This window comes from Petaurus breviceps, unplaced genomic scaffold (genome assembly GCF_028583685.1).
Source record: "Petaurus breviceps papuanus isolate PSGF00001 unplaced genomic scaffold, PetGlider_PUasm1.0 90630, whole genome shotgun sequence".
Lineage (NCBI taxonomy): Eukaryota > Metazoa > Chordata > Mammalia > Diprotodontia > Petauridae > Petaurus > Petaurus breviceps.
Window position 1 is genome coordinate 1092533 of NW_027187291.1, and position 144179 is coordinate 1236711.

The 144179-nt window shown below is 42.3% G+C and overlaps 3 protein-coding genes across 14 annotated transcripts; 1 reads left to right on the top strand and 2 right to left on the bottom strand.

Moving 5' to 3' along the window:
• Positions 1 to 11146: 11146 nt before the first annotated feature.
• On the bottom strand, positions 11147 to 27036 carry COPZ2 (COPI coat complex subunit zeta 2). 6 transcript variants are annotated; one of them, XM_069064317.1, is made up of 10 exons: positions 26565 to 27015; positions 25582 to 25656; positions 22360 to 22441; positions 21071 to 21162; positions 20545 to 20600; positions 19985 to 20062; positions 15112 to 15163; positions 13542 to 13580; positions 12461 to 12543; positions 11147 to 11673 (listed from the first exon to the last, which is right to left on the bottom strand). In XM_069064317.1, the coding sequence occupies exons 1-9, from the start codon at positions 26799 to 26801 to the stop codon at positions 12484 to 12486; spliced, it is 771 nt and encodes a 256-aa protein (XP_068920418.1). In that variant the 5' UTR covers positions 26802 to 27015; the 3' UTR covers positions 11147 to 11673; positions 12461 to 12483. The 6 variants fall into 6 exon arrangements, with proteins under 6 accessions (XP_068920418.1, XP_068920422.1, XP_068920419.1 ...); XM_069064321.1 differs by having other exon boundaries at positions 26679 to 26974; XM_069064318.1 differs by lacking the exon at positions 15112 to 15163 and having other exon boundaries at positions 26565 to 27036.
• Positions 27037 to 57289: 30253 nt separating this feature from the next.
• Positions 57290 to 72004, top strand: NFE2L1 (NFE2 like bZIP transcription factor 1). 6 transcript variants are annotated; one of them, XM_069064325.1, is made up of 6 exons: positions 57290 to 57853; positions 59613 to 60593; positions 65586 to 65768; positions 66196 to 66285; positions 66526 to 66687; positions 68174 to 72004. In XM_069064325.1, exons 2-6 carry the CDS (start codon positions 60084 to 60086, stop codon positions 69497 to 69499), a joined length of 2271 nt encoding a protein of 756 aa, XP_068920426.1. In that variant the 5' UTR covers positions 57290 to 57853; positions 59613 to 60083; the 3' UTR covers positions 69500 to 72004. The 6 variants fall into 6 exon arrangements, with proteins under 6 accessions (XP_068920426.1, XP_068920428.1, XP_068920429.1 ...); XM_069064323.1 differs by having other exon boundaries at positions 57291 to 57853; positions 65553 to 65768; XM_069064324.1 differs by lacking the exon at positions 57290 to 57853 and adding an exon at positions 57951 to 58087 and having other exon boundaries at positions 65553 to 65768.
• A 3846-nt stretch (positions 72005 to 75850) lies between these two features.
• On the bottom strand, positions 75851 to 119020 carry CBX1 (chromobox 1). Of its 2 annotated transcripts, none has more exons than XM_069064331.1 (5): positions 118739 to 119020; positions 80602 to 80775; positions 79993 to 80170; positions 79282 to 79376; positions 75851 to 77326 (listed from the first exon to the last, which is right to left on the bottom strand). In XM_069064331.1, exons 2-5 carry the CDS (start codon positions 80739 to 80741, stop codon positions 77182 to 77184), a joined length of 558 nt encoding a protein of 185 aa, XP_068920432.1. In that variant the 5' UTR covers positions 80742 to 80775; positions 118739 to 119020; the 3' UTR covers positions 75851 to 77181. The 2 variants fall into 2 exon arrangements, with proteins under 2 accessions (XP_068920432.1, XP_068920430.1); XM_069064329.1 differs by having other exon boundaries at positions 80602 to 80778.
• Positions 119021 to 144179: the final 25159 nt, after the last annotated feature.

Consider the following 144179-nt stretch of genomic DNA (forward strand, 5'->3'; position numbering starts at 1 on the left):
TCTACCCCAAAGATAGCACTCATTGCACTGCACCTCCATAGTCATTTGAGGGATTCTGCCTCTGAGAGCTCCCCTGTGGAGATCACGGAAGGTCAGAGAATCACAGCACATCACATCTGGAATGACCCTTAGAGATCAGAGGTCCTTCACTTAATTTGTGCAATGAAGCCCTTTGTCAGTCTGGACTCCTTAATAATATTTAAAACAATGTTTAATGAACAATGCTCAAATAAAATGGATAGGAGTACAATGTCCTTTTCAGTGTGAGCCTTTACCCCCTTGGAAATCAGCAAATAGTACAAATCCAGGGCTTGCTGGCTTGTCTTGTTAATTGTCTGGAATTAAGTGATGGAAAGATGTTAATAAAACAGATTAAACTTAAAGAGTATTGTTTGTGTGGGTTGGTTTTTTGTTTGTTTTTTTCAGAGCTGGTTGTTAAACATTTGCCAGCATTTACTCTGGCCTCTGGGAGATGCACTGGATGGGTCAGGGGCCCTTTTTTTCGCTTTGCCACAGATCTAGGCTCCTCACATGAGGAGGGGTCTGCTTCTGAGAGGGTCTTTTCTCCAACCAACCCCTCTGTCCACCCCCTTCAAGAACAGCCAGAGACGAGCAGGCTCCTGTCCTACATCGCCATCTCCTGGACAGATCGGCTGTGAGCAAAACCTCTAGTTTCCACTTCCAGCAGTGGAAGCAGGACACAGCTCATGGTGCTGTTTCTGGCTGCTAAATACCTGGTACTGATTCAGGCTTTTACCTAAATTGCTTGTGAAGAAGGTCACAGCAACCTGAGGGGCCCATTCAACATTCTGGACACATAGATAAGTAACAGTGTCTCAGACAAAAGGAACGCTTCTGGTCATCTATCAGTCTCCCCTAATTCTTCTACGACTTTGTCCCCCATCTCCCCCTGCCCCCTTGCTTTGAGGCATCTACTTGGTACAGCTGGGCCTGAAGTCAGAAAGACTTGAGTTCGAACCCAACCTTAGGTACTTATTAGCTGTGTGACCCTGGGCAAGTCTGTTAACTGTTATCTGCCTCAGTTTCCTCAACTGTAAAATGGGGATAATAACAGCACCTATATTTCAGGGTTGTTGTGAGGATAAAATGAAAGAAAGAGCCACTGTTCCTTTGGTACATAGTAGGTGCTTAATAAAGTCTTTTTTTTTCCTGTTTTCATCTTTGCCCCACCCCCCAAAAAAAGGTTATTTGGAGGTAGTGATTAGCTAATATTTTAAGCTTTCTTCAGATATTATCTAAGTGAGGGATGGGAGTGAAGAAAGGGAGATTTTCAGGCTAACTTTAAGGACAGAAACAATAAGTTTAAGTACTTACTATGTATAAGTCATCGTCCCAGTTAATAAAGATTATTATTGTTTTTTCAGTAATGTCCATGTCTGACTTTTCGTGACCCCATTTGAGGTTTTTTGGGGAAAATATTCTGAAGCACTTTGCCATTTCCTTCTCCAGCTCATTTTACAGATGAGGAAACTGAGGCAAACAGGATTAAGTGACTTACCTAGGGTCACACTGCCAGTACAGATTTAAACTCAATAAGAGGAGCTTTCCTGACTAGAGGCCCCATCAGCAAAGATACAAAGACAAAAATGAAATAATCCTTGACCTCTGGGAGTTTATATTTTACTAGAAGGGCCCAATTTAAGTATCCACCTGAAAATAAGTAACAACTTTTTCTCTTGGGACCTGGGCCCAAGGGGACCTTGGACTTTGGGACCTTGGGACCTTGGAACCTGAGGGCAATAGGACTAGATGGAGTCGGAGATTTATTTGTAATTTATAGTCTTAGATAGTTGCCTGAAGGCACTGAGAGTTAAGTGACTTGCAGGTGGCCATCTGTGTCTGTTAAACTTAGGACCAGTCCACCCAATTCCAAAGCCAATTCTCTATCAACTACACTGTTCAGGTACTAAAAATATAAAGTATATGAAGTAATTTCAAGAGGGAAAGAGCATGAATGACTGGGAATATTAAGAAAGGATAAGAAGCAGGAGCCATGAAGAGACCATGAACAATGTGACTTGGCTTGTATCTTCAAAGCAAAAAATATCACCATCACATCTAACATTTATGTAATAGTTTGTACTGTGTAGGTGAGCTATCAGAGCCCATCATCAGAACTATGTCATGAGTTAATGGTTTGGATGGGCTTTAGTAAACAAAATATTTTTCCAAATATTTAGAAAAGGAGCAGGAGAAGAGACAGATCAGAAGGTGCCTAAAACCTGTGATTCCATGACTGAACTAATGAAACACTGACTCTCGTTACATTGTTCATTTCTCTTAAGGCTCTCTGTTGAGTGTCAGACAAATTCAGTTGTGAATAGAAAGTAATGAGACTGACTTTTCAGTTTCTAAACAAATATATCAACATTTATGTGACTTGAGATAAGTCTTAAGAGATTTACATGAAATTCAGGGAGGTTACTTGATTTGCCCATTCTTAAAACATTTATTAAGGGGTGGATGAGGGGCAGGATTTGAGCCTAGGTTCCAAGCTCCAGCTCCAGCACTCTATTCATTATACTATGCTGTCCCTTCAACAAGCAGAGCACAGCTTAATATTTATGTATGTTTCCTCTAAGACACCTTAGGAGGCTTCTCACTTGGGGAAATTCCTTCCTTAGAACTACTCTCTGGGGGGGCGGCTAGGTGGTGCAGTGACTAGAGCACCAGCCCTGGAATCAGGAGGACCTGAGTTTAAATTCAGCCTCAGACACAACACAAAAACTAGCCATGTGACCTTGGGCAAGTCGCTTAACCCCAATTGCCCTCCAAAAAGAAAAAAAAAACCTGCTTTCTGAACCCTCAAAGCAATCTCTTGATAATCTGTAAGGATGATACATCTTCATCCCTTGGGAGTGATCTTGGTTTTGGGGAAAAGGCAAAAGCCAAGTGTGTGAATGAACTGCATGATCAGACTAATAAGACTGTTTTTGGTGTCTCTTCCCCCCTCTTCCCCCTTCTCTATTAATTTTTTCTTTTTGGTCCTGACTTGTGATTTTGTATGTGGTAGGAACACATGTGGAAACTCCATCCACTAGGGCAGATTAGCAACTCACATTCAATTTATAGTCCTATAGTTACCTGGGAACATCTAGGACTCAAGTGACTTGATCACAGCCACAAAATCATCTAACCTAACTTTGACTTGTCAGAGGCATGTCTTGAATTTGAGTCTTCCTGATTACAAGGTAAGCCCTCTATCCATTATTCATGTAACCTGTCTCTCTCCCTTCATCATTTATTTCTTTCTCTCTCCCTCTCTTCCTTTCTTTCTTTCTCATCCCTTCCCTTCCTTCTTCCCTCCTTTCCCTACTTCCTCTCTGTCCTCTTCCCCATGTCCTCTTCCTCTCTCCTTTCTTCCCCACACCCCACACAATAACTATAAAAATAATGTGACTGATTTTTCTCTTGTATTTTGTAAACTGACTTTAAAGGTAATTCTAAATATAATTTGAACAATGGCAGCACACAGCAGTAAGTACATTGCCTCCCAAGGTGACTGCTTTGAAGGGGACAGCACCACTCATTTGATTGTGGAAGTATTTGTTAATTTTTTAAGAATCTGTCTCCATACTTCCTAGTCACTCCTTATGTTTGCTGCAAATGTTTTGGTTCTCTTAAAACCTGGCCATCTGGGGATCAGAAGAAAATAGCTGATCCTGTGAAGGAAGGGATTAGGTGATGAATGAGCTCATCTCAGGCACCATTTCCTCCAGGAAGTTCTTCCTGATCCTTCCTCTCATTGGTAATTATGCTCTTCTCAGCTCATCTTTGTATCTTAGCATAACAGAGAAATGGTTGGACTAAAAATCAGGAACATCTGGGTTCAGATTCCACCCTTAATACTCACTATAGTACTTGGGTCATGGGTCAGTCACTTAATATATATGAACCTCAGTTCCCCATTTGTAAATGGGGTAAAACGATACCTGTAGCATCTACCTTGTGAGGCTCAAATGAGAACAATGCATATAGAGCATTGTGGATGCTTTAAATTGTTATATAAATCCCAGTTATTATCCTTTACATGTTTTTATGGACCCTTCATCCTCTCCCCCATATACATTTCTTAAGGGCCATGACTTTTTCATTTTCATCTTTGTGTGTCTTTCACCAACAGTATGTATGTCTGGGACAGACAATATGAATGGATGATGAGTTGGGCCCGAAGTTGAAAAGGAAGAGACCAGTCTAGCTCATTTTCAGGAAATTACAAGCCTTTTAGTGACCCCAACCTTCCCTTAAAAGCAAAGGTTCATTTTAAAATACTCACATTTTACTCTATGGCCATTGTTGTTAGTCCTTCATTTTCAAAGAGGACCAATGACATCATGTCTTAACTTGAGTGTGAGTTGGATTTAAGTGAGGCAGAGTTGCACAGAGTCAACTGCCTCACTTTCTCTTCCTGAGTCATTGAAGTCCAGTGGCAGGACAAAAGTCAAGATGACCTTTCATGGTTCAAGGTATAGTGGGTGACCTTGGCATCTTCAATGCCTGACCAAGCTCTAAGCGTTCCACAGTGCCTGCTTCAGCTGCCTTTGTGGCCATTGGAATAAATTGTTCTTATCTGCCCATTTTACCAGGGGAAGTCTTCACATATTTGGGGGTAGATACCCCCCTAACTCACTAATGGGTCTGAGGCCTGTGGGTTTAACCTGGTTTAGCCCATCTACCAGGACTGTGTTACTGGGGTGTGACAATTGTGCATGCTATGGCTTCTTGGAGCCACAAGTGAGAGTCCAGTGAAGGTAGATACCAAATGCACAACCCTGAAAAAGGCTGGGCAACTCTCATATCAGAGGAGCTAATGCTCCCAGAACTGTATGGCAGTGAGAGATAGAACACGTCTCCAAAGAACTAAAGAGAAGTATCACAAAAATGGCCATGGAGCAGTGCATTGTGGGTATGAGCAAGCAGCTAGCAAGGTACAAGGAAGAAGAGTAGAAAGTCCTCAAGAGGCCCCTGTATGGCCTGACCTGGAGTCAGGAAGACTTAAGTTCAAATTCAGCTTTACATACTAACTGGGCGACCTTGGACAAGTCACTTAACTTCTGTCTGCCTTAGTATCCTCATCTGTAAAATGGAGATAACAATAGCAACTATCTCTCAAGGTTGTTGGGAGGATACAAATAAAATAATATTTGCAATTATTTACAAATCTCAAATTGATGTAGAAATGCTAGCTATTATCATCAAGTAACTCTATTACAGGAAGAAAAGATCAGCTGGCAATAGTGGTGAAGGGTGATGGGCAAACAGCCAGTACCAAAGTACTCCACTGGTATCTTTAAGATGTAGGAAGAAAATGAGGAAGGCCTCCAGAATATCGGATGGACTCCCTGTGGTGACCTTTTGGGAGAAGATGGACAGAAGCCAAAAGCATGGGCAGGCACAGGTTGGTTATGATCTGAACCATTGAAAAGACCTCCCCAAACCAATGAGAGCTCAGATCCATTTGAAAACTGGAGTTCTGAAGGCACAGTGCCTTGTAAAAAGTAGGAGCTTAAAATAGAATTGAGTGCAAAGGTTGTAGATTGAACTAAATTTAGCAGCTAAATTCTTTGTTTTTTTTGGGGGGGGGGGGTAGGTGATACAGTGGATAGATCACCAGGCCTAGTATCAGGAAGACCTGAGTTTAAATCCTACCTCAAACAGCTTACTAGCTGTGTCAAGTCGCTTGACCCTGTTTGCCTCAGTTTCCTCATTTGTAAAATGAGCTGGAAAAAGGAAATGGCAAATTTCTCTTGTATCTTTGCCAAGAAAATCCCAAATGGGGTCGTGAAGACATGACTGCACAAGAAAATGTTAGAAAAAAGATTTCTCAGATTGGAGAGGAGCAAGATTATAGTATGTGTCCCTATGTGTATGCACACAAACTTATACTTGTACATCTAAGTATTTGCACATACTAAACAAAGTTCAAAAGTTGTTCCTTGGGCAATAGTATCCATATAACAGGTTGAGTTTCCATTATGACACATGAGATTTAGGGTCATAGGACAGATGCTTAACTGAGCTTCAGTCTTCTCCATCTGTAATATTAGGATAATAAACCCCCCTTCCTCCCAGGAGCAAATGAGATCATGTATGCAAATTACTTTACAGACCTTAAAGAGCCAGAGAATTATTAGTTATTAATTACTAACATATAGAGATGGAAGAGATCTTAAAGGTAAAGTTACTTGACCAAGGTCACATAGGTCATAGATCTGCCATGGTTAGGGGCAGCTCAGTGGACAGAGCACCAGGTCTGGAGTCTTCCTGATTTCAAATCTGGCTTCAGATACTTACTAACTGTGTGACCCTGGGCAAGTCACTTCACTTTGTTTACCTCAGTTTCCTCCTCTGTAAAATGGGCCGAAGAAGGTAATGGCAAACAGCTCTGGTATCTTTGCCAAGAAAAACCCAAATGGGGTCATAGAGAGTGAGACATAACTGAGCAGCATATGCCATGGTTATAAACTAAGTTTCCACCTCCAGAATCAGCGAGCTTTCCACAACACTGGTGCCCTTGTACAATGGAGAGCACAGTTTTTTTCCTCACCTTAAAAATATGGAATTGTTTAAAAAGTCTCTCTTGCTTCCCACTTCAGGTGCTTTGCCCTGCTTTGATTGTTGATTGTATTACTTCCTTCTAGTATTGATTCAAGGGCACAGGGGTGGAAGGCAAAGAGGGAAGATATCTGGTATAGTTTATATTGTCCCAGAACCAGTGAGGATCAGCAGCCTGTGTCCCTCACTTTGAGATACCACACCGATCTGGCAGTACTCAGTCTGGTTAGGAAGGAGCCATAGCATAGATGAAGTGAGAGAACAGAAGGAGATGCACAGGAAAATAGGTGGTACTGAGACCCAAGTCACAGTGCTGAAAAAAATACGTTGCCCTGACAATCAAGAGACGTGGGAAGAGGCATCCTCTTTAAGGATTCGGGGGGCAGGCTTCCTTAGCCTCTGCTTCTTCCCTTCTTCGATCCATAGGCCTCCAGGTCGGATTCTGCTACAGTCTCCTCCAATCCAGAGATCCTCGGCCTGGACACCAGCCTGGTGACCAGCCAGTGGGACGGCGAGCCATCCATCACTGTCTGGCGTCCGGCCAATCAGACGGGCTGTTGACTTTCAATCAGCCAATGACCAGAGATGGTCGGGGGGTGAGGGTGGGGGGAGTGGGGGGTGGTGGTGGTGGTAGTGAGCTATAAAAGGGGGGGGGGGGAATGCAAAGCCTGAGACTCTGCAGTTTGCGGTAAACCTCCCGTCATCTATCTATCCATCCTGGCTTTAAGGTGTAGCGGGAAATGTGTGGTTGCCCAGCGGGCGTGGAGTTCACATTTGATAGTGTGCAGGCAGGAAACTTGGTTCGTAATACCCAGTGTTCTGAAGTGCCCTGGTGCCCATCTAATGATGAGAGAGGGGGTGCACTGAACCGTAGCACTCCCATCGATTCTTCCCCCCGCCCCTTGTCCAATTGCGACCCTCTCTGGCTCTCTGGCGGTGGGGAGAGAGTCTGGCCGGGGGTGGGGGATTAGGGCGGAGAGGGCGAAAGGGACTTATAAGATAAGGTAGAAAGCCAGGGAATAAGAAAGGAGAGCGGGGAAAGGCCGGGGCAGCAACCCGGAATTAGCTCATTTGCCTTTCCCGAAAGTCTGTCTTGTGGTAGTTCACCCGCCTGCCCTCTACAGCCACGTCTCCAGTTCTCCCACTCTCCTCCTTTCGGCCTGGGGACTCCGGCACCCACTAATGAGGTCGTCTAAGGGGAGGACTGGTGCCAGCAGCTAGAGCTCTAGGCAGCCAGCCAGCCCCTCTGGGCTCTGGGCGCCAGGGAGGAGAGGGATGTTGGGGCAAAGATGCAGCCCTTCCTTTCTCTCCAGAGGAATTTCTGACTTCAAAACTTTACACTTTTTTTTTCAACTCCCAGGAATAGTCGCTTCAGCTCCCCAGTGCACCCCGCCCTTCCTCTCTCCTCCCCTGCCCTCCCGTTGGGTCTTTTGCTACCCTCCCTTTCTCTGCCCTTCCAATCTACCTAAGGTGAGCGCAAGAACTTTCCCTGCAGTCCATAGCTCCATCACCTGCAACCCGCACCTCCATGCCCCTGCCACCCACGCCTCCATCCCGTTTTGCCCTGGCCAGGGAAGTTCTTGGACCTCCGCAGCTCTCTTCACCCCTAGTTGGCTCTCAGTTCCTCCCATTCCCGCCCCCCCCTCCCCCCCCCCTTCATTCCTGTTCTCATAACTCAACTGAATTCTAAGACGTCGGCACCGGATGTCAGGAAGGAACTGTGACCCCTGGCTCATCCCCTTACTGTTTCTCTTACTGTTCCCAGCTCCTCGCCTCTTCCCCACCCCACCCACTTAGGGTCAGTCTTTGTGATCCGGTCCTACTCTCCTGGGAGAGACTCTAACCCCTCCCTGCCTCCAGCAATCTGGGGTAGGAGGGGATGGGGAATGGAGGTGGCGGAATCAAGTACTGTCTGGGGCAGGATAGCCCCTAAGCTATTTTTGAAAAATTCCTCATTCTCTGTCGCTGCACTACTCCCTTGGCAGCTAGAACCTGAAATCTAAATTAGTTGCATTAGTCTTTCCGCCTTCCAGAGTTGTGCACTCGTTGGGTCTATTATTGTTAAGACCGGTTAAGCCGGGTCGTACTAGGCAGACCATAACTGTGAGGGGGGTTGGGGTGGGGGGGCCGGGACAGAATCACAGCTACCAACATTGGCTTATTATTTATTCCCTGGAGTTGCTAGGAGTTGCAAGCAGGGTTTAAGTTGCCCGGCTGTTCTAGGGTCTCTAGGGAAGTATCCCAGTCTTACCTAGAGGAAGTGGAGGAGTGAGGTGGGGACTGAGTGGCAAATCGGGGCAGAAAGGAGGGGCTGAGCCTGCAAATTTTTTACTGCTTTGCCATGCTCTAAGTTCCCCTCCAGGTGGTGCTACAGGATTGCAGATGTAACTCTGGGGTGGAGCAAAGCGTAAAACTGAAGGCTTAGACTGGGTCTAGCCCAGCCTGGAAAGGGGCGGTGCTAGCGACGGAGAAAGAAAATGAGTCAGCTGGGGCCTGGATGTTAGGCATCCTCGAGAAAGTTCTGAACTTGAATGCAAAGTTTCCAGGTCATGGAAGAAAATTGGAAAACACATCTCTAGGGCATACAAACAGGTCTTACAGGCATGCTGATTACCCCTAATTTATCCCATCTACATCTTTTTTGTACTGAAATGACCATGGCCTTATATACCAAGCCCCTGTATGTAGCACCTGAATTCTTAACAAGTTTGGAAAGTCACTGAGCTCTTTCTGAACTCGTATGTGGCTAGCCAGGGGCCCCTCTCTTCTGATACAGTGGAAAAACAGATTTTGCTGTACTTCATGATAAGATGTCAGAATAACCCAGGGCAGGACATCTGGGACCCTCGATAAATCATGGTAGGGCTATATACAACTGTCCAGATCAAGGCCTGGCTGTAACAAACATGTGTATCTGTCATTGTCAAGTTAACTTTACTCCCCACACCTATTTTGTGGTTTTGGGCTTTAAATATTCCTCCCCTGCCGATGGTAGGGGCAGCTCTCCTAAGGTTTCCTCGAGAGACTGTAGCTGGCCAGCTCAATAAACTGATGCTCAGAGCTATTGGCTTGGCTTGGGTCATTTCCGTTGGTCTGTCCATTTCTGTACAGCAAGATCTCTTCCCCATCAGACTGAACTTCTCTAGGGCAGGGATTGTTTTTTACAATCCTTTTTTTAAAAATCCTTTTTTACAACCCTTAGGGCTGGGTACAGTGCCTGGCATGTAATAGGCAATTAATAACTGCTTGGTTCAACTTCATGTTAAGAAGAGGAAGAAACTAGAACCCAGAATATCCCCTTGGTCACACAGGTTAAATGACAGTTAGAATTTGAACCCAGAACCTCTGACTCCAAATCCAGTAATCTTTTTACTGTATCACCCTGAAGAAGGGGTGGGGGGAATGAAGGAGCACAGCACAGGGCACTGGCATAGGTTTGAATCCTGCCTCAGCCATTTACTCTGCCACTTACCCTCTCTAATCCTGTTTCCTCATCTGTAAGATAATAGTAGCGTTACACAGGATTTTTATGAGAATCAAATGAGATACTATATGTAGAGTGCTGTAAGTGCTGTGTAAATGTCAGCTATTATTATATTTCAGAGAGGTGCTCATTCGCCTAGGACCAGATCTTGGGGTCCCTTCCAGCTCTGAAGGACACATGGCTTTGAGCCTGTGGTACCTGAAAAAGCCCCTGGAAGGGAAGAGGGGCTTACCTTTCTCCTCCCTTTCCAGAATGCTCCTGCATTCTTTTACTTCCATGGACCTGCCCAATTTGAGAACACGTGTGTTCTCATAATCTGTTTGGTCACATTTGTGGGGGGTGGTCCTCCCTGCTTCCTCCCAACTCTTTCTTGAAGCTGCTTATCTCCCTTTTTCAGCATATAAACACAGTCTTATTGTTTAGTCTTTTCAGTCGAGTATGACTCTTCATGACTCCTTTTGGGGTTTTCTTGGCAAAAATATTAGTGGTTTGCCATTTCCTCCTCCACTTCATTTTGTAGATGAGGAACTAAGGCAAACAGGGTTAAGTGACTTGTCCAGGGTCACAGATAGTAAGTATCTGAGGCCAAATTCGAACTGGGATGATGAGTCTTCCTGACTCCAGGCTCAACACTCTCTCCATGGTACCACCTAGCCCCATAAACACAGTATACCTGGGCATATACCTGGCTGGTCTGAAGATGATGACTAAACTGAAGAACTCTCTAGATTGGGGATCATGAAAGGATTGGTGAAGACCAGATAAGGCAAAAAAATACAAATGATGATGGCTGATCCAGACTAGGTAGGAACCTCTGTTGGGTTGGGGAAACGCAGGAAAAAGTGAGTGAATGACCAAGGATCTTTAGTAAAGCCACCCACCATGTGCTGGAAAATACAACATGCTACTAGCACCCCTCCTCCCCCTTATTCTCTCATAAGATGTTTCACATGATCCATCCTCATAGTCACACACAAACACAAGGTCACATACCCTGACAGAATGGCACAGGGGCACATATTGCCTAAGTACCAGTCTCATATAGACACACAACCTCCTGGGTCAGGAAAAACAGAAAACTGCAGACAGGAGACAAAAGTTGTTTTATTGCAGTCCTCAGCACCTGGTCTCAGGTCCCAGACAGGAAGACAAAAGTGTCCATCATTAAGTAGGCAGATCAGTTGGTTGTCTTGGGGAGCAGGCAGGGGAAGGGATGACTGACTGATTCAACCATGAGTGGAATGGGTTGCTGGAGAGTAATGAGTTCTCTATCACTGGAAGTGTTCAAATGGAGGCTGGTTGTCCCCTTCAGGTTACAGCAGAGGGAATGCCTGTTTGGATGTCTAGATGCAGAAGATGACCAAAGTCCCTTTCCAGCTCAAAGGATAGGGTCCTTGCTGGTCAATGCATCATATGTCAAGAAGTCAGGATTCTGCATTAGTATTAGGCTTGGGGAAGGTGAAAGGGAGAGGGACTGACCCTCTTGTCTCTCTGGGTCCTCAGCATTTTACAGAACTGAGGAGATGGTCCATGGAGCAGGCAGGCAGATTGGGCTCCTATGGTTTTCACTTTAGTAAAGACCACTTAATTTGTTCCTTGGCAGACTGTAGAACCTATTTTGGTTGGGGAGGGGGAGAGAACAGGAGGAGAGAGGAGGAAAATCAGTCACCCAGTGACCCTGCATCCCAAGGACTCTGTACTAGGTGAAAGGACTCAGCTGAGTCCTGAGTGAGCACCTTCTAGGGTTGCCACAGGGCTGGCACTCAGCCACTAGGTGGCAATAGTATTTCTCTACCTGGCCGAGGGAGGGATGGCGCATTTGGGGAGTTTGAACTCTGGCTTTCTAGTCTTGGTCTGCATCCAAAAACTAACACACACCCATCCCCAATCCTGCCTGGCAGCTCAAGGTTCTTTGCCATCTGCTGACACGTGGGCAAAGGGAGTGGCGTTCACGTCTCCCCTGCCCCCTCCACTGGCGTAGCAAGGCCAAAGGGAGCCAGGTCCCGCCCACGCTGATGCCAATGCCACGTCCAAGCCCGAAGGCGAAAAGAGAGAGGAGCTCCAGTGTTCGCCCCACCCAGGCCCTGTCCAGGCAGTCTGACTTTATCCTCCAGGGAAGGGTCTCTGGCCAGAGGTGGCAGAGCTTGGATACCGATAACTCATCCTCACCCCATCCCCCCAGCATACCCAAATACAAACAGAGGTATACAGAACTCATGGAGGCCCTGGGACATGTGGAGACAGGCCTCTCCTTTTACAGACATACAAATACACACATCTGCTACTGCCCCAGGACCCAAGCAAGTTACCTCTCCCTACTTAACAAAGCTGTGCTCATGCGGGTCAGGGCTGTGGACAAACCCTCCATTGTTGGCCTCAGAAGCATTAACCCTCGCTCACCCTTTCCTTTCCTCCTCACTTCTTCAGAGACAGGCAGGCACTGTGCCACAGGCTGAATGTTGGGTTTTCTGGCATGTTCCCACCTAGAACCCAACTCCCTCATTTCAGTCTCTTATCAGTCCTTTCCCCAGGGATCCCCCACACTGAAGGGGCTAGCTCCTCTCCATGCCCTCCTGGTGATAGCTAGTGATCTGGGCACTTGGGAGCTGTGTTAAGTGAGCACCTTCTAGCCTCTGTCCACTCCAAAATCTATCGATGCAGCTGGCTTAGCCTATCTGTGCAAGACGGCAAGACAAGTTGTAAGCCCAGGGGTGAGGAAGGAGCCCAGATAAGTCAGACCTAGGGCAAACTGTCACAAGCTGCAATAGGAAACGTGGGTACCAAACCTGGGGCCCAGTGCAAGAGACAGAATGAGCACCAGCGGGTTCTCTGGCCTCAGCTACGGCCTCAGGGGAAGGAGGTGGTTAGTGAATGCCTGGAGCAGGGAACTTCATGCAAATTGGATTAGTCTGGGCAGAAGGACCTGTGGGGGTGGATAAGGAGAGGAAAGACAGAAAGATAAGCAGGAAGTTTGTGTAGCTGGAAACCTGGTGGGACCAAAGCTGGGGGAACCCCACCTACCCTCCCCCAGGCATGGTCTTACAGAGGATGAAGCAAGTGTGGCTTCTGCTGACACACTGAGTCCTTGAAGAGCCTGGTATTACAGGTTTAAGGGTGAGTGGGAATAAGTGGGGGGAGGATGGAGAGAAGTATAAATCCTTCCATGGGTCCAAAAGTCCTGAGCCATAGCCATGAACACCAAGGGGGAATGGAGAGGAGGGTGGTAAGGGGGTTCTTTTTCCCCTTCTTCAGTCAAAAGGAGAGAAGGGATAAAGACATCTTATTGGAGGCTTGGGAAGGAAAAGATGATGATGGTCAAGCTCTTCTCATCCTTCTGGGGATCCCCAGGAGTGTTCTTTCTTCCCAGGACTGTTCATCTTTGCCCCCTTCCCCCTGGGTCTGCCCCCTCTGCCCTCCCCTTCCTCAAGCTATTCCTTGAAATACTCTTCCCAGCTCAGATTCCAGGTTCCAGAGTGCCTACCTGGGCCACACTCTGCTCAGACAGGCTGCTGTCATCGACCTGCGGAGAAGCAAAGCCAGTGGTGGAAGGAGCATTAGAAAGAGTGGGGCAAGGGAGGGTGGGGAGGAACACAGGGGAAGAAGACAAGAGCAGAGGAAAGGAGGCCCCGAGGAATGGTGGGGAGTGTGGGGGACCCAGAGGCACCTATCTCACACCTGAGTTAAACCCTGAGATGATGCTTTGACAACTGTGACCCCTGGATTTCTCCTGATGTTTAAGGGAAGGCATGAAGGAAGAAATCTCATCCAACTGTGAGGGAAACTACATTAGGACAAATGACTTTCAAGGTCAAGGCAACCAGGTGATTTTAGGATCATGGAACTTAGAGGAAAGGCTCTAAGAAACCACCTAGTCTCACTTTATGGATAATATAATAATCCTTCCCTACACAGAGTCCTTGGGCAGCTAGGTGGTGCAGTGGATAGAGCACCAGGCCTGGAGACAGGCAGACTCATCTTCTAGAGTTCAAATGTGGCCTCAGACACTTACTAGCTTTGTGACCCTGGCCAAGTCACTGTTTGCCTCAGTTTCCTCTTCTGTCAAATGGGCTGGAGGAAGAAATGGCAAACCACTCCAGTATCTTTGCCAAGAAAACCCCAAATGAGGTCATGGAGAATTGGACACAACAGAAAATAACTGAACAACTATGACAACATAGATTCTTAAGCTTTGACACAAACTTTCCTCAAACAATCCTCTGAGATGATTAGCAAAAGTATCACATTTATAGATGGGTGGCATCAAACTCAAGTAGAAAAGGTGGACACTTAGGGGCAGCTAGGATAGAGTACCAGCCCTGGAATAAGGAGGACCTGAGCTAAAATCTAGCCTCAGACATTAGCTATATAATTCTGGGCAAGTAACTTAATCCTGAGTGCCTCCCAAAGAAAAAGAAAATCTGTGCATAAGGACCCTTGCAGGCTGCATATCGACTTAGTTTTAAAATGTAATGTTATTTATATTTTATTGTATTTTTACTTATTTTGTTAAGCATTTCCTAATTACATTTTAGTCCGATTCCCAGTCTGGCCTAATGTGACCTGACACATGTTTTGACATCTCTGCTCTAGACCCAAATCCAGTGGCTTTCCTATTACAACTCACTGCTTTTCTTAGAAGACATAGTTTTTACAACTCTGGTCAAGAGAGCTTCCTCCCAGCAGTGAGGACCCAGTGCTTAGAGATCTAAAGGGGTTGGGGTAAGTGGGTAGTAGTTGTGGGGGGTGGGGGAGAGAGGGAGTGGTCTGAGGTCCAAAGCGGCAATTATCTTTCTCTTATTACATCTTCTCCACTTTTCTTTCTAGGAAACCTGACCTTTTCTCCATTCAGTTCCTGGTAGCCCCAAATCCATCCAACCCTTGAAGGCCAAGTCAAGGAAGAGAATGTCCCTAGAAGGCTCCAGGTATTGGGTACTCCAGTATCCAGTTAGGAGAGAAAAAGAGAAGGGAGAAGAAAGGGAGGTTTCCAGCCAACCCACCCTGCTACCCTGTGCCTCAAGCTAGGACAAAGAAGGGAGAAGAGCAGCCCTTACCCGGAAGTTCACTTTCTGGATCACCTGCTGGGGATCATTCTCCAGAATTACACTAAAAATAAAAACAACAGGAGGAAAATGGTGCAAAACTAGCCATTCTTCCCAATTTCCTTTCCACTAAGAGATCAGGCACTGACTTGCTTTTCTGCTTGTGTCTTCAGCACTAACACACTGCTTCGCATATAATAAATTCTTTGTAAATGCTTTTCCTTCCTTTCTCTCCCTTCCCTTCTTTCTTTCCTCCCTCCCTCACTTCTCTTTCCTTTTTTTCTCCTCCCTTCTTCCCTTCCTTCTTTCCTCTCTCCCTCTCCTCCTTCCTCCCTCCCTTGCTTCTCAAAACCCAGGTGAACTCTCACCTCCTCCTGGAAGCCTTCCCTGATTTACCTGAATTGCATTGCCCTTTTCTTTTAAATCCTTCCTCTGACCTCCATCATAGCCCAGCATTTAGGCCTCTGTACTATACAGTAAAACTTTATTCATTCGGACCCCATGACTTCAGACTTGGCACTAACCATCTGTGACTGCCATTCAGTCATGACTTTCAGGATGGCTAAGCGCTTTATACATATTAGCTCAATAGGAGATGTTCAACAATGTTGGCAGGCTGATACCCCTGCTGTTATTATTCCCATTTTCATCTTACAGAGGAGGAAACCAAGGCTCAGAGAGGTTGTGTGTGTGTTATTTCTATAGGGTAGAAATGTCACAATATCACAATTTTTTTTGCCTTTTTTTGGAGGGGCAATTGGGGTTAAGTGACTTTGCCAAGGTCACACAGCTAGCAAGAGTTAAGTGTCTGAGGCCAGATTTGAACTCACATCCTCCTAACTCCAAGGCCAGTGCTCTATTCACTGTGCCACTTAGCTGCCCCAAAATATAACAATTTTTAGACTAGTGGGTAGAGGAGTAGCTTTTTAAAGCTATAAAATTAAGAGCTCTTTCATAAATTATGTCGTCAGAAGGGGTGTAATGGGAATGTAAATTTTTAAGATCTTCCCTGCCCCTAGGCTTAAGTGCACCTGGAGCCTGTGGTGGGAGGCTTGTTTTTCAGGAATGCCCACACTTTGATACTTTGTGATTGGGCAGTGGGTCAAGAAGGTTGTTACATTCTCTGAGCCAGGAGAAGGTTATATAAACCCTGATTTGAAGCTTTATTTTGGGGCTCACTTTGAGTTTTTTGAGTTAAAAACTCACTTTTGAGTGTTGTGTGATTTGATCAGATGAGACTCTGGGAAGCCGTTGCTGAGAGCTCCCCGGCTTTGAATAACCCAGATGTTGATGCCCCCCTCTCTGGAAACTGTGATTTGGTATGGATGTAATGATTGGACAGTTTGGAGGCCTGTCTGCTGAAATGTTCTTGTAACTCATGTTTGTAACCTCTATATACTCTGAAGTTCTAGGTGCTGACCTTTTTCCCCTGAACTAGGTAAACCATATATGTTTGACTGATTAAAGTAAGCTTGTTAACCAATTTTGAGTTGCTTTTCTTTATCAAAGCAGATCCAAGAACCTGTGTTGGCAGCCACCCTGGGGATGCTGGGGTGCTTGCTGCTACAGGCGGCTAGGTGGCGCAGTGAATAGAGCACCGGCTCTGGAGTCGGGAGGACCTGAGTTCAAATCTAGCCTCAGATACTTGACATAATAGCTGTGTGACTTTGGGCAAGTCACTTAACCCTAATTACCCTCCAAAAAAATAATAATAAATTATGCCTTCAACCTCTATAGGCAGCTAAGTCATACAGTAAATAGAGCATTAGGCCTGGATTCAGGAAGATATGAGTTCAAATCCAGCCTCAGATAATTACTAGTCACTTACTGTTTGCCTCAGTTTCTTCCACTGTAAAATGGGAATAATAATAGCATGTACCTCCCAGGTGGAGGTTGTTGTGAGGATCAAATGAGATAATTTTTGTAAAGGGCTTAGCACAGTGCCAGACACATAGAACAGGGTCAATAACTATGTATTCCCCTCCAGCTCCCCTCAGTCCAGCAATAAACTCCTGTACTTGAAAGGGCTCTGATGCTTAGGGAACATTCTTACATAATTAAGTTCCATTGTGAATTATAATTCTTTCCATCCCTTTTTCTCATTTTATGTATGAGCATCCCACTTTTGTCTTCAGTTTTAATAGGCACCATCCGTAAAAGTATGACATGTTTAATAATTTAATTTTTAAAATAATTTTTAATAACACCATAATCAAAAGAGATAGCTTGGTTTCCTGGATAGAGAGCTGACCTTAGAGGCAAGAAGACCTGAATTCAAGTCCTATTTCTGTCACATGTTGGTTCATGTGACCCTGGGTCAGTCATTTAATTTTTCAGTTTCCCCAGGTGACTCTCTCAAACTATAAACTGTGGAGCATATGCCATCAGCATAGATCTAGGGAATGTCCTCATTAGGAGTGCCCTGTACCTGTGAAATCACTGGTCCATTCTAAAAACCTTAAAGGAGGGGTGGCTGGGTGGCACAGTGAATAGAGCACTGGCCCTGGAGTCAGGAGGAACTGAGTTCAAATCCGGCCTCAGACACTTAATACCAAAAAACTAGCCATATGTCCTTGGGCAAGTCACTTAACTCCAATTGCCCTACCTTCCTCCCTCCAAAAAGCAAAAAAATAAAAATAAAAAACCTTAAAGGAGTCAGACTGGACTTTCTCTTGTCTTATTCCAAATCACTGAGGTTTTACCCTGTTTGTTTGTATTTGTTTAAAGGTTAGGTCTGACACTTACTAGTTGTGCGATCTTGGCTTAGTCACCTAACTATTCTGTTTCCTCAACTGTGGCATACTGGATATGGAGTCAGGAAGACCTGAGTTCAAGTCTCACTTTAGAAACTAGCTGTGTGACCCTAAGCACTCTGCCTCAATCTCTTCATCTATAAAATGGAAATATCTGACTCAGTGGTCTATAAGTTTTCTTCCAACTCTTAACCTATGCTCCTGTGATCTCACAGTGTTGTAAGGTAAGTGCTTTGTAACCTTAGGACACTATAGTAATGTGAGGTATGTTATTTATATAAATGTGAGTTGCTGCTATTTGTTTTTAATTTGCTTTATTGAGCCCTTAAGTAATTTGTGTAAGGGTTTGTGTGCATTGTGTCCCATCTTTCCATGTAGCTTGGAGGGTACTGTTTTCCCCCATCAATCTGTGGGGACTTCTCAAAAGTTGGGAGTGCATCTGTTTCCTCCCATAATACCCAGTCCTGAGCTCCATCCAGGGTTAGGTCTGACAGTGGGGTATCCCCAGGGACCTTATTTTCACAGAGCTCAGGTCAGTTTCTTTGATTATTCCCTCCTGATTTCATAGTAAATCTCCCAAGATATTCCACTCCCACCTGGCAAAGAAAAAGCAAGGCTTTTCCTAGTGTCAAAGCACCTCATTCTTTCCTGGACATTCTCTTGTGGAAAACCACTTCTTGATCAAATGCCTCCTCTTTTCCTAAGAAAGGTTGGTGCTTCAAGGAGACATTAGCTCTACTCTGCATTGCATAATTGTCTGGTGTTCCCCTTATAGACACTGAGATTTTTCTCAGCGGATGGGAAGAGGCTGCATGTAGAGTATTTTATACTGTCTAAAAGGCCAGGGACATTAATGGCTATTTTTGGATTATCTATACCAATGTCGGGTGGCCATAATTTAGATAATCCCCAAATAGTAGATAATTTTAAAAGTCATTTTTATTCAATATTCTAGCCTGTGTTTTTTCAGCAGATCTAACTTCCTAAATCTGTTTGGCCTTGGCTAATATCAAAATTAGAGTGAATTCTCCAAGCTCTCACTAAGTAGTGTGGGAAAGTGAATGGAGCCCATGTTGCACATTAGGAAGAAGCTGACCCAGGATTTACAAATAATGTGTACTGTGGATAGTGGAGAATGATCCATATTGGTCTAGTTGTGTTTTAAAATCATAATAACTCACATTTACATAGATTTGGAAGAAGGAGGAGACAGACAAATGATTTTATCTACGTAAGGAATTCATGATGGGGAAATTCCTTCTACCAAAGCGGCTCAACAGTTTAATGGTAATTTATTATCTTAGGGTTGCTTGGAGCCCTGAGAAGTTAAGTCACTGATTCATGGACACCCAGTTAGTATGTGTTAGAAGCTGAAAAAGAACCCAGGCCTTTCTGATTCCAAGTGGTTTGTTTTGTTTTGTTTTGATTTGATTTTTGGAGTGGGGAGGGCAGGGCAATTGGGGTTAAGTGACTTGTTCAAGGTCACATGGCTAGTAAGTGCTACCTGTGTTTCCCCGATAATAAGACCTATCCCGAAAATAAGCCCTCCCCTTACTGTGTAAGATTCCTCTAAAGTAAGCCCTCCCCCGAAAATAAGCCCTATTGAGATTGCTACTGTAGTGAAGGTGATCCCCTGCACTACACGCTACATTATGGTACCCTCTGTATGCACCGTCCCCCCCCCCCCCTTCCCGGTGAAACGCACACTGCGCTCCGAGCTGCATCCAATCAGAGCTGCAGCAGTGAGCGCGTCATCCTGTTCTTTCCCAGTGATTTGCTTGCTGGAGCCATTGAGAGCAGTGCCGAGGAGGAGAGCTGAGGCAGGACAACATAAGCCCTCCCCTGAAAATAAGCCCTCTGGTGTTTTTCTTTCCAAAAAAATTAATAAGACAGTGTCTTATTATCGGGGAAACACAGTAAGTGTCTGAGGCTGGATTTGAACTCAGGTCCTCCTGACTCCAGGGCTGGTGCTCTATTTACCTCGCTGCCCCTACAAAGTATTTTCTTCACACTGTTCACCCTCTGTGAAAGCTATAGCTTGGAATCTTATCTTGACAGTACTATATGACTGTCCCTGACAATTCCTGTGAAATGTCCTTGGTGCCCCTCTTTCCTAACCATCCCCTTCTTACCCGCCATCCACAATCTCATCCACCACCAGGAAGGCTCCATCCATGTTCTCCACAAATGAGTGTTTCTCTATGTTCCTCCTGAAGATATAACCAGTCACATGAGCTACCTCTGGCTTCGGGCAGAGGTCATGGGGTCCCCCAACAATTACCTTCTCCCATAAAACATAGAGATGCTCAGGAGTTGGGGGAGGGTATAGTAGAAGGGAGAAAGAGGAACATATCTAGGTATCCTTGATCCTGTGGTGTAGGACTTCTGTTATCTACCCTACATCCCTCACTGGCCCAAGTCTTCACTTAAGGCAGCAACATCATATCCATCAAGGGACCTAATCAGAGTTAAAATCCACAATGGCCATACCTTCTAAACAGCCATACCCTCATGGGTCAAGGGGGCTAGGAATGAGAACTAGAGAAGAAGGGAGGGTTTTCTTCCCAGCTCTGAGGAGACTGGGGCTGGGGAAGCATCAGAAGGAACCTCCTTGGTATAGAAGGTATCTGGAGGAAGGGAGTTTTCAGGGATAGGGGGAATGGCTCAACTCTGGGGCCACAGTATCACTTACCTTAACACATGGTTCAGGGAATCAAACAGGCAGGTGAGGACTGACATGAGCATCAGCTGGGTGGAGGTAGGGGATAGAAAAGAAAAAGAAAGTGGACCTAGTAAGGCCAGGACAGACTTCAAAAAAGAATACTAGACGCCTGGGGTAAGTGGTTTTTCCATTCCCAAGAGGTATTGGAATGGCCCTGAAGTAGGCAGACCTCAGCAGGGAAGTGAATGAAGCTGGATCATAGTATGAAGACATATCACAGAATATCGTTTTATTGAGACAAGAAAAGGCTGAATGGCTAATAAAGACAAATCAAGCCTCTTCACCTGGAGGCAGGAACATAGATGAGATTTTTCATGGTCTCTTTTGGATCAAGGATTTTCCTTAGGTGGTAGGCTGGATCACTATGCCCCATGAAGAAAATAAAAACTCAGCCCACCAAATCCTCAGAGTCCCCTCCGCCTCCCCCATGCTATCCCAACCCCCTCCCCAGATTTTTCATTGTTCCCCACTCTCTCCGCCAGGCCCTTGTGTTCACCTCATTCTCCTGGGATGAGCCTACCACATACAGGAAAAGGTCGATGCTGCTCTTGTAGACAATGGTCATGCCCCCAAAAAAGGCAATCTCACCTGAAAGGATGTTAGGAGGGAAGAAAGAGAGGACATTCAAGTTCCCTCTCACTGGCCTCATGCCTCACCTGCCTTCTAGCCTCAGTTGGCCCAGCCCTGTCTTACTCATCCCCATCTCTGTAGCTCCTTGAGATCAGGGACAATCCTCTGTCTTTCTTTGTATCCCAATCCTTTGTCTTTCTTTGTATCCCCAATGCTTAGCACAGTGCCTGGCATAAAGCTATCCCTTCCACACATCACAGGAGTTAGGGGCAGGGCCCCCATGATCTGGAAAATCTGAGTAAAAATTTTTTGGCTCTCCCTTTGTAACAGAGAAGAAGTCTGAATTTTTTATTTTTCTTTTATGGGGTGTTTACAGTACCTTACTATAAAATTTGGGCTGATATTGACAGTACTATACATGCATTCCTAACCCTTATATGCATTTCTGAGTTCCTAAACTTTTTCTGTGTCCTCTGCTGGCCTTCAAGTGTTATCTGCAGTTTCCGCAAAAATCCCCCAAAATTCCCATTTAATTTCTTATGCTGACTTGTAAATATAAGAAATCTTGATGGGGAAAGTTGCAATGTGGAAGAGATAACTGTAGTAAGTGCTTAATAGATATTTATTAATTGACTGACTGCACATTTCCCCCAACTTCCTTTCTTTTCCTCCTTGGAGCCCAAACATGTGAAAACAGGCTGGGTCAGGGAGGCTTTCATGAAGGCAGGGATACAAGCCTACAGCCTAGAGATATAGTATAAGTGAGGCAATCTAATGTCTAAAATTTTCAGAGAAAGGAGATCTGGCCCATAGAGAGCTAGGCTAAACATAATTTCTGCCTTCAGGGAATTCCAAGTTAGAGGAAGCCAATAGGGAGGGGAGAATGGAACCCAAGCACTCTAGACACTAGTCTTGAGTTAATAAGACAGCATGAGTGTTGAGTGGGTCAGGAAGGCTTCTCTTAAGAGGCAAGTGGGAGGGATGTAGGAAGAAGGGCAGAAGGAAGGGAAAGAGGGTCAGAGTCAGGGAACAATTATCCCAAGTAAAAAAAAAAATTATCCAAGAAATGGCCTGTATGAAGTCTCAGAGGGGGGAAAGGAAATGAGGAGGAGCCAGGGCCATATTTTGTCTAGTTGGAGGGTGGAGTTTTCGGGGTGGGGAGTGAGGCTGAAGTGGGTTACACAGGGAGACAACAATGGAAAAGCAATCACTTACTGTCAGTCCTATTAGTCTTGTTGAAGACATTTTTCTCAAAGGCTTTCTGCTCCTTTATAGAGGGGAATGTATCATCATAATACTAGAGAAAAGGGAGGAGAATAGATGACCACACTTTGGGGGGGGGGGCATGCTGGACATGAAATGAATGTCCATTCTCACATCTCACAGCAAAGTCCCCCCTCTGATTGCTCCCCAGGTTCCTAGGGTCTGCCTAGAGCAAACACACTCAGCATGGCCCACCTCATCGACTGCCAATTCCAAACAAAAAAATTATAAAAAGTATTTGTTTTTCAAGTCTGCTAGATGGGGTACAGGCTCTGGGAAGCCCCTTGAACTCTCCTTGAATCTTCCCACATGATGGGGTGTTTGCTACTCCCAAATCTCTGTTGTTCTTAACCTAGCCTAGTCTTCCATTGTCTGTTATCACCAGATTGTGTCTGGCTGCTTCCCACCCTTGATCCCATCAAAATCCCTTTTTCTTGGTTCCTGAGAATCTGATCTCAGTCCCAGCAAGATCCTTCTTAGACTCCTCCTCAAGATCCTCCCTGAACCCCTCCTCCCATCACCCCAGACTACTTGGCCACCTCTAGATCCCTCCCACAGTCTTTCTGTATATAAGATCCATCTGGCCTCCAGGAAGGGGCTCAGATTTAATCTAGTGAAGATTCAACCTGGGCCATTTGTCAACAAAAGCATCACAAATACTTAGGCTCCTTAAGAGTCTACCCTTTATGGTGAATCTTTTTTTTTTTTAAAGCAATTGGGGTTAAGTAACTTGCTCAAGGTTACACGGCCAGTTATTATTTCTGGGTGTGGTGCTGAGTATCTGAGCCCGGATTTGATCCAGATCATCCCGACACTGGAGCCGGTGCTCTTACTCGCTGAGCCACCTGGCTGCCCCTAAGCAATTGGGGTTAAGTAACTTGCTCAAGGTTACACAGCCAGGTGTTTCTGGGTGGGTGCTAAGTGTCTGAGCCCGGGATGCGATCTCCAGGTCTTCTCAACACTGGAGCCAGTGCTCTTACTCGCTGTGCTACCTGGCTGCCCCTATGGTGAATCTTTAATAAGCTTTGTTTTACTTTGGCTGAGAGAAGGCTTAAGTAGAATTCATTTGGGCAAGACTCAGCATGTCGCTATTTTTGGATCTCAAGCACCCCTAAACCCCTAAACCTCAACATGCTGTCTTTTTTAAAAAACAGCTGGAGGTCAGATGGCTATCTGGTTTTCTCTTAACTGGTCCTGCACATTTGCTTCTAGGCCTTAATATGCCAGCTAGACTACGTTAGGAAAACAATCACCCCACCACTGGTCTCCCCACTGGTTTTGGTCCAAAAAGGTGGGCTAGTCCTGCCTCATTTAAGGAATTCAACTCCTTCTGCAGAAAATTTTTCCAGAGGCAAATCTCACCCAAGTTTTCAGGGCCTGTGATAATTTACTGGGGCCTCAAATAGAATGAAGAATTCCAGCTCTAGAACCTAGATACAGCCTCAAGACTTGTGTTGGGACCCTGCCTCCTATACTTTCCTAGTTTCATGACCTTGGGCAAATCACCTCCCTACTTAGTATCCTTATCAGTAAAATGGAGGGGTTGGGCTAAAGGTTGAGGGTTGATCTTAAAGGTCTCTTCCAGAGCTGATATTTGGTGACAGTGAACTGCTTTAGCTATTCTGGGAGGGGAAGCTACCCAGTGGGGCAGGGAGACACCAGGCTGGACTTTGTACAACTTCCCCTTTGCCTTTCTTCAAGGCAAGGAAGCTGTGACCACTGTCTGATAGCTTAGTATGATGTGTCTGGGAGGACAAGTAGCCTGGAATGCTTGGGCCCAGGTGTTCAGTCAATGACCTGGGATGAGGAGAGAACCTTGGCCAAAGAAACCAAAGCTCTATTTTTTTTTTTAAGCAAAGTCAAAGAGACTTGAGCTCTGTTTCCCAGCATGCTGTATTGTATGAACTTATAATGTCATCTCTAGGTCTTAGGTTGACCCTTTTTTAACATAGGGATTTGCGTTGTTAGACGATAAATGAAACGGCATTGGTGAAAAGCACTTTTCCCAGAAAGGAACTATAGAAAAATGTGGTATTTACCACGTCTGAATCGAACTTTAAATCCTAAGCCAATTCAAATGACCTGGTACAAATTCAGTTTCTGACACTTACTAGCTGTGTGCCATGGACAAGGTATTTTATTTCCTCTGGGCTTCATTTTCCACTTCTTTAAAATGATGGGGCTGGACCCTTTCGTCTCTAAATCCTATGACCCTATGATTTGTTCTTAGCTATAAAGGGCTAGGTACAGTTGAGTCTCAATTAACTGCATGTACAACTGACTTGTGGATTTTCTAAAGTAAGTACTGTGAGCTGCCTCCCTCCCTCCCCCAGAATGCTTTGGGAGCATTGTCTGCCTGGGCATACAAATACATTATGAAAATTTGTAAAACATAATTTTTTAAATGTCCAAAAACTCACTCCAGACTCTGAAGTAAGCAATTTGGAGATTATGTACCCTGCTAATTGAGACAACTATATATTGATTTTTTTTCTAGCTAGGTCATGACTTCCATGACGTTCCACCAATAAACATATAATGGAGAAATGACTGAGAGGTAATCTGGCAAGATAGAAAAAGAAGATTAGTAATCAGGAGACCTGGGTTCTAATCTTGCTTCTACCACTAATTAGCTTTGTGAATTTGGGCAAGTTACCCTCTGGAGGCCTTTGGTCCCTTGTCTGTCAAATGGACATTATGGACCACGTAATGTCTAAATTACTTTGTAGCTCTGACATTCTGTGATATTATGGCTGTTTGCTAAGTTGCAGATAATGAAGATAGCTTAGTTGCTAGATTTGAGGCAACTGAGACTTCTGAGTTTCATTTATTTGTGGCTTACTTCTAAATCCCTAGAAGACTTCATTTTCTTGGGATCCATCCAGCCAGAGGAAAAGGTGGAGAAAGATAAGATTCTACTTAAATAGATACTACAGGGTGAAGACAACTCTTTTCACATCCCGAATGCAGCTAAAGCTGAAAATTTGTAAGTGGTAGGGAGTGGACCTCTCATAGAATCTATTCTGAGATACCATGGGGGAGGTCTAGTGTTTTACATAGGCCTGGAGTCCAGGGGCCTATCATCTTTCGGTTTCTGATTGTTATGCTCCCAGGGACCTCTTTGATGAGCTGGGATAGGGGAAGCTATAAGGAAGAGGAGAGGTAGGGAATTACCTTGGCCAGAAGCCGATGTCCATCATTATCCAGGATGAAAACTGCTTTGACGGTGTAGAGAGATGGTTCCTGCAACTGACCCCAAGCAAAGGTAGAGTAAGCTGGCTGAGGAGGGAAGTGACCTTCAGACCTATTCATCCCACTGACTGAAGAAAGGGATTCCTCAGGCTTCAAGGGATCCCTTCTATGGAGATTCACAGTGTCTAACTCTGCTCTGCAAAGTTCCCTCACTCCCCCAACACTGATATTCCCACTGAATCCTCTTTTCCTGAGGCTGCTGAGTTTCCAGGCTGCTTCTACTCCCTGCCTCAGAGGCCAAGGCCTGCTGCTGGGTGACCCCTTTCCGTGCAGAAGGTCCACCCAAACCCAAGTTCTGTCATGCACTGACTGCTCCAGAGTCTAAGTCGGAGTGTATCACAGAACCTGGGCTGGGGAGACTGATGGGGGTCCTTTTCTGACTCCCCCCAGCAGAACCTTCTCCCTACTGATTTCAGAGCTTCAGGATTTGATCCAGGGCTGAGATCCACTTTCCCAGAGAGCTTGGGAATGTCAATCAGACGCAGAATCAGACATATCCACCCGGCTGAGTCTCGAACTTGGCCAAGAGGAGGGGAAGCTTCCCCTTCCCCCACACCCCACCCTTCATCCCTTATCAAACTGGCAGCCTTGTTCCCTTTCAGTTCCCTAAAGTTGGCATGCCCACCTGGGACCCTCAGAAAGCAATAGGCACTAGGAATTTTTCTCGGTATATGTGCCCTGTCGAATTGTTCACTGTGCCCACACTCTGCACCCCCATCCCGATCACAAATCAATTTAGAATCCCAGCCAAGCCCAGATCCAGTACCCTCCCCGTGAGTCTGGACCAACAGCTCATAACTTTCTTTCTCGGACCCCAGAGCCTTTTCCTTACTCGGGCTCGGGACACCACTAGTCCTCCCACCCCTTCGGTCGCTTTCCCACCCCCGCTCCCCAGCCCGGACTACGGTAGTAGCCGAAAGTTCTTGGAGCTGCGCCCTGGCCGCCGCCGCCGCCGCCCCTAAAGCCGGGAAAGTTGTGAGTTGGTCGCAGTTCCGAACGCTCCCGAGCGCGCAGCGTACCCGCAGCCCTGGGGGCTCCGTGGCCCCAGCCCCTTGCGCCGTTACCCCCCGGGCTGCCGCCGCTGCCTCCACGGCGGCCCCCTCCCCTGGGTGCGGACGTGGCCAGGCCTCGGGCCGCTGCATTCCGCTCAGCTCCACACTGACAGCGCCGCCCGGCTCCGGCCCCGCCTCCAACGCCCTCCCTCACGGGGCTGGCCTGGCTTGGCCTGGCCGGTCCTGGCCCGCAGAGCGCTGAGTGCAGAAAGCAGAGCTCGGAGCAGAGTAGCCCCCCGAGGGACGAGGAAGGGGATAGCGAACGATCAGGGGCTGGGAGGAAGGAGGGGAGGTCCACAAGAGCCTCGCCTCGTCCTCTAGCCCTCCTCTTCTTTCTTCTGCCTCTCTCTCTCTCTCTCTCTGTCTCTCTCCCTCTCCCTTTTTTTTTACTTTTCATTCCCTCTTTTATGCTTTTTTCTTTCCTCTCTCTTCTCTCCTTTCTTCTCTTTTCCCTTTTCTCTCCCCATATTCTTCTCTCTTTGCTCTCACCTTCCTTTTTTTCCCCTCTTCTCTCCCTGCTGGACTGGGAGTCCGGAAGACCTGAATTCAAATGTTGCCTTTACTAGTTGTATGACTCTAGCCAAATTAGTTAAGCTGGCTGCTTCAGTTTTCTCAACTGTAAAATGAAGTTAATAACGTTTCTAACTTACCAGGATTGTCATGAGAACCAAATGATATTATATTGTAAAGCATTTAACACATAGCAATATGTGTCTAGCCCATATAAAGCATATACCATTCTTCTCTTTTCTCTCCCTACTTTTCTTTTTCTTCTCTACTTTGTTCTCTCAAGTCACTTCCAGTTTTCTTCTCCCTTTTTTGTGTTTCTTTTCTCATTCCTACCTTTTTCTATCTTCTCTTCTTCCCTTTTCAAATTTCTTTAAATTTCCTCTGTCTCTTCCCTCTGGCCTACTCTCTCTTTTACCTTTCCTAGCTCTCCTTCCATTTCTCATCAGTTCTTCACCCTCACCTGTACTTCCTCTTCTCCCTTCCCCCTCAAAGCTTTCTCATTCCCGTTTCACCTGTCTCCACTACACACACACACACACACACACACACACACACATACACAATCAATAAACATTAAGCTCCTACTATGTGCTGGGCATTGTGCTAAGCTCTGGGGAGATACAAAAAGAGACAAAAGACAGCTCCTGACCTCTTACAATCTAATAGGGGAGACCATATGCAAACAAATATATGTATAAAACAAGTTGTATACAGGATAAATAGGAAATAATTAACAAAAATAATGAACAAGGAAGACATTAGAATTAGGAGGAGTTGGAGAAGGCTTCCAGTAAAAGATGAGACTTTAGTTGGGACTTAAAGGAAGTCAATAGGTCAGACAGTTGGAGCAGAGGAGGAAGAGCATTCCAGGTATGGGGAACTGCCAAAAAAAAATACCCAGAGCTGAGAGATGAAGCGTCTTGTTCATGGAACAGGCAAGGGGCCAGTGTCACTGGATTAAAGAGTACTCATTGGAGAATGAGGTAGAAGAAGATTGGAAAGGCAGGAAGGGGCTAAATTATGAAGGGCTTTGAATGCCAAACAGGACATTTTGTATTTGCTCCTGGGGGCAATAGGGAGCCACTGAAGTTTATTGAATAGGAGTATAACATGATTGGAAAGTCACTTTAGTGGCAGAATGGAGGATGGATTGGTTTGGGGAAAAGTCTTAAGGCAGGCAATTGCCATTGCAATAATCCAGGTGTTTGGTGATGAGGAAGGGTACTAGAGAGGTGGAAGTGTCAAAGGAGAGAAGGGAGAGTATTCAAGAGATGTTGCAAAGGTAACATTGACAGGCCTTGGCAAAAGCTAGGATATGGAGAATGAGAGATCCAGACTGATTCCTAGGTTGCCGGCCTGATGGACTGGGAGGATGTCATTGCCTTCTGCAGCAATAGGGAAGGTGTGGGGTATTGTTTAGGGGGAAAGATAATGAGTTCTGTTTTGGTCTTACTGAGTTTAAGATGTCTACTGGACATCCAATTCCAAATGGCAGAATGGCAGTTGGAGATGTGAGATTGGAGATCAGCAGAGTTTAGGGCAGAATAGGTAGATTTAAAGAACATCGCCATAGAGGTGGTAATTACATTCATGGGAGCTGATGAGATCACCAAATACAGAGGGAGAAATGAAGAGGGCCCAGGACAGAACCCTGAGAGACACCTACAGTTAAAGGGCATGATCTGTAATAGTATCCAGCAAACAAGATAAGAGAAACAATCAGATAGGTAGGATGAGAACCGGGGAGAGAGTGGTGTCCTGAAAACCTAGAGTAAAGAGAATATCAAGGAGGAGACAGCGATCAACAGTGACAAAGGCTGCAGAGAGGTCAAGAAGATGGAGGACTGAGAAAAGACCATTGGATCTGGCAACTAAGAGATCAGTAGTAATTTTGGAGGAGCAGTTTTGGTGGAATGATAAAGTCAGAAGCCAGATTGTAAGGTGTTAAGCAGAGCATGAGAGGAGAGAAAGCCACCTATTATAAATGGCTTTTTGAGGCCTTTAGCTACAAAGAGAAGACATATGGGGAGATAAAGGGGATGGGACGACAAAGTGAAGGGTTTTTCTCAGGATGTTGTAGGCAGTAGGGAAGGAGCCAGTAGACAGGGAGAGATTGAAAATAAGTGAAAGAGTGTGGATGACAGAGGGGGAAATCTGTTGGAGGAGATGGGATGGAATGGGATCACTTGAACAAGTAGAGGGGTTGGCCTTAGTAAGGAGTAAGGCTGCTTCATCATATGAAACAGGGGTGAAGGAAATGATAATCAAGTCATCTGAGTGAAAGGAGATGTGTAAGAGGAGAGAACAGAAAGCTCATAGTAAATGCCCTCCGTTTTTTCTCACACACACTCTGTTCATTCTTCTGGGTTTCTGATTCTCACAGGGAACTTACAGAAAGCAGCAGGCAGAGCCCATATTTTTGGTCTAGTAGCAAGAGTCCAGAAACTTCAACTGTCTCTTCACATATTACCAATATCTTGCTTGAAATTGGGAAGAGACTAGTAGTGAAAAATCCCAGAAGCAATAAAATTAAATAGGGAACAACTTTTGGAGCAATCTTTTGAGAGCCTTGTAAACACTTCCCATTGTAGATTAAAACTAGAATCATAGAAATCAAAGTGGACCTCAAGCTTCTTTAGTCTAGTCCTCTTAGTCAACTCAAGTGTTTGTGCTATAGCAGTAGAGAGAAACAATGACCCTCTTAAAACCAGGAATAGAGATACATCAACTCTCTGAAATAATGAAAATTTATACTGGTGTGGATTTTTCTTTTGGTCTGGATCTATAATTTATTTTTTAAGGAATCCCAGTATGTAATGCAGGTATTAGGAAATATCTATAATTCATTTGTACCTTGGGTTCTTTTGTGTATATATACATGTATGTATGTATATATATGTATACATATATATATACACACACACACACACACATTATAATCATTCGAAGCTATACTAATTTTTTTTTTTTGCTTTTTGGAGGGGGGTAGGGCAGGGCAGTTGGGGTTAAGTGACTTGCCCAAGGTCACACGGCTAGTAAGTGTTAAGTGTCTGAGACCTGATTTGAACTCAGGTCCTCCTGACTCCAGGGCCGAGTTGTTTCTCTATTCACTGTACCACCTAGCTGCACGCAGCTATACTCTTATTCTACCCCTTACCCCCTGGGAGCTTTTGCTTCCAAAAAAAAAAAGCCAAACAACACTATAATCCGGTGTGACCACATGTACAACATTCCATACTCATAGTTTTCCACCTCTCTTACAAAACAAGGGTGGTGGTTGTTATCGTTCAGTCATGTCCTACTCCTCATGACCCCTTTTGGGGTTTTCTTGGCAAAGATAATTGAGTGGTTTGCCATTTCCTTCTCCAGATCATTTTACAGAGGAAGAAACTGAGGCCACCAGGGTTAAGTGACTTGCTCAAGTTCACACAGCTAGTGTCTGAGGCTGGATTGGAACTCAGGACAATGAGTTCACTCATTCACTCTATCCACTAAGCCAGAAGGGTTATACTTTTCCTCTTCTTTTCTTCAGGCCCAGATTGGTCATGATAATTACTCAATGTGTTGATTCATATAACTTATATTCTTGGAGACTTGCCTAGGCTACTGACAGGTTAAAAGATTTGCCCATAATCAGGTAGCTTGTATATGTCAAGAGCAGGATCTAAGCCCAGGTTTTCCTCCAGTTATCAAGTCAAAAATCATTTATTAAGCAATTACTAAGTATCTGACCTGTGGTACTGTCTTCTGAGTTCAAATTGGTCCAATCAGCCACAGTCAGACTCACTGTACCTTGACCCCGACATAGTGGTGTCATTTGGTTTCTCTTGAAACAAAGGAAAACAACCAACCAACCAACCAAGTAAGTGAGTGGGTGCTGTGAGATAAATTTTTTTAATTTTTAATTTTTTTTAATTAAAAAAAATGTTTTTAAAAAACAATACCTATCCTTAAGTAGTTAACATTTGAATGGAGAACACAATGTGTAAACAACAAGATATATAGACATAGATATCTATGTCTATATCTTTCTACATATCTATATGAGAGAGAGGAGAAAGGAGAGACAGAGACAGAGATAGAGACAGAGACAGAGAAACAGAGAAAGAAAAAATGTAAGACAATAAGAGGAAGGGCCCTGATAGTTTGGAATTAAGAGAAGACAGCGAGAAGCCTCTTACAGAAAGTTGAAATTTGAGCTGAGCCTTGAAGGAAGCCAGAAAGCCAAGAAGCTGAGACAAAGAAGGAGGGCATTCCTGGCCAGCATTCAGGAAAGCTGAAAAAGACAGATTTGAGAAACTGAGGCTAGCATTTGAGGGACAAGAAGGCCAGTGTTGCTGGATCACTGAGAACTCAGAGGGGAATAAAAGGAAAAGAAACTGGAAAGATAAGAAGAAGTAAGGAGGTTGTGAAGGATTTTAAAAGCCAAACAGCATTTTATATGTAACTCCAGTCCCAAAGCCTATCGGTATTGATGGAGATCAATGTCTTCTGCATCTGTGAAGGAGGGTGGAGATGGAGTGAGGGAGGGAGGGTGTGTGTGAGTTAGCCAAGAGTGAAAAAAGAGATCTCTTCATTTTTAATTTGGATTTTCTTTGAGTCTCTTTGGGTGTTTCTTCCTTCCATCTTCAAGAGGGAATGTGAAAGAGGCCAAGCCCACTTCAAGTTGCTAAAGGAAAAGAATCTGGAAAGACAGGAGAGGATTTGACAGTCCCCATCAGGTCCCTATCCCCAGCTTGCTGTTTTGTTGTTGTTTGTCCTTCCTTTGCTAAGAGGACCAATGACATCACAGGGCGATGTCTTGACTTGCAGGTGGTTTGGATTTAAGTGAGGCAGAGTTGCACAAAATCAACAGATTCGCTCTTTCTTCCTGAGTCATCAAAATCCAGTGGCAGGACAAAAGTCAAGATGACTGGTGATGGCCCTGGATGCAGTGGATGCCCTTGGTGTCTTAGATGCCAAGTGCTCCACAGAACCTGCTTCAATTGTCTTCATGGCCTTTGGGACAAATTGTTCTCATCTGACCATTCTGCTGGGGGAAGTCTTCCCATGCTTGGAGCAGACACCTACCTAACTCACTGATGGCTTTGAGTTGAGACTCCTCAGTTACTCTCACTCTGGTTTAGCCCATCTATCAAGCCACCGGTGAGAGCTAGGTGAATCAGGTGTTCACCAAAGGTGGATAAGCAGCCCTGAAAAGGGCTCAACAAGCCCTCACACAAGAGATTCTAGTCTTTCTTTAACCCGCCATGAACCCCCACAGGCTTCACTATCAGCCTTCACTGGGGCTCTGTGTGTTCTTTTCAGAAAGAGCAAATAACTTTAGTGTGGGACTAGTTGAGCCCTCCCCAACTTTACCACCTCAGAGATTCAGCTCTTGGACTTGCCATATCTCACGCAGGAGTAGACTGGAAGTTTTGACTTTCCATCTTCACAGTCTTTCTTGGTTCAAGGATGAGGGTCCTCTCAGTGAGAAACTTCACTCTAGAGGCAGCCAGGCAACACAGTGGAGAGCGCCCTGGATCTAGAGTCAGAAAGACCTGGGTTAGAATCCTGCTTCAGACCTGGTCTAGCTGGGTAGCCCTGGAAAAATCATTTAACCTCTGTTGGCCTCAGTTTCCTCAAATACAAAATGGAGACAATAATATCACCTACCAGGGTCATTGTGAGGATCAATGAGATAATATTTTTTAGTTGTTTAGTACAGTGCCTGACACATAGACTCTATTCTCTTTCCCTGTAACTCATGGTAATCATCTAGTACACTTCCCAAAGCTTCATCTCTGTAGCCTAGGCCATTGTAAAACAGTGACTATTTGTGCAAAAATCACCATCCAACTCTGGGTTTCTGGTTCCCTTATTTTTAAAAAATGAAATCTCTTTTTATAAATTCTTCAAATGGGTGGATGGGAAAAAAAAGTACAGAGACAATCTAACACCTCTCTGTCTTGGGGGGCAGGTTCGTTGCTAACACTGACCTTTTCTTATGCAAATGAACATCATTTCAGCCCAACCCCCTACTAGGTACAAAGGCTGTCTAAATGAGACACACCCCTAAGTGTCATTGCCTCTAATTTAGAAACAGAAAATTTGCTTTAGGTAAAGAGATACACCTCTGTGTCAGAGGGATGGGAAGTACAGGGTAGAGGGTGGACTGAGGGAGGGAGAGATTTTGCTGCATACAATTTGAATCAAAAGATCATAGAGTCAGAAGGGACCCTAAGGGGAAAAAAAAGTAAAAAGAAAAAAAAGCTCAAAAGTCAAGTAATTAAATGGAAACATGAGCAAACAAGGGAAGCAAGGCAAGCACAGCGGTTCAACTCTGGATTCTTTTTTTGTGGACAAAAAGGATCAAAGCATGAAACAGGAGGAAGACAGCAAAGTCAGAACTCCTGCACCAGAAGCTTCCAAGAAAAGAATAAGCTGCTTACAGGCCATAGAGGAGCTTAAGAAGGATTTTGAAAACCAAATAAGAGAAGTAGAGGAAAAATTGGGAAGAGAAATGAAAATAATGCAAGAAAATTATGAAATGAGAGTCAACAACCTGACTAAAGAAAATACCTTAAAAAACAGACTAATTCAAATGGCAAAAGAGGCTCAAAAAGCCAATGAGGAGAAGAATGCTTTAAAAAGCCAAATTTGCCTGATGGAAAAAAAAATCTCAAAAGCTCACTGAAGAGAATCATTCCTTCAGAATTAGATTGGAGCAAATGGAAGCTAGTGACTTTATGAGAAATCAAGATACTATTAAACAGATTCAAACAAATAGGAGGCAATGTGAAATATCTCACTGAAAAAACCACTGAGGTGGTGCAGTGAGTAAAGCACCTGGAGTCAGGAGGACCCGAGTTCGGGTTCCGGCCTCAGACACTTAACACCCACACAAAAAAACTATCCATGTAAATTTGGGCAAATTACTTAACCCCAATTGCCCTCCAAAAGGCAAAAATTAAAAAGAAAAGAAAAGAAAAAACCACTGACCTGGAAAATAGATACAGGAGAGATCATTTAAAAATTATTGGACTACCTGAAAGCCATGATAAAAAAAGAACGTAGAAATCATCCTCCAAAAAATTCTCAAGGAAAATTGCCCTGATGTTTTAAAATCAGAGGGCAAAATAGAGGTTGAAAGAATCCACTGATCACCTTCTGAAAAAGATCCCAAAAAGAAAACTCCTAGAAATATTTTAGCCAGGTTCTGGAGTTCCCAGATCAAGGAGAAAATATTACAAGCAGCCAGGAAGAAACAATTTGAATACTGTGGAAACACAATCAGGATAACACAGGATCTGGCAGCTTCTACACTGAGGGATTGAAGGGCTTGGAATATGATATTCTGGAGGGCAAAGGAGCTGGGATTAAACAAAGAATCACCTACCCAGAAAAACTAGTATCATGTTTTAGGGGAAAATATGGTTATTCAATAGAATAGAGGACTTTCAAGCATTCTTGATGAAAAAAACAGAGTTGAATAGAAAATCTGACATTCAGATACAAGAAGCAAGAGAAGCTTGAGAAGGTAAACAGGGAAAAGAAATCATAAGGAACTTATCAAAGTTGAACTATTTATGTATACATACACATATATGTCTACATAGGAGGGTATATGGGCATATGAATACATATTGAGTATGTATATATATATAAATGTGTACAGGTATACATAGAGAGAGGGTACAGGACCAGTTGAATAGGAAGAGATGATACTTAAAAGGTGAAATTAAGAGGTGAGAGAGGAATATAATGAGAGGAGATGGGGAGAGACAGAATGGGGTAAACTATCTCATATAGAAGAGGCAAGGGAAAATGGTTACAATGGAGGGGAAGAATAGGAAGGCAAAAGGGAATGGGTCAACGTTATTCTCAATGAATTTGGCTTAGGGAGAGAATGACATACACATTAAATACGGTATCTCCCTTACAGGAGAGTAGGGGGGAAGGGGATGAGAGGGGGGATGATGGAAGGGAGGGCAGGCTGGGAGGGAGGGAAGTTGGAAGCACCTACTCTTGAAAAGGGACAGGATCAAAGTAGAGCATAGAATAAGTGGGGGGTGGGATGGGATGGAGGGAAATATAGTCAGTCTTTCACAATATATACACTATGGAAATGTTTTGCATAGCTACACATGTACAACTTATATTGAATTGTTTATCTTCCCAGTAAGGGTGGGTGATGAGGGAGGTAGGGGAAGAATCTGGAATTCAAAGTTTTAAAATCAAATGTTTAAAATATATTATTATTATTATTTTAGATGTAACTGGGAAATAAAATATACAGGCACTGGGGCACAGAGATCCACCATGCCCTACTGGAAAGTTGGAGGGGGGATGGGGGAAGATATAGGAAAGAGCAGATTGGGGGAGGGGATATTCAGTGGGATCACTGTTTTGGGGTGGTGGGTAGAGGAAAAATGGGGAGAAAATTCGCAACTCAAAATCTTGTAGAAATGAATGATGTAAACTAAAAAAGAAAAAAAAAAGCTAAAAAAAAGAAAATAGGGATAAGGGGGGAGAAGCCAAGATGGCAGAGTAAAAGCAGGAAATCTCCATGGCTTCTGCTCCAAACACCTCCAATACCTGTAAAATATGACTCTAAACAAATTTTAGAGCTACAGAATCCACAAAGTGACAGAGAGAAACAAATCTCCTGCTGAAGGCAGACTGGCAGGCTGACAGAAAGGATCTGTCTCACCAGACTGGGAGCCAAGCACAGTGCTGCGTGAGCCACACAGTCTGAGATCTAGGGCAGCCATGACCCATGGCACAGACTGGCTGCATCAGACTTCAGGAGAGAGAATCACTAGCAGCTGTGGCAGTTTCCAGACTTCTCAACCCATGAATGCCAATAAGAAAGTAAAAGGTCAGTAGGGAACTCTGTTGGAACTGGGTGATGGCCCTTGCCATCCCCCCCATCTGCCTGGGGAAGAGGTGGTGAAGGTGTGGCAGCTGTAGTTGCATGGCTGCCTCTGGAGCTCCTGGCCTGCAGATCATAGGGGAATCAAGCAACCATTCAGAGGGTAATTGCTCTTACTTTGACCTTTTTGGAACTGGATCATGGTCTTGGGTGGTGGTCCTGGGGTGTGCAGCCAGTGTGCCAGAACTTGGGGTGTCTGTAGAGAGGGCGCCTTCCTCATAGCTCTGACAACATCTGCAAAAGCCTCAGCAATTTGGGACACAGCTCTTTGCACTTTGGGAGCAGAGTTCTACTGTGGCAAAGAGCTCAAAAATCAAGTAATTGTCTGGCAAGATAAGCAAGCAGAGGAAGCACAATCAGATCATAGAATCCTTTTTTGGGGACAAAAAGGATCAAAACAGGGAACCAGAAGAAGTCAACAAAGTCAAAACTCCTGCATCAAAAGCTTCCAAGAAAAATATGATCTGGTCACAGGCATGGAGGAGCTCAAGAAGGATTTTGAAAATCAAGTAAGAGAAGTGGACAAAAAATTAGAAAGAGAAATGAGAATGATTCAAGAAAATCATGAAAAGCCTGCTAATGGAGACCCAAAAAAATACTGAAGAAAATAACGCCTTAAAAAATAGACTAACTTGGGTGGCTAGGTGGCGCAGTGAATAGAACAGTGGCCCTGGAATCAGGAGGACCTGAGTTCAAATCTGACCTCAGACACTTAACACTTACTAGCTGTGTGACCTTGGGCAAGTCACTTAACCCCAACTGCCCTGCCTTCTCCCCTCCAAAAAGAAAAAAAAAGACAGAGCAAAAGATTTAGGGGCAGCTAGGTGGTGCAGTGAATAGAGCACCAGTCCTGCAATCAGGAGGACCTGGATTCAGATCTGGCCTCAGACACTTAACACAAAAACTAGCCATGTGACCTTGGGCAAGTCACTTAACCCCAATTGCCCTCCAAAAAAAAAAGCAAAAAAAAAATAGACTAACTCAAATGGCAAAAGAAGCCCAAAAAGCCAATGAGGAGAAGAATGCCTTAAAAAGTTAAAATGGCCAGATGGAAAAGGAGTTTCAGAAGCTCACTGAAGAGAATAATAACTTCAAAAGTAGATTAGAGCAAATGGAAGCTAATGACTTTATGAGAAATCAACATACTATAAAACAGATCCAAACAAATGAAAAATAGAAGGCAATGTGAAATATCTCATTGGAAAAACCACTGACCTGGAAAAATGATCCAGGGGAGATCATTTAAAAATTATTGGACTCAAAGCCATGATCAAAAAAAGAGACTAGAAATCATCTTTCAAGAAATTCTCAAGGAAAATTGCCCTGATATTCTAGAACCAGAGGGCAAAATAGAAATTGAAAGAATTCACCAATCACCTCTTGAAAAAGATCCCAAAAAGAAAACTCCTAGGAATATCATAGCCAAATTCCAGAGTTCCCAGGTCAAGGAGAAAATATTACAAGCAGTCAGGAAGAAACAATTTGAGTATTGTGGAAACACAATCAGGATAACACAAGATCTAGCAGCTTTTACACTAAGGGATCAAAGGGCTTGGAACAAGATATTCCAGAGATCAAAGGAGCTAGGATTAAAACTAAGAATCACTTATGCAGCAAAACTGAATATAATGCTTCAGGGGAAAATATGGTCATTCAATGAAATAGAGGACTTTTGAGTATTCTTGATGAGAAAACCAGAGCTGAACAGAAAATTTGATGGTCAAATACAAGAAGCAAGAAAAGCATGAGAAGATAAACAGGAAAAAGAAATCATAAGGAACTTATTAAAGTTGAACTATTTACATTCCTACATGGAAAAATGATAATTGTAACTCAGGAGACATTTCTCAGTATGAGGAGAGTTGAAGGGAATATATATGTGTGTATGTGTATATACATACATACACACCTACTGTGTTTCCCCGATAATAAGACACTGTCTTATTAATTTTTTTGGACAGAAAAACACCAGAGGGCTTATTTTCAGGGGAGGGCTTATTTTAATGAACATTGACAGCAATTTTAATAAACAGGTAAATGTGAACAAAAAAATGTACCTTTATTCAATAAGCAAATCACTGGGGAAGAACAGGATGACGCGCTCACTGCTACAACTCTGATTGGATGCAGCTCGGAGCGCGGCGTGCATTTCATGGGGGGGGGGACGGTGCATACAGAGGGTACCGTAGTGTAGCGTGTAATGCAGGGGATCACCTTCACTACAGTAGCAATCTCAATAGGGCTTATTTTAGAGGAATCTTACACAGTAAGGGGAGGGCTTATTTTCGGGATAGGTCTTATTATCGGGGAAACACGGTATGTATACATACATATATGTATGGGAGGGTGTATGTGTGTATAAACACATGCATGTATATGTGTTTACATATATACATAGACAGAGGGCACAGGATCAGTTGAATAGGAAGGGATGATATCAAAAAATAAAATTAAAAGGTGAGAGAACTTATGTTGTTGTTGTTGTTGTTGTTTTGTGATGAAAAGAAACGCCTTTCTCAGGTAAGAGATTCTCTGTTCTCTGTTATGATGGTTGTAGTCCTGCATCATTGAAGAGAACCACTATGTCAGTCAAAATTCAGTGTGTTCAGCTGTGGAGGATCAGACCAGGCCAATATGAGCTTGGAAGGCTGTACCATAAATCAGGCACCAACAGCTCATGTGAACCTCTGGAGAGGAGATGGCCCTAAATTTGTACATTTCCCATTTCTTTTGAACTCATATAATTCTGCTTTCCTCATAGAACACTGGGCCTTCTTTGATGCAGGCACACCATGCTGGGCATTCCTGTGCCTGTTATCTCCCATGTATCACAATCGATTCCAAAGTTCTATAGAGAGACCTTGAGGGTGTCCTTGTATCACTTCTTCTGACCTATGTGTGAGCACTTGCTGTGTGTGAATTCTCCATAAAAATGGTCTTTTAGGCTAGCCCTGAAAATTGTCTTCTTTGTAGTAGAGTTTGAACTCTTAGCAGGTCAGTTTGAGGAAAGACTTCAGAGTCTGATACCTTATCTTGCCAGGTGATTTCAGAATCTTTCTAAGACAATTCAAATGGAAATGATTCGGTTTCCTAGCCTGGCGCTAGTAGACTGTCCAGGTTTCACAGGCATACAACAATGAGGTCAGAACAATGATTCTGTATACTTTCAGTTGTTAGGTAGCCACACTTTCCTCTGGGGTTTCTCAAATAATGAACTAGCTCTGGCAATGTGGGCATCAGCTTCATCATCTACATCTATGTGTACATCCCTGGAAAGCATACTGCCAAGGTACGTTAACATCCACAGAATTTACAATTTCTCCATTTGCTGTAATCAATGGTTTCATGCATGGATGGTGTGGTGTGGGCTGGTGGAAAACCTATGTTTTATTGTTGTTAATTGTTAGGATAAAATTAGTACAAGCCCCAGAGAACTGATCCATACTTTGTTGCATTTCAGCTTCAGAGGCTACATTGACTGCACAATAATCTGCAAAGAGAAAATCATGTACTCCTTCCACTTTGGTCTTGACTTTGTAGCATTTTCAAGTTAAATAATTTACTGTTAGTGCAGTAGCTGACCTTGATGCTATTTTTGTCCTGGTTAAAGGCATCTGACAACATCACTAAAAACATTGTGTTAAAATGCATGGTAGCAGGCACACACAGCCCTGCTTTATTCCATTGGTGACTGGCAAAGCATGAGAGCGTCATTTATTATACAGAATTCATGCAAACATGTGTAATGTAATGCCAAGGAAAGGCAACTTCCCAAGGTTCAAAATACCAGCATAGGTGCTCTCCATTTTTTTCAGTGACCAACCAAGAACAGAGAAGATCAAAACATGACATCATTCAAAATACAGCATTTACTAAGTGTGATTAAATAATCTCCAAGTACTACCCCACCCCAGGACCTTCCATTCATTCAATCAATTACAAAGTCCCGGTTCTAAATACTACTCCACCCCTAGGCTGTACCTTCATTTAGTCCACCACAAAACCCCTCTTCTCAAATGGAGATTAGTTTCCAAACATAAGTAAAGTACATTCACTTGTTCAACCATAGAACACAAAAAGGTCAAAAGTTCCCCACCCCTGGATCACAATTGAATCTACCCCAGAGTTACATCAAGTTTAAGCACAGCACTTAATACCCAAATGGAGGTCTTTTCTTCATCTTGACACTAGGCAAGTTCTCAGCAATCTTAGTTCCTGGGGAGACAAGGCTTAGCAAGGCCACAAGATACATTGCCAGTCCCTTCATGAATTCATCCTCTGTCTGTAGAACAGTCCTAGAACCCCTGAAAACATTAGCAAAACCCTATCCCAGGATTTCTGTAAACATACAACAAGAAAATCCTTCTTCAGGGCTTCTGAACCAACAGAAAGGTTCCCAGACCCCTGCAACAACAGCACTGCCCTTCACCAGTGGACAGTATTCACTCTCTGTCTGCAGGACAGTCTCAGTATCTCTGAACCAACAGAAAGATTCCCAGACCCCTGCAACAACAGCACTGTCCTTCACCAGTGGACAGTTTTCACTCTCTGTCTGCAGGACAGTCTCAGGAGCTCTTAGCCAACAGCCAGGTTCCAGGACTTCTTCAAGAACAGGACTGTCTTTCACCAGTGGACAAATCTGGCAAAACAACATCAAAACAAAGTACCAGCAAAACAGCCATGTCTCCTCAGTCCTTGGCAGCTCAGGGAGCAGGTCTCAAAAGTCCAGGGCAATTCAAAGTGGCCCCCAGCAATTCTCTCAGTCTCTCTCTGCCTCCACAAGGTACTGCTTCCAAAAAAAGTTCTTCTGCCTCTCTCTTGTGTCTCTCCAAATCTACGTCACCAGCTCCTCCCAGTTCAGGATTTTTTTTCACATCAACAAGTCCATCTCACAGGTGGGATTAACAAACTCTGGGTTTTAACACAATCAATTTCAAAACCAAGCCAATACAGGGGAATCTTTATATTCCATTACTATCACAACATGCCATCATGAAACTAACCTACAATACTGATGAACTTCTCCAAGCAACCAAATTTTGCAATGTGTGTGAATATGAAAGATGCAAGTGTTTTTTGTCTAGGAAAATGATACTTTTTGACCATGGTAAGATGTGAAGTATGTTTCCAGTTCCAGCTAGATGTATTGCATTGAACCATCCATACACTCTTTGTTTAGTTTTATCTGTGACCAAAGGCTCCCATTGCCAAACTGGCAGGAATCGGGGGTGAAGGTATGCCTGTGGCCATAAAGTTCTATGCCAGGGCTTCATTAGAGATTACCCTGGATTCTTGAAGGCAGAGAGTAACTTCCGTCAGGTTATAGTCTGCAGGAAAGGCTTCCAGTACTGTTCTGGAGAAAATTTAATTTCTTTTTTTTTTCCTTTTTGGAGAGGGAGAAGGTAGGGCAATTGGGGTTAAGTGACTTGCCTAAAGTCACACTGCTAGTAAGTGATAAGTGTCTGAGGCTGGATTTGATTTTTGTTTTTGTTTTTGTTTTTTTTTCCAAATCAAATGCTTTATTAACTTCTGGTTTACATCATTTACATTTACAGATTTTGAGTTACAAATTTTCTCCCCTTTTTTTTCTCTACCCACCACCCCAAAATATCGATCCCACTGGATATCCCCTCCTCCAATCTGCTGTCTCCCATATCTTCGCCCATACCCCACCAGTAGGGCATGGTGGATCTCTATGCCCCAGTGCTGGGGCTGGATTTGAACTCAGGTCCTCCTGACTCCAGGGCCAGTGCCCTCTTTACGGTGCCACCTAGCCACCCCAGAAAGTCTAATTTCTGCAGACTAGCCAGCTAAGTATGGAAAGATTCATCACTAGTAGGATGGACACTAGGTCATGAATTTTTTGACCACAGGCATTCAGACAGGGTAACTGAATTTTTAAAGTGTCCAAAATATAATAGGAAAGCAATCATTTAGGCTATGCTACTGGCAGATATTCATAATAAAGATAGGAATTCAGCTGGATGAGTAGAGAGCCTTTCCAGACTCTTTAGGTAAACTAGGTGGCCCAGCAGATAGAATGCTGGGTCTGGAGTCAGGAAGATCTGAATTCAAATTCAGCCTCAGACCTATTACTGGGCAAGTAACTTAACTCATCTTTGCTTCAGTTTCCTCATTTGTGAAATGAGTATAATAATAGCACCTACTCTTCCCAGGGCAAATGAGATAATAATTGTAAAGTGCTTAGCAAAGTGCCCAGCACATAATAAGTGCTATATAAATATTAATTATTCTTATTGTTACCACCTTTGTTTGGGCTCAAATTCATTTGTATGCTAAACCAGAGAGATTTTGAGAATATCCAACCCTAAAGTAGATAGTTCTCTATAATTAGACTCTGAAATTTGGAGGATTTAATCTTAGCCTGAAGGTACTCAGCCTGGCTTTTGGGGGGGGGGGCAATTGGGGTTAAGTGACTTGCCCAAGGTCACATTGCTAGTAAGTGTTAAGTGTCTGAGGACCAGGAAACCTAAGTGATCTTATAATGCTCCTTATACAGGATCCCTATGTGTGATAACCCTACTCACCCACCAGTGATGTGAGAGAGTGTGGCTTAAGCACCTTGAGAGGCCCCTAGGTGGTGCCATAGTGCACAGAGCATTGAACCTGAAGTCAGGAACACCTGAATTCAAATCCACCCTCAGACACTTAACTAGCTGGGCAAGTCATCCTACTTCTCTCATCTGTAAAATGGGGATAATAATAACACCTACTTCTCAGGGTTATTGTGAGGACAGAATGAGACAATATTTGCAAACTATGGAAATACTAGTTATTATTATTGTAAACACATTGGCAGAGGCTCATGAATAGTGATTTTTAGTGCATGTAGGTTCACAGAACATCTTGAACCTGGGGTATCTTTTCTGTACTACATAGCTGCCCCATGTGTGAGAGGAGGTTCCCTCAGGTACTGCACAAAATAAAATATAAAATGGCTCTGAGTCCTATGTGGGAGTCCTTTCTTCTATAAATGTCAGCAGCTCAGTGAGATGGAGAGGGAGCAAAGGATGTTCAGAATCACACAGTTTAAGATATATATAAACTTTAATTTATCTGTTTGTATTGCAACAGATAAGGGGGATTATTGTCCCATGACCTAGGAAGGAATGAACACACTACTGAAGATACTAACTTGTATCAATTGACATTCCTATTTGAAAATGAAACCAGAAGAAATAAAAATGTTACAGTTAGCTCATTGGAATTGGTGCACTCAAAGGCAAAGAGAAATATTTTCATGGGACAAATATTTGGACATCTTGTATTCCACTTGAGTATTTCAGTGATTCTATGGAGCAGAAGAAGACTGAGTGATGCTGAGATCCAAGTCCACTATCCTTTTTTTCTTTTTTGAAAGGGAAGGTAGGGCAATTGGGGCTGAATGACTTGCCCAAGGTCACACAGCTAGTTTTTGTGTTAAATGTTAAATGAGGCTGGATTTTAACTCAGGTCCTCCTGACTTCTTATTTCTCTCTTCTTCCTTCCTTCTCTTCTTTTTTTCTCTTTTTTTACTCCATTCCCCTCCCCTCACCTCCTTTTAAAATTAATTAAAATTTAATTAAATTTATTACATTTTTGGCCTGTGGTCAAAAAATTCATGACCTAGTGTCCATCCTACTAGTGATGAACCTTTTCATACTTAGCTAGCTAGTCTGCAGAAATTAGACTTTCTGGGGTGGCTAGGTGGCACCGTAAATAGAGCACTGGCCCTATGTAATAATATTACAATTACAATTAAATTAATTAAAATTAATTTAAAAAATTAATTACATGTAAAAACAATTTTTAAAATCTCCTTCCCTCCCTCTTCTCCTTTCTCCCTGAAAAGTTAAGCAATCTGATATAGGTTACATGTGCAATCATTTAAAACACATTTTCATATTAGTCATTTTATGGAAGAAATGATGAGCAGGATGATTTCAGAAAAACCTGGAAAGACTTACGGGAACTGATTGATGTAGAGTGAAGCAAGCAGAACCATGAGAACATTGTACACAGTAACAGCAACATTGTAACAATGATCAACTGTGAAAGACTCTGCTTCTCTAATCAATACAATGATCTAAGACAATCCCAAAAGACTCACGTATGAAAAATGTCTCAGATCATTGTATTGATTGAAGTAGCTAAGTCTTTCATATAAGTCTTTCCAGGTTTTTCTAAAATCATCCTGCTCGTCATTTTGTGTAGTTCAATCATATTCCATCATAATCATAAACCACAACTTGTTCAGACATCCCTCAGTTGATGGGCATCCCCTCAATTTCCATTTTTTTGCCCCCACAAAAATGTACCTACCCTTGATTTGTATAGAAATATTTTGGAGATGGTCTTCCACTGGATTCAGGTCCTACAGTCACTTCTGGGTTCTGGGGCATCTGACTTCCTTCTTTGAGAGGGAAGATGGAAGAGACCAAACTCACTTCAGCTTATTGAAGGAAAAGACCCTAGGAAGACCAGAGAGGAGCTGACTATCCTGTCATGTCCCTATCCTCAGCTTGCTACTCTAGAGCCTTTGAGGAGTTTTCCATTGGGTAAGATCTAAGATTCTCTCTTGGTTGACCTGACTTACCTCAATCCCAGTGGGAAAGCTCCTTCATTCAATATTGCATGGTATATAAATTGCCTGTCTGTGCTTTCTCTAAATTCTGTTTGACTATCAGATTGGATAAATGAATTTCTTTGCAGTTTGCTATATGTGTTCATTGTGAATGGTGGGAAATGGATCACACCTTGGATATAAAGCTTGGATTTCTCCTCCCCAAAACTGAACAGCAATCAGAAGTTAGCTTGAATCTCATCATGTCTGCCCCCCCCCCCACTAACAATATTTAAAGGAGCAGAAAGATATAATTCTAGAGCAGCCAGGCCTCTAGCCCAATTTTCTGCTTCCCTGGCAAGAAGAAAGTCTCCCTTAGAGAACAGTGGGTGGGGAGAAGAGGCTAGAGAGATCTGTTCTGGTACCCTTCAAGCCACAAAAAGATAACTAATGTTATAGGTGGGGGACAGCCTTTGTAATACATGGGCCATCATTATACATTCATATACCATGATTGGTCAGCCAGTCCCCAATCCATTGAGACTCACTTTGTTTCTAGTTTTTTGCTACCACAAAAAGTACCACTCCAAGGGTTTATTAAGTGTCTAATTATTCCTGGTGACATTTAATGAGGATTATATGGTTCTGGCCTTGATGAATTTATTCCCTGTCTTACACACACCACCTATTTGAACTAACAGGTATGTACAGAACAAGCAGAGTATGTTGAACTTGGATTGGATGACCTCTAAGGGACCCTCCAACTCTGTAATTATTCTTCAAGGATCCTGGATTTTGATGGTGTAGATGACCTCCCATTGATATAAATTGTAACCCCTAACTTTTGCATGTTAGTAGATGGTAGCAGAGAGTTACTGTGGACTAAACATTCTTTACCCTATGGCCACTCAGGATGTTAAGCCTCTCTGAATTTAACTAGGTTGGTGTAATGGTAATGGGATTTGAAGATCTTCCATGCCCCTTGAATTTGCTTATGTAGCAGGAAGGGGTGGGTCAGGAAGGAGCTGGAACCAAGTAGGGGCCTGGATGGAGCCAGTGTGACACAGTGGAAGCTGTGTTGGCAGTGCGAATTTCTTCTGACATCCAGCCAGAACTTCTGCTGAGGACTTCTGCTAGAGACTGGAACTACAAGGGACCAGAGCTTCTGGGAGTGAGCTATATAGAGGCTGAGCAGTTACCGTAAGTGAGGAGAGAAGTATCTTTGCCTGAGGGAGCCTGTTTTGTTTTGAAGGCCTGAGAATGTGGGTGTTTACTGCATTAACTATGTGTGCCAACTCTGTGTCTACTGTGATGGCTTTGACTTTCTGATTTGGGGACTCAGCTTTCTGGTATTTGAATAATTGTTCTGGCTAAGTCTCCCATGTAGAGAGCCTGTTACATTTTGTGATTAATAACTATACCAGCATATTTATAGTCACTGTAGACATTGTGAATATTGCATTTTTGTTACAGTTGGGTCTCAGATGGCATGTATATATCTAACTTGTATTCAGCAATTATGATCATATGATAAAACATTAATTCAAGACATGACTGAACAATAACATATTTTCTTTCTATACAAATCAAGGGTAAGGACATTATAGGTTGGGGGAAGCAGAGTAGGAAAGGATAATATTCTGAAATAAAGTAGGTAAATCTAATCTGCATTTTCTACTGAACATCTTTCTCTTCTATTTAGTTGAATATATTACACAGTTAATAATAACAATAGCTACCCTTTATGTGACACATTAAGGTTTTCAAAGTGCTTTATATAACTTAATTGATCCTCACAACAACCCTGGGAGTTGGTGCTATTATTATTTCCATTTTACAGTTGAGGAAACTGAGGCAGATAGAAGTTAAGTGATTTATCTAGGGTTACATAGCTCACACCAACTCTAAGAGGTGGGTACTATTAGCATTTCTACTTTACAGAAGAAGAAGCATAGGCAGAAAAGTGTTAAGTGATTTGCCCAGGATCACACAGACCACAAGTTGTCCAGAGATATATGGGGAAGTAGAGAACACTTTTAGCTCTGGATTGGGAGATAAAGGGAGACATTAGATAAAGTTATACAAGGAAGAAAGAGCACTGAACTGAGCTATCAAGGAGGGGAAGGATTCTGAAAGACAGTGATACCCTGCCTGATTGCACTGTAATGCTCCCTCTGGGCTACTCACTCAAATAGTTGTTCAGAGGGTTGGGTTCCCTTCGGGAGATGATTAACCCAGGCTCTAGATGCTCTTTGGTCCCTACTCCTAAAACTCCTAAACTAAAGCTTACAAGTCTTCACTGGTGTGTTTACTTTTCATAGTCAAACAGAAGGAGCAACTGCTCAAGTCAGTCAGACTTTTCTCTAATGTAATGGTAAGAACACAACATTTTCTCTATAAAAGTGGGACAATTCTCCCACTAAAACACACAGGGCTAGTGAGAAGCAAGGTCATATGTAGAGCTGACAAGTGGAGAAGACTACATATGACTAAGGTAACTGCCATTCAATTGCCATTGAAAGGATCACAAGATCTTAGGGAGCTGGAAGGATTTTAGAGGTCACTGAGTTAAATTGCCTCATCTTACAGATAAGTAAACTGAGGCACAGACAGATTCAATAATTTGCAAATGACCATACATCTAGTAGATGTCTGTGCCAGGATCTGAAACCAGGTTTTTTTTCTGACTCCAAGTTCAATGCCCTTTCTACTATACTACATGCCCCCTTCCTCTGACCCTCACTCCTGCCATGTCTTCTCATGATATCCTTGCATTGCTCCTTGTGGGGAAGAGTGTAGCATTTCTGCTGGGTGATTCACTCCACTCCATTCCCTGGGTCTGTCCTGGGCTATTGGACCCAAGTCCCCATTGCTTAGCCATTGTCTTCATTGGCTCCAGCTTTGGACTTAGCTGATATGCTGGTTGAATATACAGGCTATACACAACCAGCAGGAACCAGTACCCACACCATAGGACAAGTAGGAGTCTGCCCTCTTTGGAGCAGAGTTCCAGCTCTAGGCAATGAACCATTCACTCTCACCCTCTCCTGGAATGCTACAACTAGATGAATGGGCATGAATCTGCTCCTAGGCTTCTAAACTCTCATTCTCTCCTATTTGAGCACATCAGTGAGTGGGCATAGAAAAAGGCGCCTGTACAAACTGGTCTCTGCAAATTTCCTGACCTTTAAGGCCTTTATAAGTTTAGTATAGGCCACTAGGAAGCGACTATACCAAAAGTCTAATACTCCTGACTAGGTGCCAATGAGCAACCCAAGAGCTCAGGGTGGTTTTACACCATATCTTTATACATGGAGTGGGAAGATGGTGTCTCAAGTTCAGAGACAAGCTAACAGTCTCTTTAGGTAGAAACATGAGTGCTTGGAGGATAGTAATATGTTTTGTTCATGAGTCACATTTCTTGATTAAATTAATGAGACTAAGAAGAAAACAGTGGGAGTAACCACTAGGAAGGCTATATTTGAGAAGAAGAGAGTTTTCAAGGCAAGCCCAAACTGAAGCAAGGCCTTAAAATCTAAGAACATAAGAAAGCACAAATATAGCTCTGTCTGGATTTAATTCAGTCTGGGTAGTGGAAAGAGCTCACACCACTTCTAGGAGGTAGACTTTACTAGCATTACCCAGCAAAGCTTAGGCAGAAAGGTGCTAAGAGATTTGCCTAGAAATCATACAGTTCACAAGCTGTCCAGAGACATGTGGGGAAGTAGAGAACACTTTCAGCTCTGGAGTCACAGCCCTGGGTTTGAATCCTAGTTCTGCTACTTTTACTATCTGGGTAATATTTGCAAAGTCACTTAAGCTTTAGGGTTTTCAGCTTCCTCCTTTATAAAAAGGTGACTTTGGACTAGATGACATCTATGGTTCCTTCTGGCTCTAAATCTATGATCAAATTTTGATCCTTCTATAACAGCTTCCTCCAAGGCTATCATCTTCCTTGGATAATTGAAAAAGTCTCAGGCTTACCTTACCCTAACTTGAGTAACAATCTGAAAGACCAGGGAAACCTTCAGGGAGACCATACCTGTGAATTCCTTTTCTTAACATAAATTATTATTGACCTCTTTTGTTTAACATTACTCAGTTTTCCCCTAATATTCTTCCATTCCTAACCCTCCCCCCCAGATAATGGGGTTACGGGACTTGGACCCCTAAAAGAAAAGACTGAGTCTCTGGAAACAAGCCAGTTCCTGAACTTCCCCAATACATTTCAACTGCCCAGATCACTGGCCTAAGGCTTTCGGCTCACCCCAGCCTATCTTGATTATTTAATTAGCTTACTTGATACTCCTTAGTCCCATCTTGATTCTTTCACTGTTGCACCTGGTCCACCCCTGGCCCAGTCCACTGACCCTTTCCCCCTTTTACATATATAAGTATCAGTCCCATCCTAGTCAAGCTGCAGATTCACTTGGAATCTAGCTGGCTCCCTATTGGCATTACAGTAAACCTTACCGCTTTGACTGAAGGAAAGTTTAAGTGATTGAATTCTTTCCAGGCAGACTCACTCTGTACCCTTACATTTCAGGGTTCCCAGCACCCCAAACTGCAACAAAGAGAGTTTTCTTTTTTCTTTTATCTTTTAGAGGAATAAGAGAAAAAAGAATCCTATAAAACACATTGAAAAAGTTTGATATTACATATATTGTCCAAGACCTATAGTCCCCTATCTCTGCAGAGTAGTGAAAGAGGTTTCCTCTCCTATTTCTTCTTTGGGACCAAACTTGTTTTTATAATTCCACAGCTTTCAGTTTTGATTCATAGGTAGTGATTCTTCTTTGCATTTACTTTGTTATAGCCATTATGTATATTGTTTTCATGACTCTGCTTCACTTTGCATCAGTTCATATAAAGCTTTTCCTACTTCTCTACATTCATCACACTCATCATTTCTTCCTGCACAGTAATACCCCATTATGTTCATGTACTACAATTTGTTAAATCATTTACCAATTAATGGATATCTACTTGGTTTCCAGATTTCTACTACTATTATAAACTTTTGGTATATATGGAACTATTATAAACTTTTTGGTATATGTGGAACCCTTCTTTTGTGTCATTGATAAAAAGTTCCATACAGAGGTTTAGAAGGATATTTATGAATTTTAATACATATCTCATAGTTTTCTCTGTGCAACTCTTAGTATAGAGATTTTCTCCACTGATGCAGTTTCTATTCTAGTTTACAATAGTCTTAGAGAGTTGTCTGGTGGAACTGAGAGATTAAGTGTCTTCTCCATGATCTTACAGCAAGTATTTGCAAAGGGCAAACTCAACCCTCTACTATGTTCCAGTACTTTTTGTCTTCCTTCATAAACCCAAATTCCTTTGCATTAGACCTAAACCCCTAAATCCCTTCTATCTTTCCTTTTTCTGTCCCAGAAGAACATCCCTCAGGCAAGAGGGTTATGACTTTGGGTGGACGAAGGAAGTGGAACCCACCTTTCAAAGTTGGTACCTACATTTTCTGCTCACCTGGGAATGGTTCCCTATGATCGGTTTTTTTTTGTTTGTTTGTTTTATTTTGTCTTTTTTTTTTTTTTAACTCTCAGTTACTATCTTGCCCCATTTTAATAGACCTGATGACATATAAGTATGGGATTGCTGTCCTGGGACTTGTTTGTCCTTCTTGTTTCATTTCCCTAATTAGAGACATTGGAGGCAAGGGGTGAGCAAAAAAAGAGAGTTTATGTCATTTTCTCCTTCTGAAACTCACACCCTAGATTTTATAAAAGGTTCTTCTGTGGGTTCTGAGCACAAAGGTTTGCACCTGCTCAGACTCGATCTGGAAACCTAGACAGAGTCACATCTTTCAGAAGTGACTTTTAAAGCTAAACTGAGTTCCTCCATTCACCCACTATGTAGGGGGGTGGTATCAACCCAGTCATGAATACCCTGCCTAGTCTAGCTGTCTGCCCTTCATGCTTGGAATTTTCTCAGTCTTTGAGTTTGTTTCTCTTCTTGGCTCTCACAGTTTAATAGAAATTCATTCAAATTCTCTTTATCTCAAATCTGCCTGTTTTTTTTTTTCTCTCCCTAACTCTTAAAGGCTAATTGCCAGGGACTTTCCCCCACTAACCCCAAATGTTTTTCAAGCCAATAGCCTAAGTCCTGACACAGTCCTCCCCATAGAAGTATGTTTATAATGATTATACACATTAACATGCAATGTTTAAAACTCCAAGAAAAAAGAACATAGCACAGACATAACCCATGGTCTCAAATCTCAAGCCTGGGAGGGCAGAGGTGGGGTTCCACAAATCACCCTAGCTCATACAATTGGGGAATGTTTTTAAAAATAAAGGTATAATAATTAATAATAATAATGCTATTTATATAGTGCTTACTATGTGCCAAGAACTCACAACAATCCTAGGAGGTAGGTGCTATTATTATCCCTATTTGACAGATGAGAAAATTGAGGCAAACAGAGGTTAAGTGATTTATCTAATCCACTTCTTCCTTCTTGGTCTCCTTTGTTGGACTCTCTTCCAGATCACATTCTAACTGTGTGTTCCTCAGGCTTCTGTCCTTCCCCCCTATTCTAGTCCATGGGATCTCATCAGCTCCCATGGATTTAATTACCATCTCTATGCTGAAGACTGTCAGATCTACCTGTCTTGTCCCAACCTCTCCCATGACCTGCAATCTCACATCAACTGCCTTTCAGACATATTGATGTGGATGTACAGTAGACATCTTAAAATCAATCTATCCAAAAAGAACCTGTCCCCCAATTTTTCTTACCCTCCTATCTTTTCTGTTATCGTAGAGAACCACACCATCCTCTCAGCTCCTTAGGCTGGCAACCTAGCACCTTGGCCTCTTCACTATCTCTCCCCTGCATATTTAATCTGTTGCCAAGGCCCATGGATTTCATGTTTGCCACACCTCTTAAATACGCCCCCTTCTCTCCTCTGACACTGCCGCCAGTCTTGTGCAGGCCCTCATCACCTCACACCTATATTATTGCAGTAGCCTGCTGGTATGGATCTGTCTGCCTCAGGTCTCTTCCTGCTCTGATCCATCCTCTATTCAGCCACTAAAGTGATTTTCCTAAAGTGCAGGTTGTATTTTGTCACTCCCCTAATCAACAAAGTCCACTGGCTGCCTTTTTGCCTCTAGGAGAAAATAGAAAATGCTCTGCTTGGATGTTTGGAATTCAAAGTCCTTCATAACCTACCCCTCCACATCCTGCCTTTCCAGTCTTCTTACACCTCAGTCCCTGTACTTAGTCTGTGGTCCAGTGACACTGGCTCCCTGACTCTTCCATGAAAAGGACCCTCCAGCTCTGGGCTCTAGGTATTTTTCTCTGGCCATCCCACCATGCCTGGAATGCTCTCCCTCCTCCAATCCAACTATTGACCTCCCTGGTTTCCTTTAAGTCACTACTAAACTCTTTTACTGGAAGCCTTCCTTAACCCCTGTTAGTTCTAGTGCCTTTTTCTCCATTTATTACTTCCTATTCATCCTTTATATCTTTCTTTATATAGCTTTGTTTACATGCTTTCTCCCCCATTCGATTGTAAATTCCTTGAGGACAAGGATAGTCTTTTGCCTTTTTTTTTTTTATTCTTAGGGCTTACTATAGTACCTGGCACACAGTAGGAACTCAACAAATGTTTATTGATTGCTTAGGGTCACATAGTTGGTGAGACCAGATTTTAACTCGTCTTTCTAACGCCAGGCCTGGCTCAATCCACTGTACCACCTAGCTGTCCCTATAAACAACATAGATAATGTTAATTTATGGTTTTCTAAATCAACAGGTTGGGGATGGGCCTGTGAGGAGTGAGGGGGGGGGGCATGCTGGGGTAGGAGGAGTATCTGTTTCTATTTGAGTTTGACACCGGTGTTATAGTCTCCTCTATAGTTGAGGTCTTCCTGAAAGTGGATAGAACTGGGATAGTTTGTGTTTTTTTGTCCTTTGTACTTCCAGGACCTTGTGTCCTGTACATTGTAGGCTTTTAATAAATGATTATCGAATGATGAATAGTTTCTATCTTCTCTCTCCTCTCCCTTCCCCCTAGCACAATGTCTGACTCCTACTTTTCATTACTACCACTATTATCCAGGAAGAGAGGAGAGGCTGACTTTTCATCTTTCCTCTCACCTCCTCTGCATTCCAGCCAAACAGTCTATTTGCTGTTCTCTGTACCTGACACTCTGCTCTCATCTCTGTTCCTTTGCATATACTGAACCCCTTGCCTGGAACATTTTCTCTCTTGTCATTTCTACCTCCCACATAGGGCCTCTTTTGACCTTATTAGCACTCTTCTCCTTTGAAATTGCCTTTGTACACATTGTATCCCCCCATTAAATATAAACTCCTTGAGAGCAGGGACTCCCCAGAACCCAGTAAAGTACCTGCCACATCATAGTATAACTGGGCATACACCAAGTTTCCTTTCCTCCTTTCTGATCACATGTGTAATTCAACACTTGGGTACACCAGGTATGGTGAACACTGGTTGCTTCTGTGGTGGATCTGTGCTGCAAAGACTTGGAACTTTGGTATTATTGAATCCTAGGTGACTGAAGTGGCCACCCACAGTGGCCTCAAACCTTTCACATGAGTGTGTGTACACCTACTCACTTTTTAGGTTAGCTTGTTTGCTCCAATCTACTTTCATACTGGCATATCTAGGTTCCAGAAAAAGATCACTACTACATGGCTGTTTTCAAATTCTCTTAGTGTCCTAGGGTTAACCTTGTTGTGGGAAAATAAACTCCCTCTCTACTAATCACTTTAGCTCCTGAGTCCCACTGATGCATTTCCATTTACACAAACCAGTCACTCAAATGATGACACTTTTAAATCATAAATATAACCTTTTACTTAGCAATAAGGCAAAAAGCAAATGCATGAATAACAAAATGTATTTCAATGCATACATAAGCCTTAGTCACATCACCAATGCACTTAGTATTTGTGGGGGAGATTGGGAGCATACTTACAGAAACCTGTTGAGGAGACACATGAATAAGGAAAATCTGTGTGCACAGGGTAATAATAATCTTGGAACTATAAATTTGTAATTTTTGTTGTCCTCTTTCTGACTCAGGAACTGTCCATAAAAGTTCATTGATGAACATGGCTTTTGTGTTGAGCAAATGCTTGGTTATGAGGTACAACCCCTCAGCCCATCTAGTCAATCTGCTTTTCTACTTCCGAGCTATTCCTCTACTCACTAAACTTACTGCTTTACAGCACCTGTAATACCTATCACTTCTAGCTTCAGTTCTGAAATCTATCCTTCACCTTTCTCTCTTGGTCTCCTTTGTTCAGACTCTAGTCCCTTTATGTAAAAAATCCCACCTTTCAAAGCTATGAACTAGTTCAATCATTTTGGAAAGCAATGTGGAGCTATGCCCAAAAAAGCTATAAAAATGTACATAATCTTTGACCCAGTGATACTATTACTAGGTCTATACTCCAGAAAGATTAACAAAGAAGAAAGGGTCCACACGTGCAAAAAAAATATGTATATATATTACTTCTTTTTGTAGAAGCAAAGAACTGGAAGCTGAAAGAGTGTCCATCAATTGGGGAATAATCATAGCAAGTTATGATTTATGAATGTGATGCAATACTGTTGTGCTTATAAGAAATGATGAGGGTGGCTAAGTGGCGCAGTGAATAGAGTACTAGCCCTGAAGTCAGAAGGACCTGAGTTCAAATCCGGACTCAGACACTTAACACTAGTCATGTGACCTTGGGCAAGTCACTTAAAACCCCAATTGCCCTGCCTTATCCCCTCCAAAAAAAAAAAAAGAAATGGTGAAGGAGATGGTTTCAGTAAAACCCGGAAACTCTTGTATAAACTAATGCAAAGTGAAATGAGCATATAAGGAAAAAACAATATTGTAAAGAAAATCAACTTTGAAAGACATTGTAACTCTAATCAATACAATATTAACCATAATTCCATAGTACCTAAGAAGAAACATGTGATCCACATCCAGTAAGAGAAGTGATTGAACTCAAGAGTCCAGATTGAAACAATATTTTCTTCTATTTCTTTTTCTTCCTTCTTCCTTTCCTCTCTCCTTCCCTTCCTTCTTTCCTTCCTTCCAAACATGACTAGGGCAGAAATTTATTGTTTATGTCTCTATATGTTTGCAATGGGTTCTATTTTTCTTGCCTTCTCAATACATGGGGAAGGGGGAAGAGAATTTGGAACTGAAAATAAATAAAACTTAATTTCATTTTTAAAATTCCAACCTTTGTTTGTGGTTAATAATAGAATCTCACAGTCTGTCTATAACCTGGTAAACTTCATTTTCTCTTAACCATAGAACAGTTCCGATTCGCACATCTGGTCAGTACACTGCTTCTCACATTCCAAAGAGCAACAGCTGCAAAATGATCTACTACTTGTCCCAGAGCTCTGCGTCCAATAACATAACTTTTAAGAGCTCAGCAGACTTGGTGCTGAAACAGATTTGCTCCATAAGAAGAGGCATACTTTGAAACAGAGAATACTTTTCAGCATGATTTAGCAAGGTCATACCTTGGTTCTCCTCCCATTTGGTTATAGTGCAGTAGAGCAGCATACTAAATCAATTATAAGGGAGAGAAAGCTTCTGGGTTGATCTCTTTCTTAAACTTTCCCTTTTGGCTAGCAGTTCTATTACTAGTCTTCCTATGAAGGGATAGAAGGTTTGGACATCTCTCTTTAGACCCCTCTAGGTGAGCATGTGCCTGAGTCCATGGAAACCTTGTCCCATTTGTATTTCATTTTCTGTGTAACTCATACCAATGGGCTTTGGGACTGGGATTACAGCTAAGTAGTTGATGAACATCATTTTAATGAGGGACATGACCATAAAGTGACTATATGGTATAGCTGACTGGTAACAAGCAGAATTCCTTCTTTGAAATAACCAGTCTCAAAAGAAAGACTGGGAATTGTATGAACAATAGAGAGTCAAGTTGAAATCCAGTGGGCCTATAAACTACTTTATGTTTTCTTTTCTTTTTTTGGAGGGGGAAAGACAAGACAATTGGGGTTAAGTGACTTGCCCAAGGTCACATGGCTAGTAAGTGTTAAGTGTCTGAGGCTAGATTTGAACTCAGGTCCTCCTGACTCCAGGACCAGTACTCTGCCCCTCTACTTTATGTTTTGATGAGGTTTTAAGTATCAGTCTCCCTAGAGCAGTATTTATAAGTAAAATTTACATATTGAAATAAATACCATCCCATACTGGATTTACATTGTACTCTCCTTTGAGAGACCCTAGATATGCTCCCCCTAAGCTTTAAAGAATTTGGGGGGGTTGGTTGGTTTAAGTTGGTTGAGCTGGTTTAAGGAATGGAAGATTATGAGAAAAGTTTGTCTTCCATGCTTGAAATGACTCTATTCGTTACATACAATTTAATAAGCATTTATCAAACACTTAAGTGCTTGCAATCTGCAGGGCACATTGCTAGGTACTGGGTATTGGCAGAAAAAAGTCAATTAGTCCCTGCCTGGAAGGAATTGACATTCTAAAGTAGGGACAGGACACCCACAGTTTGCTTCTCAGTAAGAACTTCCTTCAAGGCTCAGCTTGGGTGACTTCCTTTGTGAAACATTTCCTGATCCTCCCAAAGATTGCCCTGATCCTCTCCTCAGAAAACCCTGTTTCATATCTGTCTGTGAACATGTCACAACCTTCCAGGAGGGTTTAAGTTCAGTGAGGACACGAACTAACTTTTTCATTTTCCTAGCATTTCCCAGTATGGCACATAGTAGCCATTTTTAAATGAATGTTCACTGAAACAGAAATGATTTCCTTTAAATCCCGGCTAAAATCTTAGCCTTTTTTGATCCCACTTAATGCTAGCGCCTTCCTTTTAAACATTATCATTATTTTCAATATGTATTGTTTCATGCTGTCTCCTTGAGAGTAGGGACTATTTTCTGTCATATTCCCAGTGCCTGGCACATAACAGCTAACTGGACTGACCGGAGGAGGTGGCATTTGAATTGAACTGGAGGGTGGAAAGAAGAGGTTTTAGGCTCAGGGGAGCCAGTGTGAGCAGAGTGGGGCAGAGGTGGCACAGACCATGGTGTTTTGTAGGGCAGAGCGGAGCAGTGTCTGCACCATAGAGCAAGTGAAGGCGAGTTATCGCTAGATGAGGTTGGCAGAGTGGAGGGAAGGGGACACCATTACCCCTGAAGAACATTCGAGCTCTAATTCCTGTGATACGACGAACTCGTGAACATAGGGGCAGTGGCCCAAAAATTCAATGTTGCTTCCTTTCCCTTGAAAAAGAACTTTGTACAGTGTCTACTAGAGTGGGAGCTAGAACTGGAGTAGACCTCCCTCCCCGCCCCCTTCGCCGTAGCCATGGCAACCTGTCTGTATAGGCCATCACCAAGTGGGGAAGGGGAAACGGGGAAACTCTCGCTTCGCGACGTCAGCCACAAGGAGAAAGCGTGGGGAATGACGTAGAGAGCGAAGGTCGTAGTGGAAGGGTGAATGGATTTCCACTTCCCGGGCTCAAGATGGTGGCGCCAGCGTCACGGGGCCCAGGACACGTGCCTCCGGCTCCGCCTCGGTTCCTCCCCCCCCACCCCGCCCTCAAGTCTCTCTGGGCTTCTGCAAGTCACGGTGAGATCCTCTGGAGGGGGACTCCGAGGCCCGGCGGTGACGCCCCTTCCCATCCCACGCGCTGGGACTTAATTTCTCATTCTCCTAAGGCCACGTAGGGGCCTAGCGGAGAGTTTCTAACCCTAACCTAACCCCGAGGCCCCCTCTAGTCCAAGGAAGAGGGTTCGTGCTTGGGATAATTGGGTCTCTTCCCTCAGTCATTGGTGGGGCCACATCACGAGGAGGAGCCGCACAGCGATTGGCCCGTGTGACACGTCAGTTAGGGCGGGGCAGGGGCTCATCCAGCCATTGGTCCGCCTTTCCAGCCTGTCGCGCTGACACCCGGCGGAGGGGTGTCGGGGAGCCGTGAGCTGGACGTCGATTGGTGGAGTCGTTGCTAGAGCTGCCGCGGGGGCGGGCCTTCCAGTGAGGTGGCGGTGGGAATTGAGAGGGGAAGCGGCGGCTTCGGAGGAGCGCGCAAGGCCGGCCGGCGTCGGCGAGGCCCGGGACGCTGGCCTACGGAGCTCTGGGGGCGGCGGCGACCGGACTCTAGCGGTGGGTGTTGGGCTCTTATTCCCTTGGCGACTGGGGCTGGGCCCGGAGCTGGTGGGGTTCGATGCCCCGAGGTGTGGGGGCGGAGCCCCGCTGTGGGAGGTGGCTCGGGTGGGGTCGAGGTTGTGGGGTCAGGCCCCGGGGAAGGCCGCACTTGTTTCCTCATCCGCCGACCCAGAGTAGCCGGACCTTGGCTTCAGGAAGGGGCATGGCTACTTGGCCGCGTCCGGACTCGGGGTACCTGGGGCTGGGCCTGGGAAGCCGGGCTGTGTGGGGGGTGGAGGGCAGCTTCGGAGGTTGGAGCTGAGGCCCCACCAGGTCCTTAAAGGGATTTATGGTGTACACATTTCGTGTGTATACGTATGTGTGTGTGTGTGTGTACGTATACGTCTGTATATGTGTACTTGCCTATATATGTGTGATGTATACAGGCTGCTAAATTTTAAGGGCCTCTCACCAGACTGATTTATTAATTCTCTCTTGTGAGAGTGAGAGCTTTGTGAAAACAAGAATGCCGAGCTGTGATTATAGTAAAGTTTACTCTTATTAAATGGAGCCCAAGTGGTGGTGTCTTGAAGGGCTATGTGGAGTGCCCTTTTTTCCCCCTGCCCCCCCTCCCCATCCCAGCATGGTTTGGTGAAGATCAGCTAACCCTATAATCCTGGCAAATCTGTGCCAGGATGTTCTGAATTATAGGGTTAATGAAATTGACAAAGCCTACCTCCAAATGTGGGAGGAATGAGGAATTTGCAACTCTTTTGACAACTTGAGATAGAAACTTGACTCCTGGATACTGTTACTGATTTTTACCCCAAAGGTCATATAATGAATGAACATAAAGCTACACCTGTTGGGACAAGTTTTGTCCAGAGAATAATTATGCCCCCATAACATCTCTCTGTTTGCTTTTTCCATAATGATAGGAAGGGGAAACTATCTGGAGGCATATTTTTTTACTGTAGGGTGGTATATATCCTATATATCTATTCTTTTTTTGCATCATCAATCACTATGGCAGACTGGTGGACTCTTTTCAGAATAACATTTTAAAATTCAAAAATAAAATAGATAGCACTATTAAGGAACCAATTATGTTGAAGTAGTTGCCAAAATATTTTTTTTAAACCCTGAGTTGAGACGAAGATTAAGAACTTTGTCCAGCTGGGACAGAAAGGGACAGGGACAGTGGATTTAGAGCTGGAAAGGATTTTGGCCACCACTTTATTCATTTCACAGATATGGAAACTGAAGCATAGAGAAATTAAATGATTTGCCCAGAATCATGCCTAGTGTCTGAAGTAGCATTTCAACCCAGATCTCCCTATGTCCAGTGTCCCAACCACCAGGCCATGCTGACAATCTAGGTAGTTCACAAATCTTTCTTTCCTGAGACATGGGAAACTGACTCCTCAAACCAAAAATAGAATCTGGGTAGTGTGTGTGGGAATTCAGACAATATTTATGCAAAGTATTTTGGTTGCTTTGTGTGTTGTCTGTCTTCTGTATCCAAAGCAAGTCTCTTTGGGAGTGGGAGGTTTAATTTAGTAAATATTATACTTTAAGAGAAATAGTATTTCTACAAAGCTGTATGTTTCTTACAGCAATATTTTCTATGGGTGTATCCTCAAGTAATTTTTCTCCTGTAAAATAAACTTTCTCTTTTAAATCCAATATTTGCTGACATGAGAATTTTTCTACCCAGGTCATTGGTGTGTGAAGCATGGTGTCTTATCATATATGCCTTTCTCATTCCTGTTTTTAGGTTTTTCTGGAAACCCCCCTGGTAAGTGTCAAGGAAGTGACACTCGACCTAAGACGTTTTACTTCTCCAGCCAAAGAAATAAAACTCAAAGGGAGAGGGAAAGTGAGAAAAAAGCCTGAACAGCTCAGTGGAGTCATCTGATGTGAGTGAGGGGAAGGTGAAGTGACTGTATGTGGATTGTGGGGTCAGTAAATCACATGAGACTCTTGATGTTGGGCCTGGGTTAGGAACAGTTGTACTTTCAGAAGAGAGGTGATGAGAACTGAAAGTGGATGTGGTCTGGAACGTGGATTCAGCTTCATTCAGAAGGCTTTCCTTCAGGGGCATTGGTGAGCTGTGACCCTGTGTTCTACCAGGGTTGGCTACGGGGTTTGGCACTAAAGGGTGTGACTTACTGGCTGAGCAGTGGCCTTGATTTGTATTCTGGAAGATTTAAAAACTGAAAAGAATAAACATTCTGGTCCTTCAGCAATGCTTTCTCTGAAGAAATATTTAACAGAAGGACTCCTCCAGTTCACCATTCTACTAAGTTTGATTGGGCTTCGGGTGGACGTGGATACTTACCTGAACTCACAACTCTCTCCACTCCGGGAGATCATCCTGGGGCCCAGTTCAGCCTACACACAGACCCAGTTCCACAATCTGAGGAATACCTTGGATGGCTATGGGATTCACCGCAAGAGTGTAGACCTGGACTACTACTTCACAGCCCGGCGACTTCTTAACCAGGTGAGGGCCCTGGACAGGTTTCAGGTGCCTACCACGGAGGTAAATGCCTGGCTGGTCCATCGAGATCCTGAGGGCTCAGTGTCTGGCAGCCAACCCAGCTCAGGCCTTGCTCTGGAGAGTTCCAGTGGCCTCCAGGATGTGACAGGTTCTGAAAGTGGGGTACGAGAAAGTGAAACTGAACAGGGATTCGGGGAAGAGTTGGAAGACCTTGGGGCTGTGGCTCCTCCAGTCAGCGGAGAGTTAACCAAAGAGGTAGGCAACCCCACTGGTGGGTGGTTTGGGCCTGAGGGGGAGGGAGGAACTGTTTGCTTGTATTTGTATTCCCAGCTCTTAGAACAGTGGCAAATAGTATGCCTTAATAAATTCTTGTTGACTTTCTATTGCTTGGGTTATGGGCATAGTTCCAACCCTTCTGACAAACTAGACCACTTCAAAGAAAGGCTTTACCTTCAGGAGTTCATGTTGGGCAGGAAATAGGGGTGAATTATGTGACTCTAGGTATGAGGATCAGCAGGCTGCATTAGATGCACTGTTTGGCATTTGTGGCCCCCTCTCACCAGTAATGGGAGGTACTGGTTTATGCTGTGATGTTTTTGTAAGTAGAACTCCTCAAAGGGAAGAGAAAACCATGCTGTTTTCTGCTGTCTTGCCTTGTATAGCTTCTGCTAGGTTTCTGACCCTTTCTTCCCCACTATTATACACATGTCCTGGGGCAATTTTTTCCTCCTTTCTTCTGCCCTTATTTAGTTACTAAGACGGGAGCAGTTGGTTTTCTTAGGCTTATTCAGTGAGCAGATTTGGTGGTTAAAGGCAGCCAGGTGAGGGTTGTTCTCTCATTTCTTTAAAGACCTAGAATGGGGGGGGGATGGGAGCGAAACGGCAAACTGCATTTTGCTGCAAAAGCCTTGCACTGCACAAGAGATTGCTGCTTCTTAATGTGGTTAATAACGTCGTTTGGGCAGAAATGGGGCGTTGTACGCTTCTCCCTATCCCCCAACCACATTTTTATGAAAAAAAATAGCACTACATTTTTTTTTTGACTCTATGGTTTTGGCTGGCCACCCAAAACAGGGGCCTGAAAAAGGCATAGATAATTGTCTTACTCTGTAGGGAGGGTCAAGGGTATTCCTTTGGACTTTTGAGGAAATGGGGTGAAACCTAGAGAAGCCGAATAGATTGACTCTTGAGTCCCCCCAAGTTAGACCTTTGCCTTTTTTGTGCTGGAGCCACACTGAGAGAATATGGCTGACCTGTAAGTTCGGCTAACTCTGACAGTCTGCTTATAGAGAGAGGCTGGGCTAAAGTGGGCACAGACCCAACAAGCAGAAGTCTCCTTTATCCTCCATTTTTAGACTTTTTTTTTCTTGGAATCTTACCTTACCCTTTCTCCTCTAGTATATTCCTTCCTTCCTCTCTTTTGTTCCTAGTGTTGCTGTTTTCCATTTGCCTTTTTTTTTTCATCACATTCTGCTTTGCCCAGGCCTGCCTTACACGCTTGGCCATGAAGCAAACTCCCAGTGCCCCCAACTCCAGCATTGGCAAAGTACCCTGCAGTAAAACACTTCTCAGTCTCCCTTCTCCCTTTTCCCCCCCTCCCCCCAAGCTAATTTCCCGAAAGGATGGGCATGACTGTGCTTGCTGCTTGGAAACGGGAGTGGAGAAGGCTGAGCAGTGGCTAAGTGTTCCTGTTCGTTTGCCCAGGCCTCTCCTGAGACTGGTGGGTAGAACAGAGGAAACGACTCTGGGAGGGGGACCTGCTGCTTGGTGCTGACTCCTCTGGCTTTCACCTCCAGCCTTGGTATTCTCATCTCCTGTTGAAGTCAGAGATGGAAGGAGTGGGACTTGGGCATTGGGTGACTGGGGGCTTCCCTGAATAGACCAAATGGGAGATGGCATATTCTGCCTGCCTCAGGTTTTGCTCTCTTTCCTGGTGTTAACGTTTAGATTTCATGCCTTAGTAAAAGAAGCCAAAATAATGGCTGATTTTGACATTGCCTCTGGCTTTCCTTCCGGGTCCTTGGCTCTTTTTTTCTCAGAAAGGCTGTGCTTGACATTTTTTCAAAGAGCTTACCACTTCTTCTGAGCATAAGGCACCAGCATAAAGGTCTCTTACTAGAGGAGAGAGTGACTGTGTGTGTGTGTGTGTGTGTGTGTGTACATGTACATGTATTGATTTTAACATTTTTACAGCAACTAAGGGATGGGAGGAGGAAAGATAAAAATACTCAGCCCTGGAACATGTGATGACATTGCTGGAGCTGGTATTTTCTCCAGGGTTACAGGGCCGCTACTCCCTATAATGGTTAGGTCTACGCAATAGCCAGCTATAGCCAAAGCCCTAGACAGGGATAGGATTCCCTTCAGGGTTGGCATACTGCCCAGAGCAAAGGGGTGAGGCTGGGACTGAGGTTGAGGGGGAATGGGGGAGCTGTTTACAGTTCTGTCCTGGCCATGAGTAGCCTGGGACATGCTGTTTCTGCTGACCTTAGGTGCAAGGGGAGCAGGAGGGGGAAGGGAGTTGGATTTTCTTCTTCCAAATAGCAGTTCAAGGAGGTTAACTTGCTGTTATTTTGGTGAGTGCCCGGGACTTTCCTTACTGGGCTATATTAGGACAAGTAGTGCAAAGAACCCAAGTGAAAGAAGGGTTAAAGCTGAGATCATAAGGTTGTGGTTAGGATCCCAGTGGCACCTGTCTCCCTAAGTGCTGGTAATAGGGGCAGCTGATACTCTGCTGGCATGTGACTAGGCCCTGCCAACCCTGTGACATCACTGCACATGTGCAGACTGCTCCCACTCCCTTCCATTGGGTCTGACCTATTTTAGGGTAGCCAGATGCCTATTTCCCAGTGGGTCTAGGCCTGTAGGGTTCCAGCTCAGGCTTGGTACTTGGGCCCAAAGTTCCCTTGGGTTTGGATATTTATTGAATCCAGATCTCCAGGGGGAATAGAAAAGCTGCTCCCACTTTGAGAGAAGAACTTAAATTCCCAGGAAAGGATCACTTATGGGAGCTGGGAATAGCCCTCAGGGACCCTGTCTGCAAGTCCCTGTCTGGACTTGGTAAGCAGGATGCGACAGCAGGGGGAGCAGCATCTCCCTCCCCCAGGACTTTACTGCGCCACCCCAGCTGACTAGCAGGGTTGGGTGGGGCCACCAGCCCCTGGGTGCATCTCCTCAAGGAGACCCTGGGATGGGATGGGTCTGTGCTGCAGCTTCTTCAGCTGCCCTGGCACAGAGATTGGCTCCAGCTTGCAGCCTAGGTAACCAGCTTTGGGAGGGGATTGGATCTCTGCATCTCCAGCAGAGATTTAGGGGAGGGGATTGGCTCCTATTGCAGCCTAGGTAACTAGAGTGGGAGGGGATTGGCTCTTTGCGCAGCCCAGCGGCTGGCCTGGGGGAGGGGATTGGCTCTCTCCGCAGCCTCAGCAGTGACCTGCGGGGTGGGGGGGAGGGGATTGGCTCCTTGCTGCAGCCTAGGTAACAAGTTTGGGGGGTGCAAAGGGGGGAAAGAGGGACGGAACAGGGTGTGGGGTGTTGGGGGATGATAGGTCTGGAAGAGAGTTCTCTCTCTCCTCTGCAGCCCAAGCACGAATCATGGGGTGGGAATCCCATCTCACTGCAGCCTCCGCGGTGAGCTCAGGGTGGGGGCTACCAGGTACCTGAGTGTAGAACTGGGGTCTTAAGGAGGGAGGGGGCTGTTCAAGGATGGAGGAAGGGAGCTGGACTTGGTCGCCTGGACAGCAGCACTGGTGGGGTACCCACCTCAGGCCTCTCCTGGCAAGCAGGGGGCTACCCTACTAGTCCAGTGTGTCTGCTGAATGCAGAGAGCACAGTCCCTTGTCCAGTTCCCCTGATCCAGCTGTCCTGGGGTGCACTTCACAGACCCTGACCCTTCTGGACCGCAGCATGCACAATGGTGGGGGCCATTCCAGAGGGAGCCAGACTCTTAACTCTTTGCTGGCAGAGGGCAGGGCAACCCAGCTCCTCTCTGATTTTTGGTCCAGGGCCTCTGTTCAGGTTGGTGTGTGTGGACAAACTGAAACAGGGAGAGATGCTACAGGAAAGTTTTGAGGGACAGAGTGGAGTATGGAGGGAAAAGGGTCCCTTGGGACCCTCAGAGAAGGTGGGTCTGAGAGTTCTGTTTTACAGGGTATCTGGGAGTTAATCTGTAAGTGGGAAGGCAAGTATTTTTAAATCTGGTAGTAAGGCAAGGGGGGCTGGGAAGTGGGGAGAGAAGAGAAGCTTCATGGCATGTAGGTTAAGATAGTCCTGGTCTACCAGCAATCTGCAGACTGATTGGGGGAACCATCTGGGTGGAGAAGGAAGAGGAGATAGGTCTGATACACATAAGACTGTTTTGTGAAGATTTGAACAGGGCTAGGATGTGACAGTGCCTTTGACTGGAAAGGCCAGGTGGGGGTTAAATTCTGGGGTGTGGTGACTATAGGAAGTATGGTCTTTCCAGGACAGAGAATGGACCTGTTTTCTTTTGTGAGGGGTGTGGGTGGCAGGGGGTACAAACTCCGGACTCCACCCCAGGACTCTCTTGGGATGGAAGCTATTTTCTTGCTACTGTTTTGAATGGGGAGCTGCCTAGAGATTACAGGCAGGTTCCAGAGACTTGGGTACTGTGCCTCACCCACTTTGCTGCCAGCTAGGGGAAGTATACCAGAAGGAAAGTTGGGTGGGGGGGCTACTGGAAGGGGCTGTCTGCTCTGTTGCATCAGGTGGTTGGAAATGCAGGGATTTTCCTTTCCTATCCAACCCACCCATTTATGCAAATGACAATGGCACCACTGGCTGATGCAAGCTCCTCCACTAAGAAGCAATTCTGCATGACAATTCCGCCCTTGTCTGCCCTGGCCAAGATCCGGCCCTCCTGAGCCCTTAAAGCCACAGAGAGTCTGTCCCTAAATTGGGATTTCCCAGTAGTGAGGGCTGAACACCTGACAAGGGAGTTTCTTTTAGTCCTGTAGCCCACCAGGACAGAATTATTTTAAGCAATTGGGTCTGCTGGCTACTTGGGTGGGTCTGTGGGTCTGATTAAAGGTTCAGGAATAAATAAAACTGCAGGAAGGTACCTCATGCTGGAGGTTGGTGTTGGGGGGGGGGTGGAACTTGCTGGTTATCAGGAATTGTGGAGATATCTGGCATGTAAGGTGTAGGGCAGGGATCTTCGGGGACCTGAGAACTGAGATCTGGTCTATCTTTCAGGACATTGATCTGATTGACATCCTTTGGCGACAGGACATTGATCTAGGTGCGGGGAGAGAGATATTTGACTATAGCCATCGCCAGAAAGAAAGTGAAGTGGACAAGGAGCTGAGAGATGGGGGGGAATGTGGGGACAGCTGGCCAGATGAAGGGACTGAGGCCCTGTCTCGAAACCTGCTAGTGGATGGAGAGACAGGGGAAAGCTTCCCTGCACAGGTAAGAGTTCACACACTTCGTTGTCTTCGTCTTCCCATTTGTCCCCCAGACATCAGGTTGACTTTTATCAATGGATTGTCTACTTTATGGTGGTAATAAAGGAAGATGGGGGTCCTGTGGAATTGGGGATAGTAAAAGTGAGGGAGAATTGTAGGAATAGAGGAAGGCTCTTCAAGCAGCTCACTGTAGCCAGGGACAGGATGCCTAGCAGACTTCTTGCTTCAAACCTCAATTAGGCTTTCTCCTGGGGGCTGAGGCCCTGGGTTCCTCTGCTAGAGAAATCACCTAGAAAATGACTGTTCTGTTCCAGATCCAGTTATGGCACAGCATGAATCAATCACTTCTCTCCTCCTCCTTTCAATGTGCTGGGGGAAGGCTTTGGCCTTGGGGTAGCCCTGGCCCACTTCAGTCAGACTTTTTGCCATAGGTACCTGGTGGGGAAGACCAGACAGCCCTGTCCCTGGAGGAGTGCCTTAGGCTGTTGGAAGCCACCTTCCCCAAAGGGGAGGAGTCTGAGGTGAGCAGGAAACCCTCTGCACTGGTTAACCTTAGTACAGGATATACCTCTTTATCAGTCACAGTGTGCCTACCCAGGTGCCCTATAGCTGCTGGGGTTGGATTTGGAGGCAGGAAGTGAGTACTAGGCAGTACTTTGTGGGGAGAGAACTGAGGGCTTTGCTCAGAATAGGATGTGTTTCCCCCACTTCCGCCCTTTCCTTTACTTTTCTCCATTGAAGGCCTGTATTTTTATCCTCAGTTTCCAGCTGCAGATGTTTCCAGTATAACAGAAGTTGTGCCTAGTGAGAGTGAATCCTCAACTATTCAGAACAATCTTCTGTCTCCACTTCTGACAGAGACAGAATCTCCATTTGACCTGGAACAGCAGTGGCAAGACCTCATGTCAATCATGGAAATGCAGGTGGGAATGGATGAGCATTCTGAGCAATAGCCCGAGGGCACTTGGAGTGAAGGGAGATGTTCTGTAATGGGAAGGGGAATGGATACTTTTCTCTGTCCAGGATCCCAGATGTGGGCACCGAGATTAAACCCCCAAGTTTTTAGTGTTAAAGCCATGGCTTTACTTACTCAACACAAGATTCTCTTTGCCGCCTAGTGAGTCCCTCTTCTCCCTTGGCCAAGATAACCTCTCAACCAGAAGACTAGGGATGTGGTAAAGATGGAGAGAAGACCTGTGGTCTCTGGAATCCTCCAAGTAGAGAGAAACCTGGTCAAAACATGACTCAGTTGGTCAGTTTTGACTAAAGGGGAACTTAGGAAACATTTTGTCCTTTAATGGAACAGAATCTTTGCATTTCACAGCTTGACTTGGATTTCACAACAAGACTTGGAGTTGTGAGGACCTGAGTTCAAATTCTGCCTTACACACTCAGCTTCTCATCCATAAAATCAGGATAATAATTAGTTGGCATTTATAAAGTGCTCTACAACAATCTTGTTTTATCCTTATTACAACCCTGGGAGAGATTTTACAGAATTTTACATTTTCCAGAAGAGGAGACTAAGATTATGTAACATTTATTCTCATAATGTGGTTGCAAGAGTCAAATGAAATAATACCGTGTTTCCCCGATAATAAGACCTATCCCGAAAATAAGCCCTCCCCTTACTGTGTAAGATTCCTCTAAAATCAGCCCTCCCCAAAAAATAAGCCCTATTGAGATTGCTACTGTAGTGAAGGTGATCCCCTGCGCTACACGCTACATTACAGTACCCTCTGTATGCACCGTCTCTCCCTCCCCTCCCCCCCGTGAAACGCATGCCACGCTCTGAGCTGCATCCAATCAGAGCTGCAGCAGTGAGCGCGTCATCCTGTTCTTTATTGAATTCATTATTGAATAAAGGTATATTTTTTTGTTCACATTTACCTTTTTATTAAAATTGCTGTCAATGTTCATTAAAATAAGCCCTACCCTGAAAATAAGCCCTCTGGTGTTTTTCTGTCCAAAAATTTAATAAGACAGTGTCTTATTATCGGGGAAACACGGTATATGTAAAGTGCACTGTAACCTTAGAATACTGTATAAATGCTAGCCATTACTGTATTGTTTTTAAATTTTTTTTTTCCTTTTTGGAGGGGGAAAAGCAAAGCAATTGGGGTTAAGTAAGTGACGTGCCCAAGGTCACACGGCTAGTAAGTGTTAAGTGTCTGAGGCTGGATTTGAACTCAGGTCCTCCTAATTCCAAGGCTGGTGCTGCACCACCTAGGCTGCCCCTTTAGTGTTCATGAATACTGTTTTCAATGTGACTCTAGCATTGTCCTTCTGCTTGGTGCTTTAGATTGCTCATGTTCCTTGAGGATAAAAATTATTCTTCTCTGTTGCTGCCTTCTCCCTACTCCCAAGGGAGGTTGCTTGCCATGCTGACCAGTGTTTCTTATCTCCTAGGCTATGGAAGTGAACACAGCAACAAATGAAATCCTCTACAGTGCCCCAACCGGAGACTCACTGAGCACCAATTATAGCCTTGCTCCCAGCACTCCCATCAACCAGAATGTCAGCCTGCATCAGGCGTCCTTGGGGAGCTGCGCCCAGGACTTCTCTCTCTTCAGCCCGGAGATCGAAAACCTTCCTGTGGCTGGTGGATCTACCCTGCTCCAGTTGGCCCCCAATAACTCTACCAGCCTCAACTCCACCTTTGGCTCCACCAACTTGACAGGGATCTTTTTTCCTCCTCAGCTCAACAGCACAGCCAATGAGACAGCCAGCCCTGAGCTGCCTGACCCCTTGGGTGGCCTGTTGGATGAAGCCATGTTGGATGAGATCAGCTTGATGGATTTGGCCATTGAGGAAGGCTTTAACCCCATGCAGGCCTCGCAGCTGGAGGACGAGTTTGACTCTGACTCCGGCCTTTCCCTGGACTCGAGCCATAGCCCTGCCTCTCTGAGCAGCTCAGAAGGCAGCTCTTCTGCCTCATCCTCTGCCTCATCCTCTGCCTCTTCCTCCTTTTCAGAGGAAGGTGCTGTGGGCTACAGCTCCGACTCTGAGAATCTGGATTTAGAAGAGGCTGAGGGGGCTGTGGGTTACCAGCCTGAATACACCAAGTTCTGTCGAATGAGCTACCAGGATCCCTCCCAGCTCTCTTACTTACCCTTCTTGGAGCACGTGGGGCACAATCATACCTACAACATGGCCCCTGGTGCCCTGGATGCTTCAGATCCCCAGCTCCCTGGGGCCCTCAAGAAGGGCAGTAGAGAGAAGCAGTCTGACTTCTTGGACAAGCAGATGAGCCGGGATGAGCACCGGGCCCGAGCCATGAAGATCCCCTTCACAAATGACAAAATCATTAATCTGCCAGTTGAGGAGTTCAATGAGCTGCTATCTAAATACCAGCTGAGTGAGGCCCAATTGAGTCTCATTCGAGACATTAGGCGCCGAGGCAAAAACAAGATGGCAGCGCAGAATTGTCGCAAACGGAAACTGGATACCATCCTTAATCTAGAGCGAGATGTGGAGGATCTGCAGCGGGACAAGTCCAAGCTGCTCAGGGAAAAGGTGGAGTTCCTCAAGTCCCTGCGCCAGATGAAGCAGAAAGTGCAGAGTCTGTACCAGGAAGTGTTTGGGCGGCTGCGGGACGAGAATGGGCAGCCCTACTCCCCCACGCAGTATGCCCTGCAGTATGCTGGGGATGGAAGTGTCATCTTGATACCCCGCACGCTGGCCGACCAGCAGGCCAGGCGCCAGGAAAGGAAGCAGAAAGACAGGAGGAAGTGAGCCTGCCTGGAGAGGAGGGGGACAAAGCTCACTCTGATAGAAACTGGAGAAAGGCTGTGCCTGGAAGTGCTGGAGGAACTTTGATGCCTCTTATCCAATATATCTTCTCAGACATGACAACTGCCGGTCAGTGTACAGGAAGATGGGCGGGCCCTGCACTGTTTGGCTCTGCTCGTCCTGGCCCTTTCCCCTCCTCCATCTCCACAACCGAGCTGAGGGCACCACGAGGTTTGTGGGGGCAGGGAATAGGGGCCCACCCACACCCATTTTTTTGGAGGGCAGGGATGGAGCTGGCATTTCTGGGGGTGGGAAGAAGCTGAAAGGTGAGTGCCATTGTGGGTGACAAAGGAAGAGCCTTGTGAAAGAAGGTAAAGGAAAGAGTTTGATTTTTGGATAAAGAAAATATACCCCAAAAAATCAAAGCAGGAAGAAAACTATGGGGAAGCCTAAGCAGGGTTCCAGGCTGTGGGTTTTTTTGTGACTGAGTCTTGGTCCTCTATGTGAGTAAACTCCACTTCATCCCAATTTGGGGGAGGGGGGGTGACTGTCACTTTACAAAGTGGGTTGGGGGAGGGGGCCCCTATTAACTCTTTAAAATTCCATGTACATCAGCATTCTTGGAGGGGAGCTCCTGGAGACCCCCTCCACCCCCTGATTTTTTTTAGCCACTTAGGAGCTATTTGAGACCCTATGCCAAATACCTTAGGGTTTTAGGGTCAAAGGGAAGAGTGACCAGGGCAAAGGGTGGAAAGAGCCACTAGGCCACATATTTCCCCCACCCACCAAGCATGTGGCACTCACTGCCCCCACCCCTCAACCCCTCCCCAGCCAACTCCTATACTGCACCATTCCCACTGCAGCCTGCATGTGAATGCTGTACTCTTACTATCCCCACTCCCCATTGGCTGAAGCACTTTGATGTTTAAAAGGTTCCTGGGGAGAACTCCTGGGTCCAGGAGGTGCCTCCTTCCTGCTTACCCTTAGGAAGAAGAGAGGCCCCCAGCTGCCGCCTTAGGGAGCGGTAGAAGAAGCCTCTGTGGCAATCTCCAATCAGTATTCAGCACAATGTTGGGGGAGTAGCCCATTCCTCCCACCCTCCCTCCCTTACTTCCTCCCTCCAACTGGGCTTGTCACGAAAAACTAGGCCTCTGTTAGGATTTCTCAGAGTTTCTTTCTTGAGCTTTGATTTTTTAGGGCTTGAGCCCTGTTTTTACTTATAGGGTCTTGAGTGTTTGTGTTGAGTAAAAGGGAGATGCCCCAAATATTCAAAGCTGCTAGATGTTCTCTTTGCCATAAAGACTCTGTGTGACTGTGTGAACACTTGGGATTTTTCTCCTCTGGCCTGAGGTCAGTCTGTCTTTTTTGGATTTCTTTCTGGAGGAATGTGTAGTGAGGGCCTAGTGCACCATCCCACTTCAGGACAGGGATGACTTTTTGTCGTTGCCCCAGCTCAGCAGGGGCATCATGGGACCTGAAAAAGGCAGGAAAGGGAGACATCCACATGTGGCTGAGGGTCCCATCAGCGTCTGAGGCACCCGTTGTTGTTTTTGTTTTGAAGTTAGTTTGCAGCTATGACCATCTCTGGTTGGGTTATCATAAGCAGTTTCCAATTCTGAACCAGTAGAAGTTTGGGGGGATGGGGGTGGGAGCACTGATTTCCCCCCCCCATCAGGAAGTCTTGATAAGCAGCAAGACCAGAAAGGAGTAAGCTTGGAAGATGCTTAAATTATTTTCTTCTTAGAGTTTATTTTTAATTTATCTCTGTGACCTGCCAGGGAGAGAGGAGAGAGAGAGAGAGAGAGAGAGAGAGAGATGCTGTGAGCACATGACAAAATAAAATAAACTATAATAAAATGGCTGATTCACTCAAGTGCAATTTTTTTCCCCTTTGAGTTTAATTTTGGGGGAGCAAGGGCTCCTGGCTGCAGTGGAACTGTAGTAAAGGGCCCTTAGCTAGTCAGCCATTTGTGTGGCTGCAGCCAAACCTGAACTGATAACTAGGGAAAGCAGAATGGGGAGGAGAGTGGTTTTTTGTTTTGTTTGTTTTGTTTTTTAAGAAAAATCTTAACTATATTTTTTTAATCTTTCAAGTATTGTGCAGGTGAGCTATGTTTGGGGAGGAGGGTCTCTTTTCCCAGCTGTGTCAGCTGGTCCCTGTCATGTTGGAGGGGAAAGGATTAAAAATTCACTTTTTGGCCACCCACACCGTGCTGGCCTGGTTGAAGTGTTATTCTTAGGGAGCCCAGGCTAGGCCCTAACACCTGGCCCTTGCTTCCTGTCTCTTCACCTGCTACGACTTGTATTTTTATGCCTGACCTTGTGCTGTGTGTAATTTGCTCCAGTGGCCCCTGCCTGCAGATAATTAAAGTGCATTCTTATCCTATGGTAATAAAAACTTGAGAGCCACATTGTGCTGTAAAGCCCAACATTGCAGCCTGGCTGAAACAAGGGCTCATGATGCTGGGGTAGGGAACTGACAAATAAATGCCACCAAGCTGGAAAGAAGGTTTGTTGAGTTTTTAAAGGGATGCTTAACAACACTGAGGTTTAAAATTTAGAGAAGGGGTGGTGTCTAGAAGGTGAACTACCTCATAGCTAGTTGGGATAATTTGGGTTAGAAGGAAGTTGATAATTCAGAGCCCTTGGGATGGGGAAGGACTGTTTTAAGTTAACTTACTAGTTTTTGGGATAGATGATTTCCAGAGTGTTCAGATACTTGAATTAATTACATTTATCTGGTGACCAGCTCCTAGTCTCTTGGTTCATGCCATGTGCTTATTAGAAGGATCTATGACAATCTGGAGCCTGGACGTGGACCCAGGACTTCAGACTTGAACTCTTGTGATCTTTACATGCACAGCTCCCTCCTTGCACTCTGTGTTACTTCCACTTATCTTAAAGGGCATCACAGAAGTGAGCATTAAAAAAATGGACCTTTAATTAAACTTATAATAGGCCATTCAGTACTTTCAAATCACAAAAATTACAGCTTCCTACCAAGTTTCATGTGTCATTTCCTCTCTCTCTCTCTCTCTCTCTCTCTCTCTCTCTCTCTCTCTCTCTCTCTCTCTCTCTTTTTCCCTCTCCCTCTCTCTCTCCTACTTAAGTCAATCCACCTCTCATGCTGGGGGTTTAATGCCCTAGCAATTCTTGACCTGCATTGCTGCCATATATTCTGGGCAGACTAGGACCTGGTGTATCTGGAAACCGAAGAATCCTCAGATACAGATTGGTTATGGCTGGCTTCTCAAATCAACAAAAACCTTCTAAAACTAGTCCTCTTTTCACATATAACTTTTTTTTTTTTTGGCTTTTTGGAGAGGCAATTGGGGTTAAGTGACTTGTCCAAGGTCACACAGATAGTGTTGTGTCTGAAGCCAGATTTGAACTCGGGTCCTACTGACTCCAGGGCCAGTGCTCTATTCACTGTGCCACCTAGCCACCCCCCACATATAACTTTAAATATTTAAACAGTGATCTTGAATTTTACCCAGCATTTAGATGTGAAAACATTATCCCACTGAAGCAGCTGTGTCCAGCTCTACCCTGGTTGACCCCCAGAACTTTGATCCAACACTCACTCAGCTGCCACAGATGTTTTTGCATTTTGACTTTATTTGACAACCAATTAGAGCAAGGGCCCTGAAAAGGAAGGAGTACTGTTTTCTCTCACATCATCCAGGGGACGTGGAGATGGGACCATTCAGGTTCTTTTTGATTATATCATACAGTCAGTAGCAGGGAATCTTAGAAGTTGGCTTCTCAAGCTAGACTTTAAACATGTTTGTAAAAAGCAGGTCTCCTTTTTCTAAGAGGAAACCTGTTTGTAACCAGTGGTAGAAATCCTCTAGCAGTTTTAAACTAGGCCATTGTTGGCGATTTGGCAGATAACCTTTTTTTTTTCATTCCCAGACTCCTGTCATTTGGAAGGTAGGCCCACCCACTTGCTTGATAATCTTACCTTCTACCCTTCAGTCACATCCCATATACTTCATCAAAACAGTTTTCCTCTAGCCTCTTGTGTCAGAATTGAACAAGGAGTGTAGAAATAGGGGTAGACTGACACACAAAGCACTTACAAGAATGGTGTGCAATTGGGAAACTAAAGGATGTTACCTTAGGTGTTATCAAGGAGGACTGAAGTTCAGCCAGATAGCTCTGTGCTTTTGGCAAGTGAAGTTAATAGAATTAGGGTAGGTGGAGTTTGCAGATAATCACAGCCAGCCCTAGAATGGTATTAATCCCAGCCTATTTTAAATTGAAAAACAAAGGCCACAAATTGGCTTTTCTTCCACATGCTATTTTGACCACTTCAAGGAAACAAAAGTGTACTGTAAACGTTTGAGGAATTGAGTTGTGCTTTTTAATTTTAAACATTGATTAAATGGACACTATTGATTTAAACTTTCCAATCTCCTCCCAGAACCAGGACTCAGAGAGTTGTCCAGTTTAAATGGAGGCTATGCAAAGTATAAACAGGCTGGGTCAGTCAGCCAAGATTTTAGGGTAAACAATAGCTTTGGTTCAGGGTCCCAAACGTATATCATTAAATTAACCAGACCACACTATAAATCTTGTTCTTTTGGGAGTTTAAAACAGGCCATTTAATATAAAGAGTAAACAAGGTCTTTTTAAATTCTCTATTACACATTCTGAGCTCAGTACTTCAAGTCCCTTCTGACCCTGGCCATGAAATTGAGTCATCCTGCTTTGCCCTAAAGAGCTTGGGCCTTCCTTTGGGGGGTGGAGGGCTGCTTCAGATTTCATTTCCTTTCAGCACATCTTCAGTCCATTCAGGATGAAGCCTGCAAGGCAGCATCTCCAAGATGAAGACATGATCTGTGGGTTGAAATTTTAAAAGCAGATCCACCTCTGTGAAAACTTAAATGTTAGGCCCCTTGTCTGAAGTGGCTCAGACAGACCTTGTCTGACCTACCCACTAACGATGTGCAGATTTCACAGGCATTGGTAAGATCATTTGTCAGAGACTTCACCTCTTTACATATATATGCCTTCTCTGGATCACAAACAGGAATTCAAGGTTGCCACTAGCACTTAAGCAGAATCTGATGCAGTCATGTTTTTATTTTACTCTAAATGGATGTGGAGGTGGGCTACAGTAGTGGAATTGGCCAAGATGGCTTTTCCATTCCTAGCACTTTTACTAAATGCTTGAGATTACAACCTTTAGCCATGTCACTTTTAAAGTCATTTCTGATGGCTCTCTTTATCACCTAGGTTCCAAAGGCTTAGTCTAGAGCTACTAAGAAAAAGGATTTCTGGTCTACAGTTCTGAATTCCATCTTTTGTCACCTCAACGAACAGCAAGTTGCCCTGGCTGCAGGGGGACAGAATTGTTTTGCAAAATCCTAGGATACCTTTAGTTCTCCTTACTACTCATAAGCCCAGTACCACCCATTTCTCTAAACCCCACACTGCTGCTAACAAAGATACACCCAGACCTCTGCATAGGAAGGCTTCTTTGATGCAGTTCAATCCATAAGTCCCCACAGCTCCACCCTGTTGATATCCCAGGAACTAACTGGAGCTGTACCCAAAAAAAAAGGATCTTCCTGTTTCAAGTATAACTCAGAATACACTAGTGCCTACATTTAGTGCTCTGAATGGTGTGAAGGAACAATTAATCCTAGCCAAATGTTCCAAACTTCTAGAACAAAAGCCACCAAATAATAAATTAAGAGTAGTCCTGTAAATTGGTACTGCCTAAATTCCTTACAGGTGAGAATTCAGATTGATTTGTGGGATTTTACAATTCATCTTTCCAATGATGATGAACAAGGTAGTTTAAAGTGAAATGTTAAGTAGCATTAAAGACATTTAAAAAGGGGCCAAGTCACTGCAGTTTTAAGATTTGTGAATTTACCATGGGATCATGTAACATTTGTGAAAATGAGTTAGTCAAAGATGACTTAGTGGCCAAGTCTCTTAAACTTGGCATCCTCGATTCGGGATAGGTGCTGATGGATCTTTAGGATCTCTACATTTTAGGTCTACTGTATTCCCTGTACACCTGCTAAAAACATGACGATCCTGTTAAAAATTGCCTAGGGTATTATTGATACTTTAATAGCAAGGCCAATATGAACTGTGCTGGGATTAATAATTCTCATTTATGTAGGTTTCAAAGGTGCTTCTAGTCCCAGCAGCAGAATTCAAACAGCTGGTTTAGGAATGTCACCTGTTATCCAAATCATCCAGAATCCTCCAGGGCTTATCAAGCTGATAAGTGGACCAGCCTCAAGTCTTTGTTATCAGACTTCCAATAAACCAAAGCTCCAAGACTAAAGTTCTTGGCAACAGGAGGTATAGAGTCAAGACAAAGACCAGGGATTATAAATCTAAATTTTTATTAAGACAAAAACTGACAGCTTGGTATGAAGTTCAAATCCAACAAGTTTACATTTTAATCAAAGTTTTCACAGAAACTTAAAAACATGCTTTTAAAAAGACTTTTTTCCTTTTTTACAATGACATTCTAGTATAGCCCACCCTAGATGACATGGAGAACTGGTGGGTCTCATGATTCAAGACATGAATTATTTCAGGGACGGTAATTCCCAGGATTTTTAAAATTCCATGTTTTTTGTTTTAAAAGTGAACCAATGCCCAGGGTAAAAGTTCATTCTTTTCCTGAGGCTTTCTAAATCGTTATTCAACCCTTGTGTTGATCTGATTAAAACTTGTGCTGTCAGTGTTAGAACTCCACCATAAATGGTTTCCGAGTTCCAAAAAAACAAGAGGCTCCAAGAGTTATCTACCCCTAAGATTATGGGCCCTGTTGTCCTCTGCCTCCACACATCATTGGCTGGATAAAGAAGCTGAGATTTAAAACAACTGAGGTGGAGGAGATGGGAGGTTGTAGGATTTTCAGTTCAATTTCAAGAATTAGCACCTTTAAACAACAGACTGGCCTATCTGTGCTTCTCTCCTCTCCTTCAACGCCCCTGCCCCCACTCCTAGAATTCCATCTCCAAATAGCTTGGAGTAGTTTTTGGGAGATAGCACTAAATTCAGGCAGAACATAACTTGGCTTATAGATTCAGACATTCACAGCTTTGTACAGTCTCTCACAGTCCTCATATATGTTTCCAATGACCATTTAAAAAAGTTAAGTTTCTGAACATGGAACTGGGTTATTGTCAGTTCACTCCTCCCCTCCCCCCCCATTTTAACAACAACAAAAAAATGACCCTATTCATTCCCTTTATCCCTTCCCCCACCCCCTCCAAATGATACACCAGTAATAGCCAAAAACTACACACATGCTACGTGGTAAAAATGCAGAGTTAACACTATTGGGAAGGCGGCTGTGGGTTGTGGAGATGCTCTTTGAAGAGCTGCAGTATCTATCTTTGTTCGACCCCACACCTGCTCCACAAGGTCTGTCCTTCATGGAAGGGCCTTTGCTTCTCCTCTCAGCAAAGTGAAGAATGGGCTGTCCCAAACACTTTTCCCCTCCACTGGGACAGGTTTGCAAAGTGTATAGCACAGAACTGCCTAAAGCCCTTGGGATGCTGCTGCAGGGCACAGGAATCATACTGGCTCTTCAAAGGACATCTTCTCAAGCCCCCTCTATGGTGTCAAAACAAGCAGAACTCCTCCTACCCTCCCCCACTTCAAATCCACAGTCTGAGGGACAAAGAGGCTGGCACATGATGGAATTAATTTTTGTCATCTTTCTTGTCATCATCTTCTGAAGGGTAAGAATGCCACGTCAGCCTCTCCTCATAGAAGGAGATGACCACTTGGGGGCACTTGATGTTGGCTTCCTTGGCAGGAACTAGGTCAGCTTCATCAGAATTTTTCCTGCAGAAATAAAGCAGAGCCTGTCAAGACCAAGCTAGATTGGAGGGTGGGGGGGTGGGCAGTGAACATCAAACTTCTTTCTCCACAAGGTGAGCAGCATGGTCCATGCATTGTTTGCTTATGGTCAAGTAACATTACACAATTCTTTTTTATTGGGTTGATCACTTCTCCCACTGCCACACCCATCCGTCTTTGCCAAGAACTGACCAAGAAGCTGGCTCTCCCTATCCTACAATGGTATGATGGGTGTGGTTCATTCTCTATAGCAAGCTTACTCCTGAGCCACTGTTAAAAGATTCCCTGAACTGAATTTAGAGGCCAATCTAAGGGTCACTGCTTACTACTGATGAAAGCTGAGGCCAGGGCCATCTTGACTCCAAGTAAGGATGAAGCCTCATAAACCCCCCCCCCCAACCAGAATTAATGCAAGCAGACATTTTACGTTTCCCCCTAATTTTTATCACCCTAAATTTTTCAACAATTTATCTTTGACAATAGCATTACTAACTGGCACTTACTAACATATCCACATATAACTTCTAAGGTCCTTTGGGATACAAGATCATGGGGAATAATTACTATCTTTGGGGCATTAGTAATGTCTCATAACAGAAGCAGGAAGAGCATAAACTATCCATTCCAGCAACACAGGCCCCACAGAGCATAGTTTAATTCAGATCGTGCTACATGATGCCAGAATAGACAATTGAACTCTGGTGATAATATAAACTGACTGTTTTCTATGTAGCACTTTAGATATAGAACTTCTTTTCAGCTTGGGCAAATTGTGACTAAGAACTTTGCTAAAGGAGGACCAAACCTGGTAATCTCACAGGAAGAGGGAACATCAGTTGTGACAGACTATAAATGCCACTTAGCAGCTACATAAGGTGTTGAGAAAGTCATATTTCTCAAACTAAGCAAAAAGGAACACTGAAATACCCCAAGTTCTGTGGTTTTTTTAAATTAACCTTATGGTGTTTGGGCATTAAAAATACTAATTTTTGAGGATTTTTACTACAAGGGTTCTGCCAAAGTTTGGTTTACACTAAAGGGTCCTATCATTGTGGAAAAGTTGGAGAACTACAGTTCTAAAGTAAAGGAGTCAGTAGAGACCTTTTAGAGGTGGGGAACCTGTGGCCTAGAGACCCTCTAGGTCTTCTGACTGAGCCCAAGTTTTACAGAACAAATCCTTTTATTAAGTGGTCTTGAGGCCACAGGTTCCCTACCCCTGTGCAGTTACTAGTCTGATAATAAAATCTTAGAGGACGGGTCCTTTGAGGTAGTTCTGATCCTAGAGGACTGCAAATCATCTGCTCTAGCCACTCACTTCAAAAAATAAAACAGATTAGATTAATTTTTCAAAAGGAACAAGAGATTAAATAACTAAAGGGGGGAGGAGAGCAATTCTGGAGAATTTTGAGGAATCTATCAAAATGACTTATTTTAGATGCTTTGTGGAAAATTACCTATTTGTATATCCTGACTGGTAACTTAAAAAGTAAATGCTTAAATGAAAGCAGTTAGTGGGATTACTCTGTATTTGCTAACGAATCAAAGAATTGTGGGATTCCCTTTTGTACAAACTGGAAGGGTGTGAGACTAATCCAATAAAGAGAATCACAACTCAATACAAATACTGAAAAATTAACAGAAGTTCTCCCCAGGGGCCAGTTCAGTGTCTACTTGGAGGTGGAAGAGTGAGTGTCCAATCACATTTCAAATCTTTTCTTGCATTTTTATAGCAGCTGGAGTGAAAGTCTTTCCTTTACTATCTTCACTCCAGTTTTCTCTCACCTCCTAAAAAAAAAAATGAGCAAACAGCCATAGAATCTTAAGGACCCAGACTTTACACTTTAACTGAAGTTACCAGCTCTTTTTCTCTGGTACAGAATAGGCAGGGAAAACAGCCACCACATTCCCACCCACCCATTCAAAGGTACTGACAGACTCACCATTTCATCAGGAACATCAATTCCCCACTGGAATCTGTAGCCCCGATAATTCTTTCTGGCTCCAAACCTCTGGCAAAGCCTCGGGGCTTTTCTGACTGAAAGATCAGAAGTACAGAAAAATGTATGGACTTCAAGTCCAGAAGTCTCCTTTGGTTCTAAATTCTATGTTTTGAATCACTTACGCCTTCCCAATTCTAAAAGTGGCCACTTTCCTACAGGAGAAAGTAAATTTCTTAGCAGTCTGTGCACAGTATGAATCTATAAGATTTCTCACTCTGTATAAGGAAATATTGCCTAAGTAACTACTCTGGAGTATTCAGAACAGGAAAAAAATCTGAGCCTTTAAAAAATGGCTTATAACTGAAAATACTGCTCTATAGGATATAATCAACCATTAAGGTGAGAGCAGTGGAACCTTGCTTCTAACTTTCTCACATAATGATTAGGGTAGAAATATGGTCTTCTCAGCAGAGGATCCCAAACGAGTTCTCTAAACAGCAGATTAGTCTAAAAATCAGAAGGCTCAACCCTTTGTTTCTTATTTAAGTGGGGGGAAAAGGAGGATGGAGAGACTTGTTTACTTGAGACTCTACTTGTAAGAGCTTATTGAGTTAAGAAATGAACTTAATGAGTTAAGTCTCAGTCCCAATTAATTTTATGGTATTCTGAAAGAAGTATGAATCTGGGCTAAGGAAAAATTTCTAGTCTTACCTCCTCTTTCTTCTTTTTTGGTTTGCTCTCCTCTCCCCTATCTTCATTATCTGAGTCAGCTTTGCGTTTGCCTCCTTCTGTCTTGTCTGTCTCATGGGCTGTTTTCTGTGATTGTAAAAACTCAGCAATGAGGTCAGGGCAATCCAGGTTCTCCTCTGGTTCCCAAGTGTTGTCCTCACTGAAACCAGAGCACAAAAAGTCAATTTTTCCAACTAAACTTACTGTAACCGAACTAACAGGGCTGCTATCAGCTTAGCTGTTGAGTCATCATCAACTGGCCAGTACCTATCCCACAGCCACACTAACAAAATGGACCAATAAAGAAGAAAAGCTAGTACAGAAAAAATTTGTTCTTGAGGACAAAACAAAAACTCACTCAGAAATGAAGCTGATCTCACATTTTGCCTCTGATATGAAGTTATGTGGAAATATTCTCTACCCACAAGTTCACAAACTGTTCCCCAGAGATCATATTCTACCATTACAGTTTAGATACCTCTTATCTCCTCTAATAGATCCTAAGTTCCTTGAAGGCAAGCTGAACTCATTTTATCCCAACAGGTCCAGCACAATGCCCTGAACATAGTAAGTACTCAATTGACAGCTTACTCGGAGAAGCCTTTCCACTTCAGGAGATACTCCACTTTGCCCTTCACCACTCGCCGGTCAAGGACTTTTTCCACCACATATTCTTCTTCCTCTTCTTCTAGTACTTCTTCCACTTTCTTCTTGTTTTGCTTTTTTCCCATTGTACCCGCCAGCTTTCTGGTATAAAGGCTGACGCTGCTGAAGAAGCAAGAAAGGGAGGGAAAAAGCTATCAGGACCAGAGAAGGGGATCTTCAGAATGAATTCCAGAATGGGAAGAAAATAAGAGACAGCAGCACTTGCTGTCTGTTTATAATTTTGTGCTATTAACTATGGTCAGTCCTTCCTACATTGCCCCCCTCCAAAACCTCCAACATGCTGCTAAAGGAAACATGCAAAGCCAGAAAAGTTGTTCAGTGAAACTGACCCAACTAACTTCAGCAATTCTTCAGTATTCTCAAACTCAAGCCTAAGACTGCAAAATGCACACCTAAATTCAGTTGTTTTTCAGTCGTGTCTGACTCTCTTTGTGATCCCCATTTGGGGTTTTCTTGGCAAAGTTACTCAAGTGGTTTGCCATTTCCATTCCCTAAGTCCTTCAAGGCAAAATGAGCTTAAGCTTTTAGAAAGAAGAATGTCTCTTCTCTATCACATAATGTATGAAATACACTCCCCCTCCCTGCCCCTTAGAAATGTTATATACAAGAAATCTTTCCTACCCAATAATTATGCTTTAAGCCATTTCCTGAGTTTACAAAAATTCTATTAACTTCTTGTACTTTCTGAAGGCCATACATATGAAAAGACTGGCCAAACTGTTTTTCTTTTAGCATATTTTAAAAATCCTACCTCTCCATACAATCTATCACAATAAAATTTTCTGTGTCCCATAGCTAGGTAAATATTTGAAGTATATTATAGCAATAAAAGGTATTACACGACGACTGCTTTAGAAAGGGTTATAGATTTAGTTATTCTGCTTGCCACTAGATGGTGCTCCTGTGCCTATCAGGCAAACTACTGACAAGTTTTCTGTACACAAGGAGATATTAAGACACCATCTGAGAGTTAAGGCCGAGAAGAAAAATAACTGGAGACAGGGAGGTACAAAAAGATTGCTGGATTTGGTGTAGGATGACCTAGGCCCAAATCTCAGGCTTTGCTTATTACCAATGTGACTATCCTTAGTATAAGTAGCAAAAACCTACATACTGGCACAAGGAATTAGAAACAACCAAAATTGTAGACTGCCTTTATTATTTAAGAGAACTGATTTCTGAATGTTTAATAAAAACACAATAGCTTAGCATTATTAAATAACCTTTTTAAAATAAATTAGGTTTTCCTAGATAATTAGAACATTAAGTTTAACTTTTGACATAATTCAGATAACATACTTAGGCTTAAAAAAAAAAAAGGCTGTGGATGTGGTATGGCATAATGAAAAGCAGCACAGGACCTGGGATCCAGAGGTCCTGGATTCCAAATCCTGCTTTTGAGGGAAGACAGGCAAATCCACTGAATCACTCTAGAACATGGGTTTTCTTATTTTAAAAAAATTAGATGTTAGATATAATCTACAAAAGCGTTCTGCAGCTCTAAATCCTACGGAAATGTTTAAAATTCATTGCATCTTTATTTGCAACATTATTTTAAAGACTGTGGGCCAGGGACACAGGAGATTCTGAACACAAATTATCATTTACCATGCGGCTCACATGAACAGTACTCTGCTGTACTTATACAGTACTCTGTTGAACTATGGTTTGGTTTATTGACATAACAAATGCTTCACCTTCAAAACTGCTCAACTGGGGGAGGCTAGGTAGCACAGTGAATAGAGTACTGGCCTTGGAATCAGGAGGACCTAAGTTCAAATCTGACCTCAGACACTTGACACACTTACTAGCCGTGTGACTTTGGGCAAGTCACTTAACCCCAACTGACCTCCAAAAAGCAAAAAAAAAAATCACTTTTGGGGCAGCTAGGTGGCGCATTGAATAGAGCACTGGCCCTGGAGTCATGAGGACCTGAGTTCAAATTCGACTTCAAACACTTAACACTTACTAGCCAAGTGACCTTGGGCAAGTCACTTAACCCCAATTGCCCTGCCTTCCCTGCTCCAAAAAACAAAACAAAAAAAAAACCTGCTCAACTGATAGTGCTTTCAAACATGGCATTCCCCCCTCCCCCAATACAGCAACATCCTCTGAGATGACCAAAGTAGGACTTGGCCTACTGACATTTTCATAAAATGTTTCTGCCCCACCCCATTAGTTGTATGACTATCTTTGGTAAACACTGCTGTCCTGTCTTTCAGTATTCCCGTCTCATCTAATCTCTGCTGCTCTCTTCCATCCATGTGTCTCCCATGCCTTTCAATCAAGGATTGAAAATTTGGCTTATGACCTCTCGTCACGAAACTGAAATGACTTTCTTCAAAATTACCAACGATCTCTTGACAAATCTAATGGCTTTTTCTCAAATCTTTTTCTTCTTGTACAGTCTAAACCATTTAATGCTATTAACCTCTTCCAGGATTTCCTGACACTACTCTCCTGGTTTTCTTCCTACCTGTCTGTTTCTTCACAGCCTCTCCTTTGCTGCATCCATTCCATGCCTACTAACAGACATGGTACATCATCATGGGCTTTGTTCTCTTGTACTCTCTCACTCACTGGCCTCAATCAGCTCCTATGGACTTCAGTAACTCCTGTATCTTCACATCCAGCTCAAGTCTTGTTCTGTACCATAATCTGCCTAATGAATATTTCATACTGAACATCCAGGAGGCATCTCAAATGCAACATGTCTGAAACAGAATTTATACTCCCCAACCCCCCACAGTTACCACCCTTGTTCAGGCCCTCATCACCTCTTACTCGGACTATTCCAATACCCTTCCAATTGATTTCCTTGCCACAAATCTCTCCCCATTCCAAATCATCCTTCACACAGGCACCAAAGTGATTTTTCCCAAAGTACAAGTCTGACCATGTCACCACTCTAAATTTTTAATAAATTCCAGTGACTCCCTATTGCCCAAGGATAGAATATCAATCAACTAATCAATAAGAATTTATTAAAAACCTGCTACATACTAGGCAGCTAGAGATACAAAGAGTCAATCTCTAATCTCAGGAGCTCATGGGGGAGATGATACTTACATATATTAGCATATAAAAAATAAGTACATAATAGGAAGAGCATCTGAAGTTAGGGAAAATCAAGAAATGCTGTATGCAGAAGGGAATACTTGAGCTCTATCTTTAAGAGAGATTTTTTTTGGCAGCAGAAGCAATGAGAGTGTTCGTGCAAAGTCATGAAGATAGAGAGTGCCAAGTGTGAGGAACAGGAAAAAAAAGATCAATCTGGTTAGACCACAGAATAAGGAAGAGGGAGTGAAGTATGAGGCCAGGTTGTGAAGGGTCTTGAAAAGCCAAACAGAAGTGTTTATACAGGGCATAAAGCCTAAAGTCGCACTAAGTCTTTTGGGGCACTCTAATACTTTATCCTAGGTGCCAAGAAGGAGCCATTGGAATAAATAACACAATGATGTGATCAGACCTGTCATTAAGATCTGGAGCAAGGCTCTACTGTAGTGAAGAGACTTGAGGCATGGAAACTAATTAGGAGGCCTTAGCAATAATTGAGGTTAGAGATAAGGGCCCTTTAAATAAGGTAGGAGCTGTGTGAGTAGAGAAAAATAGAGATGTTATGGAGATAAAAATGGCAAGACTTGGCAACTGATTGGATATTCAGGGTATGAAAACCAAATTCAATTTATAGTGATTATAAGATCTATCACTAGAATCTTGTCAATGCTTCATTTTGTGAGATGTATATTTGTAAAAGCTCTGTTCATATAATTCTGAGAATGTGTCAACCTAAGAATGTTCCAGGAAACAAGGATACAAACCTCAAATTCCCTGTCTTCAAATGTGCCAACCCTAACTTCTCTGTTTAACTTCTCTTTTTTAACCACAAGAACTGCATCAATCACTAGTCAATCAGAATGAACACCTATGTCACTCAAGATTATGTCATTTAATTTGTTCCTCTTTATCGTGTCAACTACCAAATAGTGCCATATCTACTAAAGAGGTCTCAGACCCAATTTATTGGCAATTGCTAGCCTTGCTAATAAATTGATATGCTTGGAAACTTTAATCTTTGTCCTTCAGATTTCAATCACAATAGTTTGAGACAACAGGAGGCTGAGAGGGACCATGACAACTCAAGACAGACTCTTTAAGGAAATTTCTATCTAGGATATTCCAGTTTGATTATTCATCTAGGGTCTTCCTTTGTGCAGGTCTGCCCCTTGACCTCAATCTCAAATTTTCCAGAGCAGGTAAATCCTTTGTCCCTTAAAGACAGACAGTTGGCAACTATTACAGGAATAGTCTATTCTTGTTGTTTTTGTTTTTTTTGAAGGGTGAAAGGGCAATTGGGGTTAAGTAACTTGCCGAAGGTCACACAACTAGTTTGTGTGTGCGCAGTGTCTGAGGCCGAATTTGAACTCATGTCCTCCTGACTCCAGGCCTCGGCCAGAGCTCTATTCACTGTACTTCGTCATCTATTCTTTATTTAAGTAGAGGTCCTATCTATAAGAATCTATCTCCTCTATATATGGCATGTAGGGAATCCCTTATATAGCTAACATAGTTAATTCCTGGCACTATAGGAAGAGGAACTTTCTGTTACTTCTCCCCCACCCTAAAAAAAAATTCCTTGGGGAAACCCTCTTATAAGTAGAAGACAGGATGGATTCCAATGACAAAATGACCCTCCTCTGACCCCCAGAGTTCACCCTGGGGTGACAAAAAAAAAACCCCTAACATACCATGCTATTAAATTATGTGAAATTTGGTTTAAAACTGCTAAAGATTCAGCCGACAAATTATTTTAAACACAATTTGCAAGTTTTAATTATTACTTATTAAAGAAACTAAGACTGGTTATTTAACAGCTTCACCCAAATCAAATGAACTACTGAATCAGAATCTAAATTTGGGACAAACACATTTTTCTCCCATCAAATTTCCAAATTTTAATAAATGCTGAAATAGTGAATGTTTTAAGAAAAAAATCTATAAAAGTTTTAGTGCAAAGTAGCAAGGTGATGTCACAGGATATGGAACTGAAATTCCCAAGTGAATGAGTTTAAAGGTTCATGTTAGAAGAAATAAAAAAGAGGAACTGATGAAAGCTGTCATCAGTGAAGTTCCAAAATAAAAAGAGAGAAACTAGTTTAACTCAGGGAGTAATTTAAAAAGTAAGTAAAATTTAAAATAATGTTTAAATTTGCCTAAGCAATTAAGAACAGTAAATGATATAAAATTTACTGGCAAACTAGAAACAAAGTCACCTACAGAAATTGGAATAAGCTATACATTTGTAAGCCTTTAAGAACCCCAAAGGCAAAAAAATCCTGCAATTAATTGGTTTCATGTAATAAAAGCTTGTATTAAATCATAAAGTAATTCAGGAAAGATCAGTTCTGTAAGTAACACTGGATGTGAAGAAAGAAATAAAGGATAAATTAGAATACAGTTCAGAAAAAAAGGAATGTACTTTATCATAAAATAAGTTAGTGATCCAAGTCTCAACATTCAATCCTTCAGACCAATTATCAGAATTAATAGAAATTCATTAGGAAAAGCTTGCAAACATAAAAATGTTTTTAAAAAGTCAAAGAATTTGTATAGTATAATAGTATAGGGCAAGTTATACACTTATTTGTTTTAATTAGAACAAACGTGTTATTTTCAAGTTAAGTAAAGACATATTTTTGTCTTGAAAAGATAATTCATATGACCTTTAATTTCTACTGTACTGATCTTGCACTTTAACTGACTTTATGCTGTATTGATTTTATAATTATAAATAATGTTTATAATACAAGTAACACTGAATAAATTTTAATATTTTCCTTCAAAGTTAGTTTAAATGAAAATTGTTCTCTCTTACTTTGTTAGACATCTGCTTGTTGTCTTTAAGCCCCAACAAGTTAACTGATGACTTTCCCCAAAAGATGTCTGTCCTTGTGCAATTTTGGGGGAGATCTTTTCTCCCTTATTAGGAGAAACCTAGTTGGGTAGTTCTGATCCCCTAGCAAAGATTATGGGGGGGAGGATGTAATGCCATGCACAGAAGCTTTCCAGAAGAACTGCTACTGTGAACAGCTTTTTTAAGGCTCTGATTACTCAATACAGCGATTACTCTATTTATTCCATAATAAAAGCAAAACATTCATGGAAAATCAAGGTACAGCATTCACCATATTACAATTTATCACAGAAAATCACAATATAATATTCACCAACATAGTCTCAGTAAAATAGTCACTATTAAGTTAACTCAATCAGTCACTTATCAGTAGTATCAAAGTACATAGTCCAATTCTTCCACTTTTGGGGCAAAAGTCTTGATTAACTCAATTAATCACTTATCAGTAGTCTCACAGTCTTCCACTCCTGGGGCAAAGTCTTGATGAATTCAATCAGTCACTTAAATCAGTAGTTTCAAAGTACAATAGTCAAAGTACTCAAAGTATAATCAGTCACTTATTCAGCAAAGTCTTACTAAGTATCATACACAAAACCCTCCACCCCTTAGGTCACTAGTAAACTGTAATTCCATAATTACTCAGTACCCAAGGAGAGGTCTTTTCATCTTGACTTGGGGCCTGTTCTCAGGTTCCCTGGATCCCCTTCCAAGGTCCCAGATTCTATCTGGATTAACCAGACTGTCACCTGGATTCAATGGCAGACAGTTCCCAGTTCCCTGACCAGCTCTCTGGGCAGGTCCTGCTCCACAATAAACTTCACAGGGTCTGGTCCATGTCAGATCCTTCACCATTTCTGCTCCAAGGAATTCAAGGCTCAACCAAGCCACAAACAAGCAAAGTCTCAGCATCCCAGTCATGCTTCAGTCACCTGGGCTCCTGGCTCCTGGCTCCCAGGATCCTGTTCAGAAGAAGCTCCACCACCACAAGTTCTCAGGACTCAGTTCTCCATTCTTCTATAGCTGCTCTGGCACCAGATCTTGGTCTCAAGGAAATTCTGACTGTGCCTCTCTGGGGCTTTTCTTATATATACAGTATTAGCTACTTCCTTCAGCCAATTTCCTGTTACTCAGTAACAAGGGGACAGGAGTTCATACCTTCTGTTTCCCCAAAAGAGGCTCCATCGGTTACTAAGTGCTAAGTACCTGCTATTTTTGCCAACATAAAGGGATCTTCAAATTCAAAATTATGTTACCATCACAAAGGAGATTCTCATAAACAATTATAACACCTTGTCAGAGAGGGGCATGAATAGTCTTACCTAAATGCCAGCCCACTAATGTTCCATAATTACCAAGACCTTCCTTCTTGTATGTCAATAGAGGGTTCCCCCTTCTCTTTCAGGTTACTGGTCTTATAGAGGTGGCCAATCTGACCAATTTTGTTAACAGTTAAACATGTCACTGTTAATAAACTGATTTTGCTCAGAGTACATGCCTCAGTTTGACTTTATAGAATTTACAAAAGACAATCCTGAATGCTATCAGCATAAACTGTCATAATAATTTTCTGTATAGGATAATTTAGAAATGTATTTGACTAAATTAATGTTACCCAACTAATAAGTTTTGTTTCATGTTTAAATTTGGCAAACCATTGCTGGTTTAAAAAAGTAATTTTTTTCTCTTCCATTTTTTATCTAACAATTCCTGCTACAAGCAGGATTAATATATTTTTTAAATCGTATATTTTGTTTAATCCTACTTAAACAATGCCTTGAAATATAGCAGGCAATAAGAACTGTACTGATTTCAGGGCAGCTAGGTGGTGCAGTAAATACAGTACTGGCCTGGAGTCAGGAGGACCAAATTCAATGAGAATCAGGTTGTCCCATTACCTTTCACCTTCCTGCTCTTCCCCTCCATTGTAACAGTTTTCTCTAGCCTCTTTTATATGAGATAATTTACCCTAATCTATCTCTCCTTTTCTCCTCCCAATAAATTCCTCTCTCACCTTATTTTTCAGATATCATTCCTTCATATTCAACTCATCCTGTGCCCTCTATGTATACATACACATACATATGCCCACACTCACATACATATTTATATACACATATCCTACACACATATATTCCCTTCAACTATCTCCATATTAAGAAAAGTGAGTTACAATTATCATTTTTCCATGTAGGAGTGTAAATAGTTCAACTTTAATAAGTTCCTTATGATTTCTTTTTCCTGTTTACTTCTCATGCTTCTCTTGTATTTGAAAGTCAAATTTTCTGTTCAGCTCTGGTTTTTTCATCAAGAATGCTTGAAAATCCTCTCTTTCACTGAATATTTTCCCCTGTAGCATTATACTCAATTTTGCTGGGAAGGTGATTCTTAGTTTTAGTCCTACCTCCTTTGACCTTTGGGATATAGATCTTGTGTTATCCTGATTGTGTTTCCACAATGCTCAGATTTTTCTTCCTGACTGCTTATAATATTTTCTCCTTGACCTGGGAACTCTGGAATTTGGATATGATACTCCTAGGAGTTTTCTTTTTGGGATCTTTTTCAAGAGGTGATTGGTGAATTCTTTCAATTTATATTTTGCTCTCTGGTTCTAGGATATCAAGGCAATTTTCCTGGAGAAGTTCTTGAAGGATGATTTCTAGGCTTTTTTTTTTTTAATCATGGCTTTCAGGTAGTCCAATAATTTTTAAATTATCTCTCCTGGATCTATTTTCCAGGTCAGTGGTTTTTCCCATGACATATTTCACATTGCCTTCTATTCTTTCATTTGTTTGGATCTGTTTAACAGCATCTTGATTTCTCACAAAGTCATTATCTTCCATTTGCTCCAATCTAATTCTGAAGCAATGATTCTCCTCAGTGAGCTTTTGAGATTCTTTTTCCATCTGGCAAATTCAGCTTTTTAAGGCATTCTTCTCCTCATTGCCTTTTTGAGCCTCTTTTGCCATTTGAGTTAGTCTATTTTTTTTTTTTTAAGCAATTGGGGTTAAGTAACTTGCTCAAGGTTACAAGGCCAGTTATTTCTGGGTGTGGTGCTGAGTGTCTGAGCCCGGGATTCGATCTCCAGGTCGTCCCAACACTGGAACCGGTGCTCTTACTTGCTGAGCCACCTGGCCACCCCTAAGCAATTGGGGTTAAGTAACTTGCTCAAGGTTACAAGGCCAGGTGTTTCTGGGTGGGTGCTAAGTGTCTGAGCCCGGGATTCGAACTCCAGGTCTTCTCAACACTGGAGCCGGTGCTCTTACTTGCTGTGCTACCTGGCCGCCCCTGGTCTATTTTTTAAGGTGCTATTTTCCTCAGTCAGGCTGTTGACTCTCATTTCGTAATTTTCTTGCATTGTTCTCATTTCTCTTCCCAATTTTTCCTCCACTTCTCTTATCTGCTTCTTAAGGTCCTCTATGGCCTATAACCAGCTTGTATTTTCCTTCAGAGCTTTTGGTGCAGCTCTGACTTCACTGTTTTCCTCCTGTTCCATGCTTTGCTCCTTTCTGTCCCCCAAACAGGAGTGTAATGTTGGAATCTTCTGTCTGCTTTGTTTCCTTTGCCTGCTCATTTTGCCACTCAATTACTTGACTTTTGGGTTTTTTGCCACAGTAGGACTCTGCCACCAGACAGGGGAGCTTTCGTCCGAAACACTGGGGTTTTCTCAGCTGCTGGAGGTATTAGATGGGTACCCTCTCTGAGGTCTCCACACACTCTGGCAAGCTGGACACACACCCCAGGACCACCACCCTAGACTGCAATCCAGATCCAAGCAGGTTAAAGCAAGAGCGATTACCCTCAGACTGGAGCTTGGTCCCCCTACCCTCTGCAGGCCAAGAGCTGAAGCTTCCATGTGGCACTGGCTGGCTGTGTCTCAGCGGCTTCTCTCCCCGGGGGTAAAAGCCATGCACTCCCACTTACTAGTCCCAAAGTCCAGACTGCACTGTCCTCTCACTTTGTCCTTTGCATCTATGTGTTGATAAATCTGGAAACGGCTGCCACAGCTGCTGCTGATCTGGAGTCCCTCCGGCTGCAGCTGGTCAGGCCGGCCCTGGGGCTAAAGCCTCAGCAGCTCCCAGAGTGCTGCACTGGCCGATTCCTGCAGGCCTGCCGGGTTATCCTCAGCGAGAGGTTAGCTTCTCTGTGTCATTTTGTGGGTTCTGCAGCTCCAAAGTTTGTTTAGAGTCCCCTTGTTACATGGATTTGGGAAGGTGGAAGCCAGAGCCGAGGGAAGGTCGTGTTTCTACTCTGCCATCTTTCGAGCTATTACCCTCTCAATGGTTGCTTGGTCCCCCTACTATTTGCAGGCCAGGAGCTCTGGAAGCAGCCACATTGTAGCAGCTGCAACTGCTGCCCCTCCACCACTTCTCACCCCAGGGGCAGGGGCCAGACCCCTCTTCTCTTCCTTCACCTTTCCAACAGAGTTCCCCACTGACCTTTTATTTTCACTTTGGTGTTTATGGGTTGAGAAGTTTGGAAACTGCCACAGCTACTAGTGATTCACTCTCCTGAAGTCTCCTCTAGCCAGTCTGGGCCATCCTGGGGCCAGAACCATGGCTCAGGGGGACTGTGCTGGGCTCCCAGTGTTCTGTGATAGACTTTCCTGTTGGCTTGCCAGGCTTCCTTCAGTAGATTTGTTTCTCTCTGTCACTTCGTGGGTTCTGTAGCTCTAAAGTTTGTTTAGAGTCAATTTTTTACAGGTATTGGAAGTGACTGGAGCGGGAACCCACACCAAGTTTGTGTTTCTACTCCACCTTCGTGGTTCCGCCCCATAAAGGTTAAATAAAATGTACTTATTTTTTCTCATTCACCATATCTATTGGATCATGAGAGAAAAATATCCTCTTGAGACTGAATTTCTCCACATGGCTCATTCTAAGTCTGACTATAACACCCTGTGAATAATGTGGAAGTGTTGACATATGACTGGTGTGAAATCAAACAGAGCTAAGGGAGTATTTCCCATATTATGGCTTATGCCCTTGAGGGGACAGGACAGTCAGTCATATAATCATGTCCCTCCTCTTCCTCTCATAGCAAATTTCGATAAATCAGGGCAAATGACTGAATTTGTTTGATTCATTTATTGAAATATTTGTCATACAAAGAGTTAAAAGAATTATTAGAAGGCAGAACATATCAACAGAATAACAAACTAGCTCGTTTTGAATGGGACATGAAGCAATTATTTATTTATTTATTTATAGAGTCTTACATACAAATTAGTGCTCAAACAAGCAAATACTTTTAAGATTAAGAGCTTGATGTATCTCATTCTTTAGGGTGATTTGTGATAATATCCTCTTACGGTGAGGGTCGGAGGGGGAACTAGAAAAAGGAAAATTAGAAAGAATTAGAAAAAAGTAAAGTTGTTTTCAAATTCATCCACATCAGATATCGGGTTTAGGTTAACATAGGAACAGCAAAGTGATCACATAAACTTGATTAAATCAAATCAAAAGTTAAAATCAAATTTAAAGTATTGAGTTTTTGCTACTGTAAGATTTTAGCAGAATTACCTAGAAACCTCAGCAAGTGAACCAGAGAAGTGGATATGCTAGGGTCCTCCTTCAGAGCTGCCCAGAGAGTGAAACCTATTTCAGATGCCCCAGGTAATTATCTGGAATAGGTCTCATTCTCATGAAAAGAAGCCTCCATGAACTTCTCCAAGGTGAATGCTCAAACCTGGTATACATAGCACTTAAGATAAAACAAGCTGATTGATGGACATTGGGAGTGGATTTAAATATTGATGATTGGTACTGTGTTGCTTTAGTGCTTGTTTGTTTCATGATGTTTATTGTTTTGCTGAGTTTATGGCAAGCATAATCAAATGGATTCTTACTATAGTATGATGACGATTTGTGATATCCATGGCCTCCGTGCACTTGTTTCTGATTATAAGATCACTGGGAAGTTTTTCACCAATCTGGTCCCTATTCCTCCTTAAATGAATAAGACAGATACAAAGGAGGATGACTCCATTGACTCAGGTTGTTTTAATGAACTACAGTCGGTATGACCTGACTATGACCTAACTATAATAGCTTTTTTGCTGTTACTCACACAGGACAGTCCACATCCAGCTTCTAGATCTTTGTACTTGGTTCTTCCCCATGAGTGGAATACTTTCACTCCTCACTTCAGTCTTAAGGGACCTCTGGCCCAGTGTGACCTACATGAAACCTTTCCTGATTTCTAACCCTATCAGGTACCAGGGCCCTCCCTCTCCAAGCTGCTCTGTATTTATTCTTAAAAATCTATTTATATTCGTCTAGTACCTCTCTATGTAAGAATTAAACACTTTAAGGGCCAGTGATCTTTGTCTCTGCATTTCCCACGTCTGTTGGCAAATAGTCAGTGTTTCAATACACGCTTTTGGATTGACTTCTCTCAGCTTTCATATTAAAATGGCCTATCTTTTACAATCAATCACTTGGTTCCTTCTGATTTAGGAAGTCTCCCCACCAAAGGCACACATCTATGAGGTTCCTACTATGTGCCAACAATTGTAAGTGTTGGGGGGGGATACAAACCAAAATGTATTCTACATTCTAGTCAAACTGTTTTTGCTGTTTCATACACATGACATTCCACCTGCTGTCTCTGTGCACACAACTCCCCCTGATTTACTCCATCCTGACTTTCACCCCTTCAAATGCCTAGTTTCCCTGCAAAAGTTTGGCTCAAATGCCACCTCTACGTGAAGCCTTTAGCGATCTCCCTAGGTCCTTAAACCACCTCCTCCCAACAGCTACCTCATTTATTTTGTTTATACTTGCTATGTAATTACTTATATGTCTACATGTTATATGTTTCTTAACCTTTAGTAGAAAGTATCCCAAAGGTAAAACTGTCATTTTTATCTTTGTTTCCCCAGTGTCTAGCACAGTGCTTCGCACATAGTAGAAGAGTAATAAAATGCTTTTTGATTAATTAGAAAGCAATCTCAGTACATAACAAATAGTCAATATCTGGCTCTTTTCAGCTATTTTCATTGTTGCTGACTGCCTTTGCTGCTCCCCCCTCCCCACTTATGTCTGAACTTTATTCAAGATTACAGAATCAGAGAGTGTCAGTGAGAAGGGGCCTTAGAGCCTATCTGGTCAATCCCGGACCTCCCCCCTAAACAGAAAGAAACTGAAGCCCTAAGATGTAAAATAAGTAACACAAATGACACAGCTAGGACTGGGTACTTAAGTTAGCTAGAAGTCTATTAATCAGATAAGCAGATTAAAAGAAATGAAATTTTGAATTCCTTTAAGGCAAAAGGAGGTCGAATATGTACAAGCTCTGGGGCTTTGCTGCCTTTTTTTTCCACTTGCAGCTAGGTGGGGCCCTAAGTCTCATATGAAATTTTGATTACAGAGAAGATAAAGGGAAATTACCTAATCATCACTAACATAGCTAAAAAGACCATAAAGTGATTACTTTTATTATCAAATTGGTATTCTAGAAAGCAAATAAAACTTGTACTAATAGACCCTTGGCACAGTGGAAAGAACACTTGTCTGAGAGGCAGGAAATCTGAATTTTAATTCTAGCTCTGTTATCGTGTAGCCAGAGAAGTCAGAAATTCTCTTTTGTCCTTAGTTTCTTTATTTGTTTAAAAAAAAAAAAAAGGAGGGGGGTTTTTGACTAGGTCAGGGTTTCTTAAATGCTGGTTAGCACAGTGCCTGGCACACAGTACTTAAATGCTTGTTGACTGATCTGGAACACATTCTTACCAGTTCTCAAAATTACAAGCAAGTCTCACTTCTTAAAATTTCTCCCCCTCCCCTGAGTTAGGGAGGGTAGAAGACTGTCTATAGAGAATTTAATCTTTTGCCTGTCTGTTGTACAGTTGGGTTAGGAAACACTGGACTAGATAATCTCTAAGGCCCCTTTCCAGCTCTATGATACTGCATCTGAATCCAATCAGATGGTTTTTAAATTATAAAAGGTGACTAGGAGTCAGAATGGGCAGAACTTTTTTTTTAAAGCTGGTCATAACATCTTCAGTTTCCCTCAATGTTTTGATCGTGCAAAAATCAAGCAGAAGCAAAAAATGCATGTCTCTCCATCCTCTAACCTTATCACAAGATATCTTTTTTCCCACATACCCAGTAGGCGATTCAAATTGTGTGATAAGTTGTATTCTTGAAATTTTAAAGTCACTTCACATTTTACCTATTATTATCCAGATAAACATTAAGAGACCTAACAAAATAGGCTCTTTCTTATCTTCCTTGGTTTCTAAGACAATTTAAAATTTCAGAATTAAAAAAAGTCTTCATTAGTTAGATTCAGCATCAAATAAGTTTTTAGATAAAAAGCTCTAAATATGAGTTTATCACTGAATGTACAGAGTAACAACTAGATACATGAGGAAAAGTATGAGAAGCTACCAAAGTTGTCTGAAGTAAATTGTTATATGACTGCCTGCTGAAGTAATCAAAGTATTGACAATTAGGATCCAGGACAAGTTTCCAGGATTTGTTTTGACCACAAGCCAGGAGCATAATAGGTCACAAAACCATTATGCATGTTTTACAACATCTTTATCTGCCTAGTAATGTAATGGGTGTCCTTGCAGCAACTTTCTAAACATTTGGGAAGTGATAAACCCCTCCACTTCAATAAAGGTGAGCCACCAAGATGTGCTAAATCTACTATTTGAAATTTGAGGAATATATCCTCTGAAAAATCAGAACTCAGGTCCATTGGCAAGCTGTTCTAATCTCTTTTCCTTTTGATTTTTCATTGTGTATTTAGTGGAATTGCCTGCTGAACAACATTTTGAATTCGACAAAGTCAATACTTGAAAACAGAGTAACAGAGCCAACAGAGAAATAACAGCTTCTGGGCATACTGTGAGGATATCTATTACCCGGCCTTTGGATTTAGAAAGTTCCTGCTTCATTTGATATGAAGGCAGAGAGGGTGAGTTACCAGTAATTAAAAAATAGTGATAATTCTCCTACAACTACTCATTCTAGTCATTCATCTAATTTAAGGCCAAAGATGCCCTAGAAGCAAAGGGAAGTGAAGAAGCGGCATTCCAATTTGGTCCCATGGCTCCAAGGTACAGAGATATCTAAGCTAGTGGCTGCCTACATTAAAAGACTGGATGTCTCTTACTCAGTAGAAAACAAGACTGAATGTTGAGTGCCTGATTCTACCTCTTGTAGTCTAGAGCTACTGTGGAAAAAACCAGGAACTACAAGCCTCTTTCTGTGTCATTAATACAGTACCCTTATGGAAGGATCATGTTAAAATGGTAATTTTTAGAAGTGGGAGCAGAATGACTTGGAAAAGGAGAAAACCTCAAACATGGCTTCTCTTAATTATTCTCTCTGCCCACTAAACTAATCCTTATTAAGTATTAGCTTAAACAGAATGAAGAAAATTTTAAAAAGAAACACTGAATTTTATCTCAGATCTCTTAAGTTAATTAATGCCCACCCTTTCCCAACTCACCTCCCTGTTTGGATGGATCCAAATAATTCTAGCACAATTTTCAGCTTAATTACCCTCAACCTAGGACATCTCTCTTCCTAAGGTCCTGGGAAGACAAGACTTCAAAAAGCCCAGATATATGGGCTCAGCATCTTCCACATGGTAGCCAAAATTATATTCCTTTTAAAAAGCACATCTGGGGTGGCCAGGTGGTGCAGTGAGTAAGAACGCCGTCCCGGGCATCGAGAGAACTGGTATCAGTTCCAGCCTCAGATACTTGGCACCCACACAAAATAACTAGCTGTGTAACCTTAAGCAAGTTACTTAACCCCAATTGCTTTAAAAAAAATAAAAAAATAAAGAGCACATCTGAGGGGGCGACTAGGTGGCTCAGTGAGTAAAGCAGCGGCCCCAGAGTCAAGAGGACCTGAGTTTGGTTCCAGCCTCAGACACTTAAAACACACACACACACACACACACACACACACACAACTAGCCATGTAACCTTGGGCAAATTACTTAACCCCAATTGCCCTCCAAAAAAAGGCAAAAAAAATAAATAAATAAAATAAAGAGCACATCTGACCATGTCATTCTCATGTTCAAGAAGCTTCAGTGGCTCCCAATGGTCTTAAGATAAAACATAAAACACCTCTACTAGGCAGTTAAAGCTCTTCAATATTTACTCACTCTTATTCATTCTATGCTCTAGCCAGAGTGGTCTACTTGCTGCTATATCTCATACATAGCAGTTCCTCTCTAACCTCAGTGTCTCTGCAGTCCCTTATGTAAGCAATGCACTCTCTTTACAGACCCCTACCCAGCTTCCTATAAGGTTCTGTTCAAGTGCCATCTCTTCCACAGGCCTTTTCTGGTTTTCTCAGTAGTTAGTCCTGCCCAGCCTCTCCCCCACCCTACCAATCATTTTACATTTATTTTGTATATCTGTTGCATTAACTTACAGGTAATCTAATTGTATCTCATACCTCTCCCCCAGTAGAATGTAAGCTCTCTTGAAGACAGGGACTCTCTGACTCAGTCTTTGCCTCTCCAGCATCTATCACCATGGCTGGCACAGAGCAGAATACAACTGACTACACACACAACAACTCACATTTACATATACTACTTTGAAATTTACAAAATATTTTCCCTCACAACAATCTTGTGGGGGTAATGTTATGTACTTTCTCATTTTACAAATGACAAAACCATAGCTCAGAGAGGTTAAGTGACCTGCCTATGGACACATAATTATTAAGCAAATTCAGACCCCCAATCCAGCTTGGGTTGTTTGGTCTGAGACACTTTGCCTCTTCATTTAATGTGGCATTTTCTTTCTCATATACCAAGTTACTTGGGGTCAAGAAAGCAAATTGTCCAAAACCATTATAAGTAGGTAGCCTATCCTTTCCATCTTAATCTAACCTACTCTTAGGAGGACCGTTAGATTAGAATGAGCTCTCTTTCAAGAAAGATTCCCCCAGAAGCAAACTACCTAATGAGGTAAGGTTGTTATGTTTATGCCTATTTGAATGTGGAGAAGGACACGTTACAGAGGAAAATACTTCTGACATTTCTCCACCAATCAATAGGTAATGTTTTATGGAAGAGATGACTTCCAAGTCTGGCCTTTAGGGTAAGGATTTCAAGAAGCAGATCTTGGGAATGGAATGGTTAGCACTGCAAGCATAATACATGGATGAGAAAGGAATAAAAACACAGGATGTGCTGGAAGATTGAGTAATCTAGTTTGGCTGGGATGTAGAGTTCATGGGATTGTGTGGTAGGGAGGAAGTAGTGTGATATAAGGATCACAGGATTAGAGGTAGAAGGGACCTTAAAGAATCTTCATCTTACAGAAGAGCAAGCTAAGGATGAGGAAGTATAAGGGAAGAGAAGAAAGAGGTAGGCACTGTGATAAATGCTTTACAAATATTATCTCATTTAATAAAAAAAATAACTTGCCCAAGTGCTTTACAAATATTATCTCACCTGATAAATAATTAGCTTGCCCAGCTTAAATAGGTAGCACTGTAAGTAAAAGAGTAAGGATTTGAATCCAGGTGTTCTTTATATTACTATACTTGCCTTTTAGAAAGTCAACTTGAGATAATCTAGAGGGACCTTGAATTCAGCACGAAAAGAGAAGCCATTGGAAGTTTTAGAATTGTGGCATGATTAAAGCTATTTGAAAGATTAGTCAATAATACATACTTGTGTCAGTCCTGGTGCCCCAGAGGAGGGTGTGGAGGAGCAGAAACTGAAGAGTAATTGCTTGTGAATCTTGTTCCAAGGAGTTAATCAGAGTTCTGCTAACCAACAATCAATCATATGGGCATGTAGGCTTCGTAGTCTGTGGGTATGTGATTAGGTATAGCCCCCTACAAAGCCTATGTCTCCCCTTTCACGAAAAGTGCTGAGTTCGGTGCAGTGATTTGGAGGTTAAGGTAAGGTCAAGTTCTACCGTGGAAAAATAAGGAAAGATTCCATTAATTACAGTTGTCCCTAGATTGAATGGGATATGCCTGATGAAGTAAAGAGTTCCCCATCCCTGAAAATATCAAAGCACAACTTATACACAGGAACTTCTGTTCAGGTATGGATTAGACTAGATAGACTTCTGGGGTCTTTTCCAACTGAGATTCTGCAGACTGATAGTTAGGAGCAGGGCACAAACTAAGGAAAGAAAATTAGTCAGGAGACAGTACTAACAACACAAATATTTCTACTCAGGTCTGAAAACTAAGGCACTGGAATAGAAAGGGAAGAGGCAAAAAGATGATAAAAGTCCTCTTCAACAGAACAAGTAGGAGCATAAGAAGCATTCCCTAGAGAAACTGCACTGTTCAGCTATGGAATTGCAGCCTTGGCACAGTGATGCCTTGATTGAGGAGACACGGAGCCAATTCCAGACCTGACCATACTTTACTCCGACCATCTTCTCAACATCCCACTGTTGTCAGCCAAGCATTTCCTTTCCTCAGTCAGTCTTTCAGTCTTAAAAGAGGCCTGCCTATTCACTAAATGGGAGTTGCCTCACTCAAAGTGAGAACTTAAAAAAAGACCTTAGAGTTAGCTTAAGGGTCAAGGTCTCCCATTGCATCCTGGGTCATCTCCAGTCATCCTGATGAATATTTGGCCACTGGATCCAGATGGCTCTGAAGGAGAAAGTGAGGCTGGTGACTCTGCACAGCCCTCCCTCACTCAAATCAAAGTCAATTGCAAAATTGCAAGTCATGTCATCATCTTCCTGATGTCATGATTTTCTTAGAGAACTAAGGACAAATCACAACCTTGTGGGTAGTCCAAGCTGCCTGAATGGGGACCCAGCTGGCCAGTTCCAGTAAGGTGACTCCTCCCCTGAGGGTGTTCTGCCCAAAAGAAGGTAAATTTTGATGGCCAAAAAAGCTACCTAGTTAACTTGAGGCTTACTGGCTAAGATTTCTTTCTCAAAGAACCAAGCCTCAAACTCAATTTACTCTGGATCTCATGAATTGGACAATAGGTCCCTGCCCAAGCACCACTTAATGGTTATTTTTTGGGCCTTCTGATGCCCAGATTTTTTCTCTTTTTAGGCCAGCAATCCTGAGGGTCTTTCCCCTCCTAATCTGAAATTTTTTTTATTAAAGGAGCCATGCCTAGACTCACTTCTAAAAGAGGCCTGCCTATTCACTGAATGGGCGTTGCCTCACTAAAGTGAGAAACTGACAAGATCTTAGTTTAAAAGGGCCAAGGTCTCCCACTGCATCCTTGGCCATCTCCCATCCTCTTGATGAATATCTGGCCACTGGACCCAGATAGTGTAATGTTAATGAAATAGAAAGATCTTCCCTGCCCATTAATTAATAGGTCTAGCATAAAAATCCTGCATATTTCAAAATGTCCAAAACAAAACTTTTTATTCCCCCAACTCATGTCTGTCAAACTTTTTCTTTCTGTCAAAGTTACCCCTGTTTTCCCAGCATCTGAGATTCATAACTTTATTCTAGCCCTTTCCCTCACCCAGCATATCCAAACAATAGTTTTATCATTTGTTTCTAACTGTACATCCTCTCTTCCCTAGATTCAGATAACCAACCACCTTGCTTCAGGCCTTCATTACCTCCTTTTCTCTAGACCATGGTCATAGTCTAATTGGACTTCACTACCTCAAGCCTTACCCCATTCCAATCCATTCTCCACAAAGCTGCCAACATGATTTCACATCACTCCTCTAAACTCCTATGGCTCCTATTTTCTTTTGCTTTTAAAGGCCCTCAACAAACTGGTCCCATCCTATCTTTTCAGTCTCATTTTACACTGCTCACCCTCCTTTCTCCTTGCCTCTACTTCATAGGATCCTTCTCTTCCTTTATGACACAGCTTAAGCACCACCTTCTACACCAAGCCCTTCCTGATATCCCAAATGCTCCTCTCCATTACTTCTATTTATAAATGTGAGCTCCTGAAAAGTAGGTATTGTTTCATCTTTATATCTGAAGCTCAAAGTTAGTCTAACTAAGACAGATGCTCAGTAAATGCTTCCTGAGTTCAGAAATACAAAATGTGTAAGTTTGCAAGAAAACTGCAAAGTTCTATATGAATTGCAAGGGGATTCACTAGAAGATCAGGGAAAGCTTTCTACTAAAGGAGACATTTGAGTTGGGCTATAAAGATTAAAGAACAATTCAAAATGTGTCTCTTTAAAAGTTGAGAGGGCAGTGTCGGGGAGGGGATTCCAGGAAAAGGAAAAAGGGGGGGGGGGGGGAGGGAGGCAGAGCAGAGTGGTAAAATTTGGATATAGTATGGTAGTCCAGTTTAGATGAACTACAGAAAGGAAAGCAATAGGAGGCAAAACTGCAAAAAAAAACAGGTGCCAGATTATAGAAGGCCTTTAAGAGCAAAAAGAAATTCCTAAAGGGTTGAGCATATGGATCCTACTAAGTGAAGAAGCAGCCTGTAGAAGCAGGAAGACCTTGGTGCAGGGAAGTTTGAGAAGGATGGGGAGAGGGAAGAAAAACAGAAAGAGCTGTAAGTGATATAACAAACAGTGCACAACAGATTGAATTTGAGGTGTTGCTGGGCCATTCAGGTCAAGATTTTCTCCAGGTAGTCAGAGACCATTTCCCATCATGTGTACTATTTCTCCTTGGCCCTTTCCCACCTTTCCAATCTTCTGAAATTTTATAATACAGTAACACTGGCCTTCTTGAATTTCCTCACACATGACACCACCTCTTGACTTGAGCTCCTTCTTTTCACTGTCCCCCTACCCCAGTTTTTCATTTCTCATTCTCCTGGCTTTTTAAGATTTAGACTCAGCTAAAATCCTCCCCTCCCCCTCTCTTGCTAGGAGTTTCAGTAGAGAGAGTGCTGGGCCTGGAGTTAGGAAGACCTGAGCAAGTCACTTAATCTCCATCTTAAGTTTCCTTAACTGAGTGAGGATAATAATAGCACCTATCTTATAGGTGCTATCTCATAGTTGGGAGGATCAAATGACAACATATTTATAAAGTGCTTAGCACAGTGCATGGCACACAGTAGGTGCTTAAAAAAAATGTTTGTTTCCTCCCCCTCCTCCCGGAGATAACCTCTTATTTGTGTTCTCTATATCTTATATATACATAGCTGTCTGCATATTGTCTCCCCCATCAGAATGATAGCTCTTTGAGTACGTGAAGGCTCTTAGCAGCCTGATCAATTAGTACAATGCCTGGCACATAGTAGTAAATCAATCAATAACCATTTATTAAGCATTTACTATGTGCCATGAGCTGTGTTGGGGACACAAAAGATAAAAAAAGACAGTCCCTGCCTTCAAGGAGCTGACCAACTAATGGGGGAAGACAACACACAAAAGAAAGCTGCAGGGAGGCACATGGTAGGGGAAGATGGAGAAGCCACAGAAATTCAAAGTGAATGTAGCCAAGTGAGAAATGAGGTCTGTCCTGTCCTGTCCCACCCCTTCCTCAAATGGAGGACTTGATGGCTCTTCCAATTAGAGGGGCAGAATCTATAAGGCAATAAATGCCTACTACATGCCAGGCCCTGTGCTAAGTGCTGGGCACACAAAGAAAAAAGGCAGTTCCTGCCTTGAAGGAGTTCATAATCTAATAGGCAGAGAAGGTACTAAAGAAATGTGAATAACAAGTCTGAATCTTGCAAGATGATTAGATGAGGGCATGGTAGAGAAGTCAAAGAAGGCCAAAATGAGAGTGGCCAGGTAGGAAATGAGATGTCTAAATGTCTGTTGATAGCATGACCCCAAAGAGACATGAGAAGACATCTAATAGGGCCAAAGAAGATACTCCAGAGTTTGGAGGTCCTCAGGTGTAGAATACAGCATATATTTTCAGAATTACTGATCAGTTTTCCTGATTTATTTTTTGTCCCCTTCCTCTTTTTATTTTTTTTCCTTTTAAAAATACTGTTACAGGGGCGGCCAGGTAGCAAAGCGAGTAAGAGCACCAACCCCAGAGTCAGGATGACCTGGGATCAAATCCAGGCTCAGACACTTAGCACCCACCCAGAAACACCTGGCCATGTAATCCTGAGCAAGTTGCTTAACCCCAATTGCTTTAAAAAAAAAAAAATTACTGTTATAGGGGTTGCTAGGTGGCACAGTGAATGGACCACCAGCCCTAGAGTCAGGAGGACCTGAGTTCAAATGTGGCCTCAGACGGCTTGACACACTTACTATCTGTGTGACTCTGGGCAAGTCACTTAACTCCAACTGCCCTCCAAAAAGCAAAAAACAACAATAACAAAAAACCTGTTATAAGGAATGCTCTTTGAGAAGGAGTACTGTGAGAAATTCAAGTGATATAAAATCAAAAGATACTGATTTTAAAAAACAAGCACTTGCTTATGATGGTGATCTCCTCTTTCACCTTAAACATGAGGTTAGTACTTTAGTGCAGGCAAAAAAACCAAAGACAGTATCTTCTGTAGAAAGACAACAAACTTTACACATTTACAGAGCATTTACAATGTTTAAAAGGGGGGGGGGGTGGAGGGGTTAATAAGCCCTTAAAGAACTTAAACTCTAGTTAGGAGAAATGACAAATGAAGAAAAGTAACAATATAGATATAAATAACAGTTCAAGATAAATAGACAACAGAAATGGTACAAGATAGTACTAGACTATTTATAAATTAATTAAAGACAATAATTATGTAAAAGAGCTAGGAGGGATGGAATCAATCAGTTGAGACTTAGATGAAATTTAAGCTAGATCTAGGATAGGTGTGTCCCAATTACAATCTAAAACATCCTGAGAAACTGAGGCAATAAAATCCAACATAATCAATTTATTAGGAATTTCTAATAAACGGGATCCAAGGCTCTTCATCAGTACACAAGGATGCCTCATGGGGTTTTACAGGACTTTTTTATATTCAATAAAGAGAGAACACAAAAGAGCAATCAAAAGTTACAGAATTTTGAATAACATAAGTGTTGTTATTCTCATTGGCTGGAACGTTACACAATAAGTTATGTTTGAGATATTCTGAAAATAGGAGAACAGAAAAGAGGGACCCATTCAGGGAATAGGGAATCAAGCTGATTTGTAATAATAAGCTACTGGCTAAGTTGGGAAGAGTGGTAGTATCAAGCAGTTTCTTTCCTACAGGTTAGAGTATTACAAAGACTAGGACAAGTGGAATGCTTGACATCATGGCATATAAGGAGACTGGTTAAGACTAGTTGAAAAGAGGAACTTATCGCATCAGTTTCTATCTCTGCAGGAGCTCAGCTTTGCAGAAACAGGGAAATTAGCTATGGCCAACTAAGGCCCTGCTATGCAGCATAGGGTCAAGGTCAGACAAGCTTCTATTTCCCCATTACTAAAGTAACTTATCCTAATAGGATTGTAAGGGCAAACCTGCAAAATCAATTAATTAAAAGAAGTAATTGATTACAATTTCATAGGTGGGATTTAGAAAAGTAGAAAATTCTATCCTTTGAAAGGGAATTTCTATGGAATATAAGCTCCAAGAGGACAGGGCCTATTTTTCTTTTCTTTCTGTAAACCCACTGGCCAGCACAATGCCCTACTTATTGTGATTGATAAATACTTCTGGATTGTGTCATTCCAATGAAACTGATCTCCCAAAAATTACCAATAATCTCTTAATTTCCAAATCTAATAGCCTTCATCTAACTTCGTTTTTGACCTCTGCAGCCTTGAACACTATTGATCACCCTCTATGGGTACTCTCCCCTCTTCTGGGTTTTCATGACTTTCTCCTAACCTGTCTGACTGCTACTTCTTAGTATTCACTGCTGGAGTTTCATCCAGGAGACACCCGTGAAATAGCTATTACTCAAGCATATGCTGAGTCTTCTCTTCTTTCTCCATATCAAGGAGTTCTTAAACCATCTTCCCAAAAGGTCTATAAATAGATTTGAGGAGAGAAGTCTGTTAACTCAGTTGGTGAAAAGAAATTACCCTATTTTTATTAATGTCTAGATAAAATTTCATTATTTTCTTCAATTATAAATTAAAAAACAACAATATATTATTCTAAGAAGAGGTCCATAGGACCAAAAGGGTCCATAACACAAAAAAAAGTTGAACCCTCTTTATACTATATGACTTGTTGGTCTCATCAGTTTCCAAGGGTACAATTATCACTTCTATGCAGATGATTTCCAGATCTATAAATCCAGTCCAAATTTTTCTCCTGAGCTCTCCTGTTCATCATGAGCAAAATAGAACTGATTATCTTTCCTCAAAAAATTCTCCTCTTGGGGCGGATAGGTGGCTCAGCGAGTAAGAGCACCGGCTCCAGTGTCCAGATGACCTGGATCAAATCCGAGCTCAGATACTCAGCACCACACCCAGAAATAATAACTGGCCATGTAACCTTGAGCAAGTTACTTAACCCTGATTGCTTAAAAAAAAAAAAATCTCCTCTTCCAAACTTCTCTACTGCTGCCAAAAGCACAACAATCCTCTCAGTTATTCTGGCTCTTAACTTTGCTGTCATCCTCAACTTCTCAACTGCACCCATCTCATTTGTCCAATCTGTTGCCAAGTCTTGTTCTACCTTCACAACAGCTTTCAAATAAGTACCCACCTCTTCACACCTAGATCACTCAAACAGCCTTTCTAACCCTTGCTCAAGAAATTCCAGTGGCTCCCACTACCTCCAAGATCAAATATGCCATCCTCTGTCAAGCTTTTAAAACCCTTTACAATCTGGAACCATCCTACCTTTCTAGTCTTGCACTTTATTTCCCTCTATGTAATCTATGTTCCAGTGGTCCTGGCTTTCTTGCTGTTTCTTGCACACAACCCTCCATCTCCAGCATCTGAGCCTTCCTACTAGTTGATCCAAGCCCGAAACATTCTTCCTTTCACCTCTGTCTCCTAGCTTACTTCAAGACTTTGTTCAAATCCTACCACCTGCAGGAGGCATTTCTTTTTGTCAGCCCCCCCCCACTTTCTCCCTATGAAGATGTTCCATTAAAACTCCATATATCTTAAAGATACTTATTTTGCATGTTGTCAGGAGGAACTGGGTTTGGATAAGGCCTCAGACACTTAACACAGAAAAAAAACTAGCCATGTAACCTTAGGCAAGTTACTTAATCCCAACTGCCCTCCAAAAGGCAAAAAAGAAAAAGAAAAAAAAGAAAGTGAGCTCCTCCAGTGAAAGGAATGCATTTTTTCTCTTCTTTATATTTTCTGGGATTCAGCATAGTTCCTGGCACACACATTAAGAGCTTAATACATGTTTGTTGATTGAATGACCACTGGTAACACTTTTAGCAAGAGCATGGAACAATGAAAATTTGATTACAGTTGAAGTTGAGGGCTTCTGTGCAGAGTCAAGATTGGGAAAGATTATTTGGGCCCAGGTGGTGTCAAGGCCTTGAATATCTAGGATAAAGAATCTGAATTTTATTCAATGGGCAATAGGGATACTAGGCAGACATAGGGAACTTTTTTTTCTTAAACTTTCAAATTATCTAAATCAACTCTTAGGAAGATAAGCAAGATGAACCTGAATGACAAGCCCCAATGGTAAAAGGGAAAACCAATGTGACAATGGTTTTCCAAAAGCACTACAGAGCTGTTATTAAAAGGCAGGTGAAGCCTAATCATATACAGCCTGCAACATTCCAAAACGTGGCCCTAACCAGGTTAAAATGTAATTGGGCAATGTTCCATTTCTGACTTTGACATCACCGATATATAATATCTTCCATAGTAATTCAAAAGTACCTTTTGTCTGTTCCTCAGGATGTGGTTTTATTGGCGAAGGGAATGGTTTCCAGATGAAAAACCTGACAGCAAGAGAACACTGTTCATGCCTCACACACATAATGAGCAACAGTCAACTCCCTAAAGGATCCCTGGCCTTTGGGTACTCTAAGGACTCCATGCTAGACTCTTCTGTAGGACCCTTCATAAACCACATCAGAGATGTGTCAATGGTTACTTTGGCAGTAACCTGTGTAGATGAAACCACTTTACAAATTGAGGCCACAAGAGTCAGTATTGCTCACCCACTATAAGGTCCTTCTTCTAAAGGCATTTTAAGTAAAGGAAGAAAGTCAAACAAAGCTAGAATTAAATCAGAGCTCAAAGAAAGTGAAAGTTTGGAAGCATAAAAATCTTCTCCCTCCACAAAGGTCCAAATTATTAGCAACAACTTTAACCAGTAAAGAGAAAGAATGGGGGCAGAGCCAAGATGGCAAAGTAAACACAAGGACTTATTTGAGCTTTCCCTCAAACCCCTCCAAATACCTGTAAAAAATTTACTCTAAACAAATTCTACAGCTGCAGCCCCCACAAAATGACAAAAGTGGAATACATCTCCAGCTCAAGACAGCCTGGAATGCCAACAGGAAAGGGTAACACCTCGGGCTAAGAGCACGCTGGGGGTAAGTGTAATGGGAATGTAAATTTAAAGATCTTCCCTGCCCCTAGGCTAAAGTGCACCCAGAGCCTGGGGTGGGAGGCTTGTTTTTCAGTAGATATTTCTTGATTGGCCAGTGAGTCAATAAGGTTGTGACATTCTCTGAGCCAGGAGAAGGCTGTATAAAAGCCCTGATGTGTAGCTTTGTTTTGGGGCTCACTTTGAGAAGTGTTCTGTGATTTGATCTGGATTCTGGGAAGCCGTTGTCCAGAGCCCCTGGCTTTGAAACCCAGATGTTGATTGGGTACGGATGTAATGGTTGGACAGTTTGAAATCTTGTCTACTTGATCTGTTTCTGTCTTGATAATTCTGTCTGTATATTCTGAAGTTTGGGGTGCTGACCTCTTTCCCCTGAACTAGGTAAACGATACATGTTTGACTGATTAAAGTAAGCTTGTTAACCCATTTTGAGTTGCTTTCCTTTATCAAAGCAGATCTAAGAACCTGTGTGAGCAGACACCCTGGGGATGCCGGGGTGCTTGCCGCTACAGTAAGCCAGGGTCAGAGCAGGCCTCAAGAGACTGAACTGCTGGCAGCTGTGGTAATTTCCAGACTTCTCAACCTACAAACACCATGAGAACAGCATGGAAGGTCAGTGGGGGGACTTCTGTGGAACCTGGATGAAAGAGGAGCCCTTCATCCAGGCTGAGGCAAAGGAGGTGGCTGCAGTGATGCAGCAGCTTCCAGTACTCTGGGCTCAGAGACTGTGAGGGATCCAGCAGCTGATACAAAACCCCAGAAGCCTAGAATAGTACACTCACCCTCATTGAAAGCAGAGTCCTGCCTTGACAGGGTGTTAGAAAATCAAGTATTTGGATGAGAAGATAAATAAACAGAATAAAAAAAGTCAGACTAGAGTCTTTCTCTGGTGACAAAGAAGATCAAAACATACAACCAAAACACACAACAAAGTCAAAGTTCTCACATCAAAAGACTAGAAGAAAAATGACCAATTCATGGTCACAGGCCATGGAAGAGCTCAAAAAGGATTTTGAAAATCAACTAAGAGAAATAGAGGAAAAATTGGGAAGAGAAATGAGAGTGATGCAAGAAAATAATGAAAAAACATGTGAACTTTCTAAAGGAGACCCAAAAAAATACTGAAGAAAATAACACCTTAAAAATACACTAACCCTTGGGGGTGGCTAGGTGTCACAGTGAGTTAAGCATCAGGAGGACACAAGTTTGGTTCCAGCCTCAGACACATAACACCCATACAAAAAAAACTAGCTGTGTAACCTTGGGCAAGTTACTTAACCCCAACTGCCCTCCAAAAGGCAAAAAAATAAAAATTAAAAAAAAAAAATAGACTAACCCAAATGGTAAAAGAGGTCCAAAAAGCCAATGAGAAGAATGCTTTAAAAAGTGGAATGGGCCAAATGGAAAAGAAGGTCCAAAAGTTCAATGAAGAAAATAATTCCTTCAAAATTAGAATGGAGCAAATGGAAGCTAATGAGTTTATGAGAAATCAAGATAAAACAGAACCAAAAGAATGAAAAAAAATTGAAGACAATGTGACATATCTCATTGTAAAAACCACTGACCTGGAAAAGATCCAGGAAAGCCAATTTAAAAAATGTTTGACTACATGAAAGCCATGATCAAAAAGAGCTTAGACATCATCTTCAAGACATTATTGGGGCGGCTAGGTGGCCCAGTGAATAGAGTCCTGGAGTGAGGAGGGCCTGAATTCAAATCTGGCCTTAGACACCTAACAAAAACTAGCCATGTGACCTTGGGCAAGTCACTTAACCCCAACTGCCCTCCAAAAAGGAAAAAAAAAAGAAACCAAGGAAAACTGCCCTGATATTATAGAACCAGAGGGTTAAAATAGAAATTCTAAGAATCCACCAACTGCCTCTTGAAAAAGATCCCAAAAGGAAAATTCCTAGTAATATTATAGCCAAATTCTACAGGTCAAGGAGAAACTATTCCAAACAGTCAGAAAGAAATAATTCAAGTATTGTGAAAATACAATCAGGATAACACAAGACCCAGCAGCTTCCACATTAAGGGACTGAAGAGCTTAGAATATGATATTCCAGAGGTCAGAGGAATGTAATAGTAATGGAATTTGAAGATCCCCTTATATTGGCAAGTAAACAAGTACTTAGTTTCAAGTTAATTATGTCAAACCTCTGTTAAGAAACAGAAGCTATGAACACCTGCTGCTGATGTAACAGGAAGGGGCTGGAGAGGGAGGAGCTAATACCTTCTATAAGGAAAAACATGAACTGAAAAGTCAGAACTTCTTGGAGCAAGACTGGTGGAAGCTGAGGAGGGAGAGGCCCAGGCTGAAGAAAGTGATTTTGAGAAGGAGCTTATGGTGGCCAACCAGAGGTGCCAGAGGAAGCATGACTGTGGTGTCGATAATTTGTCTGTCTATTTTAGGTCTATGTTCACAGGCAGAAAGTGATCTAGATAAGGGTGCCGGCAATAGGGGTGAATGTTATTGTGGCTTTGTTAAGCCTTGTTTTCCCAGGAACAGGAACTGTGAAGGACTTGAGGTGGATTAGACACTGAACTTCAAGATGAAAAAGGAACTGTAAGGAGAGCTGGACAAGGAACTAGGAGCTGTCTGACTTTGAACTCAGGTGGCAGTTGGTTAGTTTTGGGCAGGAGCTGGGACCATGGAAGAGGAACCATGGAAGCTGAGAGCCTGCCTAGAGTCAAGATGAAAAGACTTCTCCTTGGGTACCTGATGATGACTGAAAAGATTATGATTTACTGTGACCTAGGCGTGAGATGGCCTTTGTACTTTCCACTACCCCTTTAACAGGGTACTGAGTAGTGACTGATGATATTGTAACTTGATTGCATCCCATGGGTGGAGGACTTTGACCTTTGTATTTTGTGTCAATTAAGGAGTCTTGCCTCCTTAAGGGTGACAGAATTAAGGATTTACTAAATGAGTGTTATCTTTTGCTTAAAACTATGTAACCACTTTGATGAAAACTGTGTAGCCATTTTAGTGGTAAGTTGTGAAGTTATAACATTCTGAATGCTGTACTTTGTTTTCTGTGAATGTTTTGCTCTGATTTGTTACTGAATAGAGTTCACTATACTGTGTAATAGGAATCTTGAAAAGCTGTTCACAGCAGCAGTCATCTGAAAAGCTGCTCATGCTTGGCTTTACAAGGAGCTAGGAATAAAACCAAGAATGACCTACCCAGCAAAACCGAGTATAATACTTCAAGGGAAAAAATTGCTATTCGATGAAATAAAGGACTTTCAAGCATTCTTGATGAAAAGACCAGAGCTGAATAGAAAACCAGACTTTCAAATATAAGACTCAAGAGAAGCATGAAAAGGAAAGAGAAATCATAAGGGACTTATTAGAGTAGTTGGAGGAAATAAGTAGATACTAGGTAGACAGATGGCACAGAGTGAGTTGAATATGAAGGGATGATATATAAATAATAAAATTAAAGAGTGAGAGAGGAATATATTGGGAGAAGGAGAAAGGAGGAGACAGAATGGGGTAAATTATCTCACACAAAAGAGGCAAGAAAAAGGTTTCACAATGGAGGGGAAGGGCAAGTGAGAGGGAATGAGTGAACCTTACTGTCAGTGGATTTAGCTTAAGAAGGGAATAACATACACACTTAATTGGGTATCTTATGCTACTGCAAAGTAAGGTGGGGAATGACAGAAGGGAGGGCAGACTGGGGAAGGGGGTAGTCAGAGCAAACACTTGAAAAGGGATAGGATCAAAGGAGAAAACAGAATAAGCAGGGGGTTGGGATAGGATGGAGGGAAATAGTCTTTCAAGACAGGACTATTATGGAAGTGTTTTTGCATGACTATTATGGAAGTGTTTTGCATAACTAAGCATGTATAACCTATACTGAATTGCTGGCCAGCTAAATGAAGGTGGGTGGGAAGGGAAGAAGGGAGAGAATTTGTAACTCAAAAGTTTTAAAAACAAATGTTAAAAATTGTTTTTACATGCAATTGGGAAATAAGATGTACAGGCAATGGGATAGAGAAATCTATCTTGCCCTGGGGTAGGGGGAAGGGTAGAGATGGGGAGAAAATTTGGGACTCAAAATCTTGTAGAAATCAATGTCGAAAACTAAAAATTAATTAGAAAAGGGGGGAAAAGGAGAAATAAAACGTTTCTCAGATATTGCATCATAGAACCATAGCTTTTGAAGGGTATTTTATAGATACACTTCTGAGATTAAGTGATCTATCCAAAGGTCACACAGGTACTAAATGGCAGAGAAGATTCAAATACAAGATCTAGTGAAAATATTGTGGAATTTTAAAACCTGGGTTCAAATCCCTGCTTCTGCTCCTTTCTGTGAGAGATGACTCACAATGAAGTTTCCTCATTTTTTTGTTTTTTTTTTGAGGGCAATTGGGGTTAAGTGACTTGACCAAAGTCACAGGGCTAGTTTTTGTGTTAAGTGTTTGAGGTCGGATTTGAATTCAATTCCTCCTGACTCCAGGGCCAGTGCTCTACTCTGTGCCACCTAGTCGCCCCAGTTTCCTCATTTTTTAACTCCCAGTTACATTCCTATCTCTTCTCCACACTTTGTAAAGCCAGTTCAGTCTCATGAGTAACTAATGATTTCCCCAAATGAGGTAATTTGAAAGAAAACGATACTAGTCCACTTATGATTGGGGGCTTCCAAATTTGGTGAAAGGAAATGCATGATGAAGGATTGTAAAACATAACTTTCTGATAGGGTAAAGATCAGCTATGAATAATTAGGATAATAAAGAACTGAAATTGCATTGCCCAGGGGCGGTCAGGTAGCACAGCTAGTAAGAGCACATCTTGGGATGACCTGGGGGATGACCTGGGGGATGAAATCCCAAATCCGGGCTCTGATACTTAGCACCACACCCAGAAATAACTGGCCATATAACCTTGAGCAAGTTACTTAACCCCTAAAAAAAAAAAAAGAAATTGCATTGCCCAAATTAGTTAACCCCAGTAAATGATTGTGAGCTTGCCTCACCTTGAGGTAGGACAGGTGTGAGGGGCAGGAGTTAGGATTAGGACAAAAGAAGCCTACCAGCTTCCTCAAAAAAGGCTGTGCCCTTTCTCAGGAGAAAGAATAAAGACCTTTTCTGAACTTTTTCATCCCACACATTTCTATTCTATCGATTTAACATCTCTGTATCTCGGATTTCTCTTCTGTAAAAATGAGGGAGGCTTGCCTACATGGTTTCTACAGTCCCTTTCAGCCCCAAATATATAAATATTTACAAATCTAAAGCCCTTCCTACCATGATGCTTCTCATTTGTAAGATCCTTTCTCAGCAATCAAAAAACCTAAATTTAGCAAAGAATAACTCAGTAAAAGTCAACTAGTTCAAAAATTAAGCTTTGTCCCTGTCCAGAATTTTGCTCATATCTGAATAATTTCTCCAATTCATCTGGGGGAGGGTATTCACCAATTTCAGTTGTCCTTGCTATCTGGGAAATCCTTGCTATTATTCAACTCAATGGAGGTAAGGGATCAAGTTTCACCAGAGACAGTTACTGAAGAGTTCATTATATGCTTACAGTACTGATAAAATTCTATTCTGTATTTAAAGGGATAGGAATTAGACCTGTGACTGACTTGGTATAGGGATCTCCTATTCATGAAAATAGGCATCTTTTCTGCAACTTCTTACAAATATACTTAAAGATTTAAGGACCTGGAGCTTATTTTGGTTCCCAAATAAGTTCTGTTCTTATAAATTCCATTGATTTCACTGTTTTATTTCTATGTGATAAGACTTCACAGAAGAATCTAAAAAGTACAAAATATCAGGTGCCATGTGCAGCTTGGAGGACTTTCCCTTATCTTTGATAAGTATCAAAGAGCAGAGTTATTTTACAAGGCCAATGCTAGATAGCTAGATAGATATGATATACTTAAGAAGATAAATCTAATCATGGTGGACTTATATTAAAATGAAGGTTCAGTGAAGTACATCATAAGACTCATCAATTAGAAAATTGGAAGAAAACTCTTAGTACCAGTTAAAAATAGGAAGGGGGGAGGGAGTTAGTGAATAGAGCATTGGCCCTGGAGTCAGAAGAACATGAGCTCAAATCCAGCCTCAGACACTTAACATTTAGTAGTCCTCTGACCTTGTGCAAGTCATTTAACCCTAAGTGCCCTGCTTTCCCCCACTCCAAAAAGAAAAAAAAAATAGCCAAGTGGATCTGTGGAATAGACTAGATAAGAAAAAAACTGAAACCTGAGAGCACAATAGGGAAGAACTGGGGGGGGGGGGGAGGGAAGGGATTCGGTAGCATAGATAACCTTAAAAAAGTAAATGAGATCTGAATATGAATGATCATGTGACAAAATAAAAAACAGAAGAAAACTAGATTAGCTACCTATCACAGATATGGCTAGAGGGAGAGTCCTTGACCAAAAAAGAGTGAACACAAAAGATAAAATGGTTAATTTTGTTTACATAAAATTAAAAAGGTTGTGAATGAACAAAATAAATGCAATTAGGATAAAGCTGTCAAGTGGGGCAAAAATGTTTGCTTCTAATCTCAGATCAGGGCCTGTATCTTAAGATATATAGGGAACTGATATGAATAAGGATGACTGAAAAAAACAAACCCCAACACAGTTGTCGTAAGAATGACAAATTATTAATAACCATATGAAAGATTGATTAAAATTACTAAAAATTAAAGAGAAATGCAAATCAAAACACCTCAGTTTTCATCCCAGGCACCAAACTGGCAAAGATGTTAGAAAGGCTGCAGCAACACAGGGACACTAAATATACTGTTATCAAAGCTTTAATTTGGTCTAACCATTCTGAAAATCAATTTGAAATTATGCCAAGTTACTAAAATGCCCATACCTTTTGACCCAGAGATCCCTTTTATAGGAGTAGGTTAAAAGACAAACGATCCCTCATATACCAAAACATTCATAGCAGTACTTTCCAGGGTAGGCAAAAACTGGAGGGAAAAAAACCCCATTGGGAAAAGGCTAAAAACTGTGGTATATTAATTCAGTAGGATACTACTGTGCCATAAGAAATGGAAAATAATAATTCAGAGAAGCATGGGAAGACACCTATTAATTTTTAAAGAAAAAGGAACCAGGAAAACAATATACACAAAGACCACACAATGTCAATGGAAAGAATTTTTTAAATAATGAGAAAGGATATGTAATTATAATTGAACAAGCTTGTCTCCAAAGAAAAAATGAGAAAATAATACCTCTCTCCTTTTGTAGAGGTGGAAATGACTAAGGGTACTGATTACTGCATACACAATAACTATTAATCAGGTGATGTGTTGATTAGTTTTGATAAACTGTTTTTCTACTTTTAAATTCTTTGTTACAAGTTACAGTTTCCTCATATGTGTAAAAATGAGCTGGAGAAGGAAATGACAAAACACTCCTGTCTCTTTGCCAAGAAAACACCAAATGATATCACAAAGTGTCAGAAACAAGTGAACAACAACTACCATACAATTACAAAATAAATATCTATAGGAATATTACTGATTGCCAGACTCAGATTGCTCAAAGAAGTTCCAGCAGCTCTCTACTGCTGCTGGGTTAAAATAAAAACTCAAATTCTGTTTGACATTTAAAGCCCTTCACAATCCGTCTCCAGACCTTTCTAAGCGTTTTTAGTTGTCTTTACCCATTCTACACTGCCCTTCATCTCAGTGAAGTTACCCACTAAAGAGGGTTGGGTTGCTGCTCTGGAGACCCCAAAATACCAACATGATGGGTCCTGCCGAATGAATTCCACTAGTGTTCTCAGCCAAAGAAAAGAAAAATTTATTAAAAGTTTGCCTGCATTAGACACAGAGTCTGTGCTAGATCCTTCTATGGCGCTCTCAACTCTTCCATGGCACTCTCACAGACATGGAAGACAAGATGAGGTCTTATATACAGAAGGTTGTGGAAGGAATCTAGAGGAGGGGTTTAGGAAGGGTCTTCAGGAGGAGTTAATGAGGTCACTGAGTGATTAAGGGTGGGAGGTAGCCAGTTCAAGGGTGGGAAGTCTAGCAACAGACCTGCCTCATCAAATAGGATGATTCAATCAAGAGTCCAAGGGAGGTTCCCAGAACCTATATCTCAAGGACTCAAAGAGAGCTCAAGGGGGCTCCCAGAGCCCATAACCTCATTATCAGGTCTCCATCACAATCTATTTCTATCTCACCTCATCCTCTCAGAAGTCCTAACTCATTTCAAAGCTCAGCTTCAATGGTCCCATTCTACATATGGCCTTTTCTGATCCCCCAGCTACTAGAGCCCTCATCTCCAAAGATTGTCTGGGAGGAAAGATCAGGGACTTTTTTGTTTTTCTTTGTATCTTCAACACCTGGCACAATGCCTATAACATAGTAGGTGATTAATGAATGTTTCTAACTAGGAATAAAACTCTACCTACTTACTGTTCTTAAGATTCTACAATATGTCCTTTGGAAAATGACATTATATAGCAATCCTCTTTTTAAAGTGTACTTAAGTTCTCTCATTTAAAAAATTCCTTTCTGGAGTGGCTAGGTGAAGTAGTGAATAGAGCACCAGCCCTAGAGTCAGGAGGACCCGAGTTCAAATCCAGCCTCAGACACTTGAGACACTTACTAGCCCTGTGACAGTGGGCAAGTCACTTAGCCCCAATTGCCCTCCAAAATAAAAAAGTAAAAAATTCCTTTCTAATAGACTATTGGCATATTTCAATGGTATCTTTTCTCCAGAAGGGGTTAGAAAAATTCAGCTATCTAACCATATGTACAAAGAAACAGAGGAAGAACACAATAAGGTACATCTTTTCTTATCAAGAACCTGGCAGTAAGGGAAGGCCCCGGAGTCAGGAGGACCCTTGAGTTCGGTTCTGGCCTCAGACACAACACCCACACACCGTGTAACCCTGGGCAAGTTACTTAACCCCAATTGCCCTACAAAAACCAAAAAAATAAAAATAAAATTAACAAAAAAAGAACTTGGCAGTAGACTGTAGCACTTTTAAAGAAAAATAATTTGGAATATATAATCTACTGGGAGCAAAAATGTCATCATAAAGAACAAAATAGATGAGGATTTTCCACAGCCTAGAGGCTTACTTTAACTGTATTTTCTTCAATGTAAGTGTCTGGAAGGCTTCTAGATATGAGAAACAAAGGTTGTGGGGTTCACAGGACTTTCCAGGCAGGGAGATCTACTTGTTGATCCATTCTCACAGAAAGAACTCAGAAACAGTGGACAGAGGAAGCCATTTATTACACTTTAAAAGCCAGAGAGGTGTTCACTAGGAACATTCACACTCCATACAGAAACAAAACAATCTTAAATATCCTTAGGGTATTCTGACTCCTCCCCTCAGAGTTGGGATTGGTTCAGACTCAAGGTTACTACTCTTCCTTACACTCCCATTCTACATGTCCTCATTACATATTCCCTCTCCCAGATAATATATCCCATGATAAGAAAATAATATTAATGAGATTAATTGATCAGGCACAATAGTGAGGACACTGGTGAGCAGGGCAACACCTCTCAGGTTTGAACCAGATGTCCTATCCCAACCTTTCAGATCCCTCCTGGCATCAGGATAGCCATTGCCTAGGCAAAATAAGATAAGCAAGTTTCCCACACAGCTTGAGAGTGTTAATTATCTCCCAATAACACCTTATGGGAGCAAAACAAGATACTATAATATCCCCTCTTACATACAAGGATCACAATATCACATGCCTTTAGAAGGTACTACAGGTTGGTGGAAGTAAAAAAAAAAAAGTAGAGGCACACAGACAGGATGCCTCCTGCTAATACAGTAATATGTACATACAAGCCCTAACAGAACTTAAGTCTTCTGGGTAGTCTTTTTTATTTTAAAGCAATCGGGGTTAAGTAACTTGCTTAAGGTTACACAGCCAGTTATTTCTTGGTGTGGTGCTGAGTGTCTGAGCCCGGGATTCGATCTCCACGTCATCCCGCCACTGGAGCCAGTGCGCTTACTCGCTGAGCCACCTGGCCGCCCCGGGTAGTTTTGAAAGAGGTGAAAGTTGTTGCTTTTCACTAACTCAAAAGCTGCTTCTCAAATTTAGGATTCTCAAGGTTTGGCTCCCAAGAAACACCTAAATTTACAAAAGGTCAAAAAGAAAAGGCATCTTCTTCTATACTCTTACACAAAACAGGGCAATTCTTTCCAAAGGAGGTAGTTACAAAACCTAAACAGTCACTGGAGACGCCAATTATCAGACAAAAGGCTAAATAGTGAAATACAATTCAAGCCTAATCCACCAACTACTCCAAGCCTCAAAGCCTCAAGGTATGGCTCAGTTCACGCTATGGACCAGTCGGTAAAGGTAAAGAAACACTTGGGCTTTCCCACCAACTACTTTTTAATTTAAAGTACTTGAAAAATAAAAATTACTAGAGTCTCCAGGTCCCTTTTCAGCTCTAAATCAAAGTTCCAAAGATCAGCAGAAAACAAGGTCACCATCCAATGAGGGAGGGAAAGCAGAGGGAGCTTCCCAAGGTTCGTAGATTTAGGGCTGGAAGAAGCCATCAAATACAACTTCTCTTGATTTATAGACTATGAAACTGAGACTGAAAAAAGGTCGAGGGACTTGCTCAGGGTCAACCAGCTAGTGTCTAAGGTGGGATTCAGGTCTTCCTCACTCCCAAGGCTGACAAAACTTAAGCACAAGTTTTTAGTGGAAAATAAGTCTGTAAATGTAGGGGGAGGGGCAGGAAACGTAGTAAAATGAACGAATGAAAAGTTCGAAAAGTTCATTTCCTTTTTCTATTTCATTTGCCTTGGAAATGATTCTTCTAATGTAACATGGATGGCATTTTATTTCGAAATTTCGTTACCAGTTGCTAACATTAAGTACATCAAGCAAGAGAACTTCGGTTTCTCAAGCTTTTCGTCTTAACGCTTCTTCAATACGAGCCTGCCACTGTGCTATAAACGCCGGAGATACAAAAGAAAGGCGACGATTTAGTAAATCTGTCCTCAAGGAGCTCACGGTCTAACTGGGGATACCACACGAACACAAGTACGTACCTGTCAAGTCAACAAGCATTTACTAAACGCTTTCCAAATGTCAGGCAAAAGACAGTACCTGCTCTCCAGAAGTTCACGTGAGGTAGACAACATGCAAATTATGTACAAACTACAATTGCATCAGTTGGAGATAATCTGCCGTGGGAAGGCGGAGGAGAGGGGAACTGAATTCCAGAACGTTACTCAAACTTCAAATTTTCTTCTAAGATGCATAAACTTGCATTTGCTACAAAAATCCATAACTGGAAAACAGCAGTGCCTCCCCACCCCGTGAGAAGGGCGTTCAATGCCACCTATGCCCCACCCCTTTTCTTTTACAGAATATCGGGTAATAACAATACCCCGTAAAGTAGCCAAAGCTCCGCCCCTCCTCCCCCACAGCCGCAGGGCCACATTCCTCCCCTTTAGTGGGGACCCAAGGCCCCCCCCCCCCCCCGCCAACTATTACCAGCGAAGCGCGCCGCCGGCCCCCCCCCCCGCGTCTGCCGCTGCCCGCACGTGCTGGGGGCCCGACCACCACACCGGCCGTTTCCGGCTCGGGATTCGCCTGCGCCGCGCGCGCTCCACGAGCCCCGCCCCCTCCAGGGGTCTGCGCGCGGGAATGGACCGAGGGTTGGGGGAGCAGTGGGGGAGGGGGTGGGGGGGGTGTCTCCCGCGCGCCGGGCTCCTAACGGCTCCATTCCCATCGGCCGAGCGCCTTCCCGCCCCCTCAGTGTCACCAGACACATACTCTCTTATACACACACTCACACACACAAACACACACCCCTCCCTCCTTACCTCAGAGCAGCGTCGACTCAACCCGTGGGGAATCGGTGTCGCGCCGCTAGCGCGTCGCAGGAGGCTAAGGACGGCGAGGAGGAGGGTGAACTATGTAAGCCAGGAAGAGCGTCGGCCGCGCCTAGCGCCTGGTGCCCCTCCTCACCTAGGCTAGGCTAAACGAAGCTCCCCCGGGCCCAGCCAATCGTCCCAGCTCCGCGGAACAAAAGAGCCCCGTACTCAGCTCTGCCCGCCGCGCGCAACGCGCAGGCGCCGCGACCCAACCCGGGGCAGTATGGAACTTGAAGTCGTTCCCAGACTACAACCCCCAGGGTGCTGCGAGGGAAGGAACGTGGTGACGTCACCCGACGAAACCCCCAGCTCCCCATAGCGGCTCCAGGGACTAGTAGTGTCTGATTGGATTATGGCACGTGTAATCAACTCATCTAGCAACAAGCATTTATTAAGCGTCTAGAGACCAGGCAGGTTGCTAGGGATACAGTGAGAGAGTGAAACAGTCCCTTCCCTCGCCAAGATCTAGACACAGAAGCATATTCACATATGCGTTTGAACCAGTCCTCTGTATTCAAACATCTTGGCAGTTCTCTGTGATTTCTAAATTAAAATTTGTATTAATTACTGTACTTATAAATTAAGAGTTATTATACTATTATAACCTAGAATGCACATTTATTAAGATATAAATCTAAGAGATTTGTCTGAAATGTTGGGAGGTTAAGCAACTTTTCGGGGGGGGGGGGGGGAAGGAGGGGCGGGTCAGAAGAATAATTTAAACCTAGGTCTTCTGACTTTGAGATCAGCTTGCTCCCTACTCAGCAACACCGCCCCTCGAAGTAAAAAATGTATACAAAGTAACCACAAAGTAATCAAGTAACCACAAGATAATTTAGGGCGCAAGGCATTACCAATTGGACAGGATCAGAAATGGCTGGGATCAGAAACACATGAGGGTTGAGCTGAGTTTCTCTGCAACTGAGTTTTAGAATTTCCTTTGATGGAAGCTAGAAATTCTTTTGAGTCTCAGAGGTGAACAGGGAATCCATTTCAAGGAAAAGGGCGGGAGGACTGTGGAGAAGAGAATGTTGTTGATGAAGAACAAGCCCAGTTTGGTGGGTATAGAATTCTAGATGAGTGGGAAGGGGGGGGTAATGTGTAGTAAGTTTGGTAAAGTAGTTTGTAACCTGGTTGTAAAGGGCTTTAAATGTCAAATAGAGTTTGTAGGGGATAGGTACTGGACTATGAAGGCAATTATGATTTACAACTCTGCCACCTAGGCAGGCAGAATATGGTGCATTAAATATTACTGGATAATCTTTTTATCTTTATCTTTGATTGATAAATAATGGAACTGAAAGCCCACGGAGCATCAAAAAGTTCATCTTTTTTTTTTCCCTCTGTCTGTCACAAGTGATGAGGTACAGGCTCAGGGAACCCCCTAGAACTCTGAATGAATCTTCCCATTTGATGATGCATTTGCCTGAGGCCATAAACCTTTCATTGTGGCTCAGCCCAAATCTTTGTTACTAGCCTAGCCCTCCTTTGTCTAGCTACTTCCTACCCTAGATCCTCCCAAAATATGTACACACCCTTTAACTAGTCTAGTCCTCCATTGCCTCATCTCCAGGTAGCCTCTAGCTACTTCCCACCCTTAATCTCTTGTCACTGGAGTTTGCTATATATAAGACCCCCATCTTGCCCCCATGAAAAGAGGAGGCCAGAGAATTCTGTGTCAGATTATTCTGGCCGGCTTGTCCAATAGAAGCATCACAGATGCCGAAGCTCCTTAAGAGTCTCTCATTATGGTGAACTTTTAATAAACTTTGCTTTTCTTTGGCTAAGAGAAGACTTGAGTCATTTGGCAGCACCCGGCATGTTGGTATTTTGGGATCTTGCACACCCCTAAACCCTATATCTCATCACAAGTATATTTTTTCCACTAGACTTTCTTCGTTTTCTTCCCCATTCCAAGGTTAATCTGTGCTCTTGATCTCTCTCTTCCACCCCACTCCATCTAAGATAGCAATCTCTCAATTACTCCTCCTTCTTACACATTGCTCCCAATATTCATTGAGATCTATCCAGACTTGTTTTCTTACTGTGCCTTATCCATGACATTCACTCTCCAGACTTTCATGGCCTTCTTTCAGAATACCCAATTTTATTTAAGATTTAGCTCAAGTTCTGATGGGGTACCTGGGGTCTAGGTCAATTTGTGAAACCAACTTGTAAAACCAGTCTGTGAAGTTGTAACTGCAACTTGTCCTTTCCCACCCTTGAGATCTGCCCCTTCTCCCTATCCCACACTCCACCTAGGCAACACCCTGTGACCCGTTTGTTCTTACTTAATCTCTTCATTTCTTCTGGGCCTGGCCCACACCCTCCTTTATCCTTGCCTTTTGTCTCCTTCGACCTGGCCCAAATCTTATCTAAACTATCTATTCACATGCTCCTCTTGGTCAGCTCTGACCTTTGTCTATGCACTGAGGCCCCTCCCATCTGGTCAGCCCTGACAATGGCAGCCCTACCCTTTAAAGGTTAAAACATGTACCCATCTCACTTGCAGGTCCCCTAAAGGACTCTTGCTCAATTCTCTTGGTAGCATAACAATAAACTTCTACAACTCTCACTCCAATTAAGCCGGAGACCTTGAATTCTTTCCAGAGGATATTGCTGGTTTTCTGGTCTTAGATAAGATCAGAATTCCTGCTGAACCTATTGGGATCCCGTCCCCCATCAGTTCCACCTTCTACATGAAGCCTTCCCTGATTCTGCTGCAGCTAATACACTCCCTTCTGAAATGGGAATGGGAATTTGAAGTTCTTCCCTGCCCCTTAATAGACCTAGGGGGGAGTTTGAAGACCTCCCCTGCTTTGAAAGTAAATTCTGCACCCTAATAGGCTGGAGCCTGTGATGGAGGGAATTTGCTGAAGGGTGCAGCAGAGCCCACAGGAAGCTTCCCTGATGTGAAGATAAACCTGCCCCCTAATAGACTAAATTGGGGCAGCTAGGTGGCACAGTGAATAGAGCACTGGCCATGGAGTCAGGAGGACCTGAGTTCAAATTTGGCTTCAGACACTTAACACAAAACTAGCAATGGTCCTACCTTCCTCCCTTCAAAAAGAAAAAAAAATTCAGATAATAGGCAATTAGAGTTGGAAGAAAACTTATAAATCATCTAATCCAACCTCCCACCCGTTAAGAAATCCCTTCCATAAGATCCCTGACAGCTTGTCATCCAAGCTTATCCTTGAACAGAAACCCTAAATCATAGACTTCCTTCTTCTCCACCCCCACATCATCTCTTTCCCACTATAAACATCTCCAGTTCCTTCATTCATTCATGTGAGAGGTAACATGGTTTCATGGCAAGAATATTGAACTAAGGCAGAAAATGGTCAATTCTATCCTTATTTATGATCTGTGCTGATATTGCTGTGCATGACCCTACCCCCAATGGAATTTTAGCCTAGGATAAATTCACTGTCCTGCATGACCCCATTCTTCCCTGTCCCTTGCCTCACTGATCTCTGCCTTTACCCAGTCAGCCCACCTCCACAGAGGTGGACAGGCTTACAGGTCAGGGAGACTTGTTGCTGCTGGCAGGAATTTCGAAGTGTGTACTTGATGGGGGGAGGAGGGGATCCCAATAGGTTCAGCAGGAATTCTGATCTCATCTAAGACCAGAAAACCTGCAGTATCATCTGGAAAGAATTCAAGGTCTCAGGCTTAATTGGAGTGAGAGTTGTAGAAGTTTATCGTTATGCTTCCATGAGAATTGGGCAAGAGTCCTTTAGGGGACCTGCAAGTGAGAGGGGTACATGCTTTTACCTTTAAAGGGTAGGGCTGCCATTGTCAGGGCTGACCAGATGGGAGGGGCCTCAGTGCATAGACAAAGGTCAGAGCTGACCAAGAGGAGCATGTGAATAGATAGTTTAGATAAGATTTGGGCCAGGTCGAAGGAGACAAAAGGCAAGGATAAAGGAGGGTGTGGGCCAGGCCCAGAAGAAATGAAGAGATTAAGTAAGAACAAACGGGTCACAGGGTGTTGCCTAGGTGGAGTGTGGGATAGGGAGAAGGGGCAGATCTCAAGGGTGGGAAAGAACAAATTGCAGTTACAATTGAACAGACTGGTTTTACAAGTTGGTTTCACAAATTGATCTAGACCCCAGGTACCCCATCATACTGACCAGTCACTGTCCTTGGTCTCTGCAAGTTTCTGCTTGTATAATACCTAACCTTTGGCCACGAGGTATCCCTTTAAAAGCTAACACATTGTCCTTGCAAACTCACTGTTCCATTTGGGCCTGACCCCAAACAGTCCCACGGAAAATAAAATCCACTTCCAAATTTTACTCTCAGGGGTCTCTTGTCTCGCTCCTTTTGGCACATCAATATGGCAGAATCAGTGACCTTTCAGGAAGACCTTCCACAGACCCTTGCTTTTCCCTAAATCTAGGGAGAGTTTATCAGCTCATCTTTAGAACTGATCTGCAGCTAAGGGTTGATTGGAGGGTAAATAAATCATCCTTCATCTCCACTCTCCACAACCAGCTTGGTCTGAGACCAAGCCTCATCCTGTTCAACTATCCTGCCTCTAGTCTTGGACTAGAGCACCAGGGTCGCAGTAGCTTATGTTTCTTGTCATGTGCTCTTGCTATACTTTTTGCTCTGGGAATCATAATCAATAAGCCATACCACTGTCGCACCCTTTCTAGTAGTAGTAGACATATCCTATAACTTCACCCCAAATCTCTGTGATTCAGAGTGCAGGCTGCCTAGCTCACATGATAAGCTCCATCCTTACATGATAGGAAGGGGGGCAGCACTAGACTAAAAGAAGAGTACTGGGGATTTTTTGGCAAGAAGTCGGGGGGGGGGGGGGGGGGGAAGGCTTGAGATAAATCAATCAACAATCATTAAAACACATTTATAAAATTCCTTTACAATTAACAAGAATTCATTTTTTCTCATGTTCATCTCCACCCCAATGGAAAAAGGACAAAAATCCTTATAACAAATATGCAATACAAATTCTTATGCTGACCAAGTCCCAAAACGGTGATGTTATTCTGCATCTTGAGTCTATCCCCTCTCTGTCAGATGGTGAGTAACATGATTCTGCATTGTGCCTAGAAAGTATGATTGGTCCTTGTTTTACTCAGAGTTCTTAAGTATTTCAAAGTTGTTTGTCTTCACTGTGTTGTCATTGTATACATTCTTCTGGTTCTGCTCACTGGACTCTGCATCTATTCATATAAATCTCAAATTTCTCAGAAGCTATGCCCTTCATCATTTCTTATAGCATAATAGTATTCCATTACATTCCTACACCATAACTTATCTACTCTCCACTTCCTTCCATGCTCCTTTCATTTCCTTGAAGTCATGAAAACTGTAGCTTTCCCTAGAAGGCATTACATCCCTGGCTACCTTCCCTCATCTCCTCTCTCATCACCCCCATACTGAACTAAGACATAAAAGCAGGCATTTCTATCCTTGTCATCTATGAGCTGTACTGATGGCACTTTCCTGGCAGAAGCAATGACCTTTCATATAGATTTCTGTAGACCCTTACTCACTTCCCCCTTCGAATCCAGAGGGAGTTTATCACTCACCTTTGGAACTGTCTCTGGGGCAATACTTCCCTAAGTGTCAGTTGGAATCAACATGCTTCATGTTCTTCATTGCCACTTCTATATCTCCCTTACCCCTACCTCCTCCTCTATGTCACTCAACCACATTTCATCCTTAGAGCTTCATTTCATCTGGACAGATCACCTTACCTAGTGGCTATTATCTATAGGCCTTCAAACCATTCTCCCTCCTTTCTCAGAAAATTTACTATTTGGCACATGAGTCTCCCTCTCCACCCAAACTGTCCTACCCACATGCATACATACCTGTAAATACCCTTTGCTTCATCAACTTCTTCAGCTTCCATGACCTGCTCCTGCATTTTACCTCAGCCACATACAGGAATGGTTATACCCCTGAGGTTCTGTTTCCATAATCCAGAATTTATTGTGTCTGTTACATAGTAGGAGTTTAATAAATGCTTGTTAAATGACTGATGGTTCTAACTCTAACATTCCTCTTTTCTTCAGCCTCATCCTTCCCAAACCTGTTCTCAGACCCCATCGACTCTTCCAACCATTCCATCCCTCCTAGTTCTCCCAGTCACTCATTCCTTACTCTGGACTCATTTCCCTCCCTTCAAAAACTTGACCCTTAACCAGTTGAATTTTATACCATATCCTACCTTTGAATCCCATTGTCCAATGAGTGCTAATTCCTTGAATTATTCCCACCATCTGCTTTCTCTAATCCTACTCCCTTGCTACAGAATGCAAATAGAGGAAGTAATATAACCTGTGCTAACTGGATCCAGAACAAATTTAGGTTATCCAGGCTCATTTGTACTATGGTGGCTGCCTACCTGTCTCTGTTTTTTTTTTCCAATTTATTGATTTATTTTTAGTTTTCAACATTCATTTCCACAAGATTTTCAGTTACAAATTTTCTCTGTCTTTCTCTACCTCCACCCCCAAAAAAAGCGAGCCTACTGAACACCCTTTCCCCAATTCTGTTCTCTCTTATATCCTCCCCTATCCCCCCCAACTTTCTAGTAGGGCAAGGTGGATTTCTATACCCCAGTGCCTATATATCTTATTTCCCAGTTGCATGTAAAAAACAATTTTTTTTTAACATTTGTTTTCGAAACTTTGAGTTCCAGAGTCTTCCTCTTCTTCCCTCCTCACCCTCCCCCCCACTGGGAAGACATAATTCAACATAGGTTGTAAATGTGTAGTTACATAAAACATTTCCATTGTAGTTATATTGTGAAAGACTAACTATATATCCCCCTCCATCCTATCCTGCCCCCCACTTATTTTACTTTCTACTTTGACCCTGTCACTTTTTTTTTTTTTTGCCTTTTGGAGGGCAATTGGGGTTAAATAACTTGCCCAAGGTTACGCAGCGACCCTGTCACTTTTCAAAAGTGTTTGCTTCTAACTACCATTTCCCCCAATATGCCCTCCCTTCTATCATCCCCCCTCTTATCCCATTCCCCCCTGCTTTCCTGTAAGGTAAGATACCCAATTGAATGTGTATATTATTCCCTCCTCAAGCCAAATTCAATGAGAGTAAGGTTGACCCATTCCCTTTCACCTTCCTGCTCTTTCTCTCCATTGTAACAGTGTTTCTCTTGCCTCTTTTATATGAGATAATTTACCCTAATCTATCTCTCCTTTTCTTCTTCTCCCAATAAATTTCTCTCTCATCTATTAATTTAATTTAATTTGCTTTTTAGAGGGCAATTGGAGTTAAATGACTTGCCCAAGGTCACTCGGCTAGTTTTTGTGTTAAGTGTCTGAGGCTGAATTTGAACTCAGGTCCTCTTGACTCCAGGGCCTGTGCTCTATTCACTGCACCACCTCGCCACCCTTAATTTTATTTTATTTTTTAAATATGCATTTTATTTTATTTTTTTGTGGATCAAAGCATACTTTTTTAAACTTTATTTTTCTTTTTTTCCCTTTTTTATTTTACATCATTCATTTCTACAAGATTTTGAGTTATAAGTTTTCTCCCCATTTTTCTCCTACCCACCACCCCAAAATATCAATCCCACTGAATATCCCCTCCCCCAATTTGCTCTCTCCCATATCTTACCCCCTCCCCCCTCCAATTTTCCAGTAGGGCACAATGGATCTCTATGCCCCAGTGCCTGTATATCTTATTTCCCAGTTCCATGTAAAATAACAGTAATAATAGTATATATATATACACACACACATACATTCTATTATTACTTAATAATAATGTAGAAGCTTAATGTAGAAGCTGCTAGGTCTTGTGTTATCCTGATTGTGTTTCCACAATACTCAAATTGTTTCTTCCTGACTGCTTGCAGTATTTTCTCCTTGACCTGCGAACTATGGAATTTGGCTATAATATTTCTAGGAGTTTTCTTTTGGGGATCTTTTTCAAGAGACAGGCAGTCAATTATTTCTATTTTGTCCTCTGGTTCTAGAATATCAGGATAATTTTGCTTGATAATTTCTTGAAAGATGGTGTCTAGGCTCTTTTTTTGATCATTGCTTTCAGGTAGTCCAAAAATTTTTAAATGATCTCTCCTGGATCTATTTTCCAGGTCAGTTCAATGAGATATTTCACACTGCCTTCTATTTTTTCATTTGTTAGGATCTGTTTTATAGTATCTTGATTTCTCACAAAGTCATTAGCTTCCAATTGCTCCAATCTAATTTTGAAGGAGTTATTCTCTTCAGTGAGTTTTTGAAATTCCTTTTCCATCTGGCAACTTAGGCTTTTTATGGCATTCTTCTCATTGCCTTTTTGAGCCTCTTTTGCAATTTGAGTTAGTCTATTTTTTGAGGTGTATTTTCAGTGCATTTTTGTGTCTCCTTTAGCAGGCTGTTTACTCTCTTTTCATGATTTTATTACCTCATTCTCATGTCTCTTCCCATTTTTTCCTCCATTTCTCTTACTTGATTTTCAAAATCCTTCTTGAGCTCATCCATGGCCTGTAACCAATTCATATTTTTCTTGGATGCAGATACAGGAGTTCTGACTTTGTTGTCCTCCTCCAGTTCCATGCTTTGATCCTTTTTGTCCCCAAAAAAGGATTGTATGATCTGTTTGTGCTTCCTCTGCTTGCTCATCTTGCCAACTACTTGACTTTTGAGCTCTTTGCCATGGTAGAACTCTGCTTACAGGATGGAGAGAGCTTTGTCCAATATCACTGGGGTTTTTGCAGCTGCTGAAGCTATTAGTTGGGTGCCCTCTCTACAGCCCCCACAAGCTCTGGCACACTGGCCACAGACTCCAGGACAACCACCTAAGACTGCAATCCAGATCCAAGCAGGTTAAACCAAGAGCTATTACCCTCTCAATGGTTGCTTGGACCCCTATTATTTGCAGGCCAGGAGCTCTGGAAGCAGCCACATTGTAGCAGCTGCAACTGCTTCCCCTGCACCACTTCTCACCCCAGGGGCAGGGGCCAGACCCCTCTTCTCTTCCTTCACCCTTCCAACAGAATTCCCCACTGACCTTTTATTTTCTCTTTGGTGTTTATGGGTTGAGAAGTTTGGAAACTGCCACAGCTACTAGTGATTCACTCTCCTGAAGTCTGCTCTGGCCAGTCTGGGCCACCCTGGGGCCAGAACCTTGGCTCAGGGGGACTGTGCTGGGCTCCCAGTGTTCTGTGATAGACCTTTCCTGTTAGCTTGCCAGGCTTCCTTCAGTAGATTTGTTTCTCTCTGTCATTTCGTGGGTTCTGTAGCTCTAAAGTTTGTTTAGAGTCATTTTTTTACAGGTATTGAAAGTGGTTGTATCTGGAGCACATGACAAGTTTGTGCTTTTACTCCACCATCTTGGCTCCATTCCCCCCCCCCCCAGTCTCTGCTTTTTACCAGTTAATTCTCTGATTAAATTCTCCAAAGTTGTTTTTTAAAAACTTTTCTATGCAAACCACCTATACCACCTGTCCCTCCTTCCTCTCTCACTAGAGGACCCTGCCTTAGCTCACTGAGGTCCCAGTATAAAATCCTACTTGTATCCTTTATTCCATACCCTCCCTTCTCTTTTGGGAAATGCCCCTTTAATTCTCTTTACAACCTTCCTGTCTTTCCAGTCATCTCACCATTATTTCTCTTCTAGCCCTCTACTGTCTCTTCACATCTTCCTGTTAGAATCACTGACTTCCTTCAGGACTCAGCTCAAATGTCACTAGGACATTTCAGTAGGAGACTTTTTCTAGTTCTTAGTTCCCTGCCCCTCACCAGGGCCTTCACCTCTAAAGTAACTTTAATCTTACATCTAACAGGTACCTATTTATAAATATGTTGTCTCTCCTATATTTAAGCTCCTTGAGGGTATATTAGATGTTGATTATGTTGGCTGCTTTTGCTGAACTGCTTTTTTTTCCTTTTAAATTTTTGTTAGAGGGATTGGGGAGAGTAATATATTAAGAAATGAAGATGACACAAAAGCAAAAGAAAATAACAAAAATATTATTTTTAAAAGTCAGTCAGCATCTTTCTCCTAGATTAGTAGTCCATCACCTAGTTATTATTTTAAATTTTGATATGTGTATTAATACTAAATAATTAGTTTCCTATCTAATCCTATGTATTTTATTTTATGCATTTACAAACATTATTTTGAGAAGGATCCTTACCTTCACCAGATGGCCAAAGCTGGCCATGATACAAAAGAAGGTCAGAAGTCCTGTTTTATATCCTCTGATCCCTGTGTTTTTTAGGATACTTTCCTGTTGTGCCTCTCTTCCTACTGTTTTCTCTCAAGAATTATCATCCGCATTCAATCTCTTAGGAGCAGAAGTTGCACAAGGCTCCGTCCTGGACCTTCTCATTTTTATTCTCAGGGTGGACTCCTCAATTCCCAAGGAGGATTCTCATATCTAACATTTCCACATTACCAATTGCCTGCTGGACAGCTCCTTTCCTATATTCCATAGGCATCTCAAACATAACATGACCAAAACAGAACTCATATGTTGCTCTAAATCCAATTCTTTCTCCTGACTTCCCTATTCCTGTCAAAGAGCTTAAGTTTTTCCAGTCACCCTAGACTGTAACCTAGAAGTCATCCTCAACTTTTCTCTGTCATTGACTATCCCCCATATTCAGTTGCTAAGTATTGTTGATTTTTTACCTCCTTGGTGTCTCTCAAATCTATATACTTTTTCCATTTATACCTCACCCACCTTACCTCTGACCTCTGTGGTATCTCACCTTCAATATTGCCATAGCCTTCTAACTGATCTCCCAGTGTCTAGTCCTCTACATTCCTTTCTCTACAGCTGCCAAAGTGATTGATAGTTCTAAAAGCCCAGGTGTGACTATATCTCTCCTGTTCAAGAAGTTCCAAGGGCAGGGCAGCTTGGTGGCATAGTAAATAGAGCACCATCCCTGGAGTCAGGAAGACCCACATTAAAATGTGGCATCAGACACTTGACACTACCTGTGTGACCTTGGGCAAGTCACTTAACCCCAACTGCCTTGTATTCTCCCCTCCAAAGTATCTTGGGTGGATAGGTGGTGCAGTGAATAGAGCACCGGCCCTGGAGTCAGGAGGACCTGAATTCAAATCCAGCCTCAGACACTTCACACACACACACACACACACACACACACACACACACACACACAAAACTAGCCATGTGACCTTGGGCAAGTCACTTAACCCCCATTGCCCTCTAAAAAAAAAAGAAGTTCTAGGGGCTTCCTATAGTTACTAGGATAAAATATAAATTTCTCTCAGTGTTTAAAGCTCTTTACAACCTGCTTACATTCTACCCTTTTTTCAACCACTCTTTTAACAAGCTTTTAAAAATTACCTACCATGTATCAAGCAAATCTCTAGGTGTTGGGGAAGCAAAGACAAAAATAAAATTGTTCTTGCCCTCAAGAAGCTTACATTCTATTGAAGGGAAAACAAGTACAAACAGAATTTCATATGAAATATATTGGTGACAATGTCTGAAGGGAGGGTGCTAGGTACTAGGGGAATCAAGACAGGTTTCCTTTAAAAGGCAGATCTTGAACTCAACTTTGAAGGAATCTAGGAATTCTAGGAGACTGAGGAGAAGATGGAGTGCTTTCTAAGTAAGGAGAACAGCCTCTGCAACCTCGGATATCAGAGGGGGAACACCATATGTGTGGAACAGCAAATAGGTCAGTTTGGCTGGAAATAAGAACAGAAGTAACATACAATAAGCCTGAAAAGGTCAGTTGGAGCCAACTTGTGAAGAGCTTTGAAAGTTATACGGAGAAAATAACAACAATATTATAAGATGATCACTTGTGAATGACTTAGTTATTCTCAGCAATACAATGATCCAAGACAACTTTGAAGGATTTATGATGAAAAATGCTATCTATCCCCAGACAAAGAACTGATGGTGTCTAAATACAGATTGAAGCATACCTTTTTTTATTTTTTAATTTTTCTTGGGGTTTTGGGGTTTTTTGAAGGTCTATATTTTCTTTCACAACAAGAGTAATATAGAAATGTTTTGCATTTATAACCTATACTGAACTTCTTGCCTTCTCAATGAGTGGGGGTGGGGAGGGAGGAAAGTAGAGAATTTGGAACTCAAAGTTTTAAAAACAAATGTTAAAAATTGTTTATGCATATAACTGGGGAAAAATAAAATACTAAATTAAAAATTTTTTAAGTTATACAGAGGAGTTTTTATTTTATCTTAAAGGAATATTACCAGATTTTAAACTATATTATAAGGCAGTAATTATCAAAACTATTATCTATTACTGGCTAAGAAATAGAAAGATAGATCAGTGGAACAGAGTAGACATACAATACACAGTAGCAAATTTTTATAGTAACCTTGTGTTTGACACATGTAAAGATTTAAGCTTTGGGGATGAGAATTCGTTATCTGATAAAAAAAAATCCTGGGAAAACTGGAAAGTTGTCTGGCAGAAATTGGGCATAGACCAATATCTTATACCAGTTACCAAGATAAGGTCAAAATGGATACATGACCTACATATAAAGGGAGATATCACAAGAAAATTAGAAGAACATGGAACATATTACCTATCAGATTTATGGATGGGAGAACAATTTATGAATATGTAAGAGGTAAAGAGCATTGTGAGGTATGAAATGGATAATTTTGATTACATTAAATTTAAAAAGTTTTGTATAAATAAAACCAATATAGTCAAGATTAGAAGGAAATCAGAAAATTGAGGGGGGGCAGTTTTATAGACAGTTTCTCAGATTAAGGTCTTACATCTCAAATATATAAAGAACTGTCAAATTTATGAGAACACAAGTCATTCCCCAATTGATAAATGGGCAAAGTATATGAACAGGCAGTTTTTTGATAAAGAAATCAAAACCATATATAGTCATATGAAAAAAATCAAATGTTTTTTGATTAGAGAAAAAGGAAAAGAACTTATGTTCTAAAATATTTATAACAGCTCTCTTGGTGTTGGCAAAGAACTGGAAACTGAGGGAATGCCCATCAATTGGGGAACAGTTTAACAAGTTGTGGCATATGATTGTGATGGAATACTTCTGTGCTGTAAGAAATGATGAGCTGATTGATTTTAGAAAAAGATGGAAAAATGTGCATGAAGCTATGAAGAGTGAAATGAGCAGAACAAAGAGGATGTTGTATACAGTAATAGCAATATTGTTCTAAGAACAACTTTGAATGACTACATCATTTTGAGTATTATAAATACTGAAATCAACTACAAAGAACTGATGAAAGAAGATGCTATGTACCTTCAGAGAAAGAATTGATAAATAGAAGTATTTATAGTATAGTTTTATGTGTGTGTGTGTGTATGTGTGTGTGATTGTATCCTTCTCTAGGATGGGGTGGGGAGGGAGGGAGAAAAAGTAAAAATCTACAGCAGAAAACAAAAGAAAACTTAGAAGGAAACAGAAAAACAGGGTAGTTTTGAAAGTTATGTGTAATATTTATTACATAGTTTATTTTAAAAAGTAAACAATGTGAAATGGAAATTCATGGTTTTCTATTGAATCCTCTTTTTATATTGTGCTGTGTACATAGAAATGATTTTTTTTGTCTTTTTGTATTTAAGTTCAAAATGAATAAAATATTTTTTGTTTTCTTTAATTTATTTAATTTTAGCTTTCAACATTCACTTCCATAAGTTTTTGAGTTTTAAATTTTCTCCACCTCCCTCTCCTCACCCTTCCCCAAGATGGTGTGCAATCTGATAAAGGCTCTACTTATACACTCTTATTAGACATATTTTCATATTATGTTGTAAAGAAGAATTAGAATGAATGGGAGAAACCACAAGAAAGAAAAAACAAAAGAGAGAGCAAATAATATGCTTCTATCTGCATTGACTCCATAGTTCTTTCTCTGGATATGCATTTTCCATCATGGGTCTTTTGTTGCTGTCTTAGATTTTTGCATTGCTGAGAAGAACTAAGTGTATCAAAGTTAGTTATCAGCACAAGCTGACTGTTACTATGTACAGTGTTCTCTTGTTTCTGCTCTTTTCACTCAGCATCAGTTCATGTAAGTCTTTTCAGGTTTTTCTGAAGTCTACCTGCTCATCATTTCTTATAGCACAAAAGTAGTCCATTACATTCATACACCACAACTTGTTCAGTCATTTCCTGATTGATGGGCATCCCCTCAATTTCCAAATCTTGGACTAAAAAGCTTCTATAAAAATTTTTGTACATGTGTGTCCCTTTGCTATTTTTATGATATCTTTGGGATACATCCCCAGAAGTAGTATTGATTGATCAAAGAGGAATAAAATATTTTTTAAAAAGGTGATGGGGTGGCTAGGTGGTACAGTGAATAGAGTACTGACCCTGGAGTCAGGAGGACCTGGGATCAAATTCGGTCTCCGACACTTAACATAAACACTAGCCATGTGACCTCGGGCAAGTCACTTAACCCCAATTGCCCTACCTTACCCCTCCAAAAAAAAAAAGAAAAAAGGTGATAGGTGCTAGAAGAGTTTCTTGAGGAGGAGAATAATATGGTCAGACAACCTGTCCATTAGGAATATCAATTTGGCACCTGTGAGGAGGATGCCTTGTAGAGGAGAAGAGACTGGAAATGGGGAGACTGATGAAGAGGACTTTTTTATAGCCTGGGTGAGAGGAGACTAGGAGTCTAAACTAGGGTGGTGATGGAGGGCCTGCACCAGGGGAATATCAGCGTCAGAGGAGGGAAGGGGTGGGAACTGGGAATTTGTCAAGGCCTGCATCTAATTAATTCATTTCTATTCCATAGAATAATCAGACTTTCCCACTTCCACTTAATGCAAATTTTTATTGTCTTCAGATTTGAGGTACTAGCACCAGTTCCCAGCCCAAATGGGGAAGTAGTACTCTTTTTTAGTCAAAGGACCTCATTTGGAAACTTCATATTTTGTAATTATCAATGTGATATATGTACTAGGGTCAGTCACTAAAAGGTCAGGAACACCCCTGGAACACTCAGCACAAACATGCCCAAGACAAATCTTATGAATCAAGCTACTTTCCCATTTCTGTAAGTTCTATGACTATGTATTAATATTATGAATATGTATCACTCTCATAAATATGTATTTTTATTAGTTCCTCCTTTTCATACTTTAAGATTGCTCTGTATTTTTCCATAAGTGGTCTTTGGTTTCTGAGAAGCCATTTTTTTGTTTTGTTCAGTTTTTCAGTTGTGTCTGATTCTTCATGACCTCATGGACCACACTGTCCTTGGTGTTTTCTTGGCAAAGATACTAGACTGGTTTGCCATTTCCTTTTCCAATCAAACAGAGGTTAAATGTCTTGCCCAGGGTCACATAGTAAGTGTCTGATGCTGGATTTGAATTCAGGCCTTCCTGACTCCAGGACCAATATTATCCACTGAGCCACCTAGCTGCCTCCATAGAGAGGTCATAGACCTTGTTTAATAGTGATTGCTAGCCTTGCTAATAAACTGATTGTGCTTAGAACTCTGTCTCTCAGTCATCACTATTTCCAGATCCAACATGGGGGTAAATATAAGAGATGATAGAAAAGTAAAAACAATAAGACTTGGCAATTGATTGGACATAGGAGATACAAGAGTGAAGTGTCAAGTCTGACTATTGGTTTGCAAGCTAGGGAGGATGATAGTAACCTTGACAGTAATAGAGAAGTTTGGAAGTTAGGGGGTGGGGTGGTGGTGGATGGATTTTGAAGAAAAGATATTTAGTTCAGTTTCGGATATGTTGATTTTAAGCTGTGTATAGGACATCTAGCCTGAGATGTCCAATAGGCAGTTAGAGGTGTGAGAGTGGAGGGCAGCAGATAAGTTAATGCTAGACAAATAGATCATCCACATAGAGGTGATAATTGAATCTATGGGAGCTAAAGAAATCACCAAGTGAAATAGTATAGGAGAAGAGAAGATAGCCCAGGACTGAACTTTGGAAGATTTGGAGTCAGGAAGACCAGAGTTCAAATCCAGCCTTGGACACTTAATAATTGTGCTACTTTGGAAAAGGTCCTTAACCTCTCTCAGCCTCAGTTTCCTCATCTGTGAAATGGCGATAATATTAGGACCTATTGTGAGATAGGTAGGCTTGTTGTGAGGATCAAATGAGATCATTGTGTAAAGCAAAACTTGATTGCAAACTTGAAAGTATTAGATAAGAGCTTGCTCTTCTTTTTAACCAAAAATCAAAAACAACAAAACAATGAAAAGAGATATAGATGATAGTTAAGTGGAGATGGAAGGATGAAGTGTGGGTTTTTTGAGAATGAGGAAGACATGAGTATATTTGTAAGCAGTAGAGAAGGATCCAGTAGACAGGGAAAGATTTAAGATTATTGAGAGAGTGGGGATGACAGAATGGGCAATTTGTTGGGAAAGATGGGATGATATGGGACCACTCTGACATGTAATACAAGAAGAACCACCTCGTTATGCGATACAGGGGTGAAGGAAAAGAAAGTGGTAGAAGGTATCTGAGTGATATGATGGGAGAAGAGGGACCTCTCAGGGAAAGACATCATTTTTTTTCTTTTTAGTGAATATTAGACAACATTCTCAGCTAAGAAATAAAGGAAGGAAGACTCACGAGAGGTTTGAAGAGGGATGGTAAAGGTTGGATGAACAAAAGTGGTGAATGGGATTGTGAGTCAGTTATAGAGACTAGGTAACGGAGGTTTGGAGCAGACCCACTCAGTACAATTTCATGCTTTTCTCCATCCTCATTCAGCAGTGTGTGAGTAGGAGCAAAGGCAACACATTCTGCCAGTTATTCAAGGCTGAGGTTAAGGACCTACACTTTTTTTTCCTATCCACTTTCCTAAAGGGAAAAATGTCTGGAATATGTTTTAAGCTGGAGAAATATTATTTTTTAGAATTCCTATAAAAATTAAATAGGAGGGTTTTTTTTACATGCTTTCACAATTTGCACAGGTCTTATATGCTCTCCTTCAACTCTGCTTTGGAACCCTTACCTTGATTCAAGGATTAACTTGAGGGCCATCTCCTTAAGCAGGTCTTTCTTGATTCTCCTACTTATCTCCCCACCTTCCTGCCCTCCAGCCCCCTCCAAAAAACCTTTTCATTTATTTTATATGTTTACTGTATTTAATTATCTATGAATATATTTTATCTGTCCCCAGTGGAATGTAGGCTCCTTGATATCCTGTATCTAGCACATAGTAAATAGTAGGTACTTATATAATGCTTGTTGTTTGATCCTGGGCAAGTGGCAATTTCTTTTCATGTATAAAATGAAGGTGTCTCATGTATAAATTGTAATTAAAAATCACTGCTCTGCTTATCTTAGAGAGTTCTTATGAGAACAAAATGGGATAATTCACATGAAAGCCCCTTTAGACCATAATACAATAAATGTAAGATGTCATGACAATTTCCAGAATTATCACTTTCCTGGATAGCTGTGATAGTAATGGCAATTAAAGATTCCCCTGTATTGGCTTGGTTTTCAAATTGATTGTGTTAAAACCCAGAGCTTGTTAATCCCACCTGTGGGATGGACTTGTTGACGTGAAAAGAAAGTCCTGAACTGGGAGGAGCTGGTGACATAGATTTGGAGAGACAAGAGAGAGGTGGAAGATTTTTTTGGAAGCAGCACCTCGTGGAGAGAGAGAGAGAGACTAAAAGAATTGCTGGTGGCCGCTTTGAATTGCCCTGGACTTTTGAGACCTGCCCCCTGAGCTGCCAAGAACTGAGGAGACATGGCTGTTTTGCTGGTACTTTGTCTGTCTGTTTTGATATTGTTTTGCCAGATTTGTCCACTGGTGAAAGACAGTCCTTTTGTTGAAGAAGTCCTGGAACCTGGCTGTTCGCTAAGAAGCCCTGAGACTGTCCTGCAGACAGAGAGTGAATACTGTCCACTGGTGAGGGACAGTGCTGTTGTTGCAGGGGTCTGGAGACTGTCCTGCAGACAGAGTGAATACTGTCCACTGGTGAAGGACAGTGCTGTTGTTGCAGGGGTCTGGGAACCTTTCTGTTGGTTCAGAAGCCCTGAAGAAGGATTTTCTTGTTGTATGTTTACAGAAATCCTGGGAGAGGGTTTTGCTGATGTGTTCAGGGGTTCTAGGACTGTTCTACAGACAGAGGATGAATTCATGAAGGGACTGGCAATGTATCTTATGGCCTTGCTAAGCCTTGTCTCCCCAGGAACTAAGATTGCTGAGAACTTGCCTCGTGTCAAGATGAAGAAAAGATCTCCATTTGGGTATTAAGTGCTGTGTTTAAACTTGATGTAACTCTGGGGTAGATTCAATTGTGATCCAGGGGTGGGGAACTTTTGACCTTATGTTTGGAAACTAATCTCCATTTGAGAAGAGGGGCTTTGTGGTGGACCAAATGAAGGTATAGCCTAGGGGTGGAGAAGTATTTAGAACAGAGACTTTGTAATTGATTGAATGATGGGAAGGTCCTGGGGTGGGGTAGTGCTTGGAGATTATTTAATCAGGCTTAGTAAATGCTGTATTTTGAATGATGTCATGTTTTGATCTTCTCTGTTCTGGGTTTGTTACTGAGTAAAATGGAGAGCACCTATGCTGGTATTCTGAACCTTGGGAAGTTGCCTTCCCTGGCATTATATTACAATAGCCTTCATCAATAGCAAACATTTACTCTGTCAAGTATATATTAAGCACTTATTACATTCAAGGTGTTATTGATTATCTCCAAATTATTCTGTCTGTAACTCATTTGTATATAATTGTTTGCATGTAGTCTCCTCTATTAGACTGTGAACTACCTGAGAACAGGGACTGATTTTTGTCTTTCTTTGTACCCCTAGACCTTAGCACATGATAGGCATTTAATAAATATTTATTGACTGACTATACGTTGTATTGAGAATATGACATAGAACTTAACTTCAAGACATCCATGTTTCACTCAAGTTTTTGCCCTGAGCTCCTGTTTGCCAGCATTCTTTCAAAATGTTGTACCCAGAATAGAACATAACACTATAGATATTTGACCAGTGTAGAGTACAAAAATACTTGTCCTGTAGGGAATAGAGTAGGGGTGGTCAGTGCATAATATGACTATGAGTATGAGGGAGATCCCTCACTATTTAATTTTTTTTCAGCATCTATGCTGAATTGTTGACTTATAATAAACACATAATTTTTTAAAAGTGCCTTAGCATTTAGTACTATGTTCTGCACACAGTAAGTATTTAATTAACATTTGCTGAATTAAGTTTTGAATGCTGTGGATATATTTGCTTACCTCAATAGTGTACTTTCCAGGGATGTACACATTGATAATGAGGTTGATGCACGCATTGCCAGAGCTAGCTTAGTGTTTGGGAGGCTCCAAAGGAAAGTATGGGAAAGAAGAAGTATTAGACTGACTACTAAACTGAAGGTCTACAGAGCCATGGTGCTGACCTCATTGTTATATGCCTGTGAAACTGGACAGTCTACCAATGCCATGCCAAGAAACTGAATCGTTTCCATTTGAATTATCTTAGGAATATTCTGAAGATCACCTGGCAGGATAAGGTACCAGACACAGGTCCTTATTTGAACTAAACTGCCAAGCATTCAAACGCTGCTTCAGAGAGCACAACTTCAATGGACTGGCCATGTTGTTTGAATGCAAAACATACACTTGCCAAAAAGACTTTTATGAAGAACTCACACAGGGCAAGTGTTCACATGGTGGTCAGCAGAAGCATTACAAAGACACTCTCAAGATCTCTCTTAAGAACTTTGGAATTGATCATGTGACATAGGAGACACTGGACCAGGACTGCTCAGCATGGCATGCCTACATCAGAACAAAGCAGAATTGAAACAGCTCAAAGGAAACACAGGATGCACAATTTGGAGAATCCACTCCAAATGTTTATACAGACTATTTGTGCCTGACCTGTGGTAGAACATTTTGAGCTTGTGTTGGTCTGATCAGCCAGTCAGACACATTGAAACTTGTCATTTTGGTCCTCTTACAGAATGAAGGACGACAGCCAGCTGAGCTGATTTAATCGGTGAGAAGCCTGAACCACTTTTCATATAAACTGTTTTTAAGCTTGATCTTCCCTTATTCTATATTTGTGAAAATGACCTTTTTTAACTTGAAAGGCACAACTTGATATTTATCCCTATTACATTTCATCTTGTTAGTTTCAACCCATGTTAAGGCTACCCAAATGTTTTGGGTCCTTATTCTGTCACTTACACTCTGTTCCTTCTAACTTCGTGTTATTTGCAAATTTGGTAAGCCTGATTTCTATACTGAATGAATCTATGCTAGCTCCTAATGATCACTTTTTCCTTTATTAAGTGATTCACCAACCATATATGCTAGAATGTTGACAGAAATAAACATCAGTTAGTAAGTCTATACTCAGATATGTATTCTCATAGCTTTGGAAGTTCTCCCCAATGATACAGATTGAATTCCATTCATACCTGCCTGTCCTGTGACTCTTGTCCATGTTCTTCTCTAAGTTCACCATTGGGGTCCATTCAATGTGCTGGATACCTCCTTTGCTTTCTCTTGACATCATGGAGCACACTGGTTGTCCATCCATCATCCTTCATCATGTGACAAGTTCATTTCCTTTTTATCATACAGTCCCTTGGTGATATCTCTTCTTTATTGAAGCTTACCATTACCATACAGTGCAGTCTACTCTCACCCACCATTCCTCTCTACATTGTCCTCAGTATGATATTAAATTTTAATTGTGTGGAGGCCGTTGAAGTCTGCATCTCACTGTCATACAATAACAGGAGTAGAATGCTGCCGTTAAAAAAGAGGGGCTTTTGTTTTCATAAGAAAGCTAAGAGGTCACTAAAGGAATTTTGTGCTAATCCAGCCTGCTCTCCTATTTTTTAACTCTGAACCCAATTTGTTGTCCACCAGTATGGCCATCCTAAATATAGATACTGATGGGTAGGCTAATAGATTGTCTATCCAAATATATGTAGTTTTCTAGGAAATGGATATTCTTTATTCACTTGGTCCATGTGGATAAAGAGTGACCATTCTGTGTGGATGATTGGATCAAATTCCTTTGAGTGAGTACAATTCTCTTCCAGTAGGTTTTACAGTGTTCCAAGATTTGATGCAATCAGCCATCCATAAGCAGGAACACTGGGAGATCCTCACCATCCTCAGGGAATCCCTCTTCGACTTGGACTTTCTGCAAAATCTCTTCCATCACAGCAGAGAATACTATTGGCAGGCATGTATTCTCTGTTTAATGCTTCATATGATATTTTTGATCAGAGGATTATTTCTAAAATTATATCTTGCAAGAAATCTTTTTTTTTAAAAGCAATAGGGGTTAAGTAACTTGCTCAAGGTTACATGGCCATTTATTATTATTTTTGTGTGGGTGCCGAGTATCATAGGCCAGAACCGATTCCAGGTCTCCTGACAGTGGGACTTACTCACTGCGCCACCTGGCCACCCCTCTTGCAAGAAATCTTAAGTGATTTTAACGTATAGATGGAAGCCACCTTATTGAAAAAGCACTGATAGGTATTATTTTGCTCTAACAATATGCTTTTTCATAATCAACAAACAATAAATCCAATGGGATATATCTGTTAATTATTTGCAAAATACTAAAAATGTAATCTATTGATGAATATTGCTTGCAAAAGTCTACTTGTTCCCTACTAATACTTTCAGTGCAAGTATAAATGATTCATAAAGATTTTTATATGAATGAGAGAGCAGCAACATAGGTAGGTAGTTATTGTGGTTTTCTTGGTCACCTTTGTCAGTATCAGATACTGAATAGATCAATCCCTCAAAGCCTTCACAATTGTGTTAGCTTCAAGTGAGGTGGTTCCACCATCCCTCACAGAGAAAAACGGTTTGTTATAATAATTTTTACAAATCTTTTTAATTTTTCTTCTCATTGACTTTCTATTTTCATATTTAAATGCCCTTGGGGTGACTTTGCTTAGATACCTTGCCAAACTTTCTTGTTTTTGGAGAGGGGAAGGCAAGGAAATAGTGGTTAAGTGATTTGCCCAAGGTCACACAGCTAGTTAAGTGTCAAGTGTCTGAGGCCAAATTTGAACTCAGGTCCTCCTGACTCTGGGGACAATTCTCTATACACTGAGCCACCTAGCTGCCCTGTCAAACTTTCTTTACCCTGGTTTTAACCTCTATTGCTTCTCTCTACTTTATGAAATAACATTGCTAATAATTGACCATCATCCTTATTCATAATATTTTACAGAAAAGTTTATATTCTAAATCCAAGGTTGCCTTTGGCAACCACCTTTCTCTGGCAAGTTAGTCAGATGTTTGACAACTATGGTACTTTTAGAGCTTTCTTGATATCCTTGTTATGGCAATTAATTTACATTGGTTAAACTTCTGCAAAAAATCACGATAATTTGTGTTTATATTTCCATTGTCCATTTGCCATTTTTGATTGTCATCTGTTTAAATCTTTGATTATGTATTTCAGTTGTATACTGTGTCTTTTTCTTTATTTTTCTTCTTGCTTTTTATTCATTTTGATCTTGGCTCTGCTAAACATCAAATTGTCTGATCACGCAGAGCAGATGATAGCTCACACATCAATAACAAGACTTTTCCTGTCTGCTAAAATGAAACTTTTTTTGTGGGGTGGGGTTGTGAGGTTATTTGGGGTTTGCCTTGTCCAGCATCTCCCAATTCTTTTCCTGAATGACTGCAAAAGCATTTATTAAGGGCTTGCCATGTATAAAGCATTGAAGTAAGGGCTGGAGGGAGAGGGAGAGAGAGGCAGAGACAGAGACAGAAGCAGAGACAGAGACAGAGGGGGGAGGGAGAGGGAGAGAGAGTGACAAGAGACAGAGAGGGAGAGACAGAGAGAGAGGGTGGAGGAGGAAGAGAGAAACAGAGACAGAGAGAGAGGAGAGAGAGGCAAAGACAGAGTGGGGAGGGAGGGAGAAAGACACAGAGAAAGAGAGAGACAGAGACAGAGAGGAAAGAGAGACAGAGAGACCTTGAGTTTGTTTATTAAGTGCTTACTATGTGCCAGGCACTATAGTAAGTGCTGAGAATGTAAATACATGGGGAAAAAAAAGACATTATCCTCAAAGACAGGGCTGGGAAACTTTCACAGGTAAACACACAGGTAACACCAGCTATGACAGGTGTTAGGAGACACAGGAGGGCTGCTAGCAGGTGTTCTTTCTACCACAGGTCGTCTTGATTTGGGCAGACATGAAGACAGGAATCGAGACACAATAAGGGGTTAAATAAGCTTACTTTATTCTAGTCTAGTGTTCTCACAAGGATGGCTGATAATTGCAGCACCAGCTCCTCCAGCATTCACTAATCACACTTCTTTCAGGAGCCGGGGAGAAGCCAGGGCAGTTACACCTATGTCTCAACAGGTCAGTGGAGACAGGCATAGCATTCTAGCTTGTGCCCTCCCCTAAACTTCTCAAGCCTCAATGGGGGCCAGTGGAGGCAGGTGCATGCATTCCTCTATGCATTGCCCCAAATCCCAAAATCCCCACTTACTAACCAGTGCCTACTTGATTTATAGGGCACAAAGAATGTATATTGCCAGCAATAGTCTCACAGGTTAACTTTAGCAAAGTCATCATTCAGCACAAAGGTAATAAATATCACAATATGTCACCCCCATATCTCTCTGCACAGTCACAGTGGTGATGTTTACAAGTCATGAGCCTAGGAAATATTATCTAACACCTGGGAACTAGAGATTGTTATGGCCATGGATCCTGAGAATGAAGCTAAGAAAGAATGATGAAATCCTTCTTACTTATAGGAATTTATTCAAAGAGCTTACATTCTAATAGAAAATTTAGGAGCTTACATTCTAATGGGTAGACAACACATATAGATGGATTTAACTGCAAGTCAGTTAGAAAGGCTCTATGGTACCCAGTATGTAGCAACAAAACAGATGGTAATGCATTTTCTTTAATGTTATTTCCATTGATAAACCATATCAATTTCTGATGTTGAACTATTCAATGATGTCTAGGACTTTGGTGGCAAGAATTTTCTTTTCTGGGTGTTCAAAGCTATGGATGCTAAGGAAGTGATGGTTCCACCACCTGCAAAAGCAGTTGGCAGGTTGTATCTCTACAAAGTTATTGTCTTGGATTAAAATTGACTATGGAGTTGTGCTGGAAGTAAGACCAGTGGTTTGGAACAGTGGTGCCAAACTCAAATAGAAACTGGTGTACTAACTGGTACATAAAGATTCCTGTTGGACACATATTGACTTAGAAAACCACATATTAACATTATCTATATATTTTCTTGTATTTTTATTTATTTCAAAAAATATTTCTCAAAAATATTTTAATCTGATTCAAGCTATACTACTAAGTGTTGTGGGCCCCATGTAGCACAAGGGTTACTTTTCACACCTGGTCTGGAGGGCATTCCTTAACCAACTGCCTTTGATGACAACTCCTGAACAACACAGCTTCTCCCCTCCTCTCCTCTCCCCTCTTCTCACATGGGATATCATGCCCTTACCTGAGGGTGCTCTGTCCCAAGGAAGGTAAATTTTGATGGCTGAAACCTATCTTCATATCTTGTGTTTACTGGCTACACTTCCTTCTTAAAGACCATGCCTTTCTTTCTTAAAGATTGGACAATAGGTCCATTCCCAATCACCACTTAATGGTTACTTTTTGAGCCCTAATGTCTCTGAGGGAACATAAATGGTAATTGTTTTTATTTTAGCCAGAAACCCTGAAGGTCTTCACTTCCCAGTTTGATTTTTTTTTTAAAGGGGCCATCCCTTAGCTCACTTTTTTTTTTTAAAGCAATCAGGGTTAAGTAACTTGCTCAAGGTTACACAGCCAGCTATTTCTGGGTGTGGTGCTAAGTATCTGAGCCCAGATTTGATCCCCAGGTCATCCCGACACTGGAGCCAGTGCTCTTACTCACTGAGCCACCTGGCCACCCCTCCTTAGCTCACTTCTTAAACAGCTCTACTCACTGAATGGGTGTTGCCTCAGTCAAAGTGAGAACTCAAGGTCAAAAGCAGGAACTTATTTGACCTTGCACCCCAACTACCTCCAATACCTGTAAAAAATGACTCTAAACAAATTTTAGAGCTATAGAACCCACAAAATGAGAGAGTGAAATACACCTCCAGCTGAAGTCAACCTGGCAAGCCGACAGGAAGGGTCTATGACAACAGGCTGGGAGCAGAGCACAGTCCCTTGTGGGCACAGACTAGCCAGAACAGACCTCAGGGGATGGAATTACTGGCAACTATGGAGGTTTTCAGACTTCACAACCCATAAATGCCAAAGAGAAAATAGAAGGTCAGTGGGGAAATTCTGTTGGACCTGGGTAAGAGAAGAGCTTGGTTTGGCCTCTGCCCCTGGGTGGCAGAGGTGGTGGTTGTGACAGCAGTAGCAGTGGCAGCTGCTTCTGGAGCTT

Coding starts and splice junctions, on each gene's coding strand:
- COPZ2 (XM_069064318.1), bottom strand. CDS start 26,801: ATGCAGCGGCCCGAGGCCTGGCCACGTCCGCACCCAGGGGAGGGGGCC. Junction 25,657..26,564: donor AAGAACTTTCGGCTACTACC/GTAGTCCGGGCT, acceptor GCTTGGGGTCAG/TTGCAGGAACCATCTCTCTA. Junction 11,674..12,460: donor AGTGAGGAGGAAAGGAAAGG/GTGAGCGAGGGT, acceptor CAACCAAAATAG/GTTCTACAGTCTGCCAAGGA.
- NFE2L1 (XM_069064323.1), top strand. CDS start 60,084: ATGCTTTCTCTGAAGAAATATTTAACAGAAGGACTCCTCCAGTTCACC. Junction 60,594..65,552: donor GCGGAGAGTTAACCAAAGAG/GTAGGCAACCCC, acceptor TCTATCTTTCAG/GACATTGATCTGATTGACAT. Junction 66,688..68,173: donor TGTCAATCATGGAAATGCAG/GTGGGAATGGAT, acceptor CTTATCTCCTAG/GCTATGGAAGTGAACACAGC.
- CBX1 (XM_069064331.1), bottom strand. CDS start 80,741: ATGGGAAAAAAGCAAAACAAGAAGAAAGTGGAAGAAGTACTAGAAGAA. Junction 79,377..79,992: donor CAAAAAAGAAGAAAGAGGAG/GTAAGACTAGAA, acceptor CTGATCTTTCAG/TCAGAAAAGCCCCGAGGCTT. Junction 77,327..79,281: donor TTGATGTTCCTGATGAAATG/GTGAGTCTGTCA, acceptor TTATTTCTGCAG/GAAAAATTCTGATGAAGCTG.